Source organism: Ambystoma mexicanum, chromosome 6p (genome assembly GCF_040938575.1).
Source record: "Ambystoma mexicanum isolate Mex_15411 chromosome 6p, UKY_AmexF1_1, whole genome shotgun sequence".
NCBI lineage: Eukaryota > Metazoa > Chordata > Amphibia > Caudata > Ambystomatidae > Ambystoma > Ambystoma mexicanum.
In genome coordinates this window covers 711235456-711379634 of record NC_090935.1, presented here as the reverse complement: position 1 = coordinate 711379634, position 144179 = coordinate 711235456, and the positions used below count along the sequence as shown (strand labels likewise).

Below are 144179 nucleotides of genomic sequence, written 5' to 3'. Positions count from 1 at the left end.
TGGTACTAACTATTGGAAATCAATGAACAGGATACACAGAGCGTTCTGATAGTTTTAAGGATTCCTGCTAAAGCAGTTATGGGATTTCTATGGGATTGGACCTAATACAATGTAACAGAGCAAGGGATGCAGTTTGTGGTTGTTGGGGAAGCGAAATACTCACAAGCACTTGAATGGGGTATTTTGGACAGCAGACCGAGTTTCTGGACAGTGAGGCAATAGCTGGTCACTGGTCACAGCAGCGGACTCTCCTAGAAGAAAACAGCTGGGCAAAAGTCTGGTCACGGCACAGCAGCACCTCAGCTGAATAGAGCAGGTAGCAGGGCAAGCTGGCAGAACTAGATATTCCCATGAGGATTCAGCCACTTTTCCCCTTTCTCCCTGAGTTATTGGGATTTTTAGTGGGGTTTTTCGGATCAGTGGTCCTGCCTGGATAGGGTCAGCTATGCTCTCGCCTGGCAGTGGAATCTGGAATCTTACAGGATGAATATGGAATGTCTGGATACTCAGGAGCTGGAAAATTCAGAAGAGAGTGTGTCTTGTCTCTGTGAGATTCCACCTTATATAAGGAGGATGACATTGCAGGATTATATCATGCAGGATTATTTCCTGGTATCTTTATTCTAAGAATTTCCATGGCAATAGTCAATTTCTACTACACAGTAATCTGTTAGCAACGGTCCAATGAAACTGACATGAGCCAAGAGAGAGAGAGCTTCTTATGAAGGGTTTATCTGTGTCATTTTGTTGCAAAAAGGAAAGTGTTTTGCGTATGGCTTGAAGTGAAGTTCTTTGTTATGTCACAGATCTTCGTTGACAGAGCATGTCATTCAATAAGAAATGCCCCCTTTTTGCTGGAGCACAACCTGAATATGGAGGGGCCTAGCTGGTTTTCACTGGATCAGAACTGTGTACTGTTGAACAGATCAAAAAGAGCGTCAGGGCGCAGTCATTTTAAAAGGCAGAATATGTTCTTTCTTAGTGAAAACATTTTGAGCCAGCAGCATAGCAGTGCTGCCTTTGAATACTTTTCTTTGGTCCAATTGAAGAAAATACTGGCAGCAATTCTCGGGGTGTTCTGTGTTTCATCTTGCCCCATGTGTGGTGGTAAGACGGTGCAGCTATCATTTTGGAGACTGCAAAGCTCAGTTTTAATGCAAGGCGATAGTGCTCAACAGATCCAGCGCAGCCATTCTGCTGGTGACTGCTGAGATGAGGTTTGGTGAGGTTGGGGAGTTCTGCTGGGCTGGTCAATGTACCCCACACTCCTATGCGAGTGCACCCATAGCCCTTAGTCTATTGCAGCTGCAGTGCATTCCCCAATGCCTCTCTGAACACTGTGCCTACTCCCAGCAGGCCACGGAGGAGCGACATGGGGGCCTGGTATCGTGTAATGAAAGACAGACCTCTTCTCCCGCAGAGTACTGAAGCATGTAATGGGGCAGTTTATAACTTAAACAATCATTTTAAATTATACTTTATATTATTTTTCCAGCATTTTCGTAGCACAGTTTTTATTGAGTTGAGTGCGCGAGGTACTGCTTACATGCAGGCAGGAGAGAGACAGGGTGAAACAGCCACTGGAAATATAATCAATATCCGTACTGCTAAATACACATCTGCAAGCAACATCTGCAACTTTGAATGACGAATAGGAGGGGTCTCTACTATTATATATGGAATAACACTAGTCTACCAAACCATGAATGAGGCTTTTGGAATAGTGTTCACTGCAGACGGAATCCCTTCTAGGGGCACATCATTTTGGCAGGTAAAGCACAGTGTGACTGACTGATTTGCCCAGGATCACATGCTTTGGTTATGTGGTACAGCCAGAATTTCAGACATCTTTGAAATGTAGGTACTTGATCAAGGATCTTCCCAGGTCAAGGTAGTACAAATATGTGTTAATGTTTGGGTTTGAATTTGGGGTAAACACCAAGCACACCTTTTTAGGAAGTAGTTTAAATGTGATAAATTGAAAGTTGCTGCCGATAAGCTTACATTTTACCAAGGAGATTTCTTTTATGTACGCAGTATAGAACCCTTAGGGGGTAATTCATAGAATTCAGCGCACAAGTGGCTCACGCGGCTGGCGTACAGTGTGCGCGTGCGAATCCCTGCGCCAGCCGCTTGCGCTAAAATCCATTTCCGCGCACAGCGTATTCATGGATTCCAGCCACCAAAACCAGCCGTGGCGCACAGTGGTGCAGCGACCCTGCAGCAGCGCCAGTTACGCCCAGAAGAACGCCTCTCGCGCAGGGAAAAGCCATCAAAATCCCCAATCCAGCGCAAAGGGCTGCGCTAACCCTGTACCAGCACGGCAAGCGGGCTACGTGTATCACTGGGGTGCGCGGGTAGTACCTCACACGATTGGCCCCGTGCGAGCAGGGTACGCGTATTTCAGGGGTGCGCGGGAAGTTCCACACACGATTGCAGCAGGGTACGTGTATTTCAGGGGTGCGCGGGAAGTTCCACACACGATTTCAGCAGGGTACGTGTATTTCAGGGGTGCGCGGGAAGTTCCACACGCGATTGGCCCCGTGCGAGCAGGGTACGCATATTTCAGGGGTGCGCGGGAAGCTCCACACGCGATTCCAGCAGGGTACGTGTATTTCAGGGGTGTGCGGGAAGTTCCACATGCGATTTCAGCAGGGTACGTGTATTTCAGGTGCGGGGGAAGTTTCACACGTGACATCAGCAGGGTATGTGTATTTCAGGGGTGTGCGGGAAGTTCCACACGCGATTGGCCCCGTGTGAGCAGGGTACGTGTATTTCAGGGGTGCACAGGAAGTTCCACACGCGATTTCAGCAGGGTATGTGTATTTCAGGGTGCGGGGGAAGTTTCACACGCGACATCAGCAGGGTACGTGTATTTCACGGGTGCGTGGGAAGTTCCACACGCGATTGGCCCCATGCGAGTAGGGTACGCGTATTTCAGGGATGCGCAGGAAGTTCCACACGCGATCTCATCAGGGTACATGTACTTCGGGGTGCGGGGGAAGTATCACACGCAACATCAGCAGGGTACGTGTATTCCAGGGGTGCGCGGGAAGTTCCACACACGATTCCATCAGGGTACGTGTATTACAGGGGTGCGTGGGGAGCACCACACGTGAATTGCACGTGTGGGTCCTCCCAGGTGTTCGCTCTACACCCTCCACGGCCCCTGCAGGTGGCTCACACCACAGGGGCCTACCCTGCACATGTCCTGCAGGCACCCCATCCACCATGGCCATGCCCCCCAGCCAACCCACATGTCAACTTGCACTACTGCCCACCAACGCATGTCCCCCTGCACCCCCAGCCACCAGGGGCACCCTCCACCAGGCCCCCACCCATGTCTCCCACCACCCCCACCCCCTAGCAGTGCAGGGGCAGCCTCCACCAGGCCCCCACCCATGTCTCCCACCCCCCCACCCCCCAGCAGTGCAGGGGCACCCACCACCAAGCCCCCACTCATGTTCCCCACCCCCCCACCCCCCAGCACTGTGGGGCACCTGCCAGCAGGCCCCCACCCATGTCCAACTCATGTTCCCCACCCCCCGCACCCCCCAGTACTGTGGGGCACCTGCCACCAGGCCCCCACCCATGTCCAACTCATGTTCCCCACCACCCCCACCCCCCAGCAGTGCAGGGGCACCCTCCACCAGGCCCCCACCCATGTCTCCCAACCCCCCCACCCCCCAGCACTGTGGGGCACCTGCCAGCAGGCCCCCACCCATGTCCAACTCATGTTCCCCACCACCCCCACCCCCCAGCAGTGCAGGGGCACCCTCCACCAGGCCCCCACCCATGTCCAACTCATGTTCCCCACCCCCCCACCCCCCAGCACTGTAGGGGCACCTGCCAGCAGGCCCCCACCCATGTCTCCCACCCCCCACCCCCCAGCACTGTGGGGCACCTGCCAGCAGGCCCCCACCCATGTCCAACTCATGTTCCCCACCCCCCCCACCCGCCAGCACTGTGGGGCACCTGCCAGCAGGCCCCCAACCATGTCCAACTCATGTTCCCCACACCCCCCATCCCCCAGCACTGTGGGGCACCTGCCAGCAGGCCCCCACCCATGTCTCCCACCCCCCCACCCCCCAGCACTGTGGGGCACCTGCCAGCAGGCCCCCACCCATGTCCAACTCTTGTTCCCCACCCCTCCACCCCCCAGCAGTGCAGGGGCACCCACCACCAGGCCCCCACCCATGTCCAACTCATGTTCCCCACCCCCCACCCCCCAGCACTGTAGGGGCACCTGCCAGCAGGCCCCCACCCATGTCTCCCACCCCCCCACCCCCCAGCACTGTGGGGCACCTGCCAGCAGGCCCCCACCCATGTCCAACTCATCTTCCCCACCACCCCACCCCCCAGCAGTGCAGGGGCACCCTCCACCAGGCCCCCACCGATGTCCAACTCATGTTCCCCACCCCCCCACCCCCCAGCACTGTAGGGGCACCTGCCAGCTGGCCCCCACCCATGTCTCCTGCCCCCCCACCCCCCAGCACTGTGGGGCACCTGCCAGCAGGCCCCCACCCATGTCCAACTCATGTTCCCCACCCCCCACCCCCCAGCACTGTGGGGCACCTGCCAGCAGGCCCCCACCCATGTCTCCCACCCCCCCACCCCCCAGCACTGTGGGGCACCTGCCAGCAGGCCCCCACCCATGTCTCCCACCCCCTCACCCCCCAGCAGTGCAGGGGCACCTTCCACCAGGCCCCCACCCATGTCTCCCACCACCCCCACCCCCCAGCAGTGCAGGGGCACCCACCACCAGGCCCCCACCCATGTCCAACTCATGTTTCCCACCCCCCTCCCACCTCCCAGCACTGTGGGGCACCTGCCACCAGGCCCCCACCCATGCCCAACTCATGTTCCCCACCGCCCCCACCCCCCAGCAGTGCAGGGGCACCCTCCACCAGGCCCCCACCCATGTCTCCCAACCCCCCCACCCCCCAGCACTGTGGGGCACCTGCCAGCAGGCCCCCACCCATGTCCAACTCATGTTCCCCACCACCCCCACCCCCCAGCAGTGCAGGGGCACCCTCCACAAGGCCCCCACCCATGTCCAACTCATGTTCCCCACCCCCCACCCCCCAGCCCCCAGCACTGTAGGGGCACCTGCCAGCAGGCCCCCACCCATGTCTCCCCCCCCACCCCCCAGCACTGTGGGGCACCTGCCAGCAGGCCCCCACCCATGTCCAACTCATGTTCCCCACCGCCCCACCCGCCAGCACTGTGGGGCACCTGCCAGCAGGCCCCCACCCATGTCCAACTCATGTTCCCCACCCCCCCCACCCCCCAGCACTGTGGGGCACCTGCCAGCAGGCCCCCACCCATGTCTCCCACCCCCCCACCCCCCAGCACTGTGGGGCACCTGCCAGCAGGCCCCCACCCATGTCCAACTCATGTTCCCCAGCCAACATGTCATCACAATCTAGATCCCTGGTCCCTATGGTCAGCCTCCAAATGCAAAACACTCACCCGAGTATTTCATCCACCCACTCATAATTGACAATTACATGACAGAACACCAATTGCAAGTTCCGAAACAAACACATTTCCCTCACATACACCCAATGGGCGTCAGTGAATCTCAAAACCCATATCATGATATGCATGAAACCAATAAGATGATACTACACATTGAAGTTTGATAAAAAAAATATGTAGTAAAGGAAACATAAATAGAATCAAAAATAAAGAAACATAAATGGGAATGTACAAAAATGAAAAGAAGCATGTCCGTGAAAAAAAGCAAAACCAAAAATCAAAATCCAAAGTAATGGTGTCCAAAGTCACTGTCCACAAAACAAAATCCAATGGGAAATAAAAAAAGAAAGCCATTGCTCCATGGTTAAAATGTGAAAGAAAAATACAATCCAACAGTGAACTATGTACATACGAACAAGCCAGGGTCCATTATCCCAACAAAAGAAAGGAAACCTATCTAACTACACTAACTAATAAAATAAACTATATAAAAAAATGTGGCCAATGTCCAAAAGGTCCAAAATAAATCCAAAAAAAATGAAACCTACCACTACCTACATAACTATGTACAAGGGCAGCGGGCTAGTTTGACGGCTCACTTTTGGATGTCCCGAGCCAGGGCATCATCGAACTCCTGCTAAATGTCCCGGAGGCGGTCCTCCTCCATGGCCCCTAGGGTCCGCAGGGCCGTCGACGTGTCCACCTCCAAACCCCTGCGGATTGCCTCGAGGCACTCGGCCCGCCTCAGGGCCCTCCGCATGGAGTTCTCCGCCCTGACCATTGTGAGCTGTGCCTCTTCCGCCCGCTGCCGCTCCGCATCTATGGCGTGGCCCAACCGCTGCCACACGGAAGACACTCTCTGTCCTGGGTCCTCCTGCCCTCTGGCCGATGCCTGCCCCTCCGATGTTGAAGGCCCCGAGCCTTCATGGCTCCCACCACGTTGCTGCTGCTGCTGTGCCTCTGCCCGTGCACTGCCTCCTGCTGCCTGCACATCCTCCGCCGGCTGGGGTGCAGTCGTTGATGTGGCCACCCCTGCTGGACGTCCGACTCCCGACTGTGGCAGGGATGCCTCCTCCACCAGTCTGGCCGCACCGTCAGAGGCAGCTCCACAGGGCACCCAGGTGACTGATGGGTGGGAAGATGGCACGGAGGACGACTGGCGCGTAGGGGGTTCAGTTGAGGAGGGGGTCGTAGCAAGCCCCATCATACGGAGGAATCCGGCCTGGGTGACCTGTCCCAGCAGGCTGACGTGGTCAACAAGCCATTCGAGATGACGTGCAGTCTCCTCATGAAAAGACTGCAGGTCACCTCGCATGGCCCACTGACGCAAAGCCACACCACTCAGAACAGGCTCAACCCGGACCCGGATAGCCACGTCCGCAGGCAGAGGAAGGCCAGTTGTCGTGAGCTCATCCCCTGCCTGAAAACAGGTCTGGACGTAGGCATCCCTGCTGGTGCAAGATGATGCAGGGACAGGATCGGGGACAGGATTGCACACAGGCACCTCCGCGGCCGTCTGTGCTGCCTCCTGTCCCTGGTCCTGCACTGCACCACTAGCACCAGTGGGATCCCCACCTCCGGACCCCGTCTCTGTTGCTTGCACGGCCTCCTCCTCCACCAAACCCCCCACCAACCTGGATGACTCTGTGCCATCTTCCCCTGTTGGGCCCTGTGGGGTCCCAGCTGCCCCTTCTGCTGCCGAGGAGTCCAACTCCAACCTCCGCCTCTTGGACGTCCCCCCGACAGCTGCGGCCTGGGACGCGGCACCGGGCTCCTCACTCCATGACGAGATGACAACATGGGAGGGGAGCCGGGTCTTGCGTCTCCGGCTGGCGGTGGGATCCCCGCCGCTGTGCTCCACAGCACCTTCTCCGCCCTCTTCATCAGTTGACGGTGCAGACAGGGAGAAATAAAACACAGGCATCAGGGCACTGTACAATGGACACATACACACATGACAGTTGTACATGAGTGGCATTGGCAAACCTCAGACATGTCATCACAATCCCCAACACACATGTCATTTCAACTCGCACACATGAGCCATACCACAGCCATATCGCAACTGCCAGCACCATCCATACACATACAACAGCATGAGCAGGCAAAGGTGAGCCAGACATCACATGCAACACAGGAAGTGCACCACACATGTACACACATCACCACACTTGCATGCATGTGTACACCTCTGCCAAGTGTCGCACTGTTCAGATGGGCATCCATGTTACATCTGCCGATCAGGCTTTCACATACCGCTGTCACATGCATCCATGTTGCATCACTGTTGCACCCTTGTCAAATACACACAGATGCACATGTACACAGTGCTGATACATGCATCTGAAAACAACATACATGTGTGACATCACGGACATGTCTACTTACATACACATTCATCCAAACATGTGTGCCCACACAACTGCATTTGGCATGCAAGCCTACACACAAAAGCACCATCCATGTCTCACACATTCCAGCCCTCGCATGTGTTAGCCCCACGGCCCTGTACACCCCCACCCATACTCGACCCCATACAAACAGATGTGCAACCTGCACACTACTGAAAAATCACCACACGCACATCTCACAATCAGGATGCATGCACACTTACCGCTCGACTCCAGAAGGGTCTGCCTCTCAAGGACCTGGACGTGGAGCGCTGGGGATATGCGTTCCAGGACCCTCATCTGTTCTTCCGACAAGTAGCCCCGGCGCCCCTTGGCATCCGCTGCCTTCAAGAGGCGCCGGGCCTTGTTCAGGGTCCTCGACCTGAAGTCCTCCCAGCGCTTCTTGACATGTTGTAAGTCGCGGACTGCCACCCCCTCCGTGTTGATGGCAGTCACGATGTCAGTCCAGATCTGAATCCGTCCTTCCTTGTCGGCACGGGAACTTCCGAAGAGGGCATCATTCTGCCGCAGGACTTGCTCCACCAGGACACCAACTTCGGTGGCACTGAAGCTGGTGCCCCTCTGCCTCTCTGGCCGGGGGTTGTCAGTGGTCTCAGATGGTGTTTGCCCCGACATGACAACCCCAGAGGCAGGAGTGGGTGGGCAACTGGGTCCAGGGGCTGGGCTGTGGAGCGATGGAATCCCAGTCGGGAGTCTTCGGTTCCAGCAGGGGTGGTCACAGCAACAGCACCCCTGGCTGATGTGCAGGCAGCAAATGGCAGGGTACGTGGGCAGCAGGCAGTCAGGCAGCAGCAGATGGCAGGTGGGAGCATGCTCAGGGCTCTGGGGGGCAGTAGTTCGGCCTTCTGGGCAGGAGCGTGGTCTTCCGTGTGCTTACGCGTGGCCAGCTTGATACGGAGTGATTTGGCACGTGAAAATTCGGCACATCAGCGAGTAATTCGAGGAAAGGCCCTTAGCGTGTAAGCGTGTCTGCACGCATACGCATTTTCATTGGACAGAAGGCCGCTCAAGCGCAAGCGCCCCTGTGACGTGACGTGTACAGGCGTGCATGGGCATTTCAGCGAGCGTGAAAAACTGCACGTCCGCGTGTAATACGAGGAAAGGGCCCATGCGCGTAAGTGACGTGACGCGCACGTGTGTTTCCCTCAGCACGGGTTAAAGGTGAGCGGGCCCAGCAGTTCGCTGTACGTGCCTTTCGTGGAGACCGACGTGTGTTGCTGCTTCCTGTTGTTTCGCGCGCCATCACAACTTCACAGCTATCAAGGACGTATCTCTTCTTTTGGCGAGGGTATTGGCTACGCGTGTTTTTCTGCATCGCGCTAGTCAGACGGTGAGTCGCACAAGCTCTTTTTGCCACTGCGGGTGCCCCTGTGTATCGCACCCATTTTGGTTGTCATAGTAGCCTGCGTGTCCCACGCGTACGCATTATTCGTGTTACTGGGTGCCACTGCGTACTGCGGGAGGTTGAATCCACGCACATAGGCTGCAGGGTTGCGTGCACGGTTTTACTGCAGTTTTGGGGTGCCTGAGCGTTGCGTGACCTGTCACCACATCACCGGGGTCACATACAGCCTTGCAGGTGCAGGGGGGCTGTTAACATCTTGCATCCCACCCCCTTCACCCCAATTGCCCAGGTCAATTGTGGTGTACACCTCCCATTGGCACCACTCCATCTGTGCCAGCACTTCTACATCAGTGCCATGGTTGGGAGGCCACCAAAGGTGAGGGGCGCCTCAGCTGGGCGTCCTCCTTGTGGCGGGCGTGGTCAGGGACGTGGCCGTGGTGACCAGGGAGTAAGGGGACTCCAGGGTGTCCAGGGCGGCCACAGAGGGGGAAGAGGCAGGGGTGCACCACTTGAGCACAATGTTGTGCCATGTGTCGGTGCAGTCATGCCACCACCCCCTGTGGTTCCGGGGGATGCAGCTCCTGCATCTGGCACTGGCACCCGTTCGACCCGGCAGTCCGTTCCATCGAATGCCACGGGCCCAAGGGTAGGTGGTAGCTGCAGGTGCAGCTGTGGACACTGCCACCCAGGCTCAGGGTCTGCCAGCGCAGGCTGCGTTGGTACTTGAAGAGTCCTTGGTAGATCTCCAACAAGCCAGGGGGGAAACCATAGGGGCAGGCCGGGCTGCTCAGACCAAGACACGTGTCCCTGAGGCAGTCATGTCATCTGCTGCCCCGAACAGCCGGGTGTTGGCAAGTGCAGGGGCAGATGCACCCAACAGCACCCCGGTTGTGAGTCTGCCAACCAGGACCATTGCGGTCAATGATCCTGCCACAGCTGATGTTGCTGCGCAGGGTCCATTAGTGGGCACCAGCTGCTACGGACACAAGTCAGGCCTTTGGTCATCCCTCCACCTGCCACTCCCTTGGCTCAATTCACCGAACCCACTGGCCATACTGGTCAGGGCGGCATTAGCCAGCCAGGGTCTGCGCCACAGTCCAAGAGGAGGAAGGTTGCACCTGCAGCACAGGCTGGGACCCCACACACAGCCACGACCTCCTGCACGTCGAGGAAGAAGCCTTTCTGTAAGCAGGAACTGGACTTCCTCGTGGACTACGTGCGGGGCCATAGCCGTGACATGCTAGTGGGTGCCAATAGTCAGACTACGGCTGCCCAACGTAACACCCACTGGAAGCATGTTGCGGAACATATCAGTTCATTCGGCCATGAGGTGCGCACGGCGCAAGAGTGCAAAAAGCGTTGGAATGACATCAAGCGCAGCACTAAGGCTAAGCGTGCCTCTAATTACAACTTGACTCTGGTGACTGGCGGTGGGCCTGCACCAGAGGAGGAAGAGCTCACTCCGCATGAGGCTCTCGTTGCGAAGTTCATACCACCTGAATTGGTCGAAGGAGTGGGAGAGATGCTGGACTTTGATGCACAGTCCAGTGAGTGTTGATGCGTGTTTGTTGAGGACGTGTGTGTTTCACTTGTGGGATGTGTTGTGCATGATTGCTGCTACATGTGATGTGTACATTTTTCTGATGTGTAAGTAATGCAATGCTTCCGTCATGCATGTCTCCTCTGCCTGCATGCGGGACTCCATGTAGGCATGCTCCCTTGCCCCTCCTCCGCCACTCGGCACCCCAGTTCCACCTTTGCACTGGTCTGCTTCAATCTTGCCAATGTGTAGTTTCTTGTTCATGTGTCCTGTGTAGATGCTAACTTCCAGTGTAGAATCTGCCAGACATATGCCGTGTGGTACAGCCTTAGTACTCGATGCAGGGTATCTCACTTGTACTGTGCATGGGTCAGATATCCTGCAGGGACATGAGTGCCCATTCATGCTCCATGTGCATTGCACGCATGCCCCTATGTGTCCTTGACTGGATGATCAATGTAATATAAGTCCTTGGATACATACATTGCCTGCCATCTCATCAGCCTTCCCATGTCAACTGTGGCTCAGTCCTGATTGCACACATGTTTAGGCTCTGACAATCTGTGTGGCTCACAGGCCTCAGCCTGTTCAATGGCCAATGACTCTGTCCAACTCTTGTTGTGTCTTATTCACACGTGGGCGGCCTCCGGAGTTTTCATCATGTGTCCTGCCTACTGTCCCAGCATCATTTGCAGTGTTCTCATTTGAATCACATTAAGCTGTTGATGCCAGTCAACACTCCCTGTCAATACACAGGTGTATGGTCAGCCTTTTGATGCCATGCTAAGCATCCCTGCTTTGGTACTGGGGAGGAGGGGTGCTTGGCTTCTAGATATGGTACACATTGAATGCACAATGCACGTGATGTCTGAATTTGACATTGCACTGCCTTCACATTTCCTGGCACACACCATGGAGTGCTTGTACATGTAGGTAGTGAGTGGCGTACACATTTTCTGCACTGCATAGACCCACTTCCATGGAAACTGCCACCTTTCAACAGGTCTGATCACAGAAGCTATTCAAAGTTGACCCAGCATGCATGCCAGGTTATATGTTGTGTGTCACATGTCTGCCGGATGCGTTTGCTCTCGGTGTGTGTGTGTGTGTCGTGTGCTTCTGACATGTGTAGTGACCTTTTTTCTCTCTATTTTTCAGGTGATGACGCAATGGAGGCGGAGGATGGTGTTGTCATGCCAGACACAGGGTTGGTAACACCACATCAACCCGGCACTAGTGGGGGTCGTGGGGTGGTAGGCCACGAAAACCCCCAAGTGCTGCAGTCCATCTTGTCTCTGGCTGCCTATGAGTCCAGCCTTGATGACGACTCTGACGTCCATGTTGAGTTGGATGAGCATCAAGTCCATGTGTCAGGGGTGAGTGATTCTGATGTGGACACTCCTCTGTCTGCGACCCCTGCACTGAGGGATCAGACAGTCTTGGTTCCTCCGCCCGTGGTGGATCGGGACGCAGGGTCATCCTCCACACCAGTCACTGATGTGCCTGGGACATCACGTCGACGGGGGCATGTAGTCGTGCAGCCGCGGGTAGTGCCAGCACAGCGAGGACCCCCGGTCCTTGGGTCCCTCAGGGGTCAAGCCCGGCAACGCGGTCGCCGCGCGCAACCGCTGTATACTGAGTGGGAGCAAGACATGACTGCCAATTCCGAACGGCAGGGGGCAGCAATGGAGAACATCGCTGAGAGCATGGAGCGTGTGGCCCGATCTGTGCTCCCCCCTGCTAGGCAGGTGCTTCTCCAGCAGCAGGCGGCACGGTCCACGGCCCGCTCGCTCAGGCTGGGCATGGCGGCCTCAAACAGGGCACGCCAGGCTGAAATGTCGTCTCTGCGTCAAGCAATTGCTGCTCACGCAGAGGCGCACATGGATGCCCTGAGGGAGGAGTATGCTTCCCTCAGATCCACTCTGGGTGTCCTTATGATGTCCCAGAGGCAGCAGGCAGAGGAGAGATTTGCACAGCTTGAGCGTACCATCTCGGCTGAGCTACAGGCTTGCCGGGAGGTGCAGCAGTTGTCCAGCCAGGCCTTGCAGGAGGAACTCTGTGTTACACATGCTACCTTGCAAGAGGAAGCACGTGTGTCACGTGAGGTTCTGCATGCAGACCTACGTCACATCGCCACACAGAACCAGGCTCACCCGTCCGGCAGACTTGCTGCCGACGAGGGGAAAGCTGCGGCTAGGCGTGGCCAGGCTACTGTGCCACGTCCTCCTTTACAGGATGAGCCAGACTCGGACGACCATCTATCTCCCACATAGGTCGGGCTATGCAGGCGTTGAGCCCATGGAGGTTTTTTTTTTGGCTCAGCATCATCGCATGTGGATGTTGAGCAGCACCCTGTACCTCCCCCCTCCTGGGTGCCTCCCCTCCCCCCGAGTCGTATGTGGCCATTTTTGATTTTTCTTTTAGTTTAGTTAGTTAAGTTTCTGTTTGATAGTTAGTTTAATTAGGTAATGTAGGTTTTCCATTGTTAGTGTAATTAGTTAATAGTTGATTTAGTTTAAAATTGCTAGTCTATTGTGCTTTCATGTGACGGTGTGGTGCTTTGTGGCTTTTGAAGGCATCCACTGTCTGTTCCAGCTGGGCCCTTCAGGCTTGTCTTGTGTATGTGTTTGCTGCTTGGGGTCCTTGACTCACATATGCCACTCCTGCCTCCCTTATCCATGGGCTCGCAAGGATGGTTCGGTGTTACAGAATATTACACAAGGGCTTTGGACTGTCATATCTGTGGCATGTCAGGTGCTGTGTGACTTGTGTTGACACCCCTAGTGGGGATGATTTTGGTGTTATTGTCCACTGTTCAGCTTTTGCTAGATGGGGTGTGTCATGATTAATGTGTACATTGATTGCTATGCATTGTGTAGTATGTTTCATATCTTTCCTGTACACGTGCTTGTTGCAATTCATGCTGTAGATAGTGTTCCACACTTTGGATGTGAAAGACGGACTGATGGTGTGATTTGTGATGTGACTCTCTGACATGGTGAAGTAATGAGATGCCTGATGAGACACACACAGATGACTTTGAAGCATTAATCATGTGTTTCATGCCCTTTCTGCAGGGGGTTGAGCCTCCAGCGCACCTTTGCCAGCAGACATGGCCCATTGGACGACGGAATTCTGGACCCGTTTGTTGGTGCCCACATGCACATGTGTGCACAAGCAGAGGCACAGGGATTGCAGACCCACATCCTAGAACTGCTGACATGTTCCAAGGAACTCCAGGCAAGGTGAGCAGCACAGGGGGGCCACGACACAGCAAAGCTTGCACCAGGCGAGTTGCACATGCACGCTTAGTCACAGCACTGAGGGTGAGCTTAGATGAATATTGGTGTTGAAGCACACAATGCAGCTCAGATGTGTTGGTGGACTGATGGCTGTTGATAGTAGGGTTGTCTGGGACAACTGCAGGGGCAGTGGCACATACCCTCCGGTACACCAAGGTCCATTGAGGCTCTTGTATCAACCATGTAGCCTTCCGAGACATGGAAAGGGGCAGCTCACAGGGACATACAGCAAGGGACATACTCGGGTGCAGTGCATGTCTTTTCCATGTACTTTATGATAAATGCACTGCCAACTTTGTTTCGGTCATGGTTGTACGCAACTTGCTCTGAAGTCATGGCTTGCTATATGGGTCTGTCTGCTTACCCAGGGAACATTGCATGTTGTGTGAATTGTGACACATTTGTGTTCCATTTGCCACGCACCCACCAGTGGCTGACTTAGTGCATTGACTGTGTATGACCCGTCACAGGGGTGATGTTATATATGGGTACGAAGCATCTACACCTGATTGTCTGTTTGTAGAGTAGTTTGTTGCTATGGGGCATGTTTGGTGTTGTGTTTTTGTGTAATTGGCACGTACAGGTTGTTGACTGTGGCTCTCTTTGCAGCATTGCAGTGCTCCTGTAACCGGACCTGAGAGTGCGCAGGCAGGAGGCCAGCACTCAAAACCAGAGCTAAGTGTCTTGTTGTTTTTGTTTCTAACTGCTCTGCATAGGCTTGCTGGGGAGTGTACTAATGCATGGATGTATGTGTGTTTCAATTTGGTATGTTTTTTCTCCCTAATCACCCGTGATCCTGTGCAATTTTGAACCCTGTACCCTCTACCTGGTGTTCCTGCTTCCCGTACCTATCCAAGCAACGTTCCCTGACCCTCTTTCCCCGCTGGGGTTGCGGATGCCTGTGTAAGCCCCGAACTTGCAACCCTAGAGGGGGTGGTTGGTTCGTACCAGTCCTGAGCCTGGACTACAGAAGGCCATGACAATGATGTCCAAGTTTGTTTGGATTGTGTATGTGTTCATGCAGGTAGTACATTTTCGTGCATTCCCTAGTTTCATGTGTCATTCCTCCTCCCCTCTCCTGCCACTCATTCCAGTCATCCAGTGTGTCAACACCTGTTCCGACTGCATATCCCTGAACCTCCTTCCCCACCAGGGTCTCAGGGGCCTGTGTGAGTTTGACCTTGCAGGCACCCGGGACATGGTGGGGGTGGTTGTTTCGTGACACTCCCGCGCCTGTACAGGGGACCTGTGACAGTACACATCCGTTCATGGTGCATCATCCTATGTCTTGTACCACACATGTTTCACATCCTGTCGTGACATTGTTTTACTGTGCTACCTTGGTTGTTGCATCATTGTGGTAGTACTTGGCCTTTGTGAGGTACTGCTTTGTCAAGTTATCTACTGGAGGGTGTTCTGGTTCGTTTTTCTGGCTTGGATTTTGTGATTTTGGACATTGATTATGAGGGTGCAGGCACCTTTTTACACACAAGGTGGGAGATGGTGATGAAGGGTAAAGGTGATCCTGTGGGCAGGTGGAATTGAGGTTTGAAGGCTCCATGACCCAGGTGCAGTTGTTCAGTGGGTCATGGTCATTTGTGAGGGAGGGGGGGGGTTGTTGTTGATAGTTGCCTTGCCCTGCAGTGTGATGGGAACTCTGGCATTGTAATGGTGGTATCCTATGCACATGTTGTGTTGTGCTGATCAATGCCTGTTCATGTGTTGTGTTTACCTTTCAGGTGTGAGGGGATAGTTGTGGTTTGACATGCTGGGGTGTACACATGGTGAATGTTCACATGTGATGTGTAGAGAACACTAATGGTCACTTGAGTGCACATGCATATGTGGAGTGCATGTCCTTGCAGAACCACACACTTGCACTCTGATGCACTACATGTACTCCCACCCTTGCATATCCACGTGTACACTGTTTGCCTTCTGGTGCCCACTGTGTCCCTGCAGCACATGTTCTGTGACCGATTATGGATCCTGTACATGCCTAATTTGCTGTTTGATGTGGTCTGTCACTTAGATGTGATCCTCAGGGTGTGCATCACACACAATGGCTGTTCACTGTGCTGTGCGCTGAGCAGTGTGTTGCAGGAGTAGGACACTGCACACATGAGCTGCAGTGTTGATTTTGCAATGCACAATGTGCATGTAGACAAGCATTCATTGTTATGTTACGTCTACGACTGTTGTAATGCATTTGGAAATGAATTATTTTAGGTGGGAGATTTTGTTGGTCTGTCATTTCATCCGATTCCGGGTCAAGCATCATTGTCTGATGCCACTGTACATTTAGGACATGGCAATGTGTACCTTATCGTTACTGTGTTGGTGTATGGGTATTGCTTGCCATGTCATGTTGTGGTTTGGGAGGGTTTGAGTGACATGACAGTGATGGCCATGGCCTGTTTTGCAGGTGTGTGTGATGCACACCTTGCATGTCAGGGTCATCCGCTTCCCAGAGCAACTAGCTGGGGGTAGATCTCTCTCCGCGGCAGGGCCCTGCTGTGTTGCAACATTGTGCAGGACACATGCTGCCACAATGATCCTGCACACTACTGGTGGTGCATAGAGTAGTTGCCCACCAAAGCGGTCAAGGGAGCGGAAACGTGACTTGAGCACTCCAAATGTACGCTCCACTATGGCCCTGGTTGCAATATGGGGGGCATTGTATCTTACCTAGGGTGGTGTGGTGGGGTTCCGGATTGGCGTCATCATGTGGTTGCTCAGAGGGTAGGCACTGTCCCCTGGGGAGGTGATAATAGTTGAGATTATTAGGGTTTGGATATTTGTCTGTGTGTGACTTGCATGCATGTGCAAGGGCATTTGTACTGACCTAGGAGCCATGTGTCGCCATGCTGCCCAGCTTCTAGGGCCCGGGTCAGGGCGGACATTCTGTATATGAAACTGTCATGGGTGGAGCCAGGGTAGTTTGCATAGACAGAGGTGATGATTCCCTTTGCATCGCATACCACCTGTACATTGATGGAATGCCAGTGCTTGCGGTTTCGGTAGATGTGCTCAGTGGCCCTAGGTGGACGTAGGGCCACATGGGTGCAATCTATGGCACCGAGCACTTTGGGGAAGTGTGCCACCCTGAAAAAATCCAGGACAACGGCCTGCCTTTCTGCGGGTGTTCTGGGCATGTATATGTGCCTGCGGACTGAGGGGCGCGCTGTCATGATTGCCAGTACCTGGTGTAGGCAACGTGACTGCATGGCCTGTGAGACCCCCCCCCCACCATGGCAGTGGTCCGCTGAAATGACCCAGTGGCCAAAAAATGCAGGACATTGAGCAGCTTCTCCAAGGGGCTCAATGCTTGGGAGCAAAGGGTGGGGGATGTAAGGTCATCTTCCCACTCCCTGACCAGGTCTAGGATGATATGGGGTGGAAACCTATACCTGCCATAGACCTGATCGTCAGGCATCCCAAAAAGGCTTGTCTGTGGTGCGAAAATGCGTGCCCTGGCTATTCTCCTCCTCCTGCGGTGTCCCACAATCAGTGCTGCGACAAATAGGGTATTCATTGTAGCTGTATATACGCGTTTGTTGTTTGCGCGCACTTTTATGCTGTGCGCGGGGACGCTTCCGCCTGCCTTCGTGTGGTGGACGCGTTGACGCCTGTGCGCGTCTTTTGCCGTGCGCGGGTTTCCCGTATTCGGATCCATGAATACAGGTTGTTTGCGTGCGTGTGGGCGTTCCGTGTAGTTCCCTGCAGTAGTTCCCCAGTTACGCCTTCTTTTCCACGCTTTGTTCCCCATTCCGCGTGTTACGCCCACTGTTCCGCCCTCTTTGGTTGTGTGCGCCGCGCTATGTGCACTTTTGCTGTGCGCGTAGCGCACGCTGTGTATGCCTGCGTGCGCCATGGCTGGATTGGGCGCACGGACAGCGGGAAACACGCGCAGCGTCTTCCTTGAATCGCACACGTGCGCTGCGTTTCTCACGCTTGCGCTCCCTTGCGCCTGCTTGCGCATGGATTTTCGGCACACGTTTGTTCCATGAATCGGCCCCTAAATCGGTTCAGTAAAAAAATATTAATGATGTTATACTTAACCCACAGGTTGATACTATATATAAAAAGCAACATTAGTACTTGAATTTCTAATAGGATTCTTTATTACTTTTTTCTTGTAGAAAGTGTTGAAATCGTTATTTGCCATTGATGAAGAGTGGAATTACTCGAAACGCTTGGGCCTTCTTATTTTGTTTTACTAAAAACTGTATTAATACATTTTGTTTATCATTGAAATTTGACGGTCAAATTGAACATTTATTTACAAAATTAAACCACACAACAATTGAAAGTTGAGTTAATTATGTAACACACTCTAAAAAGCTTTGGCCAACACTCTCTGTTTGGAGAGGCAGGTTACAGACTTTTTTAGAAAATACCCAAAGGCTTTGGCCATAGATAGTGTGCAAGGGACACAGGTTCCCCAGTAGGGAACCTTTCTTGTTCTTAATGTTTGGGTTTAAACATCTAGAATAATACTCAATTTTGCACAGATGACTTTAAAAGTGCAGAAGTCAGATGAAAAACCAACTTGATAATGTGTAATGAAAAAGCATGTTTATTAAAAAATGTATGGGGTAATTTTGATTTGCATCAGAAATTGCACAATGGGGACCACTTTTGTATACACCTTTGTGCATTTATAATTGTTTCCACCACATAGTGGAAAAGCAAATAGTAAAGCACAACTGAAAAAGCCTTCACTCTTCATTATTCCACTATGTGCCTGTGCCTCTCACAATTAACAATTGTGGGAGCCATCTACAGTGGATTCCTCTGGAATATGCCTACTTTTACCAGGAGTTAATGTCAGGTGGATTTCATACGTATGTCTTGGTTTTTCGCCAGCATAAAAATACATGCAGTTGGAAAACAAAGCGGATTTGGCAGGGGGCCCTGGAAGAGCAGGAGAACATGTTAAGTCGGATCTGCTCTCCAACTTTGCCTGCCAAATCATACAAAATCCTGCAGGCATAAACAGTGGCAGTAAACACTTTTCCCAACAGTTTGTCCACTCCACATGACTTGGAAAATGATCCTCTATCATTGTAGCTTCATTTTTCCCACCGCAAATAGAAGCCTACAAGTTCCAGCAAGTAAATGAATACGAAACTAGAAAAAATCATACAATCTTCCACAGACACAAAGTGAAAAGCAATGCATGCCAATACCATGGTTTCACTCATCTTGCAGCTTGTTCTGTACCCCTAGCATTTCCAATCACCCAACAGTCACACTTAAATCGCTTATTAAAACATTGTATACTTCTATGAAAAATAGTGCCACAACAATGGTCACTGTCGGTTACCTCTTCCATCACTAATCACTTCCCTTTGTAAATGGTCTGATGGCGAGGCATGTTAAAAGAGAAGGCCTCACAGGAAGGCCATGTGCAGCACCAGCTTTTTGTCTTTCATGTGAGCACGGCAGAGCAGGGGAAACTCGGTGGGCATTTCTCTTTTGTCCGACTGTAAATTACACCTCTGGCACAGAGGTAGTTTCATCCAATTTATGCACGAGGATTTACATTTTTCTATGCTATGCTGCTTTAGAGCTTTAGACATCTTACAACAGAACCCCATGTTTAACCAACTACTCTAAGGTGTTTAAAACGTATTAGTACAAGTCTAGAAACTTTTGCAGAATTAATATTTGCAAAATAAAAAAATCTCACCCCCTTGGTGGCACTCATGTGCTGGGATACCCTTTATACTCTTTTCACCTTGTTAGCACCATACAAGAAGAGATGCAAACTTTTTTGTATGGATTACTGGCGTTTGCAAACATTTTTTTTATTGTTCATCAATATCATTTATTTCTGAACTAGTAATCAGCATGTGTGGCGTTTGGACAGCAAATGGCTGATTTTCAACGTGCAACGGCCCTTTGCATGGTCTCATGTGCCTCTATTTCCCTTGTGAGTTCACTTAAACTAGCCTCAGTATCAGGGGTGCAGGTAAAAGAGCTTAGCCGCAAACCGACTCGGAGGCTCCTAGAGATATCAAAAACTTCTACTATCCACGAACAAAGGCACGCCTCCATCTTGTTAAAAAAAATCGTGGAAGCACACAGCAATGCATACTGCATACTGCACCGCATATGATAAATTCAGTACAAGCATTCGCTGCCATTCGTAATCATTAGTGGAGCGCACGCTTAGCAAGAATCCCAGGCAATTACTGTTTCAAATTTCAAACTGCCACAATCTGTTGTTTTCCTCATTTGGATCTTGTTTTAGCTTCTCCGAGTCCTACTTTCTGTAAAACCTTCATTGAGTGCTGATCACAGCCCAAGAAACACTGCGGCTGACAGCACAAAATGCTGTCAGAACTATGGAAATTTGGCTGACATGAAAAAATATCCCTGGAGTGTAATGCATCTATTAAGCCCACGCATTGCCAGGGTGTATTAACTTCAGTGCTGTTGTTTTCATTTAATTCAAAGGCAGAGGGCGCTATTTACTAAGCTCTCAAAATGTTCAATGTAACATTGCCAAACACTTCACAAGTGTTTGTTCCATGGGAAAGTAAGCCTGTCAAATGCATCTGAATTTAATTTAATACATTATTGTAACAAGGCGCTTCTGGGCAATGCTGCAGGGCATCCCAAAAGCGAGGCAGGGTAACTGCTGTTACCATCAGCAGCTGGGAGAGGGGCAGCCCCAACCTTATCTGTGCCTGCTCCTCTCCTCCCCCCAGCTACAGAGAAACGCAGTCTCTGCAGCACAAAGACATGGAAGTGTGAGGTGTAAACAGTCACCTCAACCTTCCTCCAAACAACAAGGTGCTAAGCACCATAAGGTAACCAACCATCAGGCAGGGCCCAGGTTCAAAGACCTACCCCCACCAAGGGGTCAGGCAGTCAGCTATCCGGCCGGGGGTGCTGCGACAGCAGCAGCCCCCACTACATACATAACAAAGACCCAGGGCCTCCCTGGGTCCTATAAATGAGAGCAGCATGCTCTGAGTAAACACAATCTGTTTGTGGACCCTGAGCGGGGACCCAAGCAAACAGGAGGTTCACTGTTTACTCAGTGTCTTCCAAATCCTTTTTGCTTCTTTACCACAGAACCCTCCCACCCTACAAAAAAGGGAAGAAGAACAAAAAGAAGTAAAAGGCACTGTACGGTGCACACAACAAGTCGTGGGACACAAGAAGGCTGCATGGGTCAGAGGGGGTAACCTCAGGACCCGGTGCCCAAAAGTATGATACCATTATGATATGTGATATTGTGTATTGCCATAACCATATCTGTACAATAAAATCCTACGGCCTTTTATTGCCAACACGACACAAGTTTTGAGCCTATTATTACGGGAGAGGGCATGGGGTTCGGCCAATACTAATGCACGCATACGGGTTCAGCAGTTATCACATGACCTTATTAAATTGAACAAGCAAGGTAAAATGATAAACCCATTGAATGTCTGATGATATACACATTATACGTATATTCAAATCAGGAATGCAGAGCTTAGCATCATGTTCCCCATGATAATTGATCACAGATGTTGGTGACGTTACGTGATGTAAAAAATATTGGAAGTGGTTAAGCACACTTAATTTCTTCGCTAACCATATAAAATGACTATCAGAGCTATCGCCATTGTCTTGAGCTGTCCATGTTTGGTATGGGTTGAGTCAGGAAGCAAATACCAGGGTGTGGAAGATGAAAGAATGACACCCTCATGCACACTTTGGTGCAGCACCTGCCACTATGGAAAAATGTGAAATGTATCACAGGATTTGCAAATGTAATTGGATGTATGAAGCACACACACATGTGTAACCCACGGCCCAAAAAGGGGCATGGTAAGGAAAACCTGGAAAAAAGTCCCAGGCGCTAGAGTTTAATAAACTTTATTTAATGTTTGTACATGTGAGTGTTTATTTTGCCAGCCCACCACGGGGCTGGATGGAATGCTAAAAGGAAAAAGAGAAGAAAAAACAAAGAGGATTTTGAAATAAAGCAGGTTCGCAGGCACTTCAGGTCAGTTACAAGTACAATCCTTTATTGCTTACATCAGGTTACATCTTAGAGCCCACTGGCACCCATCACCCAGGCAAGATCTCTCCAACTCCTGGGTATAGAACCTTATATCATGAACAACACTCACTCACTCACTCATAAAACAACTTCCTCACAGCATTCTCTCTAACATCATTAGTTCCATGCATCCATCCAAGCACAACACAACACATCTCCCTTCCTTTCCCAGCTCTCACCACAAGCCAGCAAAGCATGATAAAACATCATCTCCCTTCGTCAACAAGCCAGCAAAGCATGACATAACACTATCTCCCTTCCTTTACAAGCTTTCACTGCAAGCCATCAAGCATGAGACAAGACAATCTCCCTTCCTTTCCCAGCCCTCACCACAATCCAACAAAGTATGATTCACCATCTCCCTTCCTTTCCAAGCTCTTGCCGCAAGTCAGCAAAGCATACAACACCATCTCCCTTCCTTTCCAAGCTCTCACCGCAAGCCAGCAAAGCACAATGCAACACATCTCCCTTTCTTTCCCAGCTCTCACACAAGCCAGCAAAGCTTGATACAACACCATCTCCCTTCCTTTGTAAGCTCTCCCCGCAAGCCAGCAAAGCTTGATACAACACCATCTCCCTTCCTTTGTAAGCTCTCCCCGCAAGCCAGCAAAGCATGATACAACACAATCTCCCTTCTTTTCCCAGCTCTCACACAAGCCAGCAAAGCTTGATACAACACCATCTCCCTTCCTTTGTAAGCTCTCCCCGCAAGCCAGCAAAGCATGATACAACACCATCTCCCTTCTTTTCCCAGCTCTCACCACAAGCCAGCAAAGCATGATACAACACATTCCCAAGCACATAACCAAGCACAATACAACACATTTCCCTTCCTTTCCGAGCTCTCACCACAATCCAGCAAAGCATGATACAACACCACCTCCCTTCCTTTCCCAGCTCTCGCCACAAGCCAGCAAAGCATCATACAACACCATCTCCCTTCTTCCACAAGTCAGCAAAGCATGATACAACATCTCCCTTCCTTTACAAGCTCTCACTGCATGCCATGCTCACTCACTCCTCTCTCACAATGCACCTGGTTATTGAGTGCAGTGCTGCTCTGAAAACACTTTGGGGTGTTTGACCCTCTACCCATAACAAACTCTCACGAGGAAGAGACTGGTTCCACATCTACTCCATTGACTAACCCACAAAGCGGAAGCAGCGGTCCCATACTTTTACCAAATAAATGTCGCTCAGAGAGCAGTCCCACACACTCCTCATACACATGGCTAATTTAAAAAGCTTGTTGTCACTCTATACCATTGACTATCCCACTGATTGGAAGAAGTAGTCCCATACACACGGCTCATTTAACAAGCGTGGTGTTGCTTGCTTCTACTACATGCAGAGGCCCGGTGCAGTCTCAAACGTTGTCCATTGACTACCGGAAGTAGTAGTCCCATACTCTCACCATACACATTGGTCATTTAATGAGCACAATGTTGCTCGATTCCTGCCAGACACAGAGGCCTGGTGCAGTCTCATACTTTTTTCCATTGACTACCCCACACACTGGAAGTTGTAACCCCATCCTTTAACATACACATGGCTCATTTAACGAGCGTGGTGTCGCTGAATGGGTAACCACACACACTGCAGTCCCAAACATCTTCCATACTAGTTTGCACAAAAGAAAACATTTTGGGGGTCATTCCGAGTTTGGAGGTAGCCATGGTGCTATTAGCACCTCCAAAATCGGTCCGGGTTCCTTGAATGGGGACATACCGGGTCATTCCAACCTAGGAGGACCCGGTAAGTCCCCATTCAAAAAACCAATCCCCATTCCCATTTGAGCCCCCATAGGGCTCAATGGGAATGGGGAGGGGGCTAATAACAGGCCTGCTACTAGCAGGCCCATTATTTTCTCTCTGGTCCCTTAGCAGCTCCCGCTAAGGGCGGCTGGTTTTAGGGACCCACTAAGGGACCTCGTAATAGGGCGGTAGGGGGTTAACAGCACTGGCATCCTTACCGGTGCCGTTAAACCCCTACCGCCAGGGTCGGAATCACCCCCATTATCTCAACTTCACCAACTTTGTAACAAAATAACATTTTGCAAAATCTTTCTAATAGGCCCTCGTTGGTTTTGCTGTAAATCCTCAAAACAGTTAACACTGTACTTCACAAACTTGTCAACACTGTATAGATTCTTATGACTACTAACAAAACACTTAATTTTCTGAATCACATTGAACATGCACAAATCTCTAAAAGCACATAGCTGTTTATGCAGCTGTATTCCTGCAAAACCTCAAGGACAGCTAATTCTGTTTTGCTGTGATTTGTTAACTGTATACACTTCTCAACCATACTACTTAAACTCTCCATGACAACTCGGTATGACTCTTTTACAATGCACAAGATCCTAGAAGTTCATTGCTGCACTTGCAGCTGTAGCCTGGAAATCCTCAAACGGGAGGACTCTGTTTCTTTTAAAACCGCACATGCCTTCCGTACCAAGACTCATGACATGGCTGCACATTCCCATACCAATTTTAAATATTGACAAGCACAGTTCTACATCACAAAGCGCTAACCACATTATAAACTCTACTCCAACCGCACAGTGTAGCCTTGCCTTAACCGCTGCATCCCCATTAACTGAGACTATTTACCAGCCCTTGGTTCCTTCCGTCCTTCATTGCATCGCGCTGGCAGTGGCTCTATTCCTTCGCACCACTACCATGCTCGCACGACCATGGATGCGGCATATAACAATCATCCAACGAACTTCCAGATGTGAAAGCGCCATAGGTACTTCCCTCTAGTCCAGAGCTAGGACGTCATAATTATTGCCCAGGGCTCTGTGCTGCTCAGAGCTCGCCAGGCCAGCACCGCTATTCCACTCCTCCGTGCACTACAGAACCCACACAGCTAATTATGTCAACTTCCTCTCTATGTCGGTTCTCTGGGTTATACCCACATCCCTTTACTCCACCCTGGTGATTTCGCTGACGTTCGCCATATACTCTTCCTGGGTGCACTCAGTACCCCTCTCATCTCATTTGCCATGGGTGGTTCCAGGCTTACTTTTCCCTGCACTTCCACCATGAAGGGCCCACTGGGTGATTCCAAACACCCCGCTGATCTGCCATGGGGGCAGCTTCCGGGCTTACCTCTCCCTGCAGCTTCACCATGCAGGCACCCTCAGTGATTCCAAACATCCCTCTAATCCACCTATGGGTAGCTTCTCTTCTTGCCCTGTGTGCTGGCGGCCTACTTCTTGTTTTTAGTTACCCCGGTCACTTTGGGATTTACTTCACCTGGTCACTCACTTCCTCTTCTCTTGTAACCTTGGTGCTTACTTCTTCTTCCTTTGCCCTGGGTCTTTCCGTTTACTTCTCACCCTGGGTCTTATGTCTGTTTCTCTGTGCTGGGTCTTTTTCCTATGCCTTGGGACTTCTTCCTTTGTCCTGGGTCTTACTTCTGCTTCTTTGCCCTGGGCCTTCTTTCTTTACCCTGGTTGGTGGCCTGTAACCTTTAGGTTCAGTGGGTCACTTTTCTCCTGTTTTTCCCTCTTTTTTGTTTTCTGCACGCCTTAGTTCTTAACGTGCATCACCAATGAAATAAAGCAGGTCCGCAGGCATTTCAGGTCAGTTATTGCTCACATCAGGTTATATTAATTGATCCCTTAGGAGCCCACTGGCACCCATCACCCAGGCAGCATATCTCCAACTGCTGGGTACAGAACATTACACTATAAACACCTTCTCACTCATACAACAACATTCTCACAGCATTCTCTCTGACATCATAAATTCCAATATCATCCATCCAAGCACAATATAACAGATTTGAAAATGAAATGGTTAGAAAAGGACAGTTGAGAGAGAGTTAATTCAAAGGAGAGAAAAAAGAAGAAACAAGAAAGATAGGAATAAAATAACTACCTGGCGGGTTGCGGACTTGAGCGGCCCCGAGGGCCCACAGAAAGTGTGGTGCTGGGCCACATGTATCGGGAGCCTACAGAGACTTAACAATGGGGCTGATCTGCGGGGCAGCGGCAGCTTGGCTGACCACAGGGAAGAGGCGGGTATCAGATCACCCCGGGGCCACACCAGATGGAACCAGGAATGTCACATGGCATGGGAAGCAAGCGTAGAGATAACTGGGCTGAAGATGGACCTCCCAGTCCGTGCTGCATGAGGGAGGTGGCTCGAACTTGGCAGCTCAGCCGTGCACCCAGTCGGTTTGCCTCATGGCTGGTGAGGGGGGCCTTTGCGTAAGTCCTCCTGGGCCGCACATCTGAGGGGGCCTGGGAGGTGAAAAGAGGGATGCTGCAGAGGGCAACACGGGTAAAAGGCAGGACCCTTTAAGTCTCAGGCTGCCTCGTTGTAACATCCCAGGTTAAGTGAAGCTCTGGGCTGCCACCATGTGGCAGCCTGGTTGAAGCTCTTGTGGCCACCCCAATGCATCGCTGATGAATTACACAGGGGGCGGGCAAGGAAGGGGAACAGGTCGTGTATGTAGCCATACTCACCACAAGAGCAGGGGGCCACCTAAGGACTCCAGGAGACGGCGAGCTACACAGTGTGTTCAGGTGGCCAGGGCCCCACAGAAGAAAGAAGAATTGGGGCCAGGCCCCACATTTCAGCAGGGGAAAGGCCCCCATTCAGCCACCAGGGACAGATACATGGAAGGTACATTAAAGGGGATGACTGACTGCAATATTGTCCCCATTGGGAAATAATATATGTATTGACTAAGTTGTGTTTGTCAATTGTATGTTGTTTTTTTATAGTTAATAATATGTTTATATTTAGAATAGATCATTTTTAGGATAGGACATTTTTGTAGTGGACAGTAGGGTGGGTAAATATTTTTAGAGAAAAAGTTAAGTAGGTGTAAGATGTTGCTATTAAATGTGAGAGGGTAGAGGGGAGGTACCCTGGCATGAGGTGGCAGAGGGAATCAGCAGGCTCCATGCGGCTGCTTGTGAAGTGGTACCACCCACAGAGGCCATCCTCTCACATAACGCTTCAGTGGTTGGTACCAGGAAATAGGGAGGGGTTCGTATGCATCAGTATCCCTCTATGGGTTCCTGCCAACCCTCCAAGGAGGGGTATGCTGATGGAGCAGATCCACAGTTAGATGGAACCCATGTCAAGGGAATTTTAGAAACGGAATAGGAAATAAGTTTGAAAGTGAATACGTGTTTTTATGAATAAAGAGAGGTCCCCATTGGGATCCCTAAAAAAACACCTTGGTGTCTGTGGGTGTCATGGTGTAGCCCATCTCCTGTTGACAACAATTTTATTTTCAGGTGCAGTGCCCATTCCTATTTGTTAGGGAGTTTTACACAAGTTACTGTCTGTGACAGAACTTAGAAAAGCCCCCCTTGGATGCACATGTTTCCAACTCTTGGGTTTGGCCTGAAACACAGAGAGCTTTGGTAGAATGTCTGAGCAGCCAGGTTTAGTCTATGAGGGAAGGTGAGCTGCAGGAAGGTACAGCGAACTCTCAGCATACACTGATTCAAGAAAACATTAATATTGATTCTAGAACTGTCAGCTCCAGGGATGGCAGCTTGAAGGCTGTGCTCCTGTGCCAAGATTGAAGACCCTCAAACTGCAATGTGTGACCCAGGCACATCTGAAGTGACTCAACCAGTGAAAATGCAGAAGGGGGGAGAGGGTAGCGCTAACAGAAGCAAAGACAAGCTACTGAATCTTTTAACTAAAGTTAAACTGAGGATGGCTGACCAGATAAGGGTCCTGCAATCTCAAAATGACAAATTATCTCTAAAACTCTTGAACACTTTTCAAGGAGAAACAATGTTAGAATAGCTGGCTTTCCAGAAAATGTGGAGAAAGGCAAACCTATAGACTTTCTGGAGAAAACTTTGATTACCTTGCTCAAACTGGATCAAAAAACAATTATTTTTTTTATATAAATGATTTAGTTTACATTTTAAACTTTTCATTTATAACAATTAATGCTTGTAATACATTAAGCAGTCCTTTGGTTCATAAACTCGCATTCCATTGTCACAAACATGGGAGGTTACATAATCTTTCATGTGCCAATACAGTTATCATAAGTGGGGCGACTGAGATCCCATGATCTTAGTTAAAAACTGGACAATGGTGTAAATCAATTTTTTATCCTTTCCCAAAAAGATGTTCTCCCATCTGGTCTCTGAGTCCATTTGTTGCACTGAGATCTGGAAGTGATCTCTATAAATGTTTCTCTGTTCAGTCAAGGCTGGGCATAACATTATAATATCTTGCAAGGTCTTCTGCACAGAATCGGCAATACTGCTCTGAGCTTTTGATTTGTTTCATTTTTGCCAGTCTATGTCTAGTTGGAATAGTGTTCAGATGTATTTTCAAATATTTATCCCGAATGAGTTTGTCCAGAAATACATTTAAATTTAAATAGGTTGGCAACTCATGTAGGGCTCTGATATCAGATTCACAATGTAAGGTCATCTGATAAGCCGATTTTGTTCGAATGGTTTGAGCCCAGTCATTTTGCTGTACCTTGATTTTGGCGTGCTGCGGGCGACAAAGTAACATTTCCATGGATATTTCTTGGCTTGCCATCTGTCTTTCCATATCTTTTTTTCATGCGTTCAAGATGGTATTATACGTGGAGGTTGGTTTTGAGTGAAAAATGTGTAAAGCTGGACTATTTTCACTAGTCATCATTTTATGGAAGAGGTCTAGTTGTTTCCAGCTAGTGATCGATAGGAGTGATTAAGGGGCAATTTCAAATCTTCTTCTTACCAAGGGGTAAGAACATGGCAATGCTAAGATCTTCCGCCAAAACATTGCTTCATATTTTTGCCACATTGAAGGTGGGAATTTGATCAAAGTTTTGCTCGTGTTAAGTGATTATGGGTATGACTTTTTGCCTATAGAAGGCAATAATCGGTTTGATAAATATTTTCCAAATTTAATGTGTAGGTATCGACCTTGTCTAGCTAACGATCAAGTTTTTTCTTCGAGATAATTTGCCCAGTCTTTTTCGGTCTTGGATTGATTGATCAAAATGTCTAAGTATTTACAAGTAGTCATGACACACAGATCTTGTTCGTCTAATGTCAACTTCAGGGGTCTTTGTCTTTTTACATTCAAGTTGACTAGTTTCATGATTTTCGTTTCTTTTTTTGGTATTTATCTGTAGTTCGTTATCCTTCATGTAAGTTCCCATCATTTTTAGACTGCGCTGTAGGCCTGTCTGTGTTTTGTCCATCAGGACAATATTGTCGGCGTACATCATAATAGGTACCGGAACTGAATTGACCTTTGGTGGATCTAGCATGTCTGATTGCATGTTCAGCCATGAACAGATTGAAAAGGGTGGCTGCAAGAGGGCAGCCCTGCTTCAGCCCATTCCAGGTCTTTATCGGGGTAGATACAATCCCTTCCTGCGATAATCTGACTTTGATGACAGTATTCGACGATAGGAGCTTTATAGGCTTGAGGATCTCCACTGGGCAATTCCAAGCCATAAGTTTGTTCCATAGCTTTTGTCTTTTGATTGCATCAAATGCCATATGGAGGCTTCGTAGATTTGCATTTTGTACAGAAGTGCTTCCTGTTTGATAAGATTTAAAATCATTAGGTTATCATTAGTGCCCACATTGCCAGTAAAGCCTGTTTGTCTGATAGCAGACCTATTTTCAGTTTTAGCCCAAACAGTCTTTTTTTTCAGCAAGAAGGTTGCAAATAGATTGCCCAACGGATCTAAGAGGGCTATGGAGCGGTAATTCGTAGGGTCATCTGTATCTCCGTGTTTGAAAATTGGAATTAAGATTGCCATTTTCCATGTTTGGGGAATCTGATTTGAGTTTGGCAATTAGAGAGAAGAGATGATCGACGATCTAGGCCCACACTTCAGAGGCTTGTTTGATGGTAGCGTTTTACAAGCAATCCGGGCCAGGAGCCTGTGAGGAGTTTAGCCTGTTGATCAGTGTCAATATCTTTAGACCATGTGAAGTTCCATTTTGTTGTTTGCGTGAATTCCTTTACTACAGACTCTGGGGCTGATTCATGGAATTATTTGCACCAAAAAAGGGGATTTGTGCGCCATTCTGCCCGCAAATCCCCATTTGTTAAAACGGGATTTGCAGGCAGAATGGCGCCCCAATGTGACATTCGATATCAGTCGGTTCTTTTGTTGTGCATTGTTGTTCAGGAGGATCCACAGGTCTCTTAGGTTCATGTTTTTAAATGTGGCAAGAATTGTCTCAGCATCCCATTGTAGAATAATAATTTTTGGAGAATTGAGCCAATAATTATAGATTTGTTTTGCTAATTTGATTTTTTTTTTGTTATCATCAGCCCTTGCTCTCCGTAAATTGTTAAGATTTTTTCTTAGTTCTGTCTTTTTTTCCATGAGTTCGGTATTGTAATGATGTTTGTGTGAGGTTTTGGTTGTTCCTTTATCCATTTTTAGTTGGAACGGTCTTAATAGTCATTCGTAGTTTAGTTTATTCATATCTTGTAAATAAGAGTCTTTGAATCGACTTGGTAGATTTGTCATCTGGGCTTGTGTTATCCGTAGTCGTCTTGTTGCACCGTTAAATTCCAATGTTGGTACTTGGTACTTCTTACTGAACTGGTGAGAGCCCAAACATGACATGGTCAGTTTATGATGGTCACTGTTAAGTGTCGGGATGCTTTCAGTGTTAACTATCAACTCTAGTAGACCAATAGAAACATAGATATGATCAATGATGATGCTGGATTTTCCATGCGTACAGGTGGGCTTTAACAGGTCATGGTCATCTGTCGGGTTTCCTGTGAGAACCAGGTTTCTAACTGAAGTTTCTGAATTCCATCTACGAGCACAAATGGATAATTTGTCCTGTTCTAGCGGTATCCCCTTACCATCAAAAAGGTGTACATTGAGGTCTCCACACAGAATAATATCAGCATTACGACATTTGGTGACAGTTTCATCGATATAAGAGAGTACACTGTCTATGAATGTTGCATTGTTAATGGCCACCGGATTCCAGTATATGTTTAGAATCAGCAAGATTTTGGATTGGGCTTGGTGCAGTTGTTGATTGTCTTCGGGTGCTCCAGCATCTGGCATTTGAATAATAGTGCATTGTAACCAAGAGTTCAAGTTGACCGTAATGATTAGTGACCAACCTATGTCATTTTTTAGCATGGTTAGCATACCTGAGGAAGGTCTCCCTTGATTTCACTGGACGGCTGGATTGATAAGCGTTACATATCCATCACAGCATGGAGTTTGCGTAATCCATGTTTCCTGCAGGCATATAAAATGAAAATGCTCAAAATCAGAAATGGATTGTTCGAAAAGATGGGTATGGCCTCTGATATTCCCGGAGCAGAGGAACCAATTATTTGTGTGCAGCATTACTGATGGTTATGAGTAGGATATTCCACATTGGATTCTCTCCTTTGTGTATTCTCTATTTCTCTCCAGATGAAGTGCTGAGTACAGTTAGTTCTTGAGATGTTCATTGTGACCTTCCATTGCTGGGTCGAGTGGATGGAAGGTTTTCCGTTTTATCTGTTATAGTGTCTCTCCTTTGGTTTAGGTCCCTATTTGTTTCCTCGTCATTATCTCACTGTTTTTGGTTCCTGGGTTGTCTGGTACTAGCACCTCGTGAAAAGGAGTTTGATACTTCCACACATCGAAATCCAAGTAAATATAAAGCGTTTTTCATCGATAAAATTTTATTGATTATTGGCTTTGTCCGTAGCTCAATCTGTACTAAATCTAAAGCTTTTTTTTCATGAATACAACCACCTTGATATCTTTCATGTAAATTGTTTCCAATTGTGGTATTGCATGGAAAGGCCGCAGTACATTTGTCCTCTTTAATATCAACGGGTTGTTTTGCTGTTCATAGCGGAAAAGATCAATGAGATAGTTGTCCTTAAGGCGGCGTGGGTCTATGGATGTTGGCAACTGGATATCTTGTCTTGGCCTACTCCAGGTTCCCTCTGCCGCCGCCTGGGCGTTCTTTGGAGTGTCATCCATAGTGTGCACAGGCGGATTCTGTGTTCTTTCTTTGTTAAATCCTGTTTCGTCCCACCGAATATCACTGGTTGACAATAACTCACTTGGCGATCTAGTATTATCGATCGAGTAGACAGAAGTCTGGTCCGAAATATCTTCACAGGAGAGAGATCCCGAAATGGATTGTAAAGAGAAAATCTCATCATATTGACCTATGATAGTGATGAATTGTTTCTCTCACTCGATAGATCAATGGAGTTTGTTGTTGATTCGTCGATATGCACTCTTAGGTTTAACAAGTCTGCTATTTGTATTGATTCATCAAGGTCAGCTGCTACTGGTGGTGGTGACTTAGGTTGTTTGGAGGGCTGTTCTCTTGTTTTTGTGTTTACATTCCCACGTTTTACAGTTATAGGGTCTTCTTTTTGTTTTTGTATTTTCATTTTTTTCAATGGCATTGATATATTTCTAAGGAAAGCACTTGATCCTGTCTGTTTATTTTTTGTTTTTTCTCTTTCAGTTTCTTTGCTTGGTTGATTGAGTTAGACTTTGGATGCAGGAAAATTTGAAAAGGATCTGCTTGTTTTAAGTCAGTTTTGTTAGAGATGTATTTGACGCTTGTTGTCACAGGGGTCGTAGAGATCGCTACTGCTGCAGTTTGGCAATAATCATTCCTCAAAGTTGTAGTTGTAAGACCTGGATCGTGTTGCAATCAAATGCCAAAACAATTTTGGAACAGGAAAGAGCTCACAGATGTTTGCTGCCAACACCTGCACTTTGCCAGAGACCTAGGCACTTTGTTGTGAAATTCCTGAGGTTCCCTATCAAAGAGATGATTTTGAGAAAAGCGTGTGATCATGGTGATCTCTTTTGGGGGGACATAAAATCATGATATTTGCGGATCTGAACAGAGATGTGTTGCAAAATAGGAAGGCGTTTAATATGGCAAAGGAAAGAGCAAGAAATCTCAAGTACTACATGGTATACCCAGCCATATTTCGTGTAGTTATGGATGGACAGCTACACTCTTTCTCTGATCACATAATTGCAGAAGCCTTCCTAACAGACTTGGAGCAAGAACATGGAGTCTGCTGGGACCACACAGAGAAGTTTAATAGTAAAGAAGAAAATATAAGATAAGATTCATAAAGCTGCAAGCCATTGTCTACTGGATTTACTGGGTATACCGTGGGAAAATCCTCAAATTCATTTAGTTACTTTTATAACATTTCAATTCACTTTACTTATAATCTTTCATTGTTTGTTGTGGTAAAGATATCATTGACTGATTTATTTATGTTAAAACGTTTTCAGTTTGTTTATTTTCGTTCCGTGAGTCTGGAGCATGTGAATGCAGGTGCTTGTGTAAATGACCATGCAACAGCCCCGGGTTGTCATGTGACCACAATTCCGGAATTCCTTCTGTCGGATCGCTACGTTGTTGTCAGAAGATGGATGTTTCATCCTACAGTGCAGGAGCCGGCTCTGATACATCCAGAGGATGGGCGCACTCTCTGGAACTCGACCACTCAACGTTTTCCTATCTACTCAACTTCATCTCTGCATCAGGCCCTCCCATGTTGCTCCTCCACCCGAACACTACTCCATTCCAGGTGCTTGGCTACACAGTATGCGCTTCAATGATAGCACCGGAAGATGTCAGCTGCGCATCCGCAGCATCATGGAGAGATGCTAACATGCAATCACAAGGTCAGGGAGACCTTAAGCAGGAAGGCAACGAGCAATGGAAATGAATGAGGGGATTTGTCTGCTTGCCCATGGCACCATGGAGAGGAAGATCTTGACCATGTCCAGATCGCTAATATACTGACACAGGGTCAGGAGATAATGGCGAATGGAGTGACACAATGTGATCCTTGATGACACTGCTCATCAATGCGAGAAATGTTGATACGTGGGATGGGGGGCTTTCAAAAAGATATGCTAATCAAACATTGTGAAATTCTTAAGAGTGAATGGTCACCTATGAATGTTACAACGCTACATGATTCCTTCCTGTTTGGGGCAAAGAGGAGTGGCTAAAGATTGCAGTTTTATTGGGATTATTCTGCATTTATGGGAAGATACTGTTCTTTACTTCTTTAATGTGAATAGGGGGGTCCAAATTATAATTTAAAGCACTAATTGATTATGGCACAGTACTCTGGGAGAATGGTTCAGAACTTTTATCACATTGTATATATTGTAATTAATTATGATTCTGTGATGATACATAATGTTTTGTTTAAAATGCTAATTTTTTGTTTTTTAATGTGTTCTTGTGTGTGCAATTTGTCAGTAATGTATCATGGTTGTTGAATGTATGATAGTCATTTGTCTATCACATCGATGGTTAACATTTCAGTCAATGGCAATTGTTTCAACTTGGCTTACAACGCAAGACATTGCGAGTGCCCACCTATAACCTTATATTTTCAAAACTGTCTACAAACACCCCACATTAGTAAATAACAAGCATTGGTTAGTTCCCATCCCAAAGTTGAGAGATCTGAAATGTACACTGATTGTATTAATAAGGATAATGGAGGAAGGCGGGGAGGGGTGATGCAGTTAGAAGAACAGTATTGGTAGATGAGAGAGCTGTCATTCTGCACATGGAATGTTAAGTGCCTGAAGAAAAAGGAAACAAACTGATGTCACGATTATGGAGGACTAGGCCAGACGTTGTTTTTCTACAAGAGACACATTCACATTCAGTGGAGCAGTCTAGAAATATTTTGGCTAACACATGATATAACAAGACAATGCTTAATTGCCACATCTCAAAATCTAGAGAAGTGGGAATATTACTTTGCAGGGGACTCGGCATGAGTGTGGAGTGAGTGACGATGGATGATGAAGGTAGGGTGATTCTTGTAGATGTAAGTTCTGAAGGGATCCTAATCATGATCCGATCTATTTATGGCCCATGTACTGCAGGGAGTAACTTTTTTTCTATAACATTATCTTCCTTGTTACGGAATATAAGCAGTGAATACACAATATTGGGGGGTGACTTTAACTGCAGCCTTGACCACAAGTTAGATCGCTCAGCGCTATGTAGGTACACTGCATTAGGGGCAAGTAGGGCATTTGGAAAGGTCCTGCCCAATTTTGACTTAGTAGACCGTTGGAAAACTCTACACTCAGGAGAAAGGGAGCATTCCTTTTTTTCACCGGTTTAGGATTCATACTCTAGAATTTATAATTTTTTTACCTCGGATAGGCTTATTCAAAATACTGCAAGTGTTGATATCATGGAACGAGGACTGTCAGATCACTCTATGATTAAATAAATGTTGAATCTAGGCAGCGTGAGGTCCAACTTCACTAGGTGGCACCTGAAATTATTTATACTGAATGACCAAGATATATTGAAGCACTTAAAATCATTTATCAATTCTTTCTTTTGGGCACATGAAGGTACAACTGATGAGTTCATGGTTAGGGACAGTATTAAAGCAGCTGTCTGTGGGGAGTTGATGAACTTGACATCTCGTGCTAGGAAGTCAGGATTGGGAGAACTGAAGTATATGGAAAATGAACTTTGCAAGTTACAAAAGAAGTATCAATTATCAAAAAGAAGTGAGGACAAGGTAAGAATGGACAGGGCAAGAGAATCTCTGAGATGTGAAATGGATTTACAGGGAGAGAAGGACATGTTGTATATGAAACAGAAATACTGGGAGGGGGTGGATAAAGGTGGCAGAATCCTAGCTAATAAGTTAAAAGGCATAGTAGATATGTCATACGCCCAAAGAAAAGTAAATGAACAAGATGAAACAATGGTGAAGAGGTAAGATAGATGTGAGTACTTCACGAGTTTCTTTAAGTCCTTGTGTACTGAAACTCAATTTCCAACAGAGGATAATTTAGAGAAATTCTTTAGGAACATTGAATTGCCAAAATTGACTGATTAGTGAGGCAGAGCTACTACTTGCTATCAATCAGCTTAGTACGGGCAAATCACTGGGTCTGGATTGGTTGCCAGTTGAATTTTACAGAGCTTTTGGTCCTGAACTGACTCCATTTCTATGAGGGTTACATAATTATTTTTTGATAGGGGGTGTCATGTCCAACCATGAGGGAGGCATGTATCATGGTAATTTCAAAACCAGGCAGAGACCAAACCAAGTGTAGTAACTTTAGACCGATCTTGCTACTTAACATGGATGCTAAAATCTTTATTAGCGCCTTGACTTATTAATTGGACAAATACATTGGTGGTTTAATTGATCACTCCCAGGTCGGGTTTTGTGTGGGAAATACATGATTATGACCACATCAGAACCCTCATAGACATCTTGGGACTCCCAAATAATGAGGTGGAAAACATTCTATTGATTTTTGTGGATGCAGAGAAAGCATTCAATCGTGTTAATTGGAACTTCTTAGACTAAACATTAAGCAAAATGGGGTTTGGAAACACTTTTTTGAGAGCAGTTAGAGCATTGCACTCATCAATTAGTGCCAGGGTGTGGGTGAATTGGGAACTTTCAACTCCCTTCCATTTATCTAGAGGTAGTAGGCAGGGATGTCCACTTTCCCCCTTTCTCTTTAATCTGGCACTTGAACCCATTGTGGCTTATATCCAACAAGAACAGGGACTACGAGGTCTAAGGGTTGGGGATAGTGAAATTAAAGTTCTGTGTTATGAAGTTGATATGACCATAATTCTGGCCAACCCAAAAGAGGGAGTGCAAAGACCTCAGAGCATGTTTGAGGAAGTAGGTCTCCTGTCATGCCACAAAATCAACTGGGAGAAGTCAGTGGTCTTTCCACTTGAAGCCTCGCATCCACGTGGAGACTTGACTGCTTGCAACTGTCAATGGGCTAACACAACTGTGAACTACTTGGGAGTTCACTTTGTCTGGGATCTGACGAAGATAGTGGACTTTAATATAGTTAAATTGATAGAGGTTCTTTAACGGGATGTGCAAAAATTGATTCACTTAACGCTTAATATTTAGGCGGAAATTAATGCAATTAAGATGCACATTATTCAATCACTCCCTCTGAGATTTTCAAAGAAGGTCCTCAGACGTATTGACAAAGTCTTCCAGAATTTTCTGTGGGGAGAGGGAAAGAGGCCTGGGATTCTGCAATACATGTTAATGCATACTGTGCAAGATTTTTTTTGGGGGTATTCATATGTGCCACATTATCACAAGGGGTTTATTTTGAAAAAGTCAGCACTTTATTTTGCCGAGAGTAATGATTGCATGACACTGTGGTTTCTATAGAGAAATAACAATTTTCACATACTCCTTACAAGATGTATATTCAATGGGTAAAATGCCCACCCTAACAACAAAATTACCCACTACAGAGACAACTAGAGATGCATTTATTTAATGGATAGCCGTTGTGGCAAAAAAATATGGATTCATTATGGAGCATACTTGTAATGACGGGCGGATGATTCTTTTTGACTCTCTTAGGATCAACTTTGGTTTAGGGAAGAGGGAACTAAGGATATATACAGAATTGGAAACTCTTCTTACAAAGAGACAGGGGATAAACAGATGGCCTATAATATATTTAATTCTCCACCTCGTATGGTTTCAACATTCCTGGAAATTGTGCCTATGGAGGTCTCATGTACTGCCTCCTGAGAATATTCAATGGGAAAAATGCCCAACCTAACCACAAAATTACCCACTACAGAGACAACTAGAGATCCACTTATTTCATGGATAGCCGGTTGTGGCGAGAAAGTATGGATTCATTATGGAGCATCCTTGCAGTACAACCCAGGACTACAAATTGAGAATAAGACTTTGTGCTGGCAGAGTTGAAGAAAGGAGTTTTAAGAGTGTGTGATGTATGGAATGACGGGTGGATGATTCCTTCTGACTCTCTTAGGATCAACTTTGGTTTAGAGAAGAGGGAACTAAGGAGATATACAGAGTTGGATGCTCTTCTTACACAGAGACAGGGGATGCTGAATGGATCAATGAGGGATAAACGGATGGCCTGTAATTAATGTAGTTCTCCACCTTGTATGGTTTCAACATTCCTGAAAATGATGACTAGGGAGGCTCCTCATATACTGCCTCCTGGGAAAGAATACAGCAAGCATGGATGAAAGAGCTGGGTGGGCACATAACCATAAAGCAATGGGATAATTTATTAAGGGTGGGTACAATATCTAAGATGGATTTGAATCTGCAATTCATTCAAACCTAAATCGAGTCAGAGGATTTTGTGTCGCCTGTATTGGACCCCAGTGTGGATGCTCGATTTAGGTTTGACAAATGTGGAATCTTGCTGGGGATGCAGCCAGATGGGTGGTACCCTACTACACATGTTATGGGAATGCCTGAGGGTGATTGTTTTGGGGGGGGTGGGTAGTTCTGGACAGGCTGGATGCAACTTTGGGAGTAGTGTTTCCTAGATCACCTTATCCAGTAAACCTGCTCTCAGATACTGGAAGATGTAATGTGATTCGAGAATATGGTAGCTGGATAAATAGAGCGCTGGTGATGGCAACTAAGCACATTTTGAGGGTTTGGAAAACAAGAAACAAGCCAAAGGAGGGATGGTTCTCTGATTTGCAGACTCTGCCCACCTATGAGAAACTCATGCTACAAAAAAGAGAGGATGAATATTTGGGGACATGGGGGCCTTTTAATGAATTGTATGGTAAGACTAATATATCATTGCAACAGTTGGAGGAGTTGGGTGAATGTGTAATTTTGCAAAGATGTGAGTGAGTGGGATAATAGCATGTGAGTTGCGTTGTGTTGTATTATCCATACACGTCAGTATATGTCTTTGTTTAGTGTTGTTGTTTCTCTCTTTCATATCTAGTATTATTGCATCTGATTAGTTATAGTTAGGCATCAGCGCCTCGATGCCTTATGGGCTGCAAGCGCGCTTGATAAATGCAAATAAATAAAATAAAAAATAGTTGATGGTTCTATGATATATGACTTCACAGAGAATAATGGAACTACTCTACATCTTTACTCATTGGGAAAAAAATCATCTGATTTGTTTAGATATAACCCACTGACCTTATTTTGATGTTTGTGTTGTATTTAATATTTTAAAATGACAGAGTTGAAAAAAACACTAAAACAAAACATAGGAATGTAATATATAACATAAGTACCAATGTTAAATATTTGCAAGGTAAGTACTAAAACACAGTAACACATGTACAACACACTTGAAAGTTCCTTAAGTAATAGACCATAGGTATAGTTACTTTCAGATTAACTTATACAGTAAACATTCTCTTAGTAAAACCATTTGAAACATATGTGCAAACTTGTCCAACTTACGATAACTTTGAATACCTTTGTTCTAACTTGTCTGAAAGTGTTGAACCATAGCTTATGAGATTCTCAACATGTTCTGAGGGGAACTATGCCACCAGAGGTTAGGAGTTGAGCAGTATAGGCAGGACAAGTTCAACAGGAGCTCCTCTGGGTTTGCAGGTAGGTGCAATTATATTTTTAAAGTCAAGGAAGTCCAGGGGTTTCCTTGTGGAGTTTCATCAAGAATCAGTGTCCAAAGGCAGGAGAGAGTACAATGGGTTGACCACCCCAATGTATCTCTATGGGAGTCCTGGAGGGGTGCTATGTACAGCTACCTGCAGCCCCCAGGAATAGAGGATCAGCAAGCAAAGTTCCAGGTAGGTTTTACAGGGAGTAGGTCAGTACCCCAAAATGAAGAAGTTGTTTCTGCAGGACGGTTCAAGTGGAGAGGCAACAGCAGACCCGGTGACAAGTTTCTCAGTCTTGGCAACAGAAGAAAGGGACTTCAGTGAGTCTGGCGACAGCTCTCATGCAGACAGGCCTTCTCAGCTCTGGCTTGTTGGCACCTTTTCCAGGCTCGGTTGAATGACGGATGTCGTGACAGTAGACTCTTCTCCTTCTTTCAATTTTCGTCTCATGTGAGGAGACTTTGGGGGCTGGATCGGGGCTCTGCAGGTCAAGAAAGATGCCCACAAAGTTCCAGGCAGTTTCGTTCTTCGAGCAATGATGCACAGCATAGTGGCAAAGTACCACAGATATTGGTGAATTGCAGACCATGAAGGATGCAGTTCTTACAGGGAGGGTGCAGCATGCATTTCGTCTTGGGACTGGATAGACTCACCAGTTCAAGGGAGTAAGTAATCTGGTTTGGATCTTCTCTGTCGCTCAGAAGTGGAGGTTGGGATGGCAGAGGTTACTCAGCGGGCCCTGGCGGTCACTGGGAGTGGATGGCATCTTCTTCCTATGGGGTTCTTCTTTGGATTCTTCTGTTCCAGTGGTTAACTATGAGTTCCTGTTCCAGGACCTCGGAATGTATGCAGGAACACTGGCTGTGCCCACCAATCATATCCCATTTGACATTCAAAATGTGGGGATGGCTAACCAATGGGTACAGCCAGTCACCCAGTCAGAACTCGGTTCTCTCAGGCACTTGGCAGGGCAAAGGACTGGGGGTTTTGGCTGACCCTCCCCACTTCCTGTCCTGCCAGTCCCTCAAAGACCCCTTGCAGGCTTTCCAAGTGAAGCCTGGGGATGACAAAGGATTTAAAGGAACCTCCCCCACCCAGGTAGGTAGAAGAATATCTAAGAAAGAATAGGTTATCTTCTTCAGGACTTTAAAAAGTATATCCAGCAGTTTAGGTCAATGGTGATCCCTGTTTCCCCTACCATAGCTGTGATTACAGCTTGTGATATAAGTTCACAAAATGTCAAGTAAAAGGTAACCCTGAAAAGAAGGACTTATCACAGTAACCAAAAAGTTACTGGAGAAGTGAGAACATTGATACAATATTTCCCCTCAGCACTCCACATAAGGTGGGGTGTGCTGATCTCACAAAAGAAAGTAAAGGTAGGATAAAAAGTATCTCCCTGCCTTGGTAACAGGGTGTTATCCAAGTGAAAATAAAGAAACATTAGAGTGGAAGGTCTAGGTGCTTCCAGTAACACTGCACAGCAAGTGCTGCATGGTACTTCAGTGAAATGTAGAAGCCAGAAAAGATGGAGGAAAGCATGACTCCAAAACAATATACCCAAAAGAGTTAAAAAAATGTTCCCAAGATAAAAGTAAAAGAATGAGTGAGTGTGGAAAAAGGGCCCCACTCACTCAGAAGAATCAGTCAAAAATCCAAGAGTCCAGTAAAAAGTGCTGGCAGACTCACAGGTGAACAGAATGTCACTCAAGAAGGAAAATCTACTATAACACTATCCATTTGGCCTGGTGGTGGGAGGGTGGTGGCTCCCGTGGGGTATGTCCCTGGTCTGGGGTAAGAGAGGTGCGCACCCTTGCCTAGACCAGGGCTGGAACCCAGGGGCTATATATGTCTCTATGTTCCTGTAAAAGAGAGAGTAGATATTTCCGAACCAAAAGACGTAGGACAATACTAATGCCTAGTCGTTCTGAAAGGGTGAACTCTCAACCAGTGTGCCCTTTATTTGGTTCCAGTCAGGGCGCTATGGACTACAGTACCGAATTAAGACAGCTGCATTTTCCACATAAGGGAAATGCTGAAGCAGGTTCCACAGAGTCAAGAGGGGAGCATCATTGCTGAAACTGTGGGGATTACTTACTGACAATCTTCATTATTCCTGGCCCTGTTCTTCCTCCTTACATTTCTTTCTCTCTGCTGCCTTCCGACTCTCTTCATTGACCCTTTTCTATGTCTTTCTTCCTTTCTCCATACCCCGCCCTTCTTACTACATACAGTACAACACCGACCTGTCCTGCCATTTCCATACCAGAATCGGTTATGGACTCAAATAGCAACAATAGGGTAGGCGCAGTGGGTTGTAAGTAATGTGACAAGGAAGAACAGGACTAGTAGTAATGAAAATTTCCAGTATGTAATCCCCACATTAGCACCCTGACCTTCTTCCTTAACCCCTTTATTACTCTCTGAGGGATACCGAAGCAAAAATATGACTGGTGTGAAGGTGTCCATAATTACGCTCACACCAGACTAAATACACCCCTCTAGGGAAATAACGCAAAAAGGCGATCTTGTAAGGATAACAAGTTTCATTTTACAAAATGAGGATTGTAGCAAAGGACTCTGCTGCCTTAAAGGTCTTCTCCTGTCCCTCTCCCTGTTCCTTTCCTGCCAAAGTGGTTTCAAGCAGGAGTTTATAAAGTCACTGGAGCCAGGTCATGACTTCAGCCAAATCTGTCTTGCTTCCATAATAGGGATGCTCCAAAGCTTTCTTCCTTCATTGTCAGCAGTTTTGTCAGGGCATGCTGTTCTACATTTTGTTAGCTATGCAAAAAAACACTGCAGCTCTACAGACTTTACAAACTTTGAGGCCTAGCCCAAAGAAAACTAAACATTGTTATTCATCTTCAAACATTTTCCAGTACATCAACTGCAACCGCCAATTTGTTATTTACATCATAATTTGTGCATGCAACAAACCATACATTGGAAGCACAATAAGGAAACTAAAAATCGAATAGGTGATCATCTGAGAGCAATTAAGAACAACGACACAAAATCTCCTTTATCTTTTCACTTTCATCAACATCACCTGGACTCAGACTTAGCAAGAATCAAATGTTATGGGATAGAAAAACCTTCCCCTCCCAAAAGAGGAGGGAATTTGGAACTACTTCTTCGCAAGAGAGAAGCCTTCTGGATTTGGTCTATGGACACAGTTTACAGGGGGCCTAACGTTGACCAGGAGCTACACCATTTTCTTTAATTTCTTTAATCTCTTTGCATTGACATGTATGCTCAGCTTTAAATGATCGTGAAGAAGGTCAGATATACCTTTATTGTTTCATAATAATTACTACATGAATGTTCCACAACTATTTGAATATGGGTAGGGTTTCTGGTAGCATTTCCAATTTGAGGTTTGTTTTTTTTCTAGTGGAATACAAGGTAATATTCCTATATTGTGAATTGACTCGAGTACACGAGTAACATATAATGTATGTATATGACGGCCTCCTTATGTTAATCTGTGTAATTTGTACATTGTCTTTATCTCTTAGCCTGCAATACACAGTAATATGAAATGCCAGGAGCGCTAGGACAGGTTTTTTCCCTGGGTTTATTAATTTGAATCTAACATGGGGCACTTGCCCTGTATTGTTGCACATTCGTCTTTACACGTGCAAATTTCAGTAACTACTTTCTGGTTTCACTAAAATGAGAGACAAGTGGCTCAGTATATTCAAAATCGGATTATTTTACATATGTTCTGATTTTGAACAACAGCATAAACACCTTTGTTTATGTATATTTCGATTCACGTATCGGCAGAATACTGCATCACCCCATTCCAAGATGGCGTGAGAGACAATTACACTGTATAATACGAGCACATGATGCACGTGTCACGTGTCCTTTAACTTCCGGGTCAGAATTGACAATGTTGACAACATTATCGAACGGCAATCGCACCGCGGATACATACTGATCTAAACAAACCGTTTTCAAAACACAGGTAAGAAGCACATTTCGGTCTGCACAATGCAGCCTTACCAGCATTAGCATGCACATGAAACTTGTCTATATATCTAGTAGCTCTCGAACATCGGGATACTTACACATGCATATTGTCTCCATTTAGTGACACCACTAAGATTATTCAGGAGCCACACCGCCATCCAACAGCCTGAAATCTTCATATTTCTAAACACGAGCGGGCTGAACATATAGGTTTAAACCTATTGAGTTTATTTTAGTAGTGACCGCCCCACAATAACCTGTCCTGAAGACCCCATTTCAAATTTGTAAACTTTCTTTATTTTTGCATTCTTTTCTTTATCTCATTAGGTACTTTTGTGTAATTTACAGCGCCACAAACAAACAAAAGAGAATGACTTAGCGTATATTTTTGAACTCACTTACCACTAAACCCCTGAGGAACCACCAGATAACAGGTGCGGAAACATGTGTCGGGATTAGGTTGGATTTATGAAACTGCAGTTATCTATGTTATGGTGGAAACACATTGGATTGAATGAATATATAATTCAATTGAATATATTTTTTGGAATAAACAAAGGCTAAGAAACAACATCACTTTGCTCTTTTCAAGATTAAGGGGGTAATTCATAGAATTCAGCGCACAAGTGGCGCACACGGCTAGCGCACAGTGTGCGCGTGTGGCAGTCTGCGCCAGCCGCGTACGCCAAAACCCATTTTGGCGCACAGCGCATTCATGGATTTTAACATCCCTAAGCAGCTGTGGCGTAGAGTGGCACAGCGACCCTGCCGCAGCGCCAGTTACGCCTCCAACCCCGCCGGTGCGCCATGAACAGCGCACAAATCCAGTACATGGCACACAGGCCAGTGGACCAGCATACAGCCCCCCAACCACGAAAACGCGTGTAAAACTCCCTGCGCACTCGTCGGAATACACGTACCCCGCTCGCGCTAGGCCAAATGCGTGTAAAACTCCCCGCGCACCCCTCGGAATACACGTACCCCGCTCGCGCTAGGCCAAATGCGTGTAAAACTCCCCGCGCACCCCTCGGAATACACGTACCCCGCTCATTCGTGGGAAGTTTCACACGCGGTAGGCCCTGTGCGAGCGGGGCACGTGTATTTCTGGGGTTTGCGGGGAGTTTCACACGCAGTAGGCCCTGTGCGAGCGTGATACGTGTATTACTGGGGTTCGTGGGAAGTTTCACACGTGATAGGCCCTGTGCGAGCGGGGTACGTGTATTACTGGGGTTCGCAGGAAGTTTCACACGTAATAGGCCTTGGGCGAGCGGGGCACGTGTATTTCTGGGGTTCGCGGGGAGTTTCACACGCAGTAGGCCCTGTGCGAGTGGGCCACGTGTATTTCTGGGGTTCGTGGGGAGTTTCACATGCGGTAGGCCCTGTGTGAGCGGGGCACGTGTATTTCTAGGGTTCGCGGGGAGTTTCACACGCGATAGGCCTTGGGCGAGCAGGGTACGTGCATTACTGGGGTTCGCGGGAAGTTTCACAAGCGATAGGCCTTGGGCGAGTGGGGCATGTGTATTTCTGGGGTTCGCGGGGAGTTTCACACGCGGTAGGCCCTGTGCGAGCAGGGCACGTGTATTTCTGGGGTTCGCAGGGAGTTTCACACGCGGTAGGCCCTGTGAGAGCGGGGTACATGTATTTCTAGGGTTTGCGGTAAGTTTCAAACGCAGTAGGCCCTGTGCGAGTGGGCCACGTGTATTTCTGGGGTTCATGGGGAGTTTCACATGCGGTAGGCCCTGTGTGAGCGGGGCACGTGTATTTCTGGGGTTCGCGGGGAGTTTCACACGTGATAGGCCTTGGGCGAGCGGGGTACGTGTATTACTGGGGTTCGCGGGAAGTTTCACAAGCGATAGGCCTTGGGCGAGTGGAGCATGTGTATTTCTGGGGTTCGCGGGGAGTTTCACACGCGGTAGGCCCTGTGCGAGCAGGGCACGTGTATTTCTGGGGTTCGCAGGGAGTTTCACACGTGGTAGGCCCTGTGCGAGCGGTGTACATGTATTTCTAGGGTTCGCGGGAAGTTTCACACGCGATAGGCCTTGGGCGAGCGGGGTACGTGTATTTCTCTGGTGCCCAAACGAATTGGCAGTGTGTGTCCTCCCAGGTGTGCCCTCACACCCCTCCCCAGGGCCTGCAGGCAGACCACAACACAGGGGAACACACTGCACCCCTGGCCATGCCCCACAGGCAGCTCATCCACCCTGGCAAAGCTCCCCAGCCAGCCCACATGTCACCACGCACAAGTGAGCACTGACTCATGTCCCCCCCACTCACCCACCCAGCAGTGAAGGGCACCTGCCAGCAGGCTCCCACTCATGTCCCCCCACCCACTCACCCACCCAGCGGCAAAGGGCACCTGCCAGCAGGCCCCCACTCATGTCCCCCCACCCACTCACCCACCCAGCAGTGAAGGGCACCTGCCAGCATGCCCCCACTCATGTACCCCCCACCCACCCACTCACCCAGCAGTGAAAGGCACCTGCCAGCAGGCCCCCACTCATGTCCCCCCAACGGCAGTCACCCACCCAGCAGTGAAGGGTACCTGTCAGCAGGCCCCCACTCATGTCCCCCCACCCACTCACCCACCCAGCAGTGACTCATGTCCCCCCACACACCCACCCACCCAGCAGTGAAGGGCACCTGCCAGAAGGCCCCCACTCATGTCCCCCCACCCACCCACCCAGCAGTGAAGGGCACCTGCCAGCAGGCCCCCACTCATGTCCCCCCACCCACTCACCCACCCAGCAGTGAAGGGCACCTGCCAGCAGGCCCCCACTCATGTCCCCCAACCCACTCACCCACCCAGCAATGAAGGGCACCTGCCAGCAGGCCTCCACTCATGTCCCCCAACACGTCAACATGACCCACAATCTTGGCCCTCATGGCCACCCAAATCCCACTGCACGCCACCCCTGCCCAAATAACCAACCAAGTATAACATACACCCCACATTGAAATGGCATTACATGAAACAGCCCATGGCATGTATGTACATCAACACATGTCCGTCACACACACACAATGGGTGCCAGTGAATGTGAAAACCCACATCGTGACATGCATGAAACCAATGAGAGAAAACCACACATTGAAGTACGGGAAAAAATGTATTGAACAAAAAATGTGGTGAGACAAACTTAAACACCAAACAATGGACATAAGGAAAACAATGGAGAATGTCACATAATGATAAAAAAAGGAAATCAGGATCCAAAATATATGAAATTAAAAAATGTCTCCAAAGTCTCCCTACAACAAAGCAAATCCAAACAGAAATGAAAAAGTAAAACCCATTGCTCCAAGGAAAAATCAAAAAAGAAAATGCTGACAAATCCACACTCCAACTATTTACAAGGATGAAATCCTGGGTCCATGAGCCCAACTGTCCAAATGAAACCTACAAAAATACACTAAGTAATGAAGAACTATTTTCAAAAATGTGGGGTATTGTCCAAGCACCCCCAAAAAAAAATGAAAACAAAAATTAAACCTAACACTAACTAACTAACTACTTACAATGGCAGCGGGCTAGTCCGACGGCTCACTTTTTGATGTTCCGGGACAGGGCATCATCAAACTCCCGCTCAATGTCCTGGAGGCGGTCCTTTTCCATGGCCCCAAGGGTTCGCAGGGACGATGACATGTTGACCTCCAACTCCCTGCGAATTGCCTCGAGGCACTCGGCCCGCCTCTGTGCCCTCCGCATGGAGTTCTCCGCCCTGACCATTGTGAGCTGTGCCTCTTCCGCCCGCTGCCGCTCCACATCTATGGCATGGCCTAACCGCTGCCACACGGAAGACACTTGTAATCCTGGGTCCTCCTGCCCTCTGGCCGATGCCTGCCCCTCTGATGTTGAAGGCCCCGAGCCATCCTTGCTCCCACCATGTTGCTGCTGCTGCTGTGCCTGTGCGTGCGCCGTGGCTCTTGCTGCCTGCACGTCCTCCTCCGGCTGAGGTGCAGTTGTCGTGGTGGCCACCCCTTCTGGACGTCCGACTCCCGACTGTGGCAGGGAGGTATCCTCCACCAGCCTGGCCGCTGGGTCAGAGGCAGCTCCACAGGGTACCCAGGTGATACTTGGGTGGGAAGATGGCATGGACGACATGTGGCGCGTAGGGGGTTCAGGTGAGGAGGGGGTTGCAAGAAGGTCCAGCACACGGAGGAATCCAGCACTGGTGACCCGTCCCAGTAGGTCAACGTGGTCAAAGAGGCATCCGAGATGACGTGCAGTGTCTTCACGAAAACACTGCAGGTCACCTAGCATGCCCCGTTGACGCAACGCTATCCCAGCCAGGACAGGCTCAACCCGGTCCTGGATAGCCATGTCCGCAGGGAGAGGAAGGCCAGTTGTTGTGCGCTCATCCCCTCCCTGAAAACATGTCTGGACATAGGCATCCCTGCTGGTGCCGGATCATGCAGTCACAGGATCAGGGACAGGATTACACACAGGCACCTCTGCGGTGGCCTGTGCTGCCTCCTGTCGCTGCCCCTCCACTGCACCACTAGCACCAGTGCAATCCCCAACTCCAGACCCCGTGTGTGTCCCTTCCACGGCCTCCTCCTCCACCAAACCCCCCACCAACCTGGATGACTCCATGCCATCTTCCTCCGTCAGACCATGTGGGGTCAGCGCTGCCCCTTCTGCTGCCGAGGAGTCCATCTCCGACCTCTGCCTTTTGGACCTACCCTCGGCAGCTGCGGCCTGGGACGTGGCACCAGACTCCTCACTCCCCGACGAGGTGACAATCTGGGAGGGAAGCCTGGCCTTGCATCTCTGGCTGGTGGTGTGATCCCTGCCGCTTTGCTCCACAGCACCCTCTCCGCCCTCTTCATCAGTTGACGCTGCAGACAGGGAGAGATAGAACACAGACATCAGGGCACTGTACAATGGACTGATACACACATGACAGTTGTACATGAGTGGCAGTGTCAAACTTCAGAAATGGCATCACACTCCCTAACACACATGTCATATCTACTCACACACATGAGCAATTCCACAGCAATATTGCACCAGGCAGCACCATCCAAAGGTAAGCATAACGTCACATGAAACACGGGGAGTGCACAACACATGTACACACCCCAACACACTTACATGCATGTGTACATGTCCACCAACTGTCACAGTGATGAGATCACTATCCATGTAACATCTGGCATTCATCCTTCTACATATCAGTGCCACATGAATCCATGCTGCATCACAGTTGCACACTTGTCAAATACACACACATGCACACAGTGCAGATACATGCAGCTGGAACCACCATCCATGTGTGACACCACAACCATGCCAACGTACATACACAGTAACGCAAACTTGTGTGCTCCCACACCTGCATTTGGCCTGCATGCTTACCAACACATACACCATCCATGTGTCTCACACATGAGAGGACTCACATGTGTCAGCCCCAAGCCCCTGTACATACACATCCATACATGGCCCTACAAAAACACATGTATAACCTGCACACTACTGGCACACCACAACACGCACAGCGTTCAATCAGTATGCATGTACACTTACCGCTCGACTCCAGACGGGTCTGCCTCTCAAGGACCTGGACGTGGAGCGCTGGGCATATGCGTTCCAGGACCCTCACTTGGTGGTCTGACAGCTGGCCCGGCGCCCCTTGGCATCCGCTGCCTTCAAGAGGTGCTGGGCCTTGTCGAGGTTCCTGGGCCTGAAGTCCTCCCAGCGCTTCCGGACATGTTTGATGTCGCGGACTGCCACCCTCTCCTCATTGATGGCAGTCACGATGTCCATCCAGATCCTGGTCTGTCCTTCATTGTCGGCGCGCAAACTTCCAAAGAGGGCATCATACTGCCCCAGGACTTGCTCCACCAGGACACCAACTTCCCTGGCACTGAGGCTGGTGGCCCTCTGCCTCTCTGGCTGGGGGTTGCCAGTGGTGCCAGATGGTGTTGTGCCCGACAAGGCAACCCCAGAGGCAGGTGTGGGTGGGCAACTGGGGCCTGGGCTGTGGAGCGATGGTATCCCAGTCGGGAGTCTTCGGTTCCAGGAGGGGTGGTCAGAGCAACTGCACCCCTGGCTGACGTGCAGGCAGCAAATAGCAGGGCACATGGGCGGCAGGCAGGCAGCAGCAGATGGCAGGTGGGAGTGTGCTCAGGACTCTAGGGGCAGTAATTCGGTCTTCTGGGCAGGAGCGTGGTCTTCCGTGTGTTTTTGCGTGGCCAGCTTGATACGGAGTGATTTGGCACGTGAAAAAATTGCACATTAGCATGTAATTCGAGGAAAGGCCCTTAGCACGTATGTGCTTTTGTGATGTTACGTACGCGGGCGTTTCCCTCGTGACGTGGGCATAGTGGTTCAGTGTGCGTGAAAAAACTGCACGTCCACGTGTGAATGCGTGTAATCCATGGAAAGGGCTTACGCGTGTAAGTGACGTGCGCGGGCGTTTCCCTCAACACGGGATAAAGTTGAGCGGGGCCAGCAGTTTGCTGTACGTGCCTTTCGTGGAGACCGATGTGTGTTGCTGCTTCGTGTTGTTTTGCGCGCCATCACAACTTCACAGCGGATCGAGGATGAATCTCTTCTTTTGGCGGGGATATTGGCTATGCGTGTTTTTCATTAACACGCTAGTCAGATGGTGAGTCGCGCATGCTATTTTTCCCACTGCGGGTGCCCCTGTGTATCGCACCCGTTTTCGAGGTTACAGTAGCCTGCGTGTCCCATGCGTACGCGTTTTTTGTGTTACTGGGTGCCACCGCGTACTGCGGGAGGTTGATTCCACGCACGTAGGCTGTAGGGTTGCGTGGACAGTTTTACTGCAGTTTTGGGGTGCCTGAGCCTTGCGTGACCCGTCACTACATCACCAAGGTCACATACAGCCTTGCAGGTGCAGGGGGGCTGTTTACATCTTGCATCCCACCCCCTTCACCCCAATTGCCCAGGTCAATTGTGGTGTACACCTCCCATTGGCACTACTCTATCTGTGCTGGCACTACTTCATCTGTGCCATGGTTGGGAGGCCACCAAAGGTGAGGGGCGCCTCAGCTGGGAGTCCTCCTCGTGGCGGGTGTGGTCAGGGATGTGGCCGGGGTGACCAGGGAGTAGGGGGACTCCAGGGTGTCCAGGGTGGCCGCAGAGGGGGAAGAGGAAGGGGTGTGCCACTTGAGCACGATGTTGTGCCATGTGTCGGTGCAGTCATGCCACCACCCCCTGTGGTTCCGGGAGATGCAGCTTCTGCATTTGGCACTGGCGCCCGTGTGACCCGGTAGTCCGTTTCATCGACTGCCACAGGCCCAAGGGTAGTGGTAGCTGCAGGTGCAGCTGTGGACACCGCCACCCAGCTCAGGGTCTGCCAGCGCAGCCGGCGCTGGCACTTGAAGAGCCCTTGGAAGATTTCCAACAGGCCAGGAGGGAAACCGTAGGGGCACGCAGGGCGGCCCTGACCAAGACATGTGTCCCTGGGGCAGTTATGTCATCTGCTGCCCTGAACAGCTGGGTGTTGGCAAGTGCAGGGGCAGATGCAGCCAACAACACCCCGGTTGTGAGTCTGCCAACCAGGAAAGTTGCGGTCAATGACCCTGCCACAGCGGATGTTGCTGTGCAGGGTCCATTAGAGGGCACCCAGCTGCCACTAACACAAGTCAGGCCTTTGGTCGTCCCTCCACCTGCCACTCCCTTGGCTCAATCCACCGAACCCACTGGCCATACTGATCAGGGCGGCATTAGCCAGCCAGGACCTGCGCCACAATCCAAGAGGAGGAAGGTTGCACCTGCAGCACAGGCTGGGACCCCACACACAGCCACGACCTCCTGCACGTCGAGGAAGAAGCCTGTCTGCAACCAGGAACTGGACTTCCTCATGGACTATGTGCAGGACCACAGCCGTGACATGCTAGTGGGTGCTAATTGTCAGACTACGGCTGCCCACCGTGATACCCACTGGAAGCAAGTTGTGGAACATGTGAGTGCATTCAGCCATGAGGTGCGCATGGCGCAAGAGTGCAAAAAGCGTTTGAATTACCTCAAACGCAGAGCTAAGGCTAAGCGTGCCTCAAATTACAACTTGACTCTGGTGACTGGCAGTGGGCCTGCACCAGAGGAGGAAGACCGCATTCCGCATGAGTCACTCGTTGCGGAGTTCATACCATCTGAATCGGTCGAAGGAGTGGGAGAGATGCCAGACTTTGATGCCCAGTCCAGTGAGTATTGATGCGTGTTTTTGAGGACATGTGTGTTTTACTTGTGTGATGTGTTGTGCATGACTGTCACTACATGTCACGTGTACATGGTTCTGATGTGCAAGTAATGCAATGCTTCCCTGATGCATGTCTGCTCTGCTGGATGGTGGACATGTGGACCAGACGGGGACTGTCCGCATCACCACTATTGCACCCTACTCATATGCTAGTTACCAGTATGCCCCTCCGGTCCATGTTCCAGCTCACTGGCCCTTCTGCATGTAGCATGGGGTGACCTTCATCTCAGCCCAGGGACAATGTCATAGCATGACTGACGTGCATGTGTCCTCTGCCTGCATGCGGGTACTCCATGTAGGCATGCTCCCTTGCCCCTCCACCCCCTGCTCTGCACCCCAATTCCACCTTTGCACTGGTCTGCTTCAATATTGCCGTTGGGTACTTCCCTGTTCATGCGTCCTGTGTACATGCTAACTTCCAGTGGCCAATCTGCCAGACATATGCTGTGTGGTACATCCTTAGTACTTGATGCAGGTTATCTCACTTGGACTGTGCAGAGGTCAGATGCCCCGCAGGGACATGAGTGCCCATTAATTCTCCATGTGCATTCCACGCATGCCCCATGTGTCCTTGACTGGATGATCACTGTAAAACAAGTCCTGGGTGACATACATTGCATGGCATTTCATCTGCCTTCCCATGTCCACTGTGGCTCAGTACTGCGTTGCACACATGTTTAGGGTCTGACAGTCTGTGCGGGTCACAGGCCTCAACCTGTTTAATGGCGAATGACTCTGTCCAACTGGTGTAGTGTCTTCTTCACACGTGGGTGTACTCCAGAGGTTTCATCATGTGTCCTGCTTACTGTCCCATCATCATTTGCTGTGTTGTCACTTGAGTCATATGATGCTGTTGATGCTAGTCAACACTGTCTGTCAATACACAGGTCTATGTTCAGCCTTTTGATACCATGCTAGGCATCCCTGCATTTGCACTTGGGGGGAGGGGTGGTTTGCTTGTAGACATGCTACCCATTGAATGCACATTGCACGTGATGCCTGAAGTTGACCTTGCACTGCCTTCACATTTTCTGACACACATCATGAAGTTCTTGTACATATAGATAGTGAGTAACGTACATATTTGCTGCACTGCATTGACCCACTTCAGTGCAAACTGACACCTTTCGACATGCCTAATCACAGAAGCAATTTCAAGTTGACCCAGCATGCATGGCAGGTTCTATTTTGTGTGTGACATGTCTGCTTGATGTGTTTGGTGTGTGTGTGTGTTGTGCGCTTCTAACATGTGTAGTGACCTTTTTTCTCTCTACTTTTCAGATGATGACACAATGGAGCCAGAGGATGGTGTTGTCATGCCAGGCACAGGGTTGTTATCACTACAGCAACCCGGCACAAGTGGGGGTCGTGGGGTGGTAGGCCACGAAAACCCACATGTGCTACAGTCCATCTTGTCTGTGGCTGGCAATGAGTCCAGCCCTGATGACTACTCTGACGTCCATGTCGAGTTGGATGAGCATCAGGTCCATATTTCAGGGGTGAGTGATTCTGATGTGCGCACTCCTCTGTCCGCAACACCTGCACTGAGGGGTCAGACAGTCTTGGAACCTCCGCCTGTGGTGGATCGGGACGCAGGGTAACCCTCCACACCAGTCACTGATGTGCCTGGTCCATCACGTCGATGGGGGCATGTAGTCGTGCAGCCGCGGGCGGTGCCAACACAACGAGTCCTTGGGTCCCGCAGGGGTCAAGCCCAGCATCGCGGTCGCAGCGCGCAACTGCAGTATACTGAGTGGCAGCAATACATGACTGCCAATTCTGAACGGCAGGGGGCAGCGATGGAGAACATCGCTGAGAGCATGGAGCGTGTGGCCCAATCCGTGCTCCCCCCTGCTAGGCAGGTGCTTCTCCAGCAGCAGGCGGCACGGTCCACGGCCCACTGACTCAGGCTGGGAATGGCGGCCTCAGACATGGCACGCCAGGCTGAAATGTTGTCTCTGCGTAAAGCAATTGCTGCTCACGCAGAGCACACATGGAGGCCCTGAAGAAAGAGTATGCTTCCATCAGATCCACTCTGGGTGTCCTTCTGATGTCCGAGAGGGAGCGGGCAGAGGAGAGGTTTGCGCAGCTTGAGCGTACCATCTCTGCTGAGCTACATGCTTGCTGGGAAGTGCAGCAGTTGTCCAGCCAGGCCTTGCAGGAGGAACTCCATGTTACACGTGCTACCTTGCAAGAGGAATCACGTGTATCACGGGAGGTTCTGCATGCAGACCTACGTGTGATCACCGCACAGAACCAGGCTCACCCGTCCAGCAGACTTGCTGCCGATGAGGGGCAAGCTACGGCTAGGCATGGTCAGGCAACCTGGTTGGTTCGTGCCACTCCTGCACCTGCACCTGTACATGGGAGCTGTGACAGTACACATCAGTTTATGGTGCATTATTCTGTGTTATGTACCACACATGGTACACATCTTGTTGTGACATTGTTTTACTGTGCTACCTTGGTTGTTACGTCATTGTGGTAGTACTTGGGCTTTGTGACATACTGCTACTTCAAGGCAACTCTTCTGGCTTGTATTGCTGCTTGCAGGCTTTTTGCTTGGCTTCTGTGTTGGCCTGCTTTCAGTTCTCTTTGATTTGGTGTTTTTGCAAGTCAAGGTGGCCTCTGAGGGTGGTGGACACTTTTTGCACACAAGGTGGGAGATGGTGACAAAGGGGAAGTGTGATCCTGTGGCCAGGTGAACTTCAAGGATGAAGGCTACATAACCCAGGTGCAGTTGTTCAGTGGGTCATGGTGATTTGTGAGGGGGGGGGTGTTTTGTTGTTGACTGTTGCCTTGCCATACAGTGTGATGGGCACCCTGACATTGTAATTGCGGTATCCTATGTACATGATGTAGAAAAACAAAGATGTTCCCAGTCTCACAGCGCCAAGAAATTATAATTAGTTGTTTGTGCAAAGAAAAGCCTGTACATGATGTATTCTGCTGATCAATGCCTGTTCATGTGTTGTGTTTAGCTTTCAGGTGTGAAGGAATAGTTGTGGCTTGACATGCTGGGGTGTACACATGGTGAATGTCCACATGTGATGTGTAGAGGAAACTGATGGTCACTTGATTGCACATGCATATATTGAGTGCATGTCCGTACTGACCCACACACTCGCACTATGATCCACTACATGTACAACCACCCTTCCATGTCCACATGTACACTCTGTTTGCCTTCTGGTGCCCACTGTGTCCCTGCAGCACATGATCTATGACCAATTGTGGTTCCTGTACATGCGTATTCTGCTTTTTGATGTAGTTTGTCGCTTAGATGTGATGCTTAGGGTGTGTGTCACACACAATGGCTGTTCACTATGCTGTGCACTGAGCAGTGTGTTGCATGAGGTGGACACGGCACACAGAAGGTGCAGTGTTGATTTTGCTATGCACAATGTGCATGTAGGCAGGCATTCATTGTTATGTTACAACTACAACTGTTGGAATGCATTTGAGTATGACTTCTTTTGGGTGGGAGGCTGTTGGTCCATCATTTGATCTGATTCCTTGTCAGGCATCATTGTCTGATGCCACTTTACATTTTTTTTCACATGTCAATGTGTACCTTATTGGTACTGTGTTGGTGTATAGCTATTGCTTGCCATGTCCTGTTGTGGTTTGGGAGGTTTTGGATGACATAACAGTGATAGTCATGGCCTGTTCTGCAGGTCTGTGTGATTCACACCTTGCATATGTACCTTCTGGTCACACAGGATTCCTTATGTTTAAGTAGCTAGGGATGCACACAATGTGGCACTCCATGGCAACATTCTCAGGGTGGTAAGGTTGTGGCAGTTCACTGTCTCTTTGTCATCGATTGTCACCTGGTATGTGCCAGGCCTGTGTGCACTCCACAGGGGTGGGAGTTTAGGTGAAAAATGTGGCCACAAGCTGGGTCCGGGCTTCCTCGCCACATGCCCTATCCCCTCCCATGGGCAGCGCCTGTGCCTGTTGTTGGGGATGTGGGGGCACCACCATGTTCACTGGTACACCCTGCCGTGTTGCAACATTGTGCAGGACACATGCTGCCACAATGATCCTGCACACTACTGGGGGTGCATAGAGTAGCTGTCCGCCAGAGCGGTCAAGGGAGCGGAAGTTTGACTTGAGCACTCCGAATGTGCGCTCCACTATGGCCCTGGTTGCAATATGGGCCGCGTTGTATCTTACCTGAGGTGGTGTGGTGGGGTTCTGGATTGGCTTCATCATGTGGTTGCTCAGAGGGTAGGCACTGTCCCCTGGAGAGGTGATGATGGTTGTGATTATTGGAGTTGGTGTATTTGTGTGTGTGTGACATGCATGCATGTGCTCGGGCATTTGTACTCACCTAGGAGCCATGTGTCGCCATGCTGCCCAGCTTCCAGGGTGCAATCTATGGCACCGAGCACTTTGGGGAAGTGTGCCACCCTGTAAAAGTCCTGGACAATGGCCTGCCTTTCTGCAGGTGTTCTGGGCATGTATATGTGCCTGCGGACTGAGTGGCGTGCAATGATGATTGCCAACACCTGGTGTAGGCAGCGTGACAGCGTGGCCTGTGAGACCCCCCCACTATGGCAGTAGTCCACTGAAATGACCCAGTGGCCAATAAATGTGGGACATTGAGCACCTTCTCCAAGGGGCTCAATGCTTGGGAGCAGAGGGTGGGGGATGTAAGGTCATCTTCCCACTCCCTGACCAGGTCTAGGTGGAAACCTATACCTGCCGTAGACCTGGTCATCAGACATCCCAGAAAGGCTTGTCCGGGGTGAAAAAATGCGGGCCCTGGCTATTCTCCTCCTCCTGCGGTGTCCTACGATCAGTGCTACGACAAATGGGGCATTCATCGTAGCTGTATATACGTGTTTGTTGTTTGCGTGCACTTTTATACTGTGCGCAGGACGCTTCCGCCTGCCTTCGTGTGGCGGATGCATTGACGCCTGTGCGCGTCTTTTGCCGTGCGTGGGTTTCCTGTATTCAAATCCATGAATACGTGTTGTTTGCGTGCGTGTGGGCGTTCCGTGTAGTTCCCTGCAGTACTTCTCTAGTTACGCCTTCTTTTTCACGCGTTATTCCCCATTCCGTGTGTTACGCCCACTGTTCCGCCCACTTTTGTTGTGTGCGCCACGCTATGTGCGCTTTCCCTGTGCGCATAGCGCACGCCGTGTGATGACGTGTGCGCCCGCGTGCGCCATGCACGGATTTGGCGTACAACCAGTGGAAAACACGCGCAGCGCCTTCCTTGAATCGCACGCGTGCGCTTGCTTTTTCACGCTTGCGCCAGCTTGCGCTGGGATTTTTGGCGCACATTTGTTCCATGAATCGGCCACTGGTTTCAAACCTTCTATATATTTTGGCTGAGTGTGTAAATCGTCCCTTTCTTTAAGTCGAGCGTGGACCACATTAAGATCTAATCAACCATTTTTCAGTTTCTTTTCTCTCTACAGTTTGAGGGTAATAGACATTTGCTCTGCCGCTTGTGCTTCCATAATCACTATTCAGTGAGCAGCGCCGGAATCAGTTAAAGACTGTTTGGACTTGTAACGTGTTCTACATTTTGTTGGCTATGCAAAAACACACTGCAGCTCTACAGACTTTACAAACTTTGAGGCCTAGCCCACAGAAAACTAAACATTGTTATTCATGTTCAAACATTTTCTAGTCATTCTCTCCATATTCCCCTCATCCTGCTCATGTTTTATCTGGGTCCTGTAGTTTCCTCCATATTTTACACTTAAGATGTTTATCTCTAAATGCACTTTGCCATACAAAACATGCTAGTCCTATTTTTAACGCGCATGGACCCTTGATGGACAGTGGAACCTGGCAAGTCAGTTTGTGCTGCCCATAGTGACGAACACCGCACACTAAGCCTGTGGTCTATTTTGAATATCATGGGCGACATTCCGTCTGGGAAGGAGGGGACATTTGTCTCATCTACAGCACTAGCTAACCTTTTAAAATGCCTGGGATCTGACATTACAAATCTATTCAACTAATAGTTAATTGCGCCTTATATTTAGACACTAACTATCTTCTTCAGTGCTTGCCTATGTCTGTGAATTGATTTTGTTTGCATGAGAGAGCCTTCCCAGTGCCCCTCCTCCCCCCTAGTCCATTATAGTGCCTTAAGACATTTTACCTAACTCTAAAGCGCTTGGGGGATCCCACCACTGGGTCAATAAGGACTTAGGCAACAAGTTGCAGACCCTTCATCTTTATTTAATGGTCACATTCAGTGCTCAGCAATGGTGCCCAACACTCCAGTACCAAATGCTGTGGAAAAATGTGAGTGCATATTTAGACTGAAGTGTCTCACAAATTTGTTTGGGTCAGCCCACATGGCTGCCCGACAAATGTCTTGTATAGGAACCCCCCTGTCTAGGATGCCGCCATACCTCTGGTGGCCTTCCCCTGAACCTGCTCATGCAAGGGAACCCCCTCCACCCTATAGGCTTTAGAAATTGTATCCCTAGTCCATCTACTAGGCCCTCCTGCCTAGAGAAGCCCTGCAACAAGTGATGAGCAGGCTGTCTGACAAGTGAATACCCTTCATCCTGTCCAAATACATCAATACCACCTTTTTAATGTCCAACAAGTGCCAACCTTCGTCTTCTGGTGAGGAGGGGAGATGATAAACGTTGATAATACCATATCTTGTGACTGATGAAACTGCAGCAGGACTTTAGCAATGAACTTAGGGTCACAATACAAAATCAATGCTTCCAGCAAAACCTTCAAGAAGGGGTTCTACAAAGCAAAGCCCCTAACATCCTTTTCTATGAGCAGAACTAATCACCACCAAGAACACAACCTTTGTGGTAAAAAAAAAGTATAATCCACTGTGTGCAGAGGCACGAAGGGAGACCTCTGTAGAGCCCTCAGCACCAAAGGCAAGAGTCATGTTTGTATTCCGTCCAGCGCCACTGGCAAAGTCTGAGAGAAGCCCTTTGACAAGAGTTATGTCAAACACACCAATCAGAGAAGGAAAGAAAATATCTATAATTTGCTTTCGCCGTTGCAGGCCTGGCATCCTACAATGCTGTAACCAGCAGAGACACTAGCCCTTTTCTCTGCCACCCTTCTCTTTCAACCTCCAGGGCCACCATCATATCTGAGCCCCTGTCCTAAGAAATGCTCCCATCACTAGTGGACCATTGTCCTCCTGTAAAGGAAAATTGGTTCTATAGCCAACTTTAACAGAAGTGCAAATAAACATCCACTTGGCCACACTAGTGCCAACAAAACCACCTCTGGCCCCCAGTCCATGATCTTCATCAGCACTTTGGTTGACAAGGACCAGGGAGGAAAGGCAACGACTAACCCCTCCGGACACTGAACTATCATTTTCCTTTCAGGGCCATAGACATTGGGACCTTCCTCTTGTAGCTGACCGGCCTCCAGTGCAAGAGATGGCTGAACAGCAAGCACAAATGCAATTGTCCCAATAGAACGACAAAAACACACAATACCATATGGTACAGTAGATGTATCATCAGCCTTGCCGACACCAAACTGGTCTTCAGGACTGAGGAAAACAAAGTCTGCATGTTTACTGCCTGAGCTTTGGTAGCATAGCCCTGCCACACAATGTCCAGAACTGTGCCCCAGAAGATGATAGATCTTGTGATGGCACAATATTTTAACTGTTACAATTGATCAGCAGTCCCAGCTCCCACGGCTTGGTGCACACCCTGATGTAGCTGTTCTTAGAGTAACTGTTCCTGAGGAGCAATCAGGAGCAAATAGTCCAAATACGAAAATGGGAAGACTCCTTCCTTGAGGAGATGTGTCATCAACAGATTCTTCACACTGGTGAATACACTTGGTGCTGTCTTGAGGCCAAATGGGAGGACCTGGAATTGGAGATAATGATTTTCCTTGATCGGGGCAATGACCTTCTCCAGGGACTCCATTTTTAAAGTCTATGTTGTCAGAAATGTGTTGAATCGTATTGAGTCCAACACCAAACAGAAGGACCCATTTGGCTTAGGTACTAAAAATATGATGAAATACAAGCCTCATCCTTTCTCTTTTTGGGGAACCCAGGAAATGGCATTCTTGCAGAGCAATTCCAGGATCCCTTCTACCAGGGCTCTTTGTAGATTCATCAACTTCAGAAGAGAGGTTGGACTTATGCCTAATCCCGCCAGCACTTGGCTGAACTTTATCTTACAGTCAGTCTTCACTATCTTGTTGATATACCAATTCGTCATCAACCTCTCCCGTTCCATGCAGATCCCCCGCAGATGGGCCCCTACTGGCATGGTCCATCTGGTTGATTAAACTTGCTTGAAAGTGGTGAGACCGCTTAGTTGACTTTTGCAGGTCTCCAGGAGCTGGGTCTCAAATCAAACCGACTAGCCACAAACATCTCCTGGTTCCTCCTGTCCAGTACTCTGGAACAACATTTCTTTCTCAGCTTCTCATCATGTTTGTCTGGCTAAAAGGCTAAGAGGGGCCATATCTTCCATCGAGAAACCAAACAGAAGCCTCTCTTCAAAAGCAATCCGTAGGGCTGTTGCTTTTTGATGGGCATCCATGCACGAGTCTCACAGGTGCAACTGTCTTCTGCCCATAGAAACTGCCCCCATTTCCATGGCTGAGGCCTTATCACCATCATATGCCAAGTCCGATAGAAATATAGCAATGCCATTTGTGACTGAATGTCACGTAAAATAGGTGCACAGTCCAGTCCATCATCAATCCCCTTAGGCAATCTGGAAAAAACATCCCAACACCATCTCTTTCTTGCACAATGCATATGTACATGATGTCATACTAAGTGTGCTCCAGTGCATGCCATTTTGAAAGTGGGGTATACTTTTCTATCCTCCCCATCTTTTATGACATACTCTGGATCCACTGAAGAGCATCATACCAGGGTTGCTACAATGTCATCTCTCTTTCACATATGGGGCAGATCTTTCTCGACAACTTTTAGAGGTTAAAGTTTAGCCAGAAATCTAGGGACATTTTCATATCTGGTTCTGCCCACTACTTGAATAACTCTTCCTCTATCTCGGGTGGTAATGGCAGCCTTTCTATGCAACCTTTTTGAAACTGCTTCATTGGGCGATGTTTACCCTCCTACTGTTCCGGTTCAACTTTCATTGGGAAACCCATACATTTGGCTATAATGCTCCACAGATTTTGCAGAAACCTCCCTGACCATGTGTTTACTTCTCCTCTAGTTCCAGATTTGAAGGCCCACGAAAGAAAGAAATTACGGGAGATATGCTCATAGAAGAAGAGGAGCATTTTGTTTTCTCATGTCCACTCTTCCAAGCATTTTTTAGGATATACAACAATTCTTCCTTAAAGACTTTTTCCCTCCTCCTCCTTCACCTCTCTGGGGATAATGGGGAGGAACTGGACAAGACCTCATGAGAAAGGTGTTCCATTTTATTGGTGGCCTTTCTGCCCATTTGCATAGGCATTACACTAATGTCATAGCATGCTACGATAGCATACTTATACTCTCCCTATATGTGCCTCTGCCCTGCGTTACACTTTTTTCTCAACTTTATGGTGGGCCTCCAATGCTATCCTCTCCTAGGCTTCACATAGCTGTGAGTGTAATCCACACTATAATCTTTCCTGTGTGGAATTGTGGCCTCTGGCAGCTCCATCTGCAATAAACTCCTTCACCCCTTGCCGGCCGACTCTGTCAGAATGGCTTGCGGTTCTGCTCCTTAACCTGGCCCTTGCTTTCCACAGGAGAGGCCGATGAGCTATATGAACAGGGACTGAAACGCAGCTCTACCCCACTCTGGTACCAGGCCTCTGGCATTGCCCCTTCAAAGTCCAGCAGTAATGCCCTACTGGCGAGGTTTGGAGGCCCCTCTGATAGGTTCCTGTACACATTCCCCTGGTGATTCACTGTGCCTGCCCTGGAAGGTTGGGGATAGATAGGATGTTAAGCCCCACATAGTTAGAAAGGTGGGTATGGATAAAGGAAGAAATAAATAGAAAAGGCTTCCTGAACTGAGGCCTTAGAGAGTAAATAAGAGGATGAGGAATAATGAGTTAATGTGTATGCTCTGTGTCTGGCAAGCTTGCAATTCAGGAAAGGGCATTTGTAGGCTGTTGCTGCAGATATTATGATTCATTAACTTAAATAGGAATATGAAATGACTACATGATGTGCTCACTTATAAAGGAGGAATTTACATGTGTTCTAAATTGCCTTATAAAGAAGCTGTGAGTTTACAGAAATTGTGAACGCAAATTGGGCATGTACTGCAGTGACATTTACTTCTTCTTAATGTGAGGATTTGAGACCTTGGCTGTGAAGAAACTTTGCCATGTAGTGTGTGGAGGCATTGTTTAACAGGTTGGGTCAGTAATGGAAAATTCCACTAGCTGAAGCAACAACTACAAAACTTCCAGAGCTGTTGTAACCAGCTGACACATAGCCTGTTTTCTTTACAATATAAAAAGAAGCTGCATCAAACTTTCATTGCCACTTTTCCTAGTCCTTCATTTGCTGCTACCCTTTTCAAGATGAAAAGGAGGGCAATGTGATAGAAGACAAGGGTTTGCTGGAAACTAAGCTGCATGAATAAGATGATGACAGAGGAAACGATGCTTGAAATAGGCCAAACTGAGGGGCAACCTGGTCGTAATTAACAGGTACTGAAGAAGCTGTGAGTACTTCCGGTCCTGATTTTGAGGGTGTGGTTGAGTCCTGGAGTGCCCAACAGAGGATGCATGCATGCTAAAATCCTCAGCAGATGGCTCAAAGTTACAACCAAGTCGTCAGTCAGAGGATTGAACCACCAATTGTGAGATGTGAAGTGAAAGCACATATGTTACTTTACAACATTCACTTAAGGTGGAAGTCAGAACAGACTTGGAGCTATTTAGAAAGGAAGGATTGCGAAGGAGCCATCATTTCCAGGAAAGAAGTGACAGTGCAATACAAAAATATTTGCATAATGGAAACAACAAATGCCAGACACTGAAAACAACCCGTGAGACGAGAGACGAGACTGGACCAGAACATGTTTGTAGTAGAGGGAGCTCCCTTTTCTCTTATGTTACATTTTGACAGTTGGTCACGCCCCCTGTTTACAGACTTAGTCCATCCCCCTTTTAGGCTTTGATATAAACCTAATATAAATTTGATATAAAAATGATATCAAACTATTTGATATCAATTCTATATCAGATGTATATTTTTATAGGAAGTGTGTATAATTTATATCTGTTTTGATATAAGTGAATATAAATTTTTTATAAAATCTATATAAAGATGAGAGCCGTGAATCTAGTGTTTTGCAGAGTGACACCATGAGATAGGAAGCTGAAAATAATATCACGCAATGTTTATATCATTTTAATATGACAATGTTAAGAAACAATTATATACTATTAATGTGTTTTGATATAAAAATGTTTATAAAATATATATGAAATATATGTATATTTTTAAATATATTTTATTGTTTTCAAATACAAACTGGGAACTATTAACCGCACCCCAATGCCCCCCTCTGTACCACCTCCCGCCCCGGAAGATCTTCTGATTGTCTCTGTTGTTCCTGGGAATGTCTATGATCTGAATATGTCCGATATTCTAATATTGTGCGTGCACCATTGTTCCATGTAATCTGATTGCAGATAGTCGAGAACCTTGCCCCATTCCTTTGTGAAGGTTTCTTTTGATCCCTGTATGGTGTGTGTGAGCTTTTCCATGGTCAGTTGCGACCATACTTTTTGGAGCCATGTATATATCAGTGGAGGTTCCTGTTTCTTCCAGTTTTGGGCTATTGTCGCCCATGCAGCTATGAGTAGGCCCATGAAACTTCTCCATTGTGATTTTCCGAATTTCTTGGCCGCCTGATCTTTCAATCCGCATAGCCAAACTCTTTCCCCTAGTTGTTCCACATCTGGAAAGGTCTTTGCGATTTCCATCTTTATTTCTGACCAGAAGCCTTTGATCTCCCCCACAGTTCCCGTGTGTAATGCCATTGGGTTACGATTTTTAGCCACATTTCCCTTTTTTGGACTGACCGGGTCATTTTAGTAATGCTATTCCACAGGTCCCCCCTCTGCTGTTTATGGATATACTCCCCCAATGTCTTCGTCCACCTGATCATGTAGGCTCATTTGACTTCTTCTTCTTGTGAGTTGATGAAGCTGTATAGTGAGGAGACCAGTTTTCTTGACCCAGAGTTGGTTATTAGGAATTTTCCAAATGGCATGAGGTCTCTTGTGGCCGCTGATTTGATGTCTGGAGTTGCCAGCCAGTGCCTAAACTGTTTGTATTTGTATCTGTCTGCTTCTGTTAGTTTTAGTAGTGTTTTGCACTCTTTGAATGTTCTTATTTCTTCATTTTGAAACATTTCGCCTATTTTTGTGCTTCCCGCGGCCTCCCATTTTTCACAGGCTCCTCGTTCCATTCCCGATGGGAATTGGGGGTTCCGGCAGATGGGTGTGAAGGGGCCCTCAACCGTGGTCATGATGCCCCTCTGCGTTTGTTCATCCCTGGCCTCCAGGGTGGTTTTCATGATCTCACTTATACTGAGGTTGGGGTGCCTATGTAGTTTTGCTTTCCAATGGGTTTCTTCCAAGGGGGATCTGGCTACCGTCCAGTCTTGTGTTACCCATACAGTTTATTGGTTTTCTCCCAGCCATTCCCTCAGGACCCAAAGTTGTGCTGCCTGGTAGTATTTGCGGAAGTGTGGCAGGGACATTCCCCCCACCCTGGTTGTAACCGTAAGGGTCGCTCTGGCGATCCTTGGGGGTTTCCTGTTCCATATATAGGACAAGACAGCTTTGGATAGTGCTTTAAAGAATGATTTGGGAACTTTGATTGGGAGGACCTGAAAAAAGTATAGCAGTCTGGGGAGGATGTTCATTTTTACTGCTTGGATTCTGCCCCACCATGAGACCATTAGGGGGGTCCAGCGTTCCAGGTCCGTCTTTACCCGTTCCAGGAGAGGGGGGTAGTTCCCATTGTATAGTGCTTCTATCTTGTGTTTCAGAGTTATCCCCAGGTATTTGATTCCTTTTTCAGCTATTTTTAGCTCTAGTGTTGCTGCTGCTCTTTCTATTTCCGTTCTTTCTCCTGCGAGGAGTAATAGCTCTGATTTTTTCTTGTTTACTTTGAGGCCCGAGATTGCCCGAATGTCTCCAGCTCTCTAATTGCTATGGGTAATGTCGTCCCCGGGTTCGCTAAGGCCAGCAGCACATCATCTGCGTACGCTATTACTTTATGTTGAGTGCCTGCCATTTCTATCCCCGTTATGCGGACTGACTCCCTGATTCTGATTTGGAGTGGTTCCAGGAATATGGCATAAAGACGGCAGGTTAGTGGGCATCCCTGTTTTGGGCCCGTGTTATTTCAATTTTATCGGTGACCTCGCCATTTATGGCTATCCTGATTGTTGGGGAATTGTAATGAGCTTTTACCATCTTTATAAATTGTCCCCCAAATCCCATATACTTTAGAGTTTTGAATAGTATTGACCACTCCACCCTGTAAAAAGCTTTTCGGTGTCAAGTGAGAGCAGAGCTGCCGGTGTGCGTGTAATCCCTGTTTTTTCCACTATGTGTATTATTCTTCTCAGATTATTGTGTGTTTGTCTCCCTGGGATAAATCCTGATTGGTCAGTGTTTATTAATGAAGGGAGAAGTGGGGATAGCCTAGTTGCCAGGATTTTGGTATATATCATGGCGTCTAAATTAATCATCGCAATGGGACGGTAGGAGCTGGGGAGGAATGGATCTTTCCTTGCTTTATGGAATAGCAACACCTTTGCTTCATTCATTGACGGGGTCACATTTCCATTTTCTTTGAAGGAGTTTAAGAGTCTTGTCAAGACAGGGATGAGTAGATCTGCATATTTTTTGTAAAAAGGGCCGGTAAAGCCGTCTGGGCCGGGTGCTTTGTCATTTGGAAGTCCAGCTATTGCCTTCTTTACTTCCTCTTCGCTGATCGGGTTCTCTAATACTTTTCTGTCTTCTTCTGGGATTTTGGGGATGGGGAGAGATTGTAGGTACGTGTCTTGGTCGGTTTCATTCGGGTAATCTGTCGCATATCGTTTTTGGTAGAATTCTCGAAAGACCTTCCCTATATTCTGGGTTTGCGTTTGTGTTTCTCCCTGTGAGTCTCGAATGCTCATGATCTTTGTTGTGTTTTGTTTTTCTCGTAGCTGTCTCTCTAAAAATCTGTCTGCCTTGTTGGCTTTTATATAGAGTCGTTGTTTAAGGTATTGGAGGGATTTCTCGGCCTCTTTGGTGCGGAGCATTTCTAATTGCCCCTGTATGTGTTTTAGGGCCTTCTTGAGGCTTCTGGAGGGATGGGACAGTAGCTTTTCTTGTGTGTCCATTACCTTCTTTTCAAGTTCTTTTTCCCAGCGGTGTCCCTGGTTTTCTTTGGTGGCTTTTAGTGCTATCATGTGTCCGCGGGCTACCGCTTTGAATGCCTCCCAGACTGTGCTTAAAGGGACCTCCCGAGTGTTGTTTTCTGCAAAGTATTCTGTTATCTTATCCCTTACCGCTTCCCCCAGTATCAGGTCTAGGAGAATATCCTGTGGGAGCCTCCAGCGCAATAGCCCTCCCCCTTCCCTGGAGTCGTCATTTCTAGCCAAAGTGGGGCGTGGTCTGATAGTGATATTGAGCCCATTTCTATTCCTTGAATTTTGCCCATGAGGCCCACTGATACCCAGAAATAATCTATCCTTGACATTGTATTATATACGTGCGAGAAGTATGTGTAGCCTTTCTGTTGATCCTTTAGTTCCCTCCACATATCACAAAGCGCCAACTGGTCTATTTTTTGTTTGAGATGTTTGGAAGGAGCACCCTGGGTGATGGGACCCCCCGTACTCCTATCCGTTTGTGGATTCCATGCTATGTTTAGGTCTCCCCCCCCATTACCACTTCACCCTTTGCAAGTCCCTCAAGCTTCTCCAATGCGTCTTGAAGGAAGCCGTCTTGGCCCTTGTTAGGTGCATATATATTGTGGCCAGGGTTAGGCGGCATCCCTCGAGCATGACGTTGATGAACGCTAGCCTCCCTTCCATGTCTGTTAGCCTGTCTGTTATGACTACATCCGCTCCCTCTTTTATTGCTATCAACACCCCTGCCCTTTTATCTTTTGGCATTTGATTGCGCCCATATCTTGTATTCCCTAAGATGTACTTTCTGTTTGTCCTAAGCTTTTATGTGGGTTTCTTGAAGTAGGAGAATGTTCGCCTTTTCTCTCTTCAGCATGGTCTCTACCTTCTTCCTCTTCGCCGGGAGGTTCAGACCCCTTATATTATATGTTAGGATTCTAAGTTTCCCCATTTTGTATTAGGCCGTTGTGACTTTTAATTATTCCCTGTGAGGTGGGTTCCTTACTTCTTCCAGAGGTTTTCCCTCCCCCCTGCGCCCTTGTCCCCCCAACTCCCCGCAACTTTCAACTTTGAAACAAATAACTTCCCGAGGGGGGCCCGGGTACCCAAGGATGCTAGGGCATTGAGCCTATCGCTCCCGGCCCTCAATGAACTCGGAGCATTTCCTCAGACATTCCTGAGTTTCAGTTCCAAGGTCTCTTCGCCATTGTCCATTATGTGTAGGCCTTCATCGCAAGTGGTCACTCTTCTTTGTTTGCCTTCCCAGGTAAATAGGAGTCCGAATGGGAATGTCCACCTGTATCGTATTTTCTTCGCCATAAGTTTCTTAACTAGCGGTGCCATATCTCTTCTTTTTTGCAAAGTCACCGAGGCCAGATCCTGGTACAGGTGGGTGCCTGTCTCATTCATCCTGATGTGGTCCAGTTGTCCTGAACACTTCCAGGACTGCACTTTTGAGGTCCTTGTCGAGTACTGACTCCGCCATGTTCTTGATTCGGATGTTGGATTTTCTAGGTCTTCACACTGGATCTCTAAGTTGTGGGTCAGTCGCACCAAGTGTTCCTGTGTCTCACTATATTGGCGTGCTTCATCTTCTAGGTTCTGGATGATTCTCTCTACCTTGTCGGTCCTCTCTTCTAATTTGGCCACGTCCATCTTTACTTCTTGAACTACCTGTTTCACCTCATTTCTCATTGTGGTGAACTGATCCTGGACCGTGGCCATGAACTTGTGCTGTAGCTCCACACACCATGAGTGCATATCTTCCCTTGATGGAGGTGATTGGGGTGCGTTGGGGTGGTTGTGGTCCCCTGGGGGGTCTTCCTGCACCCTTCCTCTGGTATGAACTTGGGAATCTGCCGACCACATTTGTACCAGATTGGCGTCTTGTTGGATGGCTGTGAGTTCGGGAGTGTAGAGCCCCCCTTCCCCTTTGTTTTTGACATGTCCTCCCTGGGGTATATCGTTTTCCTGTGGGGGGGTGAAGAGCCTTGTGTACGCTCCCGGGGCTTGCCTCCTGCTTGTCACCCCTTTGACCCTCCACCTTGTTTGGGTGGGGCTGTTGGGGGGCAGTAGTTTTTTTCGGTGAGAGGATGGTGCGCACTATGTTGTCCCCCGCCTGTCTGAGGCCTCCTTGAAATTTTTTTTGGGGCGCTGGTGGCCGCCGTCCCCTCCACCCCGCTGAGGGCTTTGTTTTGGGGGGGTGATGTTTTGATTTTGCGGGCCTTGATTCCCCCTCTGCCCCTCCCCCATTATCCGCCGCCCTGCTGCTGGGCCGTGCAGGGTTTGCGTTGGGTGGACGTTCACCGGGGATTGAGCGCCTCTGATGTTTATTGCTGTTGGGGCGGGGGGAGGCCGGCTCACCTTTGAGCCTCTGGGCAACCGATGGCATGCTGCGTGGTGTCGAGGCCGTGGCCCCCTGTCCCTCTGATGAGGGGCCTCACGTTCCTCCGCTCAGCTCCCCCGCCTCTCCGCTGCTCGTCTCCTCTGTGGGCTGGCTTCACTCCGAGGGAGGGGGCTCGGCTTCACTTGAGAGCAGCCCCGGGTGCTCCGTAGTGCAGGGGGTTTTGCCGTGGCAGCCAGCGTCTCCCTGCTGGTTCCCTCTCTTCCGCAGAGGCCCGCGATGCACCCCGCGTCCCTTCGCTTCTGTGTGTCACCGTCTCCTGTTCTCCACTGCTGCAAGGTCGGTTCTAGGCTGCCTGGTGCTGCTTTATTTGTTGCATATAGATTTCGTGCTGTTTTAGCGTGTTCTGTCAATCTTTATTGTAGTTCTAGGGGCGGCCCGGGCGGAGACAGACCTAAACACATCTCCCTGTCCTGGCGGCCATCTTGGAATCCATAAAATATATTTTTTATATAAAATGTATATACAAATCAATATAAAAAATCTCATTTTTAATATAGAAATGTACATCAAAATTGTATTTTTATTTCAAATGTGCATTTCAAATGTGTATATAAAGTTGCCCCAATCCCAAAAAAAATATATAAAACATTATTAATATCAATTTTGATATCAAAATGTTTATCAATGTTATACGTACTGGCTTTGATACAGAGTGTGAACAATGAAAGGCAGGTTGCTTTATAAGCAAAGTATGCATCCCAGAGCCTTTACACAAGTTCAAACTATTGCCTATTGACAAGTAAACAGTGCTTCCCAGGGCACGTACAAAAGTCAAACTATTGTTTTTATTGGATCTACGGCTTCTTGTGCATGGCTTACATGTGTGCCTCTGTTGCTCTGTGACCCACCAAAGAGCTGTGAAGCAACCAGTCAATTAGCTGGTGCCCGCAGTTGGTCATCAGGACAGCACTGTGACAGAAATCCCAAGCCTTTGCAAGAGATAGCCCCTGATGGTCGGATCTGTATCATTATCAACAATGGACAGATTTATGTATTTCTGCTTAGTTTGCAGAAAGGGGGCTTCTTATGAACAAAGCACAGCATACTATGTCATGCATGCTGCTTGATATGTGTTATAGGTAAATCTAAACATAACCCCAGACTGCAGATGCTTCCTGGAGCCAGCAGCACTTTTTCTTATCAGCAAAGTGCAGCATTATATTTCTTGCAGACATGGCAAAATTAGAGAGTGGTGCTTGATCCTGGAAAAATCTAAAATTAACCTCAGCCTACAGATGTTTCCAGTGCCATCATTCCGTCAGCTCGGTTTAGTTGATCAACAACGTTCATGTGTATTTTTCTGGGGTTGTATTTACACAGCTGGCACAAGTCTGTATTCAGGTGAGCTAAATATAAAGACCATCTGTGTTTTCTGCTGATGTGGCTAGGATGCTGGTCTGTGAGTCACCACATTCATGGGTGAAAGAATGAGTTTTTTAAATTGATTTCATATACATTTTTATACAAAAAAGTGTATTTTATTTGTATATACATTTTAATATAAACAGATATACATTTGTATATTAATGTTCATATACATGGCTATATTCAAAAGATATTCAAAACTGATTGATATCATTACCCCCTTCATATCACATCAGGACAAAACCCCTCTGTGATGTCATCACTGTGTCACTCTGCAAAACCCTAGATTTAGAGTCCCTGTCTTCAAAGTTCACTTCACTTCTCACTGCCCGACCAAGCAACACTCTTGCCCGTTATGCCCTTCTTTATATAGATTTTATATAAAATGTATATTCACCTATATCAAAACTGATATCAATTATGCACACTTCGTATAAAAATATACATTTGATATAAAATCGATATCAACCATGTTTTATATCATTTTGAGAATCAAATTTATATTAAGTTTATATCAAAGCTATCAAAAGGTGGAGGGACTAAGACTGGAAACAGGGGGGATTTACCACCTGTCAAAATTTAACATGAGAGAAAAGGGAGCTCCTTCTACCACTCATGTTAAAGAGGAACAGAGAAAGTGCTCAAGTGACAATCACAACTTTATGCCAGAATACTAAGTTAAGTGACATGAGAATTTGAAGTATGTCCTTGATGGTCTCATTTAGCTGCCAATGAGTGAGAGAAACATTGCATAAGGTAGCGTTTCAACTGCAGTGGTGATGCAGTTGTCCTTCTTATCTCACCATTTGAGAACTTCTTTCACCTTTAACTCTTAATCACAATTTGTGTTTGCACTGCACTATGCTGCCTAAGAGGAGAATGTTGGCAATCAGAGAGAATGTAATGGCCAGAGCCAGTGAGGATCATCCAAGAGGTGAAGAGTTGAACACATTGATGTTTGATTACAATTCTTTTACATCTCCTTCCCATTCCAAATGTGCTTACAAGGATTATAAAGTGTGTACATGTATCTTTATTTCCAGTTTCAAATAGTTACTTGTAGGTTTTTTGAGTGCTGCCACAATCAGGAAAGTGGGGAGGTGGACATTTAAAAAAAAAGGGAACGGAGGGTGGGGTGAAGATGCCGGGTAAGCAAACCAGCCATCAGGTGACTTGGAGCATGGGCTGAGATTGCCAGTTTCAGCCCGTGTTTCTAGCCTCCTTACTGGTTGGCTCCCCCTGCAGGATGCTAATAATAAATGAGTTCTCATTCAGTCTTTTGTAGCCCTCAAACATTCTTGTAGAGGGAAGAATTCACCCTCTGTTCCTGGTATTTCAATATACATCTGAATATCATCGGCATATGATTGTAGCAGTGGCATAACACAAAATGAGGGGGCCCTTCAGAGGTTGTCCCGCCAAGCTCCTTGGAGAAGTGTATTCTGTATCACAGACCCTAAGGCAGTCTGGTCCCACTCTCATGTCTAATGATTGATCATGCTGCTGCAACATGGGATGCAGAGTGAACTAGGTGAAAGATGTAAGGTTTTGAACCAAATATTACAACTTTAACCAAATATAGAAACAAGCCCAGCCCCAAACGTTCCACAATTGTGTGGGCCCTTTACCATTATTTTGCATGGAGCTTTAGCAGAGGCAGTTTTTGGTGCCAGGAGGGCATGAGAGTCCAGAATGGTTGTTGGCATTGTTAAAGATTTATGGCCAGTGGCGGCAGGTGAATATCTTTAGTGTAGGGACATTAAAATCATCCAGAAATTAGCACAAGTGAGGAAGCATATTAAGAGAGCCCTAGCTAATGTAGGGAAATGCAAGTGTTTCTCTAGAGAACATTTCTCAAATAATCTTTTGAAATTGTGTATTTTGTAGCATTTTTATTTTTCTGAAAAATTGGTTAAAGTATGGAAAAGTCTAATAGATAGCATGTCACGAACAGCACACAGGAGCATTTAACAATATTTACATGATTCCCGAGTTCACAGAATATGCCAGTATTGCATTTGTAAGTGATTCCTATGCAGCCAGCTGCACCCACAATATAGCCCATCATTGCCAGTGTAAACCATTTCATGAAGCCAAGTCCATAATCAATACCAGCATTCCTTGTGTAAAGCACTTTGTTTTTTGGCTCCAATCTATGACAATATGGTAACTGTAAATAACTTGTATTAATTTGCAAACACAATCTCGACTTGTATGGTCAATGTAAACCACTTTTATGAAGCAGTGGCCACCATCTATGCTATTTTGGCCACTGTAAATCACATTGATGTAACTACAGCCCTGTCCAAAAAGTATCAATAAAGCAATGTGGATGATGCTGCACAAACAATATAAGTCAGCATTGCCATTATCAAAATCTTCCATGATACAGCCTTCTGCCACCAAACAAATGAATGCATTGCACACACCTATGCATCACCTGCACACACCTCCCACACACTAAGAACAATCAAACAATACATCAGAAGAAAGAAGCAAGGACATGTGCAAACTTCAACTCCACTGGTGCAGGAAGGAAAATACCAGAAGACAGGCCTTCCTTCTCTATGTGCGCAAACTCTGGAACTACTTCCCTTGTTAACAACAGATGCACCCACTTGCTTTTACATTTCAGGACAGAGCTGAAGACCCTCCATTTCAAGGAATGGCTTCTCACTAATTCCTAAGTCCACACACTCTCCACGCCCCAACTAACCTGAGACCGGGTGTTGTGCTCCCACTCAGATCTCACATGGTTACTTGTAGATGCCTTGCTGCCAGATTTCCCACTCGCCATCCCCCAACTATTGTTAGCTCTCCAGTCTCTTGTATTAATCCATTGAGATCTCCGTCCCCCACTGTGTACTTTGCCGTATGACTTGTAAAGCATAGTTGCTTACTGGAGCCAGGTCAACATGCAATAAATACTATAATAACTGTTAGGAAAGATTCTTTTTACTGCACCTTTCCTTCCATCTTGATGGAGCCCCCAAACTTTTTGCTTTTATTTTTGATCCTGACCTGTACTCTTTGCAGTACAGTGAAGCTTTAAGCTTTACTGTACTGGCCTTTGCTCACATGTTATGGGGAAACTGATATGTCCTTAAGGCTATCAGTACTGGGATACAGTATTTCCCTTAGTCTAGTGACTATGTTGCAACTTCTGGTTACTTTTGTCTCACTTGTGGGAACTTTTTATCATTGCACAAAGCAGCTTAAACTGCAGTGCAATGGGGTGCAGTTTTGTTTTGCCCTAGACTAACACTCAAAGGATGGTTGTGGTTACTCTAGATGTGCTTAAAGGATGGGCTGGTGGCAGCAGTGACTTTTGCCACTTTTTGGGGAATTTCATTTTAGTTTAACCACGTTTGGCTACTAACTGTGGCTACTGGTCAAACATGGCCCTGCCCGAGGTTTTTCGCCCATTCATTTTGCATCTTGTCGTTTCGCCTGCTTCCTGGACTCAGAGTCCAGGAAGATCCTTATGAGGACTTCCAGTGCCTGGGAAAGCAGCAGCTTTTGGCGGGCTCTTCGAGGGCTTTGTGTGTTTGCAGGCAGGATGTGGGCTTGGCCAGTCTGGCCCCAATCCACATACTGGTTTATGTGTGTCAGAGTGGTATGCATGAGTGTTCTCGCCCGTGGTCCTGGTTGGACCACAGTGGGGTGTGTGTGTGGGCTAGTTCTGCTATTGGCTAGTGGGAGTTTCGAGTCCTACCTGGCTTTTAGGATAGGAAGAGGACCCCTGCATGCATTTCTGGGAGGTCCTGGAAGAACCTGAAGGAGCCAAGTGTCCTGCCCAGCTGAGAAGACCTGCAAAGAAACCTGAAACCTGACAGAAGGAGGTCTGGCAACCAACTTCTATTGCAGTCCCGGTGGAGCCCTGTCTGTCTCGTGATCTTCAGTAGGCCAGCGAAGGTGCTACGACCCCAAGAGTGGAGGGACCATCCATTCACGAAGCCTACTCGGTGCCCAGAACAAAAAACGCCTTTGGAAGAGTCTGGGAATCGTCCTGTGGCTGACCAGCTTTGTTTTTGGGCTACCAGGTTAACTTCATTGCCGTTCCCACAGTTGCCACTGCAATGACACCCTCTATGAAAATTCGCCATCATAGCGCCAAGGGGATCTGAGAAAGACCGGAAAGTCTGACCGCGGTTACTGAGTCCTGCTGCATTGCTGTACACGGCGTGCACCGTCCAAAACCTGCTTTTCCGACACAAGTCCAGTCCCGAGAGGGGTGCTGCATCTTTGTTTTTGCATTTCTTCACTGCACCAGCAAAAGATCCCAACCTGAGAATCACTCAAACCTGCAACCCCTGAAAATCGAGGACCGCGGATTTTGGTGGCAAAAGCAAGGCAGGACACCCTTCCTTTGTTCCACAAAGACTTGACAAGATTCAGAGTAAGGGGGTAAGTTACAGAGCTTTTAACCTACCCCTATACTCCCATTATAGGTCAATGGGCTTATAATAATCCTATTTCTTATTCTATTGACTTTGCCATTACTTGCCTTGGCAAGACTTCTGACAGTTTGGGGTAATTTTGGGCACTTGTCTACATTGAACCCTGACTCTAAGAATCCGTCACTGGACCCCATAGACCCTAGCTACATTTTATCCTGCATCCTAAATTCTATGCAACTGTATCCTGAACAATAGGGCACAAGGCCCCAGACAATTTAGGGTTGGACAATTTTAGCTAGGGACCATCTCTGTGGACCTTTTTGTGTATGATACTTACCTATTCATTCCTTTTCAGGATTATTTTGATTTGTATTGTGCATTTGAACCTGTGACTGCATATATGTGTTTTAGTTTGATGGTATTGGTTGATAAGTCTACCTGCTTGTATTCATTTTCTTATAGTGGGTTTTGGCCATAATTAAACAACTGTATTTTTATACATCCTCTCTAAGTGCAATTTGTGACAACCATTGTATGACCTCATTGTGGACCCTTTACACTCTCACTCCTCTGAAGAACTTAGCCTAGACCACCTGTCACTGCTACCTTAAACTGGTTTGGCTACAGCTTCCCAGAGCTGTCCCTGTCACAATATAGGGTGGCCTTCTATACATCTGTCCACCAGGCCACAGTATAGAAAATCAGTCCTAACATAACAACAATATTAATCCTAATACTAATGATCATAAGACACAGCAAACGTGTTTTGTGTCACTCGGAATTATCTCAGGTGGTCTTGCTTGCATACAGTCTGCATATTGTAAATACATTTCTCTGTCTGAGTTTGTGCATTAATCACTATTTATAAATGAATATTCTCTCATTAAGTATGTGCGCAATTAAATAAGTGAGTAAATGTCCCTCATTGTGTAAATATATCTCCTATGGGAAACCGTATGGGGATAAATGGCCCAATAGTTCACGGGTGGCTTGCATAAAATCAAAGAGCATTTTGGTAACATAAAAATGGACATAGATAGTTATGTTTAACACATATGTCTGTGAAAACGATGTGAGCATGCAACTATTTTGACCAATGCACAGCCGGCTTGGTTTTCGAGTATCTCAGTACGCACCCTAACACAAAAATGCCTGAAAAAGCAGTCATAGATACCAGTTTGGATATACTTTTCCTTCGAGTGAGCTTGCACCGAACAGCAAATGATGACTTGTTTATTTTGCTGCATGTGGACATGGACATCTCTGGTGATGATTAATGAGGGAAACCAGCTGTTCACTGTGGTATTTTCTAAGGGCACCTTTTGTATGCAAGTGAATTTTAGGAAAATGTCACAAGAATCCAAAATATAAAATAATGGGAACCAGATAGCTATTAAAGAGAATAGGAGAGAGAGGTGACCTATGTGTCACTCCACATGTCAAAGTTTTAATAGAGGAAAAAAAAAGGATCCAACTGACCTTTCTGTGTTCTTTACCGCAAAGCAAAGTGGAACCAAGTAAGGGGCGGTGCTTGACATGTATAGAATATAACAGCATTGTTACTCTTGTCGAAGTCGGCAATAGCAGATAGATCTAGCACGACCAGCAGAACCCCTTTGCCCTCTATCAACTGTGGGAAAGGAGATAATCCCAGAATCTCAAAAGGGATGTGTGAGGGGTCATAAATGCGAGACGGACACAAAGGTATAGTTTTCTCAATGTTTGACATTTATTAAAATAAAAAGGGTGAGATAAACACCTATCTTTCCCCATCCTAGCGAGAATGTGCCTACCTAGCAAAATAAAACTAAAGAAAGATGACCTAGTGTCCAGAAAGCATCCGATCCTCACCCTAATACATATAATAAATGGGTACAAGGAATATTTGTCTGTGGTCAGTTCAACACAAAATTGCAAAGGCTCAAATTTAAAAGGTTTAGAAAGTACTCCTTGTGACCAGGGCTTGGCTCCTTTCCCCTAGATCAATTCAGGAATACCTTTGGAAAAGTTCAGATTCAACAAAGTTCTGTTTAGTTCAATACAAAATGGTTGTTCCATCCATTGCGCCCTTCCACTTGGTAAAGCAAATGTCTCTTTCACAAAACACTAGCTCATAAACCAAGGCAATTGTTTTCCTTCACACAATCTTTTTGTCACAAATATTCTTTCAATGGAATATGTAAGGAACTCATGGTGGCAACAGTAAAGACAGAAACAAATGATCACAGTTCAAGGGTGTTAACTAAACTGTATATAAAGGCCAGAAAAACACCTCATCTAAACCTAAATCTCAGATGGGAGCAACCACAACCACCAAATAATAGAAAGGCAGTCCTAGTGGCATCCTCTCAAATAAAAGGGCCTTTACTAAGAAAAACCTATTGCCAATACTTACACTAAATACAAACAAAGAGTGTGGGATAATGTTCATAAGAAAGAAAGAATTGTTCACAAATAATAAGTCAGGATGCAGTAGTTGGGGTCTCCCTTCCCCACGTTTTTAGCACAGGACAAGGTGGGACTCTGGAGCACAGCACACGCTCGAGCTTTCCCAACACGAGCCTACAGTTCCGCTCTCAGGTATCAGGACCTTCGGTGGTTAAGTCTCTTTTCTACAAAATGTCTCTTTTCTCCGAGGACCTGATGTGTTTAAAAAATAATAAACAAAAGTTCCTTTCTGCTTGCTTTCTCCTTCCTTTCATGGCTCAGACCTTTCTCGAATGTGAGCCTCCTTCTGCCGGGTTCACTACAGCTTTCCAAATCAAATTGCCTTATGGCATTCACCAATCTTAATGTCTTTTTAAACATTTCATTGTGCACATCACTCCGTCGGGTTCACTTTTGTCAACGCACTACTCATCAGGACTTTTAGGCTTCACCCCCTTTTCATCGGCATCCCTCCATCGGGTTCACTTTTACCAACCTTTGCCAATCACACAATTCCTTTTACTTTCTTATGATGCAGGATTCGCTTCCCTTAGCTTTACAATCATCTGCCGGCCAAAGACTATCGACTGTACAGAGGATTTTACTAAACCCCCGTATGACCCCTTTGACCCTTTTCTTGCATCTCTACCAAGGCCTTCTGGTAATGATAGTTTCAACAATAGGGTAATCGCCCCAGAGGTTCCTTAATGAGCACCTACGTGGTGCCTGACTCTTCTGTAGCTGGTTTTCCCCTCTCAAATTAAAAGTTCTTTGTACTTTCTCCAATTAGCCACTTGTTACTTTTATTCAACACAGTTCAGTTTCTTATTGGCTCTCCCCTCGACTCACTGGTTTTTAATGTTAATTTTAATGTTAAAGGATATTTGTACCGCGCACTATCACCACCGGAGTGGTCCCCTGGCGCTCTGATGAACCGCTTGGTTTTGCTTGTCTCTGGAGCAAGGTCGGCAAGCTTGTCTCCCTGGCTTGGTTTTTAGCGGAGGAGGGCCCAGTGTACCGTTGACATCTGCTACAACACACGTTTGCTATTGTTTGCGGTCTTACGATTCCTTCTACGGAGGTTGCACAGGCATGTCTTGGAAAGGGCAAGGTCGCGTCTCTCCTTGTCACCCTTTCGGTATTGGTCGCCTTTCTCCCCCTCTTGAACTGCTGCGCTGGGTTAGCTCTTTCATCGTGTTGTCTGTCTTGCTCCTATTGTGCTCTCGTGCCCCACCTTTTATCCGTGGGGAAGGAAAAGGGCTGTCAGATGTGTGTGATTGTGGTCAATTGCCTGACTTTGCCTGACTTTGCCTGACACTTGTGTTGGAACATCTCAGGTAAACGGCTCTAGTGTTTGTCCGTCATCTTTCGTGGTGTGCGAAAGTGTTTGCATTGGAAAGGGGGGGTGTAGAGTGTTTTAGTATCCTACATGGTAGGATGGGGAAAAGGTGTTATAAGAAGGGGAATACCGCATCTCACCCATCAGTGTCCCATTTCCACTTCCCGAGCACCCCCCATCCAGGTGATCCTCCCTCACTGGTCCACCCCCAGGAACTGGATCCTATAGCTATGGCCGTGTCCTGGCCACCTGGATGACAGATCCCCAGGGACTAGTCAGGTAGACACCTTCAGGTTTCTCACAAATACTTTGGTCAGGATAGCACAGCAGCTACCTTTGTTGATGCAAAAGATTGTCAGCATGATAAAGTTACCAATGTATTTCCACAGCACCTTTATAACACAACCACATTTCTTCAAAGCAACTGTTTCTTTCCTGGTGTACTCTCCTGCCAGGACTTACTATAAGGACGCTTTTTTAAGAAAGTACATTTTTTTGCAGGAATAACTATAAATGGCCCCTTTCCTGGTTCACTCTCCTGATAGGTGGAAAACTCCTACTGCTGCAGTTGATCTTCCCTGAGAGCCAATATGGGTTACCGATTTCCCCAAACTAGTTTCTCGGGAAAGGAGAATTGCGCCGTTGTTGCCCTTTTATCTCTTGGTTATAAAGTCTGTGCTGTGCTGTTGGCAATATGGGTTACATGTTTCCACAAGTTGACATCCCATAAATGCTGAATTATGCTCTTTTTGCCTTCTTAATTCTTCTTTATGATTTCTTGGCTGTTGGCAATGTGAGTTACAGGTTTCCCCAAGTTGACATCTGATAAATGGAGAATTGCAACCTTTTTGCCTTCTTACTTCGTCTTTATGATTTCTTGGCTGTTGGCAATGTGGGTTGCAGATTTCCCCAAATTGACATCTCAGAAATGGGTAATTGTGTAATTTTGCCAATCAAGGGGTTTACTTAGGCATTAATTTAACTCTCTTTGCATCCCCCTCCATTCACTGGGCTTGCTGGCTCCCTGTGGCTTGATTGCAGGAGGGGAAAATGCTACAAAGCGCCCTAGCGCCCTGTAGCTCTTCCCAGGCTTACAGGTTACTTTTGGTAGCGTCAGCATCCTCCACAGTTGCTGCATGGCACAGCGTTTCTTCTATTTGGAGTTTTGGGGACCTCTTCGGTTCTCTCACCATCTGAGTCCCTCTCATAGGGTGCCTCAGCCGCTCCTCATTCAGTGACCATGGCTCTTCTGATCTCCCGTCTTCCCTGCAGACACGGCCTCATCCGCTTCCTAACCTCATTGCACACCTGCTGCTTTGCACACAATTCGACCCCAAGCTATAGCTTGGGAGAGTGCTTCTTTCACCTGCAGTTTCAACCACTTCGGTTTCTTCCCGCACTGTTTATACCTCTCCTTCCACCTCTCCACAGCTGTCGTCCACTTTTAGATTTAAATGTCCTGCTCATGTGCCTTGCCTTCAAACAACGAGACTGCACTTTCTCTTCAGTAGCACTTTTGATCCTCATTGACTGGTCCTTATTCCTCATCCTAGTACCACAGGCATTATGAATTTTGAAGTCCATAATGAATTTAAGCAGTGCTACATTTAAGATTTTGTTTGTAGTGGGAGTATTTTACTCCCTATTTTTTAAAGTTGGGAGTAAAATGATTTTTAGGGAATAAAAAGGTAAGTCCAATTCCCAACAAGAGTATTTTTTAAGCGAGTAAAATTGTTTTAACTGGAAAACGGAAATGTTTTTGTAATTCTTTTTGTGCACCTAGTTAATTGATGTACTTTATAAGATACATGTTTACCTATATGGACTATGCAGTAATAATAGTACATTCTTCCAGTGGCACTGTGTACTACTAGTCCAAAGATGTACAAGGAGATGTGTGAGGGTAAAGCAGGGGCACACGGTCCTACTTGTCTCCTTCCTATAGTTTTGTTGGGAGTATTTTACCCTCCATTTTTATGTTTTTAGAGTATTTGTCTATTTCTAGGGAGTAAAAGTGGCTGATAAACCCCTTATCTGTCGGACTGGATTTAAGTCTTTTAGGTCAACTTATTTCTGTTTGATTGTTGAACTGAATGTTTTTAAAGTTAGGAGATTGTATATGCATAGCAGTTACCATGGTTTGCTCTACTTTACAATATGCCATCAATGCTTCAGGGAGAATAGAGAAATCATGAGTAAAAGGAATCACCAAGTCCCCTCCATAGGAGTCCCCACCCCCAATGTCAGGATCAGGTAGCGGCTGCCTTCCCCTGGCCAGATTAGAGGAGGTTCATACTGTGGTTTTAGGGATGATGTCACTAGATTCATGAGTGATGTCCACGGCCCACATCCTGAATAGAAACCAGATTAGAGTGGGGGCAGGCATTGTTCAAGGTTGAGAAAGGTTTGAAGCTTCCTAATTATATATTTTTTTAAAATATGCTTTGAAAGTCTGTGAAGATTGGCTATGGGCTACAAATTCATTAACAAACTCGAAGCTAAGTTAGTGTTTTCAGAAGCAGAAATAAAATAGCTTCTTTGAGACTGGGCAGTACCAATCCTGATCTAAAGCTCAACATTAATTACGGGTGTAGTAGATTCTTAAAAACGCTTCAGGATGTTAACAGAGAAACCAACCAAAAGATGGATACATTTCTAAGTTAGTAGGTTGATGACTGACTGCTTAGTCTCTAGACAATTGACTGTTGGGGGTTCATAAGTCTCTCCTCTACCTACTGCTGATCTGCAGACACATCCAGCATGCCTAGCAGAGGAACTAAACCCTACCTAGTAAGGGATGGGTGGGACAGTGACAAGCCTTGCCAGTCTGTCAATCTTCCATGCATCATGCTTGCTTCTCAATAAGCCCTTTCTGGGCAGATTAACGTGTGGGGCACCCAGGTGGACTTGTGGTCCATCCCTGCCTTTACCTCTGTCTCACTTGTAATAACTGTTACATCCTGCAAGTGCCACCCTATAAAGGGGGATGTTTCTTTTATAACTCTCACACATTCACACTTTTTTTTAGGCATGTGCCATGAAGCAATGTTCAATTCTCACACTGGAAGGATGATTTGCACATTACTGTCAACAACCAGATGAAATATACAGACTTGCGGCTACTGGATTGAGTACCTCCCAAGCCACTTAACATGTTGCCCACAGCCACTTAAATATAGACCACTCACTGGACAGATAAGCATTGTTCATCTTTTGTGTTATATACTCTAAGAGTTTTTCCTTGCAGTCTTCAGTCAAAAGAAGAGTAGAGAGAAAAGAAAAAAAAAACAACCCTGCATCATAGTAGCTAGGAAGTGTGACAAATCCGGTCAATTCATTAGTTCTCCCCAGAGGGGAGCCATCCTCTGTGAGGCTAAGGAGGTGGGCCCACTCTGCAAAACACTCCCTAGTGGTTTGGGCAAGCAAGACCTCACTAGCAGTGACTCCCTTTATGGGACAAGAACTCCCAGTCCGAGAAAGACCTCCCAGGCGATACCATTGTGTCATCTTACATGAATGCAGAAAAGACTGTTTTTATTCCTGACTTAATACTACCGAACAGTGACACTTCTTTGTTTTTTCTTCAAGGTAATGATGATTTTCTTTTGAACTACACCATCGACAAAGAAAATACCCCTTTTTACTGTGATGACATATTTAACCACAGAGAATTGTGAGCACAGAGAGATTCCTTATGCAGGGAGGAGACTGGGTCCCACATAGAGATGCACCTCGGTGAAAGAGATGTCGTAGAGAGGCAGAGCCGTGCAAGGCAACAGAGCCCGCAGTGGTGTGGAGAGCAAGCTAAATGCTAGCTGAAAACAGGAAGGTCGGTGTTCCATTTGACCAGCAGTCCGGGTCGAAGGGAGAGGCAGAGATGGGGAAGCCTTCGTTTTCTATGGTGGCGTGACCGCAAACAGGAAGCAGTAGGCCGGGGTCTGGCAACCGATGCTGAAACCAGATCAGCAGGGACGAGACTGATCCCTGACATCCATATCCTGCGAACTTCAACTGTTGAGGGACACAGTATAAGGAAAGCGAATACTCCCACCAAGAGAGTACCATTGAGAGGAACGGAAACTGTGAACTAAGGATCAGAGAACCTATGAGGTCATGGGAGCCTGAGAATCCCAGACGAACATATACACGGTATGTAGCTGGCAGATGAAAATATGAACACTTTGAATTGAGAGAACATACATGGTTACGATAGCCGGACAGGCATGCACGAGCAAGCACTCAATGTAAAGAATCATATGAGAAACATAGAAACTTGATATATAGGTTGGAAGAACCACTGAAGCTCTAGGAGCCAGGGAAACCCAAACGGGCAAGCGCCCTTGTGAATCTGAGTCACAGAGAGATACCATCTTTATATCCAAGTTGGAAAATTCGACAGGGTTGCAAAAGTCTAAGAAGTCGAATGGGGCAGGGGTCCTGTATGAGCCAAGTTGACTTGAAAATTACCGCTGTACCTCCAAGATGGGGAAATCACCTAATTTATAAGAATCTAAAATACCAAAAGGGACAAGATCCCTTTGTAAATCAAAGTGAACTGAAGAAGAATTCTTTCCAAACAAGCCACAGAAACTGGTGAGATTATGGGAACTTGAGGAACCAAGTGAGCACCTATCCTATCCAAAGCTAATACCAAACCAGGAGCAAGTTTCCCAGACAGCCACAAGTCTTTGGGGAGTATGAGAGCCACAGACTTGTTCCCATGAAATGTGGCACAGAAGGTCTAAGGCAAGACCAGATTTGTTTGAACCATTTAATTTAATTTTTTGAAGACTTTGCTTTGTTTGGGCACGCATAGGTCTAACCATGAGACTGTGTACCGGTCTCCAACATTCTGTTTATTGTAAAGTGGTAGGGCCATTTAGGAGGTAGGATTTATAACATGGACTTTTATTTGATAGGGACCCTTAGTTTTAGTTTAATAGGCAGGGAACTTCCTTTATAGAAATAGGGTTAGGTAGGTGATTTTCTTTTTAGTTAAATAATGAATTGTTGGACATGTCATCAAGTCGTCCAACTCCTCCTTCTGTTATGCCACACATGGTGTCAGAAGTGGGATGCTAAATGGCTGATATAAACCGGGGACCCCTTCAGTTTAGAAACTCCATGAAAAGGTGAAAGCTCATACCCTAGCTATTCCCCAGTCTTTTGGGTTTGAAGTATATAGTGTGGAGACTATTACCATCCTGCCCCAGGAGAGACAACTAATACCTACAGGTCTCAGTCTCTCCTGTGCAATGGGGGCCTATGCCAGACTAGCAACCAAGTCTGGACTCACGTGGCAAAACACTTTAGAGGTGGTGGCGGGCATAGTTGAACCCAACTATAGAGGGGAAGTTAAAGTAATTCTTCACAATCACAGGAATAACCCATATGCAGTCAAGGAAAGAGAAGCAGTAGCACAGGGATCTTCCAAAAAGCCCTTATTTTAATACCCCAAGAAGTCACCACATTAGTAGATATCAAAAAGGGCTCAATGGATTTTTGGGAGGCTGTCCTTGCAATGGACAAGGCCCATGCCAGAGAACCTAAAGACAATTCCCCAATACCTGACCTTGCATACGTCCAAAGGAATGATGCAGCTCTAACGGAAGCCTTTGGGAGGATTATGATGGAAGAAATTGGGCATAGTCAAGCTGGCCCTTTCTTTATCATGAAAAGGGTTTTATAGTATAGCGGTGATGTAGGAAAGGATGGCCTTCACCGATCTCTACTCGTGATTCCCTGTAGCCATTGCAGAATAGTCCTAGAATTGGCCTATTCCCATTAAAGATCTAGTCATCAGGGGATAGAGAAACCCAGAGTCATATTATATTTTGATTCTAAGGGCCTGGAGTGTTTACAGACATCAAGACCTATGTCTCAAGCTGTGAGATCTATCAAAAACACAGCTGCCCCAGTTCCCCAGTACCCGTTACAACCCCTTCCCATTATTGATATCCCATTTTCCCATATAGCCATTAATATTGTTGTCCAACTGGAAATATCCAAACTTGGGAATAGGTTCATATTAGCCATTGTAGAATATGCGACTCAATACCCTGAAGCCTTTCCCTTAAGAACAACACGAGACAGCAGATACTAAAACATCTGCCATTGCTGTCATGGGTTGGATTTCCCTGGAAAATCCTTACTGAGTGAGCAAGACGTGACAGAAGTACTAAATATCAAGACCTTTTGAACCACCCACAAACAGATGATCTTGTGCAGAGGTGTAATCAAACTCTGAAGAGAATCCTCCACAAGCTGGTAGAGGCAGGTGAAAAGAAATGGGGATTTATGATTCCCTGTGCTCGCTTTTGCAGTACAGAAAACACCTCAGGCGTTTCTAGGATACTCCCCTTTTGAACGATTGTATGGGTGAGAGCTCCAAAACATACTGAACATATTAAGAGACACCACCTCCTGCATAACAGGCAGAAATAAATACTGCTCTAATTTCCTCAGGGCCAGTGTCACAGAGATTCTGAGAAGAGGCTTGCTTTAAGCATGCAAAGTGTACGTCCCATTATTTCACGCTAAACAAAAGGTAATGCTCAGAGGTAAGATACTTCCTCCTCCACATCACCACCTGCTCTATAAATACCATAGTGCATAACCAGAGATGTAATTTGATCCTTTCTTGCAATTCTACTTATGCAAGTGCCCTGTCCTTCTTTCTGCCCTGAGGTAGTTACTGTAATGTTCTCTTCCTGACTGTCTCTCATCGTAAGTGGATGAATTGGATTCAACCATATGCTGACTTCGCCTATCATGCTCAGGCCAAGCTCTTCACCCTTGCCATCTGTGCTGTAAATGAAACACTATCTGTCCTATAAATATCCTGCCATGTCTCATGCCCCAGTTTCCTGTATAGTCACATGTAAAGATTCTCTACTCATCCTTTGATCTCAGTGCAATTTAAAGGATGGTGCATAAATCCAATAGAACATTTGTCTAATGCTCGGTGGGCTTCATCAGATTCACCCCTAATAAATTCCCTGCTGCTGCTCACCCAAATTGATTTCCCATCCTTCACTCAGTTGTCCACTCGACACTTCTCCTGCAGCCCATCACATCATCTAGATGAATAACCTATTGATCGACAATCCATTGGACACCTTCTTCCTGACAAAAACCCAGTTCACTGTTACTTGCAGCCTGGTGGCCTCAATTGATTATTCTTGCAGTCAACATACCATATGTGCCTGGGACAACGTGCTATCCGTTAAAGACTTCCTGTCTGCTGTAGAGGGTTCCACTGACTTGCTGAGTCTTTCCTTTCTGCCTTTTCATTGACGCTCCTCCATTTGCTTAAACTCGCCCTCTTAACCACCTAGAGAAGCGAAGTGTAATAGAGTGTCGGTGTCCGGAGGCCGATGGACGAGGACATGTTGCTAAGGAGCTGCAAGAACCGGAGCTTGTTTGGTTAAGGGCAGTCATTATTTTCAAGTAATCAGATTTGTGCAGCTTCTACGGAACATGCAGACTTGGAGTTGAAAGACTCAGTGGTGACTAAGCCCAAGACTTTTACTATGAATGGGCCGTCGCTTTCTTCGCCCACAACATGGCCTCTGATGTGTTATGTAACCCCTTGCATTAAATCAACTGGGGACATTTCCTCTGCGTCCTTACAACTGGAAGCTTTGACAGACAACGAGGCTGCGCGAGCGACTCTGCATTCATATCTTGATTTACACTGCCTAAAGGCCCTGCCTTATACATCTCTGGGTTTGTCCTGATGCTTCTCTTTAATGTGAACTAACAGGTTGCAATACAGATGAAATTGGTACGTGCTGACCAGCGGCCCCAGCCGGCCTTACAACCAGCTTCTTACTTAAACAAATCGTTTGCCAGCCCTACCACGGGTACCCTGTATCCCATCACCTTACCGGCAGTGGGCACCTTATCTAAGGGACTGGGGATACACACTGATAAAAAATTCCAATCCGATTCTGAGAGGGCCGAACCGGACTACCCTGCCTCATGCAAGCCTCTTTTGACTGAGGCCCAAGTTCATAACGCCTCATTATGCCGAGGGCAACAACTTTTGACACCCCCGTTCCACACGGAGGGGCGGTCGGTAATGAACTGGATGATATTGTATTGGTCGCACAGTTTGTGCCCAACATCAACATAAATAACCCCAGCTCGGGTCTCCCTTGGCCAACTGGGGAGCTACAGCACTTCCAAAGGTGGCATATTGTGCATCGGACCCCGGCAACATAAAAGTTATCAGTGCTTCTACAAAGGACAATACAAGCCCTCTTTCAAATCTTTGAGGCTCTAAGATCCAAGGAAGGCCGGCCACATAATCTTTAACCGCTGTACTGCCAGGATCTATGGTGGCTAAAAAAAATCCGTTATGCCAACTACTAAACTGGTACATAAGGTCTGCACATATCACAGACTTCATAAACGTGGATCTGCCCTGGGCCCCATTGTCCCCTCAATGTTCACCAAGAAGTCGGTTCCCTCCATCGTCAACCTTAATCTTGGCGATTTGTCAGACGCAGAACAGTTGGAGGGCGTGGAGTCCTGGGGGGGGCAAATAAAGACCTTCAGGGACAACCAAGGGCCCATGATTCTGGGTCCAACCAGATCATTCCATTCAAATTCTCTGTGACTACACCCATGGCCAAATCCCTACTTTCGCCACTCAGGACAAATAAGCAAACTGTCGGCCCGATACCCGGACTTAGTAGGGGCGGCATTCGAACACCTGAATCTGACTTGTCTACTGCCATCAGTGATAAGTGCTTGGACCTGGGGCACTGACTCCAATCGTAGCTCCAACAAAGGGGTCAATTAGGGAGCTAGAGGAACCCTTAACACCAGCAAGTACCGTGGATGTATCTGTCCGGGAGATAGATCTGAGCACTTCTGGGAGCAACCTGGATGTTCAGCCCTCGAATTTAAAGAGGCCCGAGTCAGTCTCATTTGGCGGGCTGGCAAGCGAGGATTGGTTAATTCTGGGAGAAGAGGGTCTGATTCCTGACCAAATTGGGGTGTTTGTTCTACTTCGCCTACACCAGTTCCTAATCAAACCACCTTTGATGGGATGCCAGATGAACAATCCTCTGGCCAACAGCAAATTTACCTCCCCAACAGGAGAGATAAACTAGATCTATTCTCCATTATGTCAACTATTACCATAGCTTTGGCACTATTCACTAAACTGTATGAACTATTTAATGATACTCTTAAAGATCATACCACACATTCTAAACGTATTTTTCAGGAAGGCTATGTCACGGCATATGAAGACCGCAGTGTGGGAAAGCAACCCCGCCCTTGTCAATGACATCATGATAGACCATGATACACCAAAAAGAGGGTGCCCAAAGCACTGCTTGCTCGAAATCTGTAGAGACTATAAATGTGTCTTTGCCAGTGGACTTGACAGCTGAAAGCTCTGACCAGACAGGAATCTCTAAGAAATTGCAGAGGGGAGTAACGGACATCAAAAGGCTGGAAGAACGGTTTGTGACCTGCATTGACCAATCATTTCAACATATCTCAGTGGCAGAAGAGGGTGCAGGAGCCACTGATAGCCCAACCTGTTTCATCATTTCCCAACAAAAGACATCTGAGTATAGTAATAAGGACAAGAAGCTCAGTAAATCCGCTACAGACAGCCACCAACAGCATCCAAAGGTAATCTAGAGTAGCTTGGCAGTAGCTCCAAAACCTGCCCCAAGAAAGACTTCTCCAAAGCTGAGTAGCATGGCGAATACAGATTTGTGTGGGCAGCCTGTTGACGCTAGGTCAACCACACCAACTGTTTATGTCCCTACGGATTCTCTGAGTCCTACATTGCAAACATTGTTAGAGCTCTCTACCTACTCACTTGATGAATCGACAGGTAGCCAGCCATGCGAGAGGGTGGCAGTGGCCACAGTCACTAAACCCGAATCCACCGCTGAAACATCAGAGAGACCTGCGGACCCACCGTCCTCGCCCCCATTTGTGACCATGGCTGAGAGAAAACGTCAATCAAAAGTGAATGAACGGTCGACTACTGCAAAGGACCATAAGGACCAAGAATTATCACCCTACCAGTCTAAATGCTCAGATTACCGAAAGGAACGTGTAGGGAGGGTTGAAAACTCTAGATACAAAGACACCAGATGGCATAACAGCAGTCAAGCACTGAAGAGGTTGGGGCATAAAAACTCTCTATCTCGCTCTCTCAAACTGGAGAGAGTTTTGGATCACAATGACAAGCTCATTCTCAACTGCAGACCAGTTCTAGACCTCTTTCACTCCATTCCAAATCTGAGACAATTACGTGCTGTCGACCTGCAACTTGTTAAATTCGGTGACGAAAGGCGAACTGACTCAGAGTTTCTTTATATCAACTCTCCTGTGGTCAAAAATATGTTGCTTGATGCAACAGTGAGCCTATTAATGCTAGGTTTCGATTTGACGGCCTGAAACCTTATGGATGATGCATCCCTAAGCCAACCAAATTCTGCAATACAAATGAAACATATCCTCAACAACAACGTAGATCATTGCGGCGATGGTGTAACAACTCGCCCGAAATCAGTGATTAATTACTTGGACCCATTAGATCTAGGAAGGGTCCCGGCTGGTCCAGGGCTAAGGATAAATATCACTTTTCAAGCAGAGTCTTCTTCCTGACAAGTGGGTTGTGCAAAAACAAAAGTGACTCCCAAGATGTCTAGTCGCACACCAACAGACTTGTCTTGGCTTTCATGTTTACTATCGGCTCAAAACAACCTTTAGCAACCCAGTCGTAATCTCCAAGCACAACCTTGTGAACTAAACACAGTATTTTCTTTACCAACACCTGTTAACTTAAAGCTGGCCTCATGGATCACCCGGAGGTTCGCCCACCTGACGAAACCAAGTGAATTAAATTTAGGGGACTAGGACCTGATCAGTCTGCAAGAGACTTGGCTAAGGAAGACTCCGGTTTTGGATGGCTTTGAAATATCCACAAGCCCAGCATTTAAAAATCGAGTCGGGCGTCCATCAGCAGGCCTCTTGACCGTGGTAAAATCAGGTAGTTCTCTAAATCTTCGGATATCTGTGTCAAAGAATCTCCTCACACAAGGACTTGTGATTGGATGGGAGTCTGAGACATCATCATCAGGCTCAGAAATCCTGAGTAAACTAACAATCATCAATGTTTATTGGAATCCCGTGTTGACCTCGAATGAAGCGTTTATAGGCCAGGTCACTGAGCAACTGGATGACGCTTACTTTAACCAGCAGTCTAAATACGTCATTATTTTTGGCGATTTTAACATCTTGGATCTGAAGGAAAAAAGGCATGGCCATTTCTGGAATCTTGAAGACGAGCGGTACATCACACAGGACTTGTGGAGTACACTATTCGATTCCAGAGATATGCACCTGCTCAATGGCAACTTCAAAGGCGATTTACCATCTCAGCCTACGTGGGACAACATGGGTTGTGCTTTGGTTATAGATTACATCTACGTCTCTGTCAACTTTATGTCTTTGGTAAACAAGTTTCAAGTGGTCAGAACAACTCATAGCGACCACCATCTTCTTTTGTTTGTTAGAATGGAGGGACTGTGGCCCCATGGCTCAGGAACGAATGCCGGCATTGGTCGATACCTGTAATGGGGGGTTGCGTCTGAAACTATCAACCACAAAGATTAGAACTTTAATGACGGACCTTGGAACAGCTGGTCCTTTGTTTGAATATTCTCCCTTGTGGAACAATTCTGTGTTCATCAATCTAAGAAGGACAATCTTGCCACCAACCATGAACATACATTCAACATAGAATTGGTGGCACAGAGAAAAGAGGTGAGAAAGCTGGCAAGGGCAGCAAGGGAGTCTGGTTTATACAAGGATTGTCAAACAGCTCTGTCTGCTAAATCAAGCTATAAAAACTGGCCCCGTTTTCCCAAACAACAGAGATACCAAAACGACTCAGAGGCCATGCTCAAAGCCTTATCCGGTAAAGAACAGAGAAAATTATGGTCACTAATAAAACTTGAAGAGATGGTGCTAAATGAAGACCAATCAAACCCGATAAGTGAGGATAGTTGGACTAATCACTTCAGAAGTCTGTATACTGTGGTTTTGGACATCACTTAGTGTTAATGACCATGGAGATCGGAACCGTGGGTATTTTCAAACAATGTCAGTAACATTGTAAAGCAAATCCAAAAGTTAAAAAGCTCAAGAGCGCCAGACCCTGACAGGTTGACCAACTGCATGTTGAAAGAGTTCCCCGAAGATTGGGCAGTGTTTATATCCATTCTGTTCAAACAAATAGTAATCTCACATCAACTGGCGAGATCATGGAAGAGATCGATAGTGGTACCGATCCATAAAAAAGGCGATCAGGAGAACCATAAGAATTATCGCCCTATCGCTCTTCTGGGTGTCATTGGCAAACTATACAGTACATTCATCTTAGATCAATTCCACACCTGGTGTCGACAAATCAACTGTATTGACCCATTTCAAACGGGTTTTGTCAAGGGCCTGGGCACTTCGGTTAACATCTTGCTACTCCAACTTTTGAAGGGAAACCCAGGAAGACACAACCTGAGGACTTTTCTGCTTTTGTGGACTTGGTCCAGACATTTGACCAAATTGACAGACAAAAACTCTGGTCGAAACTTGTGAGGAAAAACTGTCCCAAATCACTATCTCACCCAATTATGGCTATGTATTCTGATACCTCGCTAAGAGTTAGATTTAACAAAGCGGGGATGCTTTCCACTGAAATCAAATCCTCGAGAGGGGTTACGCAGGGATGCCGCATGGGGGCACACTTTAGTTTCCTTCTGGAGACCATACCCGAAGCTTTCTTTTCAACAAGATCCTTTCCACCCAAGGTCGGAGAAGTTCATTTACCACCATTATTGTATGCAGATGAGGTTGTACTAATCGATCAGACCCCTGTGGGCATACAAAGACAACTTGATACCCTTCAAATTTATATTCTAAGGAATGGTCTTGATATTAACAAAGGAAAAACTAAAACTTTGAGCTTTAGTAATTCCAACACGGGGAAAAACTACTTCTCTTGGTTTTTAGATGGAGGGAAAATCGAACAGGTGCAATCTTTCAAGTATTTGGGTTTTTGGCTGAGTAATTCAAGATCTGAAGCTCCAATGACAGCTTATTTGTTTGTAAAGATGAACACTCTGACCAGCCAAGCATGTGCATTAAATAGAAAGTTCGGCCGTTTCTCCATCATACCAGTCCTGAGGAACTATAAAGCCAATGTATCATCGGTGGTGACTTATGGGGCTGAAGCCATGTTTAATATCCCGCAGCCTCTATGGTCATGCCTTGAAGGTACCTTTTGGAAAAGGGTATTGTGGGTCCCCCTCTCAACTCAAATTGCCATCCTCCGGAGAGAATTGGGCCTTACATCTCTGAAGTGTACAGTTGTTTGCAACAGACTTGCTTTGTTCGGGAAATGTTGTTCTCCTTCATGTCCTGCTATTTTGGAAATGGTATTTAAAGAAATGATGTTTGACCGTAATCCATCTATGAATGGTTGGCGTTTGAGAATGATGAACTACCTGGCAGAGATTGGAGGCTCACTAGGGCAATTGGTGACTAACCCAGTCTGAGTAAAAAAAAAAGTAAAAGATCATGACTGGATTCAAACTCTGCAGTTGGCTAGTAGCTATCAATCTGTTGCCCATCTACCTTTTGAAGGCCGGAAATGAAACAAGGTCTGTGAATACCAGAAGCAATTCCCTGATAAGAAGGTTAGGCATCAATTCGTGCAAGCTCATTTGAAACTGCATCCAATGAATAAAATTTCAGCAATTAGGGGTCAATTATTAGGAAACCACTGTCAGCATTGTAATGATGTTTCCCAGGTTGAATCTTTGTTCCACCTTATTACAACATGTCTGGCTTTAAGAGAAGTTCGATCAAAATACTTTAGACCCCTTTTGTCGGACTTCGCAATATCAGAATCAGATGCCTGGTGGGGGTCCTTAATGGAAGGTCGAAAGACGAAACATGTAATTGCTGTGGTAAGATTTTTGTCTGAAATCTTCTTTGAGGTTGGATCTGCTTAACTGTACTGCCTATTGCTTTTTAGATTATCTGAGTTTTATCTTTTTGGTTTGCTTTTTCTTCTTGCCATTTGCAAGTGGGTTTTGGACAAGTTACTTTGATATTGCTAAGAAATTGTTGTTTCAATTTTAATGTAAATAAATAAATTTAAAAAAAACTTTCTAAGACATCAATGATTTGAATGGCTTCATTCTAAGGGTTCTCATTGTTGACTGCATGTTGTGAATTTTGCATAGAAATCTAAAGGAACCAAACTGCTCCTACTTCAGTGGAATGGTCCTGCAATAAATGATTGAGTGATACCATGCATATCTGGCCTCTCCTTATCGTTTGGGAGAACAACATTGCCATTTAACAAAAGGAATTCCTTGTATATCCAAAACATGAAGATCATAAGAACATCAACAAAAATAATCTTGAGCAATCAAATTCAATTACGGGATCAGAGATACAAAGGGACACTTTGAGTGCCTTAGTACTTTCTCAACATAATTAGAACTGAACTGATTTCAAGTTATGAAATGTTCAGCCTTGAAAACGCCACATGCAAAACACACAGTGTATGCATGTGTCAGTGTTGGGGTATAAACAATAATAAATATCCAAGTTGCAAAGATGAAGGGATTGTCCCCTTTTCGGATTGCTTTCAAAATCAATCCATGTATTGTGACTACTCAATTATGAACAAGATGATGATACATATGCACTGTAATCTCCGTAATTTAAGTATTAAACAGACACTTAACAAATGTTATATATAATGTGTGCAGCATGAGATACCCATAAGGACTTTTTATTTAACTTAATGTTTTAATATCTATTTTTTTTCTCTTTATTGTGCATTTGGTTAAAAACAAAAAAAAAACGCAAGCACATTTTATGACATCTTCTTTATATATATATATATATATATAAACAAGGAAATGCCAACAAAGGATAAAAAAATAAAAGAAATACAATCTGTTAAAAGTACAATGATAGCAGAAGGAAAATAATCAAGTACTTAGAAACACTTCCCTTTAAAACAATTGCAATTAACCTTTTCAATGTTTTACTCATAATATGATCAATTTGTATCTCTCTGTTTACTTCAAGTAAGTGACATCAGTTAATAATGTCATGATGTTAATTTTCCCTCAGTCCATTTCAATACTTCCTTCCAAAAATAGTAGGCTGCAGCAGTGATCACCGTAGATTCAGCACCGACTAAGGTGCTCCAAAATTGATCCAATTCAATGTGAGCAATACAGCTGACCAGATATGTATAGCTCTTTCAATATTGGGTCTGTAGAACGGGGCAAGCAGTCAATAAGTGTTGGCCTGTCTCCAATTGTTTTGAGCACAGTTGACATTTGCGCTCCTCCATTGGTAGCCCCTTGATACTCTATCGTAGGCAGGATGTTTAAGCTGAGATATAGAATGAAGCGTTTCAGGTCCTTTGAGCAAAGTTTTTCAAATATGGTGTGGGCATTTCAGGGATAAAGGCCTGTCGAGATTATTGATTATATCTATTTTTTTCAGAGAGATGTTCAATGTTTTTTATCCTATCCCATTGCTTCGTCTGCTTTTTTAAGATGGATCTCACATCAGGCGTGCAGTGCAAGAGAGACATGGGGAGAAGTAATTTGTCTAAATGGTAGTCTATGTATTGTCGCAAGTCCTCTTTAAATCTGTTTTAGTTCAATGGGTTATTATTAATCCGAGTAATTTCATGAGGGCATTAGTATTGACATATGGTGATATCAATTTACAATATAACAGAGTTTGTTTGATGTGCCAGATAGACTGTATAGAGGTCAAGCCATACTCCAATCTCACTGCCTCGACTGGCACCAAAGAGGGAACATTGATGATAGAATGTAATATTTGTCCCTTTTCTGGTTCAGTTAGAAAGCTTCTAGGCTGTATGGTAGGCTGGGTACAAAGCAGACTCTGTAAGTCTGCAGCATCCCTTCTGTGTTATCGCCACATTGGCTGTTTACGTAGTGTTTTACTGCAAGCCACTTTCTCCAAATTTTGGGTTTAAGGATCTTGTCATAGTATTGGTTCGAGAACCTGCTTTTTATTGGGAATCTCAAATATCGAAACTCTTCAATTAGTTCAAGATTGTTGTCATTGAGCATCCATTTAAAATATGGATTATTCGGTACTCTTCCAGTCAGACACATGATTTTTGTTTAAGATATATTTATAACCACACGCTTTTCTCTTTCGTACTGAGCCAATGTATCCAAAGAGTGCTGGAGACAGATCAGTGTACTATCAAAAATGATTATATTGTCTGCATATGTCATGCTCAATATTATCTCTCTATTGATTTCTGGGGGGAAGTTATGTGCAGATCTAAGTGCATTGTCCAGATCTGCAGTATATGTTATAAAGCAGGGGAGCCAATACACATCCCTGCTTTAAGCCCTGTTTGGTTGTAATATTTTTGCTTAGGCTTCCCCCTGGTGCAGACGAATTGAGACAGAGATGTTAGTATGGAGCATCTTGATGAAATATAAGAGCTGGGCATCTATGCCCCGTTTCTTGAGTTTAGCCCAGAGCAGAGAGCGGTGAACCAGATCAAAGGCCTTGCTAAAGTCCACAAAGGATCTAGAGCAATCAAATTCAAATACATGATCAGCGATACAAAGGGACACTGAGTGCATACGTGCTCTCTCACCATAATTAGAACTAAACAGATTTTAATGTATGAAATGCTTAGCCTTGAAAAAACCACACACGAAACACACAGTGCATTCATGTATTAGTGTTGGCATATAAACAATAACAAATAACCAAGTTGCAAATATGAAGGGATTGTCCCTTTTTTGTATTGCTTTCACAATCCCTCCATGTATTGTGACTTCTCAATTATGAACAAGATGGTGATAAAAATGCACTGTAATCTCCATAATTGAAGCATTACACTGACACTTAAACCATGTTTTATATAATGTGTCCAGCATGAGATACCCATAAGAACTTTTTATTTAACTTAATGTTTTTAATATGGGTATAATGTAACAATGCCCATTCCTAAAGGTTACGCATTGGCACCCAACTCTTTAAAAAACGGCCAAAGATTCAATATAGCACACAAGTGGTGAGTGAACTTTACCAAAGTCCTTCATTTTTGTACTGGGAAGACACATAAACCTTTCACAGCTGAGCTGGGCTCACAGGGCTGGCACATGTGTGATATCAAATTGATGTGGCTTGGATAACTAAGATAGATACCAGCCACCATACCTTAAACTCGGGTATGGCTTCTATTTAAAGTTTGCAACTGCCACAAGGATAGCAACTCTCATAAGTTTGTCGTTTTTGGAACAGGGGTGCATGTCTTAAATACAGTCCCTATGCAGTGACTTGGCTGTCACAGGAGCAGTGAAATGGGTACCTGTGATCCTGACCCCGCTCTTTGCCACTGTAGAGCAGGCGGTCCGTTTAGGAAGATTATTAATTTGTATGCTTCATCCCCTCTCCTAGTGAGAACCTCCAGCACTTTTTGCTGGAATTCTGGACCGTTTTCTTTCTATCTTGAATGAGTGGAGCCTTTTTCCACTCATTCATTCTTATTTGCTCTGATATTTGGAGCTCTCTTCTATGTGTTTTACCTTTACTGTGAAGTCTGCTTTCCTCTATATCTCATTAAAGGCATCTGTGTTCAACTTTTGCAGCACACAGTTCCTTATGGGCAGTCTTGCTGGGAAAGCTTTGGGTTCTCCTTTATTTATCCTTACTAACTACAGTTCTTAACGATAGAGATGTAGAGGTGGAGTCAAGTACCCCCACCTAAAGCTCTGCCCCCATGTTGCCCATATGTATGGAACCGGAAATTGAGACACTTGCAGTACCAGTGAGAATGCCTGTACCGCAGAGAATCCTGGAAACAAGGTATCCATTGAGAAAACCTTAAATGCATTCACAGAGAAATAATGGCCTGTTGGACAAAGTCCTAGAGGAAGTGTGAAAATGAGTGAAAGAGAAGACTGGTTATTGTCATGCGGAGTAGAGCTGATGCACCTAGAAAAGATACATGAGATAAAAGAACACAGATGTTCTATAAGATCTGAAGAGGGGGTGCTAAAGGTGAGCAACATTTCAGGCTCGAGGTGAAGATTCTCATGCTACAGAAACACTGAAGAAAATGCAAATCAGTTTACACTTGTACAGATGCAGTAACGCAAGTAGACAAAGTGTTCTTAAGGCTGGCTACGTATTGAATATTTGCAGCGATGCGCCAATGTATAATACATAGGCATGTATAGAACTTGGATATTCCACAGTGCACTTTAAGCAAGGCTTGAAACACTGTGATGGGAAAGGGGTTTTCCTTGTGGCTCAGTTGGAAAATTACTGATGGTGGAGGAGAAATTCAAGAAAGGCTCAGCTGTCCCAGCACCAAGAAGTCGAGGCCACCGCGAGCCTGTTTGTTCTTCCAGTAGTTACATGAACGTGAGAAAGAAACACCTTTCTGTTTGAGGTGGAATGGAAAAACACTGAAGGCATCAAAAGCTCATCATTTAATAGAATTAAATACAGAAAAGAGCTCAGAAACGTGGTCTCAAGTCACATGGTCAGATCAAAATAGACATTGGGTCGAGTTACACCGAAAACAAGAAGATACTCCCTTTTATTCCCAGGCACAGAGAGCTTCTGCAAGGCCAAGTTCAAAGCCTTAATTGACTGGAAGACTGCAAGAGTGATGATAGATGTTGTGCTAATTGGGAGGAGAGGCGTTATCACGCCGACCCTTCCTGCATCTGGCATGGTAGCCTGCGTGCTGCTAGCATGTGGAATATTCCAGAAGGGTATAAGAGTGCCAAACCAATGGTAGAGGGCCATGTATCAAAGAGACCTATAGTTTGTGTAACCAATAGAGTGTTGAGTATTAGAGTGACACAGAAGATGATGAGCGCTTGGGATGGGCTTTGTTGCCTACCTGACAGGAGAGACCAATCACTTCCCCCGTCAGTATGGAACCTATAAACCTACACGTAGATGTTTCTCGTAATCCAATCACATCCCCAAGTAGGTTTTTGTCCTTTGCCACATAGTGTAACGTCACTCATGATGAGTTTTGACATTAAAAGGTGTGTTTTTTATAATATGCTCTGAGAGAAATCGAGCAAACATCCATTGATGTCTGTTGTAACTCCCTAGTTTAGACAATTGCAAATATAACAGACCAAGTTTTGCCAACTTCCTGAGTCAGTTTTGATTATTAATGTTTGAGTAAATTCTGAATCCCCATCTATCTCTCAGTATTATTGCTATCTCGTCTTAAAGGGCCCTAGGTCCATGGGTTCAGAGGGATACTTTGTATCCTTCCTAAAACCTTATACTATGAGGGATTGGCACACACCACCTTATGTGGAATGCTAAGGGGATACATGGTATCCCCCTTTGCTCTGCTCCTGTCACTGTTACTTTTTAGTCACATAGACAACCATATAGTTATGGCTGGTGGCAGTGGACATGTTTTACCAACTATTGTGCTATTTCTTTTACAGCAGATTGTATTCACAGTCCCAGTTGTGCACAACAGGGTCACCTATGTTCTAATATGGTGGCTACCTTCTTTCTTTTGCCATTTCTAATGTGGTTGTTCTTTGTTAGCACTTCTTCTACTTTTCTGGGAGGAGGAGGTCTGTGTGTGTGTTTTGCCTTTGGTGGGAACCTTTGGGTGTCCCCGCCTAGGCTCCAGTGTGTCTGGGCAGGCAGGAAGTGGGGGAGGAGTTATTCACTCCCCGGCCCTTTTTCTGCCTGAGTACCTGAATGGAACCAGTTTCCACTGGGGGCTGGCTGTCTTGACTGGACAGCCACCTGCCCCTCTCTGTAAAATGCTGAGCATTTGCAAAGGAGTGTGTGTTTAAACAGAATAAAAGGTGAGGTTCCACTGGACACTAACGTAACTGAAGCTGAAGATGACCAGAGAGGCCTGCAGACCCTTTTCATCACCGTGAAGCAATCACGTCTGATCTGACCCCGTTTTTCCATTCGACAGAGGAGCCCCTGAGGAAGAGGACTGGACCAACCAGCCCTGAGACGAACTGCAGTTTGACTGATCTCCCGAGGTGCTATGCCTTTCCATAGCTGTAGACTGTGAATACCAGGAGACCTCTAACCCATTTACAGTGCAACATCTTTGAGAGGCCAAATCTGTCCAAGTCTTTTCTAGGCTCCAGGTGAACCTCTAGAGACTTGATCTCCCTCACCAGAATGCAGGTCTCCAGAATCAAAGAAGATCGACTGGGTGAATACCATCCTTTGTTGGCGCTGAGAAAAAAGCACCAAAACCACAGACTGACCAGGGAGACTGAAGAAATCCATGTCAAGGGTCCTTTCTCTTGAGACTGCTGCCGGGACATCCCATTCGGAGCCCTTCCTTTCGTCACCAGACCGAGGAATCAGGAGACCAGGTCCGTCGCTGCTACACAGAGGAGACTCCAGCTACAAGCATTTCTTCTAACTTAAGTTACTGTGGGGTAAAAGGTATTGCTTACCTTGAACCAAGAAGTCACTCCAGAGTGACTGGAGTGAGTGAAGCAGTGTCCAGGGAGCACACACTACCACTGACGCAAGCAGCTGGCTCATGTCCCTTAGGGGAATCCTTTTGCAGGGTCCCCCTCAGTGTGTTTTTTTACAAGTATCTTTTCCTAGAGACTAAAAGTATCCTAGAGAACTTTTGCAGTTCAAGACTTTGAATCCACTTCTACTCTGCCTTTTTCGTATAGTTGGGGATTACACTTTTAAAGCATTTGTTTCCCCAAAAAGTTTCTCTAGAACGTTAAGCTACTGCGTAACTAACCAACCTTTTTCCTTCCTAAACAACTTCCTCTTATGTGGTTTTGCTAACTAAATACAATTACTGTATATCTTTGTCTTAACGCAAGTGTGTGGTAGTACCAATAATACAGTTGAACTGTCATTAGTGTCAAACTCTGTAACAGCAACTACCATTGAAACAATGCCCTTTAATTAAGCAATATGACCCGAGCAGCGGGGGCATTACCGACTCAGGTCATGCCCCGGGGACCATAGTTATCGGCCCAAATGAAATGAGGGCCTTAACGACGGCCCCGGGGCATTACCTGAATCGGTAATGCCCCTGCCATGAGGGTCATATTGCTTTTAGTACCCCAGCCTGCAAGATCTTTGTGACCGCGGCACTAAAAGCATTTTCTTCTGTCCTGAAATGTTTCGGGACAGAAAAGAAAAAAAACAACCAAGGAAATGGCCGCCATCGGGAGTGGACGCAGTGGGAACACTTCTGTTCCCAGCGTGTCTGCTCCCGAAAAAAAAAAAAAGGTGGTGGGGTTGGGGTTGGTGTTGGGAGGGAAAAAAAACATACCTGGGTCCCCGGCGGGGGATGATGGAAGCCTCCAGCTGTGTGGAGGCTCAAAGAGGAGATGGCCCTGCTTCGCGTCTCCACACGGTTGGAGGCTGCCATCGTCCCACGCCGGGGACAAAGCAGGCATTAGGTAAGTGGGGTGCGTGGTGAGGGCGGGGAGGTGGGAGGGAAGGGAGGAATACAAATAAAACATACCTGAGTTTTCAGCCGTGGAGAGGCACGAGCTGCCACGCCCCCCACCGGGGAAAAGGCGGCTGGAATCCCGGCCGAGAATCGAGACATTCTCCGGCGGGTAAAGCCCCAGCGAGGGCCAATCATAATGATTCTTTCATTCCGATTGCACTCTCGCCGGGTACTACAAAGTATTATTATGAATTCCTATGTGTGTTGGTTAAGTGATCTAAGTATTTATCTACCTTCCTTGTGTAAATATAATAAACCCTGAGGGGTTTCTGCCAGTCAGCCTCTTCCTCTCCATCATGACTGCTGGCACCGTTGTTCTCTAGGCACCCGAGTGCGTTTATGTTCACTTGCCCTCACCAATGGCCCCTGTCTTGCCCTGTTCAGCGCCGGAAGGTGCCCCAATGTTGCCATCATGCCGCTCTACACATCTTTGACTTATCTTTCTGTTCTTTTCACCAAGGCCTTGAACATTGGGCCATCTTTCTGCCTGCCCGGTAAGCACACTGGTTCTGCTGCTGTGAACTTTCACTCTCCTCTTGTCTGCCTACTGACTCCTGCCCCCTTGCCCTATGCCTCTCTACTAGCAGTGTCCCTCCTCCGACTTGCAACAGTTACTTACCCGAGTGTGCTTTGGCTGTTTCGAATTTAAGTGTGCTTTTTTCACCTTTGCATTCCCCCATGATGTACTGATTCTAGTGCTTAATGGCTGTTTCAAATTTAGGTTTGCCTTTTCCACTTTTTGCATTCCCCCATGTTATGCTGATTCCCATGCATAATGGCTGATTCAAAATGGCTGATTCAAATTTAGATGTGCTTTTTCCATCTTTGCATTCCCCCATGTTGTACTGATTCTAGTACTTTCAGGCTTAGGTGTGTCTTTCACATATGCATCTTACTGCATTCGTGTCTCTCGTAATCTCGAACTTTAGGTTTTGCCCCACACCCTTGCATCCTTCTGCCTATCTCTCGGCTACCTAAAGTTTCCCTTCTCTGCATCTTGTCTGTCCCTCCTACCTCTTTCCCCCTCCCCCATCTCCCTCATTTATGTCTCAACACTTGAACTCTCTGAAATGCCGTTCATGCCTTGTATGACAGTTTTGTTCTGTGCTTCTCTGGAAAATAGTCTCTTGCTGTTCTGTGTCTGTACTATCTTAATGCTTATTGCACTTGCTCAAGGTCCAGTAAGAATGTGAAGCCTTGTGCTGCCTATGCAATTTACCTGTAACTACCTCCTATGATCTATGCAGCAGGGGTGTTGCTAGGTCTGGAAAAGATCAGCGGCTAAGCTAATGTCGGGACTGGAGGGACTCGGGTCTAGCTAGCATTTTGGTTGTAGCACCTGAGTTTCTATCAGCCCCCCCTAGCAACGCCTCTGCTGTGCAGCCTTGTGCTTCCTATCCTTATCATGACTTGTGTGGCTTTGTGCTGCCTATGCAATATACCTGTAACTACCTACTATGACCTGTTATGCCTATGCAATCTACCTGTAACTACCTATTGTTAGACAAGGTTTTCATGCAGTACACGCTGGGACCACTACACACAACTATGACTACAGGTGTAAGCAAAACCAACCTTTGGTATAAGTCTGAACCGCACAGTTTTTGGTAGCGAGCAGAGCAGCCAGTCTTATCTCAAGAGGGAATGTGAGCTTGCAAGGGTGTTACACAAAGGCCTACAATAACAAGTATTCAGATGGACACTTATACTCAAGGTTTCTTGGTAAAACAATTATTAATTTATTACACAATCATTTAGAAAGCATTCACTAAAGGAGGCAACCAATATCACACAAAAATTATACTACAATAATAATTACTAAGCAGTTGAGCTCCCTTGAAGTCGGAGCCAAATAGCATTGAAATAGGAGCAAAAAAGGCATAAATTGATAAAACAAATATTACAATTACTTTAAAACAGTGCAAATAGTTTGAGTTCACCAGAGGAGTTGTTTCAATGCAATAGATAGGCCAAAGTCAATGGACTAGTGTCTTGTATAAGTAAAACTGTTCTGGAATTTAAAACGGAAAAGTCTTTGCCACGGTTCTTAGAAGTAGTTCACGGAAGAAAGGTTTGTATGTCGGGTCACAAGCTGACTAGGCCTGCAAGTTGCCAAACTTGTGCACACTTTCGCAGTGAGAGGTAAGTTCTCTCGGTCGGATTTTCACAGTACCTTATATTGAAGAAAACGATGCAGCTGAAGACGTTTGTTCCTGGCAGTTCCTGCAGATCTCACTGTTCCTGAGCCTCAGTCGTGGGGACGAGAGGTAGGACATCGGGGGACTCCTGCACTGCACGGAGATGGATCACAAAGCTGGCAAATTGGCAAACCTTCGATTCCAGTTGCTTTTCTTCAAGCACACAAGCTGGTGTCCATCTCCCTGGTTAATCCTAACCAGCTCCGCAAATGGTATATAGGTGGTTTACGAGGAAGAAGTCGTCCTTGAAGGGCTTCTCTGCAGAGGTGAACTTGGCGATTCAGATTTGCAGCAGGGCTCCACCGGGCAAACCAACGGTCCAGTAGTTGCAGTAGCCGAACTCTTCCAGCTCGTCTTCCGTTCTTTCGTTCCAGTGGTCGACTCTGCCTTCCAGTCCAAGAGACTCGCCTTTTAACTAGTTTTCTCCCATTCATTCCAGCCTCGCTGCCACTCACCCAGCAGGGTGGCTGTCCTTGACGGACAATAAGCCAGCCAATCACGCCAGAGTGCATTTGGGTCTCCTAGGAGACTAAGCACAGGGAATTTCGGCACCTCGCTCACTTCCTGCCCACACTAGACACTCGGGCACCAGAGGCAGTCTTCAGTCCTGAAGCCCACCAAAGGCGTAGGAACAAAGGGACCAAACCTAGTTTGGCGCACAGAGACAAACTCTAGAAGGACATTTCCAAAAAGAAACGGTGAAAAAAGAAGACTGGGACCTGTTTAAACAAAGGGGGCTCCCTTTGAAAAACATGGCTCCTGTGATTTTTAGCTACCAGTGTTCACGGTCAGGAAAAATCATGGTAGTTTGTTGTAAAACCACTGCCACCAGCCATTTCGATAGGAAAGGGTAGTATTTGACTGCTACATGAGTTTCTAGATGTAGGGGATAATAGGTAACCCCTCCAGCACTCTATTGTTAGATAGTGTATGCTGGGTCTAGGAATTTAAAAAGACTAGTAAAGTCAATTTAACTTTACATTCTCTGGGAAACAGTAGTTTATCCCACAGAAGGTATTTAAACCTTGGGACAGCCTAGAAAGGCTTCCCTGTGTCACTGCACTGAGGGTGCTGTGTAACACACATGAAAAGATGATGCCTATGGAGTTGTCTTAAAGCACCATAATCAAAGAACACGAGAGTAAAACACATATCAAAATACATGAGAGAGTGGGAAAAAAGGCTCACACTCTCTCCAGGAAAAAAAATGAAGTCCTCAAAATCCAGCAAAGTTGCTTGGGGTCTCTAAGGCGAAGGGAATTAGCACATTTATGAGAATTCTCCCTAACAACTATTATGCAATTTATCTGTAACTACCTACTCTGAACTGTGCAGCCTTGTGCTGCATATACAATATACATGTAACTACCTATTATGACTCGTGCAGCCTTGTGCTAACTATCCTTATCATGAATTGGGCGACCTTGTGCTGCCTATGCAATCTACTTGTAACTACCTACTATGACCTGTACAGCATTGTCCTCCTTATGCAATCTAACTGTAACTAACTTTCCTAAGCACTTCCTGGAACTAGCGCCTAGATGCCTGAGTGTTTTGGTGCGTTAAAATAAATGCAAAAATTAAATAAATGAAAATACAATAAATGTGTATATTTTAATATAACATTATCTGTGTGAGTGTTTCTTTGGACTATTGTACTTACTGGGTTTAATGTACTTACCTACAGCTCACATCTTCCTCCTATGATAAGCCGTACTGCTCTGACACTCTAGCAAGGTTTCTTGAGAAGTACAGACGTATACTAAGAGTTGTGGACCTGTATGCCAAGGGATAGTTTTATGAAGTCTTACCTCAAGGAAAACACCCCTAACCGGTCCTGATTAGGACACTGCACCAGCAGGGCACAGGTGTTCACTGTACTTTTGGTATGGAGCTTATGAAAGTGGAATCTGATTAGCAGGTTACCCTCTCCGAGATGGAAATTCCCGCATCATTTTATAACTTAATAAAAAAAGAAAACACAGTTTCTACACCCTTTCCAGATAGCAGTTCCTCACAGCCATAGATATCAGCCTACCCATGCTTGACCAGATTGGATTGCCAATTCATGAAGGGCCCTGGTCCAGCTATGCTGAGCCATTCACTGGCAGCCAACACAACACCATTCTCAAGGCGTGGTTAGGGACATGCGGCGAAGATCCATAACCTGGGGAGTAGGATTACAAGACATCATGCACAGACACATCACACTGTTCAGCAAAGTTTCACATCAACACCTCTTTCTCCTGGTGTGACCACAGGGAACAGTGTGAGGAGGCTTGACTATTCCCTTAGATATGCCCTTAGTTCATGCTCAAGGGCAGTGGTCGAAGTGAGCGGGAGCGGTGCTCCTATACTTTTTTTAATTACCTTGTACAGCTCCTATACTTTTAATTTAAAAAGAAACTGTTCCGGAATGGTTTTGTTTTAAAATAAAAGTGTAGGAAGAAGTTGAAACCTTCGCTTTCAGTGCACTGCACTGAACATTCACTAAAACAGCAGGTGCAAGTGTTTGGGGGGTGTATTGTGTGTGGGAGGGCTTGTGGCAATGGGGTTTGTGGGGATCTGGGCCAGGCCAGCAGGGAACATAGTTCCACTACTTCTTTTTCGTACACTTCGACCACTGCTCAAGGGGCACCACCACCTACGTGTATGACTCAATGTGCTCCCCTGTGTGGACACCACCTTCTCACGTCTGTATTTTAATTCACAGCAGTTCAAATGATTGGTGGGGGTGACCTGGGCAACATCCCCATGCTTCTGTCCGTTGAGCCTATCTCATGGCCTGTACCAAATATAACAGCTATAGAGTGTCATGTGTGTACAGATCTGAGGCACAGACAATGTGCACCCTAGAATTGTTGGAGGGCCAACTTCAACGCATCAAGTCACAGACTCCCCTGGTACTGATGGTGGGCTGTTCCCTTAATATGCAGATCTTATCGTGTCCTCCTCCTCGTGCACACGAGCACCATCCTTCGTATTCTGGGCAGGCACAAAGTGCCTCACATCTCTCAACCAATGCAGACTGTCTCTCTGTACAGACAGCAGGTGAGACATAACTATTGTGTTGGTGTGCCATAGTCAGACTTGGCTCAGTCATGTTGTTCCAGCATTCTTGTTGGGTACTTCATTGTACTGCCTTGTCCTGCACTGATGCCTCCTCAGCCAGCGTAACACATTTCTCAAATCCAACCGACATCCAACGTAATGCACTGTCAAGGCTCTCCATCCCACCCATTCATTATCTGAATCCCCACTTTGTCAATGCCTTGTCCCCTCATGGGTTACCAATCACCCCATTCTTCCCTACCCAGGTGTCTTGGTTGCGTGCATTTGCAGCTCATTTTCCTACATGGCATTCAAAACACCTCAGCGTATCAGTGGCTGGTGAAGTGCCAGCAATGTTGGCAGGATCACTATGGACCATGCCTTTGCCCGTTGACCCAGTTAACGACACAATAATGGAAAGAGTTCGGTGCTGCTCCCCAATCACTCAGTCCCCGTGGGAGTAGCAGGCCCAGTGCCCTTGTTTAGCGTGGCCATTGCACTTTGGACATGATTCTAAAGCTCCATTAGCACTGATCGAGTCTCTAGTACAGTGCGTAAAATGTTCCATCTATGGAACAGTTTCCTTGTTGTGCTTCATTCCTGCATTTCTGAGGAGTGATTTGAATAGGCTCAGAAAAGGTGTGCTTAACAAAGAAGGGAAGACGAATGCTCCACTTCTCAAATATCGGGCACGTCAGCAAATGCGATAATATACCCTGCATGTATGATGTCTGATGTATGAAAGATGGATCATGTAAGAAGTTGGTCAAGTCTGCCATTTTGAGAAAGAGCTCAGGAACTGCTCTGCAGTACTTGCACACTTTGATTTGTTGGGAACTGCGTAGATACCTCTACTTCTCAGACATAGCAGGTTCTGCAATGGAACGATATGTTAAGTACGCAATGAGAAGTGTCTCTGACTACTACACTCACCCTTAACCACACTCACCCTTAACCATTTCCCCTTCCGACAGTTCCCACACATGGTTCTGTAGTGTTTTAGTACTGTGCAATCAACTACACTTTCATTTTTTTGAAATGCAATCCCTATGTTGATGAGTGCAATGCCTGCTGAGTGGAGAATTCTAAAGAGTATTGAGCTCTTCTTGATATGATATGATATGGCATTTATAACGCGCCTGTACACAAGTGTTTCTTGTTGGTGGACTTTTCATTAGAGCTCTCATTGTCTTCAGATATTGATATTGATATTGATATTTTATTTCTATCGCGCTCGTACACAGGTGTTTCAGAGCTCGACAAGGCAAGGGAGGGGAACAGGGGAGGACAAAACAGCAATCTTACTAGTCCCAGTGACATTTAGGACGCGCAAGTACATGGGAGAGAGGGAGGGGGAAAGTGCATGGAAGGGGGGAGAAGTGGAAAGTGAGAAGCAGAGGAGAAACAGATAAATAATAAGACATAAATAAATAATAAATGCAACAAACAGTGGTAGTGCAGCCAGCAATATGCAAGTGCTAGGTTTAAGGCAGCAGACAGGGTAGGTCTGACAAGTGCAGGAAGAAAAAGGGGGGCTGTATGGGTACAGATACAGACCCCAGTGCAAGGGGTGTCCTGGAGGCAGTGTGGGAGGGTGGCAGAGTGAGCAGGTACCTGGGCCAGGAGGACAGAGGGTGGCCAGGTGCACAGTGCCAAGAGAGAACAGATCAGCAGGGGAGAGGGGGACGAAGGCAGAAGAAAAGAGGAAGGTCTTGAGGTGCTTCTGGAACCGGAGATGGTTCTCCTCAAGTTTTAGAGTGGCAGGGAGGCTGTTCCAGAGGGAGGGCCTAGCCGAAGACAGAGATCTACCCCCAGCTTGTTTCTTTGAAAAACGACTGACCCTGAAGGAGTTAGAGGTAGAGGAGCGAAGAGCTTGAGATGGGAGGTATTTGCAGAGGGATAGCTGAAGGCATTTTGGACCCAGGCCCCAGAAAGCCTTGTGGACAATGCAGAGGGTTTTGAATTTAATCCTTGCAACCACTGGGAGCCAATGGAGAGATTTCAGAGCTGGAGAGATATGATCCTAGGGCTTGAGGCCAAGGACAAGTCTCGCAGTCCTGTTCTGGATTAGTTGCAGAGGGCGGAGAGTAGAGCCAGGCAGATTTAGAAAGAGGCTGTTACAATAGTCCAACGTAGAGAGACAAGAGCTTGGGATTCCATGAGCTTCTGGGGGGAAGGGGAGGAAAGGCAGAGTACCTCTGAGGAGGTGCAGTAGGAAATTTGAATTTTTAGAGACCTCAGAGATGTGGGCAGAGAAGGAAAGGGTGGAGTCAAAGGTGACCCCGAGGGTCTTAGCCTCGCATGTGGGGGTAGGAGGAGGGACAAGGGAAGCCGGCCAGAGACTGAGGGGGAAGGATGGCGAAGGTGTGCTGATGAGGAGGATCTCCATCTTGCTGGCATTCAGACAAAGATCATTGGTGGCACACCAATCTTGAATGGCAGTTAGGCAATCAGAGTTGAGAGAGGGAGAGGAGGTGGCCGAGGGCAGCCTGAAAATGAGTTGAGTGTCGTCAGCGTAGCACTGGAAATTTGAGCAGAAAATGGCAATGCAGTAGGCGAGAGTTGCCAGGTATTGGTTGAAAAGCCAGGGCAAGATGTTAGACCCCTGGGGAACACCACAGGTAGAGAGCAAGATAGATGATAGGAAAGACCCAAGTTGGACCTGGGTGGGTCGATCAGAGAGGAAAGAGGTCAGCCAGACCAGAGCCTGATCAGTGATACCCAAGTTTTCGCGGAGACGGTTGAGCACGATGGTATGGTTGACCGTGTCAAAGGCAGAAGAGAGATCGAGGAGGATGAGGACAGAGGGAATGTTAGAGTCATGGTTGGAGTGCAGATCTTCATGGATGTTCAGGAGAGCAGTTTCCATGCTTCTGGCAGCTCTGAAGCCCGACTGGTGGTCATGGAGACAGCCAACAGAATTGGAATGAAGGTTAAGCTGAGGGATGGCCAACTTTTCCAGGAGTTTGCCCAGAAAGGGAGTAATGGAAATTGGGCGATAGTTAGCTGGACAAGAAGGATCCGCTGTGGGTTTCTTGAGAAGAGGATGTACAGGGGAGTGCTTCAGAGGGGAGGGGAAGGATTCTGAGGCAAAGGAGTGGTAGCAAAAATCAGCAATGACTGGAACGAGGGTGTCAATGTGTTCCTTGATGGTTTTAGAGGAACAGGGGATAACCTGTTTTGATGAGGCTTTCATAGATCGGACTTGTCTTGTGACCTTGTCAGGAGAGAAAAGAGGAAAGGACGAGAAGTATGGTGGGGGGGTGGCTAAAGGAGAGTCAGCAATCACCGATGGAGAGGGGAGAGGAGGGGTGGGGTGGAGATGGTGGACAGGATGTCCTGGGTTTTTTAAATAAAGTCAGAGGCAAGGGCATTGCAAAGAGCCTGGGAGGTAACAGGAGGTGTACAAACTGCAGCAGGGTTGGCCAGCTCATTGCAGATTTTAAAGAGTTCAGCCGAGTTGTTTGTTGCCGCAGAGAAACAAGCTTGAATGTGGACTCTCTTCTTGGTGAGGACAGAGAGTCGGTATTGCCTTTGTAGCAGGCAACAGGCCAGTTTGTCAGAGGATGAATAGGAAGCCCTCTATTTCCTCTCAGCCTCCCTACACTTACGTTTAAGTGTAGCTAGGTCAGAGTCATACCAGGAGCTGCACTTGGCTTTGGACTTCAAACAGATCCTCATGACAGATGCAAGAGCATCAAGAATATCAGAAATTGAAGAGTAAAGCAGAGACAGGGCTGTGTCAGGATGTGAGACAGCCAGAGGTGGAGGGGGGGGAGAAAGTGGTGGCAAAAGCCTCAACTGACACACGCTTCATGGGCCGGATGTCCGAGAAGGTAGGTGGCAGTGTTGGGGTAAGCTTGACTTGGGGGAAGAGAGGGAGAGATGAGAGGAGAGAAGGGAGTGATCGCTCCAGGAGAGAGGAGTGGTCAGAGGGATGGAGAGTGGGAGGTCAGAGGAGATCAAGACATCGAGTGTGTGCCCTGCAGGTGTAATTGGCCGTGATGGTAAATGCAGATGAAGAGGGTGCATTGGCTCTTTGGAGTACTCCCCGCACAATTGGGGCCCTTCCAGGGAAACGGGCTAGCTATACAACCTGAAACGGTAACTTTTAACACAACAAGGGTAGATGAAAGTTGGTCTGCTCTTGTTGGATGCTTCCATGTTGGTTGCTGTATGGCCCTTTGCTTTGCCTATGTTGATTAGTGCACTGCATGCCGAATGGAGGATTCTTAGAGTGATGAGCTCTTCTTTTTGGTGGAGTTTTCACTAGAACTCTCAATGTGTGCAGATGATGCACTGGTGGCTGTCAATGAGTGACTGTGTTTACCAAGGTGTTGATAGGTTATGTTTATAGAGTAGAGGTTTCTTTGGGGTCTAAGTGTTGGTGGACTCAGTTAGTGTCATGCCGCCTTACATCCAGTTGGCGACGGGAGCGTTGGGAACCCACCACTTTCTCCACTAGCGATCTACTTGATATAAGACACGGAAAGGCCCCATGGAGGGAATGGGGTTGTTTCATGATCTACCTCCCTCGCAGGTGTCTTAGGCACTCCTACTCTCTTGTGCCGAAGCTGGGTGGCTGAGGGTGTGCTGTGAAAAAGGAAACAGGGTTAGTATAAGGCGTCCTTTCCCCCTCTCTCTTCCTCCTGTGGTCTTAAGACAAGTGGTAGGCCAGCTATGTCAGGCTGCATTGTTTTGCTGGGTGGGCATTTCTCATGGGAGTCCACAGAGCATGTGTTGAACCCAGTTACTTCACTGGGGCTGCTGTGGCCATCGTGTCACTGGGTTGATGGCTGTGAAACAATGTTTGTTGTTGTTAATCTTCTGTTTGCAGAGGCGCAGTAGCGCTATTCATGATATTAATTTCACTTTGGTTTTGTTTGCAGACGTAGTGAGGACAGAGCCTGGAGACTATACCGAGCAGCTCTAAAGCATGGGTGAGTAGTTTCGCAAAAGGACGTGCATGCATAGGTCCAGGCTGAGAGTCCGTTCCCGTGAGGCTGACAGACCAGAGGTAGATCCACGTGAGGACCGATGGGCCGATGTAGAGAAGCGCGCGATGGCAATCAAAGAGAGCCACGATTGTGGAAAGCAGTTGAGTTCAGGTCAGGCACGAGCAAGGAAGAACACGTGTGGATGAGTAGGGACACTGCTCACTGCTGATCTTGCTCTCTAGTTCCTTTCCAGGATGGCAGGAAATCGGTGGCGAGGTCAGAGGACGAAGCTCAGGAAACGGGTAAGATGTGTGAAATTTAGCAGACACACAAAGGGTCTGCAGGGTATTGTAGTCTGTGTTTCCCATCTGTATCCAGTTTTGCATCAGCTGTGCCCAGGTGTACTGCAGTGTGTGTGTGTGTGTGTGTGCTCTGGGGTCTTTGTATGTGCGGAAATGACGCTAGGGGCAGGGGCTTGACAGTTAACATGCAGTTGTGTGTGCTGAGTTGGGCATTGCCATTCTTCAGTGGGTCAGATGTGTAGGTCAGGGGGTTACGATTTACTTCCAGTACATCATTGGAAGGAGTGAAGGGGTAATGGCGTGTCCTGGTTGGTTTGTGCTGTCCCTGGTGGGGGAGGAGAGTGTGGTGGACGGTGGTGAGCACCAGGTTGATGTTGGTGCCTTTGTTGTGGGCTTGTTCTGTGACGAGTTGCTTTATGTCCATAGTGTAGAGGAGTTTAAGTTGTGTTTCTCTAGATGTATTGGTAGCTTGGCTTCTGTCAGGTTGTGGTCTCTGAGTAAAACGTTTGTTGGGTTGTTGACTGGTGCTGTTGTGATGAGGTATGTGATTCTGATGAAATGGGTCTTGTTGGTTTGGGATGGTCACTAGATCAGTTACAGAATGACCGTGGGAGCGTAGGTCATTGGGAAGTTGCTGGTTAGTAGTTCGATGGATGTCATTGTGTTGTTTTCCTGGAGGGTGCATGCCCATGATGTCTTATGTATGATTGCAAGTCTTCCCTTTTTAGTCCTTGCATTGGATCCTGCAGCCTGTGGGGATGAGGACATCCAGGATGTGTGTGGAGGTGAGGTGTGCTATGACTCTGTTTTAAAGAGTACCACTTGGTAGTGAGTGGTGATGAGGTCAGCACTGTCTGCTCCATGTACTGCTGTGGAGTAAGAATTCATTAGCATTAGTTTGCATGTGTTTTGGAGGTGGAGTTCCTCTTTGATGTAACTGCACATCTTAAAAATATGCAGTTCTTTTACCATATATCATCATGTTTTCAAAACTGGAAAAAGCTGCCTTATTCAACAGTGAAACCCTCCACATCAGTGCTGTGTTTGGGAGATTGTGAACAGGGTTCAGAGGTTTCTCAAGTTGAACATTTTTGGGCATACATATCAAGTTCCAACTAGATGTCGCGCTTCTCTGCTTATTGCTTGTGCCACTCTATTGTTTGTATAATGCCAAATAATGCTGAGAGTAACATTATCTACACCTGTAATTTAAGTAAATTGTTTTCCCAGAATCAGCCTCTTTTGGGCCCTTATTTCCATATGATTGTCATCATTGTATTTGTATTTTTCACGCATTTCAGCAATGCATTAGATAACCACATTTTTGAAGGGGTTGGGGGGGTTGAAAGGTATTCCAAGAAACATAGTAATAACCAAAGTTAATAACAATGCACATTTATATTAGCTTATTATTCAAATAAATGAGAGGAAAATGGATAAGTGGAAACCCCCGAAAAATAACTTCAAATGTTTTCAGTAAGAGTTAATAAGATCACCAATGACCAATGTTCCCTCTAATTATTTTTCTCTATGTGCAGAACCGGTTGGCTATTGTGCGCACATCATTTTCCATGTGCGCAACTGACTAATGAGGAAAGCCACTACCGTTGCAGAAGAGAGTTTGGAAAGGAATGTCCTTTTCCCAGCCACTGCAATTCTTTAAAAATCTTACAACACTTTTTCCAAACACATAGGCTAAAATAAAATATGTTATATGTGATTATACAGAAAAATCATCAACCAGTCCAAGCTTTCAATATCTGCAACAGTACCTTGCAAAAGTACTTCTGCACAGAGAAAAATGTCGGCCTCATTACGAGTTTGGCCGTAAGTGGTAAAGTTGGCGGTAACTCCATTACCGCCAACTTTACCACTACGCCAAATTAGGATTTCGGGCCTTGAGTGGAGGATTTGCCTCCAGGAAAATCCTGGAGGTAAATCCTCCAACTCCCAAAATCATCTGAATTCCCACTGCAGTAATTCTGCCAAGAAAGCCACATTGAGTCTAATGGACTCGATATGGATGCAATATGAATGGGGATTACACGCTACCACCAGTTGTAATCTGGCAAAAATTCCTCTGGACCAAGTGGTGGTAACAGTAATTCGTTTGGGTGGTATCTGGCAGATTTACGCTGGGATACCGCCCCAAGTGGTAAAAACACAGTGAAGAGAACAAGCATATAGAAACATAGAAGAATATAAACCTTGTATTCAATTCTTTTTAGAATAAATGCATCAAAAATATATCAAAAATAAAACACATAGCAAAGTGAACTCAGTGTGCATCATTTTCAGCCATTGCAAATATGATTAGAGAGACATGATATTTTCTTTTTTAAATTACCTCACTACTCTGTCCTTCAAAAATTGTACTGCATTTCTTACAAGCCCACACTCCTCATGTTTGACTCACCAAGATAAGCAAATTCTGAAGCACTTGTCACTGGGTCCTTATTTATGCGAACCTCCCTGCGTACTCTAGGAACACAGTCTTGCACTGTGTCGGTGTATTTCAAAGTCAGGCAGCTCTCCCACTCCCTTTGTATCTTCAAGACTGCAGCCACGAATCTCCCATCCCTGGAAGACACCGTCCGCATTCAAGACCAGAGCATCTCTTGGATCCCTGGCTGTTCGCATTCAGCTCCCAATCATCCCTGAACTCTTCATCTCACTTTGCCCATTAAAAAAACTTTCCCTGTCTATCAATTGACATCAGCTGGTTGTCCCATCTCTCTTTCTACCAATCATAGTGCAAGAATGTTTTGTAAAAAAACTCTTTCTGTGCTCCAGCACAATGAAAGCTTCAGCCCAGCAAAGTAATTGTTTCAATTTCCTTTCCTGCTGGTGCATATTTCTCCTCTTCAAGGGATTGGGGTTAATGTATTAGTAATGCAGTTAGTATAGGGTTATTTAATTATGTATTTGTAATGCAGTTCCAGTCAGATTAAGACATCCCAATTGTAAAATATGCACATTTTTTAAAATGACAGCACTGGTGGTTTAGCTAAATGCTTTTAAAAAAAATGCTTGCTGAAAAAACTGTGCCTGGCACCTATTTTGAAATGGCTGCATTTCCATACTGCATACTGCCAATAAACTACATGCTTTTATGTTGAGAAACTGTCCCTGGCTGCCTTTCCATACTGCGTACTGCATACTGCCACTAAAATCTCCATATATATTCTTACAGTGGGTGATGCCATTGTTTTGAATTTGATTCGGTCCTGAATCGGCAGCCAACGCACTTTGCGTCTGGTTTCAGAGATATGCTCTTTTCTTGGTATGTTTAAGGCCGCCCGTAAGGCATTGTTTGAGTGACCAAAAGTTTTTTGATATTGCTGGTCACTGTGCCAGCCAAGAGAATATTACAGTAGTCAAGTTTCCACAGAATGAGGGCTCTTGCTAAGGTTAGGCAGCTGTCAGTTGATAAGTAGGGTCTGCAAGCGTTAATGAGTTGGCAGTGTAAGCTGCTGATGAGATCGCTGAGTTGACCTGTCTGGAAAAGGTTAAGGAGGAGTCCAGATACACGGCCATCGTTTTGACTTCTTTCGATACGGTGATGGTATTCCCATCTATTATGAAGTGTTTGTATTTGGGGTCAAGTTTTTAGCTCAGTTTTGTCATCGTTTAGACAAAGTTTATGTTGGGCCTTCCATGATTGGATCATCTGCTATATGTCATTGAGAATGGTAGAATCTGTATCGTAATCTCCAGAAAGATGCAGAAGTATCTGCGTGTCGTCCGCATAGTTTGTATTAGGACACTCCACGTTCATCTAGGCGGTCAAATAACGGCTTGGTAAAAATATTGTAAAGCGTTGGTGACACGCATGATCCTTGGGGTACTCCGCATCGTACGGGGGCTGGGGCGGCATTAACTAGGTTGGAGAAAACTCTGATAGTGTGCTCCGAGAGGAAGGATTTTATCCAAGCGATGGCTTTAGCTGAAAAATGGGTAGCACTGTCTAGGTGATGGCACCGTATTTTGTGATTTACTAAATCAAATGCCGTGGAGAGGTCTAGGAGAAGTAGTATTGCTAAATTTCCGTTGTCAATTATGGCATCCATTTGGTTTTTAATGTCGAAGAGCGCCGTTTCCCTGTCGTGTTTGGGTCTGAAGCCCGATTGGCGTAAGCTCAAGAGATTGTTGGTTTCTAGATGTTCCTGTATCTGGAGGTAGGCAGCGCAGTCAAGGATTTTTAGAAGGAAGGGGACCGTCATAATAGGATGGTAATTGGTTGGGATTCTAGGGTCAAGGGAAGTTTTTTTTTAGAAGCTGGAGGACCCACACTTCTTTCAGGTTCTTGGGGACTGAGCCTTGTGAAAAGGAGTTATTGATTAGAGAGGTAATGAATGGGGAAAGTTCTTTTACACAGTCTTTGATGACTAGGGCAGCGCAGATGTCGCCTTGACATCTGGAAGATTAGACACTAATGCCACAACACAATTTGTGCCAGTTGAGACTGAGTTTATTCAGTGATGTGAGTAGTGTCCGTTAGCAACACGTGTTTCGGCCCATGGCCTTCTTCACAGCCGGACATATACTTTATTAATCACACATCCAGTTATTCCTGCTGTTCCATTCAGTCAGAGAGGGACTGAATGGAACAGTAGGGAGAACGTAACTCCTGGGACAAGGCACGGGGATTATACCCATTGATCGGTTTCTACAAAAACAGTGGAGAGGGTTACCATAATCCACCAATTAGGCTATGTATGTGTGATTAATAAAGTATATGTCTGGCTGTGAAGAAGGCCATGGGCTGAAACACGTGTTGCTACCGAACACTACTCACATCACTGAATAAACTCAGTCTCAACTGGCTCAAATTGTGTTGTGGCATTAGTGTCTATTGTTTAACAAGAGGCGGTGGGACCCCTCTTTGCCAATACGCACTGCGACAGTGAGCATCAGTCCTTAACTGCTTTGAATATAGGACACCTGGCACGCAAGTAACCCCTCAAACCAAACCCACAACAAGTTATTGACATCTGGAAGGTTTTAAGCTTGAGATGATTTTGATGACCTCAGTTGTAGAGACTGGTCTATATTCGAATGGAGGGGGGGTGGGATTACTTGTGGTTGGAGAGTAAGCGTTCGTGACTGGCATAGTTACCTTGTCTTTTTTGTTGGGTATTTTAGTTTGGAGCATTGCTATTTTGTCTATGAATGCATCCAATCTACTATGTAGATAGTGATAGTTTCCTTTCTCCATGGCACTTTTTACCCAACATGATTGTGCAAAGCTTATATGTGCACTTTTAATTAAATAAAGCCTCAGGTACACATTGCATTGACATATTTGGAGTAGAGCTCCACAACCCCACTACTAGTGCTAATGTGTATCTGAGGTGGGATTTGCCCATGCCACAGAAACAGAAGAAAATGATGTTCGCAGTTTTTAGGCCTTGGTTTTCCAGTGAAGCCAATAATAGTGCAGGAGTCCACCCTGGCCAAATGAAAAAGGTTTCAGAGAATAGAAAGTGCAATGGAATTGCTCACAACCAGTCCCTTGCAAGCAGTTCACAATGTCGCCTCAGCAGCTGTAGTGTAAGATGCACGAGTAAAGACATTATTGCAAAGCGAAGACAATGAGACCATGTATTGCTGAACATACAAGAAGCAAATCATGGATATGGCTGCATTCTGTCCCGGATTCAGTCCCTTCGTTGCTGGCCTCTACATGATATCAACATCCACTTTTGGCAACCAGGTGCCATCTGCCCACCCCCTTAGGCGCAATGAGTGCCTTACAAATGTTCCTGCTAGTTTTTTTCCTTCGCAAATTTCTCCTCCCTTTTGGATCTTAATAAAGTTTATAGTCATGTCATGGACCCGCATCCCACAGTACTATCAACTATCATGTGGAATAACCGTATAAACTAAAATATTCCAACTAAAAGAGGCATTGAGGTGCTGTTGCAAGAAAGTGTCTTAGTTACAAGGAAGACGCTCATGGTTACAGTGAAGCGCACAGCATTACAATGCAGAATGTAGAATGTTCACATAGGATGTTTACAAGTTACATTAGCATACAGTACAATGAGGGTTCCACTGCACAGGGTGAGTATTAGCGTATGGCACAAGCCAAAGCTATTCAGCAGGACAGGGCTGCGTTATACAAACAGCTTTCCGGAAAGCTATGTGTGAATCTATGCATCTGAGGTGGGGTGGTAGGGAGTTCCAATGTGTCCCGGCCATTACAGGGAAGCTGGAGCCTTCTGTGCAAATCTTCTACGTCTTATGAATGGTGATTCGGTTGGTGTATGCGGTTCTGGTGGGTCTGTCTGGGATCAGTTTGGAGATTCTCTGTGAAAGGTACAGGGGGGCAGTGTTGTGGATACATTTGTGAGTGAGGGCTAGAGTTTTAAAGATGATGCACTCTTTGATGGGGAGCAAGTGAACCTATTTCTTGGTCGCTGATATATGGTATCTTTTGGAGATGCCAGTGGTGGCCCTGAGGGCATTATTTTGGACAGTCTGGAGTTTACTGATGTTTTTTGAGGTGGTGCCTGCTAGGAGGGCGTTACAATAACCAAGCTGCGATGCGATTATTGCTCTCGCTATAGTGAGGCAGTTCTGCTCTGAAAGGAAGGGTCTCGCTGCGTTGAGCAGCTTAGAATGGTAAGCTGCGGCAGACGCAATGGCATTGACCTTTCTAATCATTGAGAGGTTGGAGTCCAATTAGACTCCCAGGGTTTTGACCGCTTGGGAGATGGGGATTAGAGTGCTGTCAACCATGAAGGAGCTGTACTGTTTTTCAAACTTCTTTAGGGTTGCAGGGGTTCCAATTAGTAGGAGTTTGTTTTTTTCGCCGTTTAGGCAAAGCCAGTTTTCTGCATTTCAAGTTTAGATAGTTTAGTAAATGGAATTGAGGGTTTCCATGTCAGACTCATAGTCGCTGGTGAGGGGGATGAGGTCCTGCATGTCATCAGCATAATTAGTGTATGTGATGGCTAGCGCATCCAGGATGTTGAACAGTGGCCTTGTGAACAGGTTGTATAGGGTGGGTGATATGCAGGAGCCCTGTGGGACTCCGCATTTGATGAAGCTCGGGTGGGCGCAGGCTTGGCCAGAAAAGACTTTCATAACTCTTTCTTGGAGAAACGAGGTGATCCAAGCTGTGGCCTTTGGGGAGAAGTTGGCAGCAGAAGGAAGATGGTTGTAGAGGGTTTTGTGGTCCACCAAATCAAAAACCGGTGATAGGTCAAGGAGCAAAAGGAGGGCAGGTTTGCCCGAGTCTCTGAAATCATCCATTTGATTTTTGAGGTCTGATAGTACGGTTTCTGTGCCGTGGCCAGGACCGACACCTGACTGCCGGAGACCGAGAAAGTTATTAGTTTCGAGGAATTTTTGGACTTGCAAATAGGCTGCTTTGTCAAGGATGTTTAAGAGAAAAGGAACAGTGGTGATAGGTCTGTAGTTCCCTGGGATGATTGGGTCAAGCGTGGGTTTCTTTAGGAGGGGGCTTACCCAAGCTTCCTTGAGGCCGGTTTGGACCTGGCCTGTTGTGAAGGAGGCATTGATGAACACCGTAAGGAAAGGGGCAAGGGTGAAGGCACATTCTTTGTGAAGTTGAGCAGGGCAGGCTTCTCCTTTACAAATGGTCGGCTTGATGGATTTGAGTCGGGCGATGACTTCCTGTTCGTTAATTTCCTTAAAGGCGTGTAAGGGCCCATCCCCGTCTTAGCACGTGCAATACAAATAAATAGACACACCCCAACGGGGAATGAGACTAAGAGAATAGGTTGCGAGAGTTAGTCTTTTTTATCAAGAATTGGCATCCAGAGAACTCTGCTGCCCGAGAGTGCTCTGGCAAACATTACAATTACATCAGTTTATCAAGGCAACAATCATCATCAATGACATCATGATATAAGGGATTTCACAGACACAGGATTGGATAAACCTTATGTAACATATGTGGCTTTAGACTGCTCCCTCCGGATTGGCTGCTCGGTTGGCGGGAGGGGGAGAATCACGAGGTCTGTTCGTCTGTGCCCAGGCGGGGTGAGGGTCAGGTCGCTGTGAAGCATGGTGGCCCCTAACTAAGCAAACACGAGATACTACCATTAGTCATGCACTAAATAATAGTCACTACTGCTCCTTTGAACAAATCATCATAATATACCTATGATTACACCATCATTTATTAAGACTTATATAGAGTACCAGGCTCAGGGGTCTTGACAGGTGTGATTACATTGACCGTAGGGTGGGTCTGAGTAAGAAACTAGAGGGCATGCTGACATTTTGTTAGTTCTGGGGTGCAATTTACTTCGACAAACGTCTGATTTTAGTTGGGGGCACACTGTGGTGGGCTTCATGGCAGGGTCGCGTGTCTGGCACATCAAGAGAACACCTTGCAGTGACACAGGGTTACTCTGGCAGTAATTTTACAACAGCGAGGGTGAGGGGGCATGGGCAGGTTTGTGGAGATGGATGAGCTACAAGGCCTGGCTCAGACCGTTTCATACACAGGACAGTGATCTCAGAGGAGGAGCAAGATGTTACATTTGTTTTTGTTGCAATTGCCTCCGGCTCAAGTGTAAGAATGGAGCTGCAAAACTTTCAGACACATGAGAAAAAGTGGGGGCCCTGTGCACGGTGTATGCAGTGCTGCTAAGGTGAAAGAAATATCACAATGAGGCCTAGTTTAAAAAGATGGAGTCGAGGGTGCACAAAATGGATGCCACGTGTCCCGCGCAACAGCCCCATCTACGCCAATGTCAGCATAAGGCTGATATTAACATAAGGGCAAGGGAGGTGTCCCCCACCATTGGGAGAGCACATGGTCCAGGCTGTACTGAATGTATGGTGGGGGGCCCCAACGACCCCTCACTCCCATACATTCCCCCCTTTCATTACATCTAAAGTAACAAACTATTTATTATTCTTACTCTCATTTCGATAATACCGCGCTTCCGCAACCGCTTCATATCAAGCAGGTGTTCCTTTTATTGGCATCCATGCCCTACACACTTCTTAAGCTATGGCCCTTCCTTGTGTATTCATCTGGGGCACATGTCATATAAATTCCTCCATCTCCATCCAGGTCCACCCACACTTCCCTGTACCATTGCAGCTCCCTATGTTCTTTTATGGTGGTGTGATATAGATTATCTACCCTGTCCCCGTTCTGGCAATATACAGCTGTCATGCAGTATTTTGGTGGGTTTGGCTCTCCAGTTTGCATTTGTGCATCCATCATAATAGCCACCGTTGTCTGTCGGCCCATTGTTACCATCATCATTGTTGAGTTAGGCATAGATTTTGCACAGCATCGATACCTAGTTGGCACACACAGAAAAATAGTAAAATAAAAACGATGACAGGAACAAGAATTTTCATCACAGTGTTGAACCAGGATGGTATCTAGTTGAACATATTGTCAAACCAGTTGCTTGGCTCTATTCCTCCTTCTTTTGACATCCTTTCCCCCATGCTGTGTACTGCTGATATTACATGGGAGAGAGTCCCATTATCTGCATCTTCAGAGGGTACGAATGTACAGCATGCGCTCCCGGTTTTTCTGCAAACACCACCGTCCATCGCTGTGAGAAGGTCTAGGACGTACCGGTTTTGCATTGTCATTAGGCGCAAGGCGCGAAGTTCCACCTTGATCACATTGAATCCTTCTTCAGTGTTGTTGGCCAGTTGGATCAGCTCCTAGCAGACGATCTGTAACCATTTGGCGTTTGTTTGAGCCTGAATTCCTAGCTGGGTCTTGATGGGTTTTTCTAGTGTGGTGACCCAGGTGAGTTTTGCAATGTGCTGGGACCAGACAGGAGCACACGTTTCTTTGACCCCTTGAAAGTTTTCTTCAGTTAGTCCCCTGAGTGCTTCAGCTTTGCACTCAATCGTTTCGTCATGCCATTTGTTTTCTGTGAATCTTGTTCCTTTTATGACGAATGATGTTTCTTTAATGCAGATTACTCCTTGGCGCCTGCTTGTGCATGTTTTCTCGTTCTGCAACAGTTCTATTGAAACAGTGTGTGCTTGGAAGGTGCTCTGAATTCTACATAATACAAGATGAATTAAACACTGGGCTTCTGACAAGGGTACTTCTTGTGGTACAAGTATTTTGGGTGTGCCTGATGCATGCGGTATGAGAGAGCAGACGTAGCAGCTCTCGTTTGCGGCTTGTTTCGCTGTAGCACTCATATCTGAGTACCATTTATTTGATTGTTCGGGGTGGTGGGGGGTCTTCAATTTCATCTAATCCCAGGCCATGGTAGATATCATATCTTTTCCCTCCCGCCCCCCCTTCTCCGTCTCCTCCTCCCCCTTCACGGTTATTCATTGTTTTTACTTTTCGATAATGTATAGGAAAAACTCCTGCCCATGTTGTGTCATTGAGTTCATTCACAGTGTACTCAACTTGTATTTCTGGGGACTCTTGGGTAGCAGCAACATAAAAGTGATTTATAGTTCCTTGCGAGGTAGGTTCTATGGTTTTCCGTGCATCAATATTTATCAGATTAGGTTCATTCTCCCAAAAGTAGTCACCATCATACTGGTTTGTTTCATTATCATTGCTTGGACTTATAGCAGCAAGTGGAAGGAGGGGGGCTGTTGCTGTGCGATTAATGTACAACGTAGTGAGGTTTGTGTTAGCAGAACAATCATTAACAGGTAGGTTATGTTTCCACATTGTTTTCACACCTGCCCATATAAGTAGTGATCCCTCTCCTATTAGCTGTGCCCCGCTCCCCCCTTTTTCATATCCTCCACAATGAAAAACACAGTATAGTACCAAGCCATATAAACATAGCATTACCAAAAACAATATTGCAGAATATTTCACAACGCACTCTAGATTATAATATTTATTAGCTCTATTAACTACCCTTTCACTAACTAAAATGGTGCCGTTATCTGTGAGTGCATTCCTTTGGGCCATTGTGTTACCTGGAGGGGCGATATAAAATGGTTAAGTGACAGGCATATATTTAATTATTCATTTCATTACCTTTGTCATTTCATTTTTAATCTCTGCTTGTTGCTAGATAATACTTTCTATGGTGTGCACACCTTAATGCTACTTTTCTATATCTCCCGCACATTCAATCATTCAATTTCTTATTATACGAGAGGGAGAGTGAGAGAGAGAGAGAGAGAGAGAAAGAGATAAATACTTTTCACTTTATTCTTATTAATTCTTTCTCTTCATCATTTTGTGCTCTTTTTATAGTTATTTTACCTACCCACTGACAACTTCATTGCTGTTTGTTTGGTCGCATTGAGGGTTTGCACTATCACGTGCTCTTCTCAAATCTGACAGATGCACCCAATATTTCAATTCCTTAATCTTTACAGAGTTAGGTGTGCAGTAAATGACCTCGTAGGGACCATGAAATCTTGAGGAGTTCCACCTCAGAACAAAACTTCGCACATACACATTCTCTCCGGCATTAATGGGCCCTTTGGGCAGTCTTGGACTGGCATCGCAGTGTCTGTTGCAGCATTTTGAATTCATTCCCTAGCACTGTGACAGCTCTGTGAGCATCTGAAGCTTTTCTTACCGGAGAGAGTGGCGTATGAATGTGCCTGCCCATCACTATTTAGTGCTGGCTTAAATGGTGGTCTTTACTTGGCTGGGTTCTGAGTTGGAACAGTGCTGGGGCAAGCAGTACACCCAGTTCTTTTTGAGCGTGTTGCACAACTTTGATAATTTACTTTTGAGTAAGCCGTTGATTTTTTCCACCAGTCCGTTAGCCATTGGATGATAAATTGAACACAGTTTATGCTTGACCCCCAGGAATGACGTGACTTTCTTGAAGAAGTCATTCACAAAGTGTGTGCCATTATCTGATCTTATTACATCACATATGCCCCACCTTGAGAACACCTCCCCTACCAAAAACTTTGCGGCACACTTCGCATCTGGGTGGGGCATGGCCCAGCTTTTACCCACCTTGATAAGGGGCACACTATCACTATTAGGAATCTTGCTCAATGACATCTTTCTCCCATATCTGCGTAGTCAATATGTAGCTCTCTAAACGGGCCCACAGGACGCAGTAATGTTCCTCTTAGTGTTCTCAATGTCATTCCTGAACTGTATGTCTGACAGGTGGTACATTCTATAGTAAATTTTGACAAATGTCCCTGTAGGTTTCGGAACAAACCAATGCTCTTGTATGTCTGCTGAGATATGTTGCTTGGTTACATGTGTCGGAAAGTGTAGCTGCTGGAACACAACTTCCAGCAACTCTACTGGCATCACCACTTTTCCTGTTAGTAACTGTCTCCATATCAAGTCTGTTGATGACTGTTTACACCCTCTCTTAGCCCACAATTCTTGCTCTTCTACGGGTGCGCGCCTTTGAAGCTCTATTATTTGGGATAATGGTGTATCGCTGTATCCCTCTTCTAATGTGTCTGTACTCAGCGTTTTGATAATGCATTCAACTGCTGGTGGGACATTGAAATACGTGGCATCTTTCGCTGCTGCATCTGCTGCCGCGTTTCCCAATGAGATTGCGTCTGTGTTGTTGGTATGGGCTTGGCATTTCACAACTGCTACTACTGATGGTTCTGCTAATGCATCTATTATCTCATTTAGTAATGCAGCGTGTTGTACTAGTGACCCATAAGCACTTCAGAATCCTCTCCTTCGCCATCTTGACAGCCCTGAGTGTACTGTTGTTGTGGCGTATGCCGAATCTGAATATATCGTTACTGCACATCCTTTAGCAGTGTGCAACACCTCAATTAGTGCGGTCAATTCCGCTGCCTGTGCGGAGTAATGAGAGGAGAGGCGTTTCTGTACAATTATTTCATATCCCTCTTCCTCCATTCTTAAAACTGCCACTCCCAATGTGTTTTTCCCCTGTTTCACTATCTATGGATGCTGAACCATCTATGAAGTATGTTTCTCTTTCCTGCAATGCATTTTCACTCGCTTTGGGAATATCATCCTCTTCTCCCTCATATGCAGCACAATCGTGTTCCTGCATGTCACCTACAGTGCATGGTTCAGTAATGAATGTGGCTGGGTTTACTGTCTTACACCTGACCACATGGACAATTGGACTGGAGATTATTATTTCATAGGCTGTTGCCCTTTGTGTTGTTAACTTTGATTTGGATCTTTCTAGAATTGCAAAGAGTGAGTGTTCTGCATATAGGGTCACTGAACCTCCAATTATGATGGTGGCGCTTTTTTCGATTGCGAAGGCCACTGCAGCGAGAGCTTGTTTGCATGCAAAGTGTCCTTGCATCACTGAATTCAATGTTGTAATAGGCTAGTGGCTTGTGGCCTGGCAATGTTTTCTGTGTCAGTACTGCAATCATTAAAGTACCATTGCAGTGTGAGAATAAGTAAAATTCCCTGTCATAATCTGGATTCGCGAGAACTGGTGCATTTTCAATGAGATCTTGCAATTTGAAATACTGTGTCATCATCTCATTTGTCCATTTTATCAGGACATTATTCTTTTGTGCTTCTTTTTGCGCTTGTAGTAGTGGGCGTGTGTATGCCACATAATCAAGTATCCATGCGCGGCAGTAATTACAGATACCGAGAAACTTTGCATGTCCTTTACTGTTTTTGGTATTATCATATGTCGTATGACTGCTGCCCTGTCAGGCAATATCCTCTTGCCATCTTTTGAAATTAGCTGTCCTAAGTAGAGTACTTCTGTTAGGCAATATTGCAGTTTGCCTTTATCTACTTTGTATCCTTTCATGGCCAACACATGCAACAATGTTATAGAATCAGCCCTGCACTGTTCTTCACTCTTGCTGCAGACAAGTGAATCGTCTACGTATTTTATTATTGTGCTTTCTACATCAATGTTTCTGAGATCTTCGTGCAAGATCCTATTGAAAATGTTGGGGCTTTCACAATATCCCTGTGGTAGTCTGCAATGTTCATATCTATTCCCCCTAGCAGGAAAGCTGTGTGGCACTGAGAGCTTGGGTCAATTGGAATTGAGAAGAAAGCATTCTTCAGATCCACTACTGTGAAACATGTGGAGTCTTTAGGTATGCTACACAATATTGATGCAGGATTAGGAACTAATGGGAATTCTTTCTGGATGACGTCATTAAATGGGCGTAAATCCTGGATCATCCTCCAAGCCCCGTCCTTTGCTTTTTTAATTGGAAAAATCACGTATTACAGGGTGAATTGGATGGCACTATTATCCCTTCTCCTAGCAGGGCATTTATTGTTCCACTTGACAGTGGGTACTGTTTTACTCTAGATGGTATGGCTCCTGGTTTTAATTTTATTTTGATTGGAGTAACTTTGTGTAATTACCCTACATCATGGAAGCCTGTGGTCCATATTTCTGGCAGCACCTTCTCCATGTCATTCTCAAATATGGTGGGTGGCACGTGAACACTGGCCATGAGAGGATTGTGTATTTCCCTATGCTGGATCATGATATCACAAGGTATGCTTATCTCCATTATTAATGCCCCGTCACTCTCACTGTCAGTAAACAACTCTTCATCAGTTAGATCGCGCAACATTATGTTTGGGTCTATGCACAGTACTGTTCTCCACTCACACCCATGTTTGTCCAGTCCCATTACTGCGATACGTTTACTTGAGACCTGCACCCCCTCTAGGTCAATAGACAAAATTGTTCCTGGCACAATCGGGTGGAAGACAAAATCTTAGGGGACCTTCCACTCTTTGCTTGTTATTTCTGGCACCACTCGTGCTAACACCTTTATATCGTAAATAAACATATCCATGTCAATGGGCACCCCTCTTACCGCAACTTTGTTTGTCATTGTGCTGATCATCAGCATTGCCCGTACAGGGCACACTCCTGTGGTTGAACAAACTATTCCCCGTTCCGTAAAGGAGATTGTGATGTTTAATTTACTCAAAAGGTCTCTTCCCAGCAAATTTATTGGTGCGTCTTTGTGGTACAGTAGGGGTGCGTGCACGGTTTTTCCCCCCAGTGTTATATCAAGATATTTTGTGTAAGGAACTTTTAAAAAAGCCCCAGAGAACCCTTGCATTTCCAAATTTCTTCCTGAGAGTGGGAACCAGCCTTCCATGAGGCATAATTTTTCAGCTCCCAAGTTCACCATAAAGATGAATTGTTTATTGCCTATCTCTGCTCCCACTAGTGGTTCCTCTTCTGCACGTAGGGTAGTGGATAGGACTGGACACGCAAGTGCTTTCTGTGAGCTGTCCTAATCTGCATATATCTCCGTTCCTGGAACTGAGAAGACATTATCTCCCACCACCGCTGCGCCGCGGAAAGGTGCAGGTGCGCCATTAGCAGATGTTGCAAAAATGTTATTGTTCGCATTTCTCACAGTATTTTCTCTTGCATACCCCTCTGCTGTGGTTGTTGTTGGGGCTGCTGTATTTCTTGCATTTGGGGCTCATTATAATATTGCTCGTTTTGTCCACCCCCCACCCATAGGTAACCCATAGGGATTTTCTGGGTGCGGGTGACCATACTGTTGTTCATTTCCCATAGGGGGCTGTCCTTGGTAATAACCCATCGGTCGCATTCTACATTCTCTCAAATAATGCCCCCACCTCCCACAGTTCCAACATGACCCTTGCGGTCCTCCCCTCATCCCGGACCCTCTGAATCATCTATTTCCCATTCCTCTGAATCCCCCTCTAGATCCTCTGTACCCACCTCGTCCTCTTACTGGTCTTCCTTGCCATTGGGGCCCTGCGTACTGTTCCTCTCCATCCCATTGCTCTTGTCCACTTGCAGGCCATGTTGCGGCCATTCTGGCTGGTCCGTTTCCCACTCCCTCTTCTCCTTCGCCGTTCCTGTCTGTTGATGTTGTTGCATTCAGCACTGCGACCTTCACTAATTTATTTTGTACTAACTTTACTTCGTCTGCCAACCTTTGCTGTGCTATCTCTTTTTCTATTTCTTTGATCCTCCTACAATGGTACACAATCATATTCTGAATTTCGGGCCAACCTTTGGCTTCTATCCCAGCTATTTTATCCAAGGCCTTCTGTACCTCCTTTGGAAGCCCTTTTTTGATTATGAAGTAGAACAAGGCGGTAGATTGATCCCACGCCGTACGCGTTTCACTTCTCCACAGGTCTTGCACCCAGAGGATAAAGTGCATAGGCTCCTCCCTCTTCCATGGTGCACTGCATCACTAAGTGTAAGTTTGGAATGTCTGGAAACGTTCTCCACAATGCATCCCATACTTGTGCTCTAACGTTGTTAAGTGGCGATCCATCATGGCGGTCACAGCTCATTGTCACTCCCGGGAACCCCACCTTCACCCACACCTGTCTGGTTGATCACCAACAGCGGACACCAGCAAACTTTTCACATCTCCTATAGCCAATGGTACTCCCGCTGTTGTGTTCTTCTCGAATGCATGTATCCATTTCCCCGCCCCACCCGAAAGTGAAGGAGAAGTTTCAAAAAATGATTCTTATCGATTTGAAACCATGGTATGTAGTGTGGTCTCCCTGCTCCTTTATGTATAAGGGGCATTTGTAGCTTTGTTTTCCCTCCTCTATTGCTTACTGTTCCCTTCCTCGTTTTACTTACCAGCATATTTCCTACTCTTTGCCTTAACCTCCCTTGCCATCTTGGTGGGGCCCTTTCGTTCTCTTCGTCGAACGGGAATGGCAGTGGAGATCCCGTCACTGCCACTCCCTCTTCATACTCATCTAAATCACTCCATACCTCCTCTACTTCCTCCTCTTGATCCCTTACTTCTTGGGTGTCCCCCCCGGCTATCCGGTGTTGTTGGACGTATCATTCTCACTGGTTGCCATTTAAATGGAACAGAAACTCACCTGATTGCCACTCTTGTTCTTGCCCTTTTGGAATTGGTGCAGACGGTGGTGGCGGGGATGGTGTGGATCCCCCTGTGCCTCCTGGCAGAGGTGTGAGGTCACCCAACGTTAATGGTGGTACTTCCCCTCCCCCAATTCTATCTAAATTTCCTGTTAACCGTGCCAAATTCACTGGTGGGGCACTGGTTGGGCCGTACAGCCCTCCTCTTTCATACAGGGCGGTGCTGTGGCAGATGTCGTTGCCGGGGTCATTGGTGCGGTGCATGCTAGCACATATAGGGACTCACTATATCCCACTGAGGGTCTTGCCATTAACGGGTATATTTTAGTAGTGTCATTCTCTATTGTGGTTGTGCTACTTCCTTGAACATTCGCCACAATTCTAACACTTCCCTTCTGTTCTGTAATTGCTTTCCCCTATACTTTGCGAGCAAGTGCATGGATACTAGATCCAATACCCTCTTGTCAAATGACCCTCCCTCCGGCCATATAGGCGTTATGCTGCCTCCTTTTATTTCGACCACCCATTGATCATGGTATTTTCGTATTTTCTCACTATACAAAGGGAGATGTTGACAAATGTGTGCTAATGGCGTTGTCCCTCCCATAATAACGTATTTGTACTTTTATCTTTGGTCACTTCACTTTCTGGGAATAAACATATAATCAATTAACCAACAATCTCTACTTTGTGACCCATCTTATTCAACCTTGTTTAACCGTTGGCGCCAACAATATTTCAAAAACCTTTTTACTTACACCACCTTGCTGGAACCACAAATTATTTCAAAAAGTGTTCATTATTTGCCACTATTCAACATGTTTATCATATTATTCGCACATTTCATTACCGGTCTTCTTGATCAACCTAAATTCTTTTTGATTCACAAATACATAGGCACTTACATAACAGACCAACACGTAACACTGTCGCACATGAACATAAAAACACATAAACATATAACATGAGCTACCTTTCGCGTTGCTCCCCTTTTTAATTGTTTCAGTTTATACCCCTCAACCTTGATTTCTCATGCACTCCCCACCTCTAAGCCCCGCTCAATCTACCTCACCAAAAGGTCTGCTCACATGGAAAAAGAATATTCTAAATTACTACTCCGAGTCTACTAAATATATGAGACTCCTACTTTTTTCTATTTATCTTCATTTATTTACCTGCACTGGACGAGACAATGCTAAGCGGTGCCGCCTTCTACCCCCTTCGGGCTAGGATCCCCTGTACCTCTTTTTTCTCCACAAAAACCTAATGGCCATATAAAGGATAGGTAAGAAAAAGCCTCAGTAACATTCACAAAGACCCTGATTTTGCCCTCACTTTTATCTTGCCCACTTCGTTATCTACTCCCCTTCTCTCAAACCCTCTTTTCTCCCTCTGAAACTTTCACAATCTGTACTCACGTGTTCAGTCGGGTGGTCCGAGAGCCACCGTTCACGGTCTATCCATAATCTGGTCCGCACGCCAACCAAGCCATGGTCTGCCTCGGTGAGCAGTTTTTAGTTGGGTATTCAGAAAACGGGAACCCTTGGACCCTATCGTGTGCACAGGATGGTCAACCGCAGAGGTGACGTTTTTGCTGGGGGGCGTCCCGGATCTCGCCGCACGGCATGGGGCCTTGGGGCACCTGTCCCAAATCACGTTGCAGGTGTCCACAAATGTAAGGGCCCATCCCCATCTTAGCACGTGCAATACAAATAAATAGACACACCCCAATGGGGAATGAGACTAACAGAACAGGTTGCGAGAGTCTTTTTATCAAGAATTGGCATCCAGAGAACTCTGCTGCCCAAGAGTGCTCTGGCAAACATTACAATTACATCAGTTTATCAATGCAAAAATCGTCATCAATAACATCATGATATAAGGTATTTCACAGACACAGGATTGGATGAACATTAGGTAGCATATGTGGCTTTGGACTCTGCTCCCTCCGGATTGGCTGCTCGGTTGGCGGGAGGGGGAGCGTCACGAGGTCCGTTCGTCTGTGTCCAGACGGGGTGAGGGTCAGGTCACTGTGAAGCATGGTGGCCCCTAACTAAGTTAACACGAGATACTACCATTAGTCATGCATTAAATAATAGTCACTACTGCTCCTTTGAACAAATCATCATAAACATATAAGTTGTATACATATGATTACACCATCATTTATTAAGACTTATATGGAGTACCAGGCTCAGGGGTCTTGACAGGTGTGATTACATCGACCGTGGGGTGGGTCAGAGTACATCAAAGAAACTAGAGGGCATGCTGACATTTTGTTAGTTCTGGGGTGCAATTTACTGCGACAGTGGTCTGATTTTAGTTGGGGGCACACTGGGGTGGGCTTCATGGCAGGGTCGCGTGTCTGGCACATCAAGAGAATACCTTGCAGGGACACAGGGTTACTCTGGCAGTAATTTTCCAACAGCGAGGGTGAGGGGGCACGGGCAGGTTTGTGGAGATGGATGAGCTACAAGGCCTGGCTCAGACCGGTTCACACACGGGACAGTGATCTCAGAGGAAGAGCAAGATGTTACATTTGTTTTTGTTGCAATTGCCTCCGGGGTGAGAATGGAGCTGCAAAACTTTCAGACACATGAGAAAATATGGGGGCCCTCTGCGCGGTGTGCGTGGCGCTGCTAAGGGGAGAGAAGCCTTTTCGTATTATCGCAATGAAACCTAGTTAAAAAAGATGGAGTTGAGGGTGCACAAAATGGATGCCACGTGTCCCGTGCAAAAGCCCCATCTACGCCAATGTCAGCATAAGGCTGATATTAACATAAGGGCAAGGGAGGCGTCCCCCACCATTGGGAGAGCACATGGTCCATGCTGTACTGAATGTATGGTGGGGGGGCCCCAACGACCCCTCACTCCCACACAGACGAAAGTAGGGGAGTCACAGGAGATGATACGATGTTGCATATTTGGTGGCTGAGTTCCTGTTGGTGGGCGATGATTTTGTTTTGAAGGGTGCTGAGCTTGTCTAGCATGGCGGTTTGGATGCTATTACACCAGTTTTCGTCTTTGGTAAGAGTCATAGGGAGGCTTTTAATCTAGGCCTATATTCCCAACACTCAGATACAGCTGTCCACTTCTCATACATGGGAGGTGGTCTAGTAAACACTTACTTTACAGGTAAAAGACATAATGTTCTTTTTGACTTTTCCAAGGAAGATCTGACAGTCCTTGGTCATCCTCGATAAATGCAAACCAAAATGAGAGCTCTATATGAACCATACAGTGCCTCTGGAAATACACAAATTGACTGCTTCCTGCCCCCATCCTCCATACATTGCTCGGACTCTAGAGAGGCTGTACATCAAAAAAGACGTATTTTCAAACAAGGCTTATCACACAACTAAAATTGTTATTTTAATTGGTACGTAAAACACCTAAACCTAAACCCAGGTTTAGGAAAGCATCCTGAAGAAATAATGTCCTATCTCAAACTGTAACCTGGAATGTACACATTTTCCTAGGGACTACGGAACATAATGACAGGTGAATGAAACTCTAAGCGACTAGAAGCACTCATCACAGAGAAACATTGGAGAATGGAAAAGAATATGTAAATCATGTATGCATCATGTGTAATTATATCACTTTTCAAGCACAAATACTTCATCTTATTGTATTCAGTTTGCATAGTTCATCACTGGTTTGCGCAGCTCTTTAACAAAGTATTTCAATGACATATCTGCCTTGATTATAAGGGGACTGGTAACAAATGTATGCAGACACAAATCTTTAAGACGGGGTAGTAAGGAGTTGGCATTTCGATCTACTTAAATTTGATTCGAATATTTGAGCTGAAGAATTTAGCATGTTCAATATTTTAATTGCATGTGCATTTGTGCATGTTCAGTGTGTAGTTCAGGAGAATAATACTTGATCATGAAAAAGAACAGAAGCAACAGAAAGCAAGCATTAGCAATGCCAGTCGGTCTGTCTTAGTAGATTCAGAATGTAAATAAAGGTGTATCCTCAACATTTACAAAGTCAGACACTTTTACTTTGCAAACACGTGTTACTGTTGATGTGTCATTGAATGGAATTCCCAATGCTTCCACTTCAAAATGTCTGCTCCATTGCTAAGCAAACTGTTTGCTCATTAGACTTATCTGTGTTTTAATTTCTCTGACAAGTGGCAATGTTATGTTATGTTAAAGGAATTTGTTAAGTGCAGCTATGACCCGAGGGTATCTTGGAGCTAAGAATCCAAAGTCAACCAGCAGACACCGACCAATAAGGGATGCTCCAGAAATCATACATGTCTAATTTACATACATTGTTACAAATCCTTGGATGTCATCACTTCGCCCAGAGGGGGAGCCCCTTCCCACGAGATCAGAGAAGTGAGGCCACTATCTGATAGTCCCCTTGGGGGTGGTCCTCAGCCGAAGGATCTCATGGGGAGAGACTCCCCCTCTAGGGACAAGGACGAACATCTAAGAGAGACACAGTATAATAACCATCACCCATCATCCTATACACCTCCCCACCTGGTAGATCCCAGTAATATACCTAACCAACGTATTTATTTATGTAGGGCTAGAGACTTGACATCTACTGAGACAAGGAAGAACATGGGCTATCCAAGGCAGAGTAACAATAGAAATATTGGGATGAGGAGAAGGCATAGAGGAATACAGAATGAAGGACTAAAGACACTAACAAGGGATTTAAAATATCTTGCCAACTATTGCCAACCATCCAATATAAAAATGGATGAAGGACTCTATGAAAAGAGCTAGCCAATCAGCAGGAGATGCAGTCCAGCCCGGGAAGTTCGAGGAGAGGATGCCAAGGCAGCTGAAAGCAATCCTCTCCCCAAGCCTGGAGGTTGAAAAGGGGAACCCTTGTGCCGGTGGCATGGAGCCGCTCCAAGACAGAGCTGGAGGCGGAAATACGGCAACATGACCCGAAGCAGGTGGACCAGGAGTACAGATAACAAAACCATGGCCACCAATGGTATCCTGCAGCAGAGCTGTACAGTATTGCCCGGAGCAGGGAAGCGTAGTGCGATCCAGGACCGATGCACCGCAGATATCCGGTGAAGAGCTCCTGGGAAACAGGTATTGGGAATGAAAAGAAGTGCGGATGGGGACCAGGTGTCTGAGCCATAGTTAAGAGTGAGCAAGAGTGCAACAGGAACCATCTTCCTCGGCACAGTGGTTGGACCCAGACCATGATTGAAAATAAGAGTGAGAAAGAGTTAATCAGAAAACATCTTCCTGGGCACAGTGGTTGGTCACAGACCACCATTGAGAATGAGAGTGAGAAACAGTGCAACATAAATCATCTTCCCCAGCATGGTGGTTGGTCACAAACCACTTTTAAAGTAAAGAGTGAAAGAGAGCACATTGGATGTTTTTTTCTATGTTCCAGTACCTGGCAGGGGAGAGAACAAGGTCTGCACCCACAAGAGAAGGTTACAAACCCCTTTTCGCATTGCAGTACTTTGCAGGAGAGTACACCAAGTACACCAAGAGAAAGAAGAGAGACTAGGGTCGAGGACCCTTATCAAAATTGGGTCTTTGCTTGCTAAGGAAGGCCACGGGAAGGAGCCATTCTTCCTGATATTGATATTGATATTGATATTTTATTTTTATCGCGCTCATACACAAGTGTTTCAGAGCACGACAAGGCAAGGGAAGGGGAACAGAGGATAAACAAAAACAACCATCTTACTAGGCCCAGTGACATTGAGAACGCGCAAGTGTATGGTAGAGGCGGAGAGGGAGAAGTGCATGGAAGGGGGAACAAAAGGAGGAAAAAAACATAAATAATAATAAATAAATGAATAAATAAAAAGTCAACAAACAGAGGGAGTGCAGCCAGCAAGTGGCAGTGCTGGGTTTAAGGCAGCAGGCTGGGTAGGTCTGATAATTGCAGGAAGAACAAAACAAAGGGGTGGGGGCTGTATGGGTACAGATACAGACCCCAGTGCAAGGGGTGGCCCGGAGGCAGTGCGTGCGGGTGGCAAGAGGAGCAGGTACCTGGGCCCAGAGGAAAGAGGGTGGCCAGGTGCATGGTGCCGAGGGAGAGTAGAGTCAGCAGGGGAGAGGGGGGGCAAAGGCAGAAACAAAGAGGAAGGTCTTGAGGTGCTTCCGGAACCTGAGATGGTTCTCCTCAAGTTTTAGAGTGGCAGGGAGGCTGTTCCAGAGGGAGGCCCCAGCTGAAGACCGAGATCTACCCCAGCTCGTTTCTTTGAGAAACGACTGACCCTGAGGGAGTTAGAGCTAGAGGAGTGGAGTGCCCGAGATGGGAGGTATTTGCGGAGGGATAGCTGAAGGTATGTTGGACCCAGGCCCCAGAAAGCCTTGTGGACAATGCAGAGGGTTTTGAATTTAATCCTTGCATCCACCGGGAGCCAATGTGGGGATTTCAGAGCTGGAGAGATACGATCCCAGGGCTTGAGGCCAAGGACAAGTCTCGCAGTCCTGTTCTGGATAAGTTCCAAAGGGCGGAGAGTATAGGTAGGTAGATTAAGAAAGAGGCTGTTGCAATAGTCCAACTTAGAGAGAACCAGAGCTTGGGAGACAGTGAGATTCTGGGGGTTGTGAACTGTGAAATAGAGCTTAACAAAGGCCTGGGGAAGGGAGTAATTTCCCCTGGTGTTAGGAACTGAGGAATAGAGCCTATGTAAGGCCAGCAGAAGGGTGTCATTCTCTCTGGGGTTGTGAACTGTGAAACAAAGTATAAGGAAGACCAGGGGAAGGGAGTCATTTTTTACTCATTTTATTTAATTGGTTATTTATAACGCACTTAATACCCAGAAGTTTATAAGCGCGTACCCGGGGATCGAACCTGTGTTGCTCTGCATCATCTTGCTTCCAAGGCAAGCGTTGCCCCGAGCTATCCTCCATTGTGGTCATTCTCTCTGGTGTTGTGAACCAGGAAAGCAAAACTAACGAGAGCTAGGAGAAAAGAGTCATTCTCCTGGCAAAATGACCCAACAGGAGGATCAAATCAGGAATCCAGGGGAAGGGAGTCATTGCCCCTGGGATATAAAGTATTTGAACTCTGTGATGCAGAGTGTTTGTATTTGTATTAGTTCATTATTTATATTGCACACTGTACCCGAAGGTATTACAAGAATAAGTAATTTCTTAGTTACATACAGAAATATAAGCAAGGGAGCAATGGGTAAAGGGAGATCACATGACAATATATACACTAAGCATAGAGAAGTTTACAGTATTTGCACTATTTACATTAATGGAAATATACAATTACACATGTAATGGCCACACGCACTATTGAGGTGGCTAGTAGGGTGTATCATTGGATATCAACCAGTTTTTCATATCGTGCCTGAATTTATAGAAGGATTGATCAACTCTTAGAGTGGCAGGTAAGGAGTCCCAGATCTGCGCTCCTATACCTGGGCACTTGCAGACAGTTAGAATTGGAAGACCTAGTCAGTCGTTCGTGGTGATTCTTGGTGAATTTTTCCATCAAACATTGAGGGGCTGCCCTTTTGAGGCTTTTGTAAGTCAGGGAAGCTGTTTTAAGCTGTATTCTCTCTTTGATGGTGAGCCAGTTGTTGTCACGTCTGATGGTCTGGATGTGCTGTCTACGTCATATACTAAGGGCAGTTCTCAGAGAATTGTTCTGTAGGATCAGGAGTTTTTTAATGATGTATTTGCTAGCACCTAGGTACAGCGCATTGCAATAATCATTTTTGGATAATGCTAAGGCTCTGGCTAAGGTCGTACAACTCTTCACAGGTAGAAATGGTTTGCAGGAACAAATGAGTTTGCATGTGTATGCTGAAGCAGAGGCTGTTGCACTTACCTGTTTGTGCAAATTCAAAGAGGAGTTTACTTCCTTGGCAACTTTGATGTTGTTGCCATCAATACAAAAGGAATGGGATTGGTCACTCAATTGTTTCATGTTAATGGGGGTGGCTAGGAGGAGAAGTTCTGTCTTCTCATCATTCAGGCAGAGGCTGTGTGTGGCCATCCATGTCTGAATGATGAGGTATATTTTATTTATAAGGATGAGGTCTTTGTTGTAGTTGCCAGACAGGGGTATGAGGATCTGGGTGTCATCTGCATAATTAGTGTAGGTGACACCCAGTGAATCCAGATCATCAAACAGTGGTTTGGTAAATGTGTTGTACATGGTTGGCAAGATGCAGGATCCCTGTGGAACTCCACAGGAGACAGGGAAAGGGTCTGCTGCGTCTGTGGCAGAGAAGACTCTCATGGACCAGTTATTTAAAAAGGAGTGGATCCATGCTGTTGCTTCTGTTGAAATGTGTGCCGTTGTGTAAAGGTGCTTAGATAAAATGTTATGATCAACCAGATCAAAGGCGTCAGACAACTCCAGCAGGAGCAAGAGGGCAGCTTTAAATTTATCTTTCAGGTCATCAATCTGTACCTTTAAGTCAATCAAGGCTGTTTCAGTTCTGTGTTGGAGGATCTGGATTCTTTTTGTTTGTTTGTGGAGTACTGGAATCAGGGGAAGGGAGCCATTCCCCCTGCCGAAGAACTTTCAGCCAGAACTATACCATCAAGTACAGGAGGAAGGAGTCCTTCTTCTTGACCAAGAACTTTGGTACAACGGTTTAGTTTAGTCACAGTCCCAAGTGTATGGGACTGATACAGAGACATTTTGACACAAGACGTGGACTCATTTCAGTTAAAAAGACATCCTGACAGACCCATTAGCCTTTTTGGTTGAGGCAGGTAAAACCTTCATAGATAAAGGGAGAGGTAGGTTATTTCTTTACTTTTATTTCAAATACACGTTTAACAAAATCACCATGCCACCTCTCTGTCATTCTCCTCCTTCTGTACCCTTACAATACCATAAATTCTGTTAAGATTATTCCATGTTACTTTCCCATGTGTACATTGGGTTGTGTTTTTAGATAGGATTGATTACAAAGGGTTAAGTGGAGAGAGATGAATTAATGTACTGTTATGTGAGAATAAACATGTTGAACCTAACTTTAACATTCGTCAGATATAGTACTATATATGTCAATGTGTTAAGATTTCAGTGCACACATCAATACCCCCTGCCATTTTGTAGAACATATTACAAATGAGAACACTAAATTGGAAGAGAACACATATCTTCACTGTATCTCTTATGATACAGTGAAGATATTAATTTACTATACGGTCTCATATGAAGAAGCTCGACTGTGTCAATAATAGGTAAAGCACAAACACAGTGTTACATACAGTATCCCACAGTCCTCAAACCTCAAAGTAAAGGCATACAACAAAAATGTTCTTCAATAATGTACCAGAGCGATTCATTTACTGTAGTGTATAATTTCTCGTTGCAGTTGAAAGTTATCAAGCACAAGGGAAAAACACCCTGAATTGAAACAATATCAGGAATCAGACACTCAAATGGAAACAATATCGTGTAAATTGTGACGAAGATTCCAGGACAACACACATGAAAAAACTGCTTTTGTCAAAATACAATGAGTCACTGAAAGTCAAGCTCTGCACCACAGAGAAATATCACATGCTGTTTTAAGAAAAGTGAACATGGGAACACCACACCATCTTGTAAAATATTTATCTATAAGTGAAGGGGTTTCCTGATAATTCATCCACTATAACGCATCATTATATGCTGCAGCTCAAACATACACCCTGTATGGGCACATCATCATAGACACAAGTAAAGAATAGCAATGTCAGGCATGTCCTACCATTTCAAGATGGGACCTGTGAAAGTCTGCTTTAGTTAAGATGTGATGGCCCCAATGAAAGGGACTCTATGCTTCACATAGCATCATGTTATCATGACGTCTTGTTACATGTGAAGTGATTGCTAGTTACATGACCAATAAACATAAGGAGCACTCTGTAACTGTGGCATACGCTTCCCATACTTTATTCCAACACTGGATCCAGGAGGAACAGCCATATTATGCACCTCTGAGACCAACTGACCAATTTATGGAAAATCATGTTTGAGAACTTTGTGTGCTAAGCATTACTGTCACATTTATTTTGGCTTGAAGTCAAAATATGGTGTTTAGAGATAAACTAGCTTATTTACAAAAACAAAAACACCTTTTTCTTGTTTAGCTTATTTTATGCCATAGTGCTACATTAGACAAGAAATATTCTGTCAATTCAAGTACTTACGTTGATTTATGAAGACCAGTAAGCACCCTTTGATCATGAATGTGAAATCAATTGACTGTAAATTATATATTTGTAGGTCCCCACAAATATATAACTTAGACTAAACTATATACATCTTTGGCTACCACAACAAAGTGAACTCAGCTAAGAAAAGTGTGTCACTTTGGGTCTTGGTATCTCTTTTCTGTGAGGAATAGAGGCTGGTTTGATATACTATTTGTGTTTTTGTACATTTTGTTCACTGATTCAAGAACTGTAAATATTTGTTTTCAAAATGTATAGAAGCATTATAATTGTGACATTATATATTGTTGTGCCGTATGGAAGATCAAAGATAATTGTTATTTTATTTGTATATCAGAAGATCAAAAGAAGACTTGTCATGAGGAATCTGAAGTGAGTTGATAATAGACCCTGACAGGATACAAAGCACAGAAATAACCCCATACTACATGTTGAAACATGTGTCACATTTTCTGTTCATTGTGGATTTGATTTAAATCAATGTAACAGGAAATTATGTATAATAAATGTTTTTGTGTTGCTGCCACAATGTGATTTGTAAATAGATAAACAATATCATATTGCACAATACATTGTATGTTGTCTGAATAATTAGACGAGCACTGTCATTGTTCTAACTGCATTTTTAGTAATAGAAAAACTCTCTCTGCTTTTTTGTACATGTTATGGATTGGGAGCCTCATTTTTATATTTTAACCACACCACTATGGAACACAAAAGTGGAAAAAAACGTCGGTGTACCAAGCAAAATGGAAAGGAAAGAAGTCTTAAAATCAACATTTAAAAACATTCTTGCCAACATCGATAGTTGCACTAGCTTCTATAAAATTGGCGCACACAATAATGTATTATTTTTGCATTAGTCAGTATCTGCATGCCATCAGGTGCTCTCTACTGTAATGAAGAAAACACTCCTCTGATAGGGCTGGAAATCCCTCTTACCACCCATAATCAGTCTTCTTGACTGCTGATAATGAGCTCTCCAGAGAAATGGTCCTTTTAAAGGACCATTCTCCCTTGGATTCCTGGCTTCAGTTTGAAGGACATAAGAAACAAAAATATAGGGAATTTAATCTGATCCATGTGGTATAAAATGTGCTCCTTTGGTGAGTATAGAGAATCATCACTGCTGATGGATCTGTTCTTTGAGACTACGAAAATATGCAATTAGAGACAGAGACAAAACGTCAATCTTTTCAAGTGATCGAAAAAGTGTGGTCAACACCCAAGCCCCAGAGCCACTGGGCATGTAAAATATCTTCTTGTTGCTGTCGTGTAATGTTTTAAATCTTGCAGTCTAGGAGGCACTGCTGAGGATCCATGCATGCTGCTAGAGCGTTGGTCCCTGTGGGTGAATAACAGCAAATGGAATGGTGGATGAGTGATGATGCATGAATATTCTATAGCCGTTCCGTTGGGCCTGAGCTGCAGATGTTTCAGGGTGGCCTGTGAGTGAGCTCCTTGCTTATATGTACCTGCAAGTAACTTGAACCTGTAAATGCTGAAACACTACAGGGTCTTTTCTACATGCTCGCTCCTGTCTGGTGACTGAGTGGAGGAGTTGTCCTAGATGTAACACTGGCAACAAATTGGTCTTCAAGCAAAGAAAACCTAAGCAGGTTGTGGTCAGGCCATGAGCTGCTGAACTGTCTCTCAGAGATGATTTATTGGCACTACACTAATGATTTCACTTAACTTGTATGGTGACGGCAACAACTTCATAGCATCACCCTAATTATACTGAACTATAATTAATGAGCTGACTGGTGATGTTTCTCCTGAAACTCTGGATTTAGGCATAGTATATTATGTGCCTGTCACAGATCCCCCTGGTCCACGGTTGGTTTGCGCTCCCAGGAAGGGAGTGGTGCACATAAATGTCATTGTGCCGACAGAGCAGTAGAGCGCAGTTGGTGCATTGATATCACATTGTCAGACTTGCTCGATGCTACCCATGTGCAAACTACTTGGACTCTATTCAATACTAAAAGCTGGCATATTGACTGTCTTTGCTTACATTTCTGAGGCGTTCTGCATTGCTAAATAGCTCAGCGCCGAGGGGATTGAACACTGAGGGAGCAGCTGCAGGGATTACTCATTCCAGGGTCCGGAGCTCCGTGCCATCACACAATCAAATTTGGATATTCTCAAACATTGTCAATTGTTGAGGTCTGAACGATGATGTCTTCTGAAACAAAAGATGTCTCCCCTTATGAAACCAAAGTATGGGCCTTTTGGGAAGAGGAATGTCATTTCAGGGTTATATAACTTTGTGACATTTTCAGTACCCCTTGCCTTCCAGGGGTATTTGAGGAGGCTATGGACCCAAAATAGTCCAGGTCAGTGCTAGAGGTACATTGTGTGTTGTTCTTGCAGAGAGGCCCTGTCTGTGCTCCGTTCCCTGTCCAAGGCACTTCTACTTTAAGTTGGTCGGCACAGCAATACATGCTGCTTTGGACTATGTTAGTGAAGTGTTCACTTTTTATGTTTCTTCTCCGCACATGTTTCAGGCTCCCTCCATCCTGATAACTCCCTAAGTACGATTTCGTTTATTAGTTGTGGAAATTCTATGTACTTTAACAGCCAGAGCCTTTTTCATCCGCCATTGAAGCATCCTTCTGTTGTTAGCCCACGGTAGTGTAAGGGATCCCTTTAGGTTGTGCATTCCTCATTGCTGATGTGATTGGATTGGCATGCATGGTTTCTATGAGGACACGTTAGATCCCCTGAAGATCTCTGGTGCAAGTAAGGTTTGAACACTGGTTTGTGTTTAAGCCATTGCCCTGCTGTGAAAACGCTTAGTTGTGTGGGCTTTTTGTGTAGCTTTAGGTTAATTAGTTTTGCTAAATATTCACTACAAGTGTGCTGCTGGCGAGTGATGGTTTGTGCGGTGTCACCTCTCTGGGAGTTCTAGTTTGCAGAGTGTGGCTTCTTCTTCTCCAGTTGTAGCTGTGTACCTAGATTAGGTTCAGTGCATTAGTGGTTGCCTTTGTTGTTGGTAAGTGAGGGGGAACAGGGCAGGGTAGGAACAGGGCAGATGATATCCCAAATGTGCGTCCTCTGGACTGGCACATGGCTGTGTGGGTAAATGCTAGAACATCCTTTCCTGCAAATTTGGGGTTTACACCTTGCACTGCTCTTCTTCACTTTCTTTGTAGCTTCATGGCTTTACAGCCCGCCTTCCACTTGTGTTCTGCTACCCTTTCCATCTCGCCTCTGGGTCGAGGGGCCAACGATAGTGGTTGAGGGGTTCTCTGTGTTCATCATCTAACTGTGGTTGTGGTGCAATCCCTGTTTGGTGTGTCACACCTTTCTTGCACTAAGTGTTTGGCTGTTGGGGAACATTGGCCCCGGTGTGATTGGAGTTGTGGGCTCGCATTGCTGAAGGTATTACCTGAAGGGGACAGGGTATGTGTACCATTATAACTTCTGTACGTTGCTGTATTAAAATGTGTTAATATCTTGGTATTTTCACTAAGTCTCAATTCCTGATCTAACAATCCCTTATTAAAACTCAAATGTCTTTAAATACAAGATTATCAAAGGTGGTCCCTGTACTTCATTCAGAGGAAGTCACCACAATAAGATACATCAACTTTGGTAATTTGCTTACACAGTTGGTATTGGCCTGTCTGTGACGATCTCTCTATGAGATTGCACACATAAGCAGTCACACCATATATCATTGAAATATATTTCTAACATTTCTCATCCTAAATAATACCACTCCACCGAAAAGCAGCGTTTTCAATTCTAGAACAACCTTGCAGTTTATCGGTCAGTATATTAAAGCTCTCCTCAGTTAACATTTACATAACATTATTTTCGGTTAATAAATTCCAAATTAAAACGTTTAATTTCTCCAGTATCATAAACAAGTATTGGTATCTGAGAAAAGTTGTATAGAAACATGACATTTAGGCAGGCGAATTTACATGAATGCCCCCCACCCCCATTGGTGTGTGAATGTGGAGTTGTGGGTTGGTTGCTAGTATGCACATGCAACTTGAATACAGGCTATAATGAGTTTCATCTAATTCTGCTAGTTTAGGAAAGAAGTGTTATAAAATTTAGAGCGCAAAGTATTGATTTATTTACTCTATGTAGCCACCCCAGGTTCAGACTTTCTGAAAGAACAACAACCATGCCCCCATACCTCCCCAGTGCCATTGAATTACTTGGGGATATTTATTTAGGTGTCCTCTCACTCCAACACAAAATCCTTGGTGAAATGTTAACGTTTATTGGAAGTGAACGTTTCCAATGAGATTAAAAATGCTAAACTCCTTTCCATTCCCATCTGCCTTTTTTAAATATTTCACAGGTGTTGATTTTTCAATTCTCTATTTAGGCTATGAAGCATGGCCGATTGACTATACCTGTGTATTCAGCAGAATTCATTTTATTTGAACTACCATTTACAAAATGCTGCACTGGGAAGCGTTCCCCCTTTTTTACACAGTGAACACAGAAGAGAGAAGGCATTTCTATGTGTATTTGAATGTAATATCCTTCAGCTTTAGTACAATGAAAGCAGAATATAACTGACAGTAGCAACCTACAATATGCTATTCTCTTTCTGTTCACAATAAATCATCAGCCCCTGTGTGCCGTGTGCAGAATAATGCAAGGTTTTCTATAAGACGTCCAATTTCTCTTTCATTATTATTAGATATTATTATTATTATTATTATTATTATTATTATTATTATTATTATTATTAGGGTATTTATTTAGCACAGTCCTAGCTATGGGAAACAAAGAAGTTATTTACAATCATAGGGGGAAGAACACAGTGAGGGAAGGAAGCAGATAAACAAGGGAACAGGAAGCTAACAACAGTGGTGGGGTAGGGCGGCATTTTGGTACCAGGGGTCTACAATTAACCAGAAGAGGAAACAGTGGGGAGCAGATCACCCAGTCTCTGGTATGCTGGGGAGTGGTGGGTGTGTTGATCTAGTTGTTAGGGAGAAGCCATTCCTTGAAGAGGAGGCACTTAGGCTCCTTCCTGATCTGTAGAAGCAAATATAGTGCTTTTGCAATTCACACACAATATCAAGCTATTCCTTTTGGAATGAGTGCTCCCTAGTGGAAACCACCTCCTCAGCTACCTCACACTACAGGGAATTAGCAGGGCAATGATCCTAGGGGATGTATCTAATTACATTTGGTGGAATTTGTATACTCACTTTGAAATTATTCTTTAAGGTGCTAAGTCAGCATGGACCCTCATGAGTGTTCAAAAATCTCCCAGTACCAAAATGATTACACAATCTCAGCAATTGGAGTTGGGAGTAATATGATGGAGGAGATTGTCAGGGTCATAACACATCTTTCTATCAGTGTCTGAGTCATGTGTTTGTGGTTTTATAAATGCATGTATAGTGTTGATTCAATGGACCATTATACTCTTGCAACAGAGTTTCAGCCGTAAATTTAATTGTTCCGAATTGTAAAACCCTCCTGTTCAGCATAACGACTCATGCAAACAGCTCTAAGAGACCCAATTGTCTATTTTCTATTGCTGGACATTTGGCCAGCTTTAGTGCCTTAACTAATGTCAAAGGTGACACTTCAAATACATTATTGTGTCTTTGAAGCTCTGCAATAGGAGAAAGGGCTAGGTTGTCATATGAGGAAATCTGATTCTTATCAGTGTACAACCTTAATGATTCAGTCTTAGTGATATTTTAAGACAATTTATTAGAGTATTCACTTAAAAGGGGCTCACAATGGTGGGGTTATCTCATTAATCGTGTGGTCAAATCAGCAACAAAAACAACAAAACAAGCATTGGCTAAGCAGTTTCAAGACACCATACGAATTTGTATAGATGAAAAGCTTATTCACGTATATTGTTTTGACAGGGTGTAAGCCATGCTTATCAAATACTTAAACATAAATGTATTCCTTTTTGTTCAACGTATCCTACCCAAAAGACACATTGTAAAAAAAGTCATCTTTTCATTTCTTCATGATTAACTACTCATGTACTCCATTTGGAACAGACCACATGTGAGCTTATATGAGTAAAGATGGTTTGCTTTCCTACAGTTAATAAACATTTCAGCAATGTAAACTATGTTTTCTTCTGTGCTTATCAGCATTTATCACATATTTATTGTCACAATAAAGTATTAATGTTCTGATCTGCATTTTCTTTTCTTCATGTGTAGCAGAGAAACTTTTAGCATACTGTTTTGTGATATTTACAAAACTGCAGAACCAAGTTTGTGGAGTCAGTGTGCATTCTTGCCTTACAATTTGGCAATGTTCCTGATGTGTGGTAGACTCAAGGCCATTTGTCAGGTGCTGTCTTTCATGGAAGCAAGTAACTACCTGCATCCCGTTGGTGCACTCTTTTCATGGTAACTGGTAATAAACACTAATTAATAAAGTGATGCATTATTCTGGCGACTTCACGTTAAATTGAGGAAGTCTCCACTTTGTTGCCACACTCCCAACACTGATGCATAATGGTGGGCAGGACAGCATCTGCTGCATTACTAGCCAGCCCCAATGAAATGCCCTGCACATTTTTCATACACATATATATAAAAAGGCTGCATATTCTGCACTTTTTGTAGATACTTGTTTTTGAGAATCTGGCTCGCAAAACCGACTACCCAAAATGTCACACAAGTAAATAAAAGTCAGAGAATGCACTTTTTACTTGCATGACTTTAAGAAAAACATGAGTCACCTTATTGACTAAGATGACCTGCACATTTCTGGGGGGGCGGTGCACCAGTCAAATGATGTGATCTCCAGCCACTTTGCATACTTTGGTGTCGGGGGAACCATCACGAATGTGTATTAAGAGCAGAGCACCCATGTGGGTGCTGGGAGTGCATTTCACAGCGACAGGTTTTTAATGTGCCTTTCATTGTGAATGTAAATAAAAATAAAAACACATTTAAATCCCTTTTTTAAGAGATAGCAATGAAGAGGCCAAGAAGTAGTTCATACCACTGCTGTTCCACTTAGGAAAAAGCATAACATTGTCATAAATGCCCTGATTATTTACCAGTAATCCCATTACACTGAGTCCTTCTCTTCCTCATTACAGTCCTTCCTGCTTCAGGATAGGAAAAAACTCTGTGAAATGCAAACTTCTATGCACCTGGGGCCGGCTAGCCCCTCGCCCTGGGGGGAGGGAAATAGTG

The 144179-nt window shown here is 45.9% G+C and overlaps 1 long non-coding RNA gene across 1 annotated transcript; it reads left to right on the top strand.

Annotated features, from left to right (window-relative positions):
• The first annotated feature begins 43437 nt into the window (after nucleotides 1–43437).
• On the top strand, nucleotides 43438–137583 carry LOC138511731 (uncharacterized). Its single transcript, XR_011280663.1, has 3 exons — nucleotides 43438–43521; nucleotides 109747–110096; nucleotides 136170–137583. It is a non-coding gene; the product is annotated as an uncharacterized lncRNA (long non-coding RNA).
• The last annotated feature ends 6596 nt before the right edge of the window (nucleotides 137584–144179 follow it).